At 37.6% G+C, this 144,179-nt stretch overlaps 1 protein-coding gene and 1 pseudogene across 2 annotated transcripts; both read left to right on the top strand.

Annotated features, from left to right (window-relative positions):
* The first annotated feature begins 58,678 nt into the window (after positions 1 to 58,678).
* ZPLD1 (zona pellucida like domain containing 1) lies at positions 58,679 to 137,226 on the top strand. 2 transcript variants are annotated; one of them, XM_070454951.1, is made up of 11 exons: positions 58,679 to 58,821; positions 92,206 to 92,373; positions 107,695 to 107,915; positions 112,554 to 112,735; positions 114,876 to 114,948; positions 119,429 to 119,526; positions 121,658 to 121,738; positions 125,463 to 125,634; positions 127,886 to 127,994; positions 134,156 to 134,185; positions 134,799 to 137,226. In XM_070454951.1, exons 2-11 carry the CDS (start codon positions 92,214 to 92,216, stop codon positions 134,972 to 134,974), a joined length of 1,302 nt encoding a protein of 433 aa, XP_070311052.1. In that variant the 5' UTR covers positions 58,679 to 58,821; positions 92,206 to 92,213; the 3' UTR covers positions 134,975 to 137,226. The 2 variants fall into 2 exon arrangements, with proteins under 2 accessions (XP_070311052.1, XP_020768529.2); XM_020912870.2 differs by lacking the exon at positions 58,679 to 58,821 and having other exon boundaries at positions 92,189 to 92,373.
* On the top strand, positions 80,818 to 83,722 carry LOC139031091 (endogenous retrovirus group K member 8 Env polyprotein-like; annotated as a pseudogene).
* Positions 137,227 to 144,179: the final 6,953 nt, after the last annotated feature.

The following is a 144,179-nucleotide window of genomic DNA, read 5'->3' as shown; positions in this document are numbered from 1 at the left end:
AGGAGACTTTTTCCCCCCCTCTAAACTGCTTTCATTTCTCTCCATTAACAATGTCCCACTGGACACATTCATTCAAACAACTGACTGATGGTTTTTGCTTTTAACAAAACACTATATTCTCTAATTTTGCTTTGTCTTCATAACATTCTAAGAAATTAGTTTCAACTTTTGCACTTTAAGAACTATTATTTCATGCTGTGGATATTTTTTCTTCTTTTTCAATCTTATAATCTTGGTGATCACTTAGCAGGAAGACTTGCATTGTTCCTGTTGAATATCATGGGAAAATCTACTTTGAAATGGATCTACTTAATTTTATCAATAGCTAATGTAAGCCAAGCAGATACTTTTTGTTCTTTGCATAAGCCTCTATATTCAAAAAGAACATAATTGAAAATGAATTATTCTCATTTATAATTCAGCAAGAGAATTTTCTGAGTTTTTCTTTCCTTTCCACAATGAAGAGTAATTGCCATAGCAATACTAAGATCCACCACACTGCAGTCCAGTGTTAGATTTACCTTTGAGCCATAAATGGACTTTTCTTTATTGAATAGATTACTGAAATGTAGATGCCTTCTTTCCACACACCATATGGTATCAGGACACACTGTAGAATACTGGGATTCCAAATGAAAGAGGTAACACATTGTTAAATCACATCAGATGTGGGCTGAAGAATAGAATTTGAGTTTATTCTTCCTATAGGTATAACTATATAAATTCATCCAAAGTCAACAACAATAAATATCTTATTTGTCTTCCAACAGGATATGAGCTAAAATTAGAGGAAATGTTGCTGTTCAGTCACTCAGTCATGTCCAACTCTTTGCAGCCCCATGGACTGCCACACACCAGGCTTCCCTGTCCTTCACCGTCTCCCGGAGTTTGCTCAAACCCATGTCCATTGTGTCAGTGATGCCATCCAACATCTCATCCTCTGTCGTCCCCTTCTCCTCCTGACCTCAGTCTTTCCCAACATCAGAGTCTTTTCGAATGAGTCGACTCTTTGCATCCGGTGGTCAAAGTATTGGAGCTTCAGCTTCAGCATCATTCCTTCCAATGAATATTCAGGGTTGATTTCCTTTAGGATTTACTGTTTGATCTCCTTGCAGGCCAAGGGACTGTCAAGAGTCTTCTTCAACACCACAGTTTGAAAGTATCCACTAGAATATGAGTTAAAATTAGAACAGGTTGTGATCTGCTAATTTGCAGTACTGAACACACAGTGGATATTCATTAAATATTTGCTGAGTGCTTGGTTAATTGCCCTCTGTTCTTGTGGTTGGGGAAGCAGATGAATGATACATTATCCTAATTTTGTTTTTGGCTTTGCCACATGAGTTTATGCTACTTAATTTTCTATTACCGTGTACACTCCAACCTAATGTATTCTTGTGTGTCTGGGCTTGAGACGAGAAATGAATAAAACTTCATTCTGACATGAAAATATGCATTTTCAGATTATTTTCAATTGTCTTTAACCACTAGTTCTATATTTTAATGATATTATTAAGTATTTAGATTTATACTTTTCATTGCCTCATAACTTTTACCTATTTTTTTTCCTTTTTGTAACTATCTATCTTGCATTTCTGTTGATTCTCCTATATACAAACTACCATTGATTAGAATCTTTCTAAGCATCACAATTCTACCATTACTTGCATTTTCCAGAAAAGGAAGATGGGGATCAAAGATGGAAAGTAAATGGTCTAACTTCATAAAGCTATTGTTTTTGCATATACTCTTTACATCAGAAGATTTGACCCTAGTTGACACTGCTGGTATAATTGTCCTTGTTCACATGCTAACCAACCATATGGCCTCCAAGCTTCTCAGATCAATGGTGTTTCACCAGAATTGGGACTTATTATATAATCAGTGGATCACTATTTACTTTACTCTTCTTTGGTGTCCTAAATTAATTTCTCCTTTCCAATCAAGAGGTGTATCTTACATTAAAGAAACAGAAGTGATAAGCTTGAGTAACAAGAGTCTCCTAATGTTCTCAGGATTTACAGAACTCACAGATAGCAGAGAACTCAGAGTCCTTAGCATCTCCTAAGTGGTTGGCTGTTGGAACTGAGTCTTTACACAGCTAGGCTAGATTGCTTTGCATTTAGCCAGAAGTCATAATGATCTGAATCTCACACATGCTTGTCATGGTGTAACCTATCAACGGCTTTCTCTAAAGGTTACAGGAATCTAGGCATCAGCCCAGTCAATACCCATTGATAAAATGATTGAGTGGAACCTGTGACTCACTGCTAACTATTTCTGTCCAAGCCTTCTGCAGCAAAGAGGCTTGAGTGAAAGAATTCCTCAGGGTAATCTAAAGAAATAAAGGCCCTTATTGATTTTGTTGCTTGTGTATGCCAACAAAAAGGAAACTATTATAAAATTTCATATAGCTCTAACCACTTGTTGACTTAAAATAGAATCTATAATCCTGAGATTCCTTGGCCAATTATTCCAACAAGTACAGAAGTTGCCAGGCATCTTGGGAAAAAAAGATTAATACTTTTACAAGTCATATTTTCCATATTTACTTACATTCTATTTTTTCACTGGTTTTTAAATTTAATCTAATTTACCCTTGTGCCCATGAGGCAATTTTAATGTACATTGCTTTGAAAAGCCATACATTTCTCTTGACATTAAAATTGCTTATCAAATTGTGATTGCTGCACATTCAAGCACTGTATGGCTACAAGTTCTAGCTCAGTAATTGCTCAAGTTAGACTTCCTATTAGGATCTTTACAGTGAGCGGTATTGACTAAAAAGTGAACAAAATACATGTTCATATCAGAAATGAATTTTATCCTTGTTCATGATTAACTGACAATGAATAATAAATATATGAGCAGAAATAGCATTACTTACTTGCATTTAAGAATTCCAAGTATTGCCAAAGGTGTCCACCTTTATTAAGACTCTTGAGTTCCAGGTCATCTGGGCCAGCCCAGGACAAGATGATAAAGTATTATAGGTGAGATGTACCTTGATGTAGGAATCCTCTTTCTCTTAGTCTTCAAAGAGCTTCTGCTCTCATTATTCCTTTAATCTCTGTTTTTTCATTTCTTGTCTTTACACATTACTGTGAATTAAGTTCTTATGTGACTTTTCTGGGATATTTTCACTTTGATTTTTCTCTCTGAAGTTGCTATTGAAGACTTTGCCTCCAGCTCCAGGAAATATAGAGGTCCTGATCTGGTGTCTGCTCTGTAGTATCTATTATGTAGACAGGGTACAGTCTAGTAGTCATTTCAAAATTTTCCAATTTTTTAAAAAGGAGTATGTAGTATTAGCTTCAGTTTTCTCATATCCTCTTCTCATTCCATATTACACTATGACTAAATGAATGTTTGTTTAAAGGGATGGGCTTCCCAGATGGCTCAGTGGTAAAGAATCCACCTGCAATGCAGGAGATACAGATTGGATCCCTGAGTCAGGAAGATCCCCTGGAGAAGGAAATGGCCACCCACTCCAGTACTTTTGCCTGGGAAATCCCATGGAGAGAGGGACCTGGCTGGCTACAATCCATGGGATCACAAAAGGATCAGACACAACTTCGCAACTAAACAAGAACAATTAAAGAAATAGAGCACCTTCTGGTATATCATTACTTTACTCATTATTTTTCTCATTTCCTTTAAGGGCCTTAAAATAAATGTCCTTTCTTTTCTAAACTTTGCTTGCTCACTCTTTTGTAATATTTGTCCAAATCTGTTTTTTTTTTTTTTTCTTTTAACACTTTGGTAGTAGACTGCATATTCTAAAGAAAGAATAGCCTCTATTCTGATGAAATAATGATGATGAAATAATCTCTTGGTGGTCAATCATTGTTCAGTCACTCTGACTCTTTGCGACTCCATGGACTGCATCACGCCAGGCTTCTCTGTCCCTTACCATCTCCCAGAGCTTGCTCAAACTCATGTCCACTGAGTTGGTGATGTCATCCAACCATTTCATGCCCTGTCATCCCTTTCTCCTCCTGCCTTTGATCTTTCCCAGCATCAGGGTCTTTTCCAGTGAGTTGGCTCTGCATCAAGTAGCCCAAGTATTGGAGCTTCAGCTTCAGCATCAGTCCTCGCAATGAATATTCAGGGCTGATTTCCTTTAGGATTGACTGGTTTGATCTCCTTGGTGTCCAAGGGACTCTCAAGAGTCCTCTTCAACAGCACAGTTCAAAAGCATCAATTCTTCAGTGCTCAGACTCCTTTATTGTCCAATTCTCACATCTATACATGACTACTGGAAAAACCATAGTTTTTACTATACAAACCTTTTTTGGCAAAGGAACGTCTCTGCTTTTGAATATGCTATCTAGGTTTGTCATGGCGTTTCTTCCAAGGAGCAAGCATCTTTTAACTTCATGGCTGCAGTCACCATATGCAGTGATTTTGGAGTCCAAGAATATAAAGTCTGTCACTGTTTCCATTGCTTCCCCATCTATTTGCCATGAAATGATGCGACCAGATGCCATGGTCTTGGTTTTTTTGAATGTTGAATTTTAAGCTGGCTTTTCCACTCTCGTCTTTCACTTTCATTGAGAGGCTCTTTAGTTCCCTTTGTTTTCTGCTATAAGGGGGGCATTGTCTGCATATCTGAGGTTATGGATATTTCTCCCAACAATCTTTATCCCAGCTTGTGCTCATCCAGTCCAGCATTTTGAATGATGTACTCTGCATAGAAGTTAAATAAGCAGGGTGATAATATACAGCCTTGACATACTCCTTTACCTGTTTGGAACCAGTCCGTTGCTTCACGTCCATTCTAACTGTTGCAGGAAAGAGGACCCCTTCCAGGGCCTGAAACTGGGCTCTTGTCTAACACTCGGAAATGAATTGTCGGAGGAGACACATGTGCTGACAAAGCAAGACATTTTATCGGGAAAGGGCGCCCGGGTGGAGAGCAGGAGGGTAAGGGGACCCAGGAGAACTGCTCTGCTGTGTGGCTTACAGTCTTGGGTTTTATGGTGATGGGATTAGTTTCCAGGTGGTCCCTGGCCAGTCATTCTAATTCAGAGTCTTTCCTGGTGGCACACGCATCGCTCAGCCAAGATGGATGCTAGCGAGAAGGATTCTGGGAAGTGGATGGACACGAGGTGTCTCCTTTCGACCTTTCCTAAACTCTTCCGGCTGGTGGTAGCTTAGTCCCGTATTCCTTACCAGGACCTCCTGTCATCAAACCACTCATGGGAATGGTTACGATGGTGCCTGGCCGGGGTGGGCAGTTTCAGTGTGTGCTTCCCCTAACATAACTGTTGCTTCTTGAACTGCATACAGGTTTCAGAGGAGGCAGGTAAGGTGGTCTGGGATTCCCATCTCTTTAAGGATTTTCTAGTTTGTTTTGATCCATACAGTCAAAGGCTTTAGTGTAGTCAATGAAGCAGATGTAGATATTTTTCTGGAATTCTCTTGCTAGTTATGGTCAGTAACCGAATGATAGTGTAAAGGTCATAACATTTGTATTTTAAGGGAGAACATACTATATCAAAGATAAATATCAGTGTATATTAAAGTAAGATGCCATTGGACAAAAAGACACATTTAAGTTAGGAAAAAAAGCATTGAATTTTGAGTGCTTTTCCATATTCTCCAGTGGTTATTAACATGGCCTTGTTAGTTATAAGGGCTCAATGATTTGGAAGGAAATTGCTTCTCTTTCTCAGTGCTTTAATTAGATGTGGCAATAAGATAAGTATTCCATTGAAATACAATTAAGTTCTCTTCCTTCCGTTTCTCTGGTGGTATACACTGTGATTTTATTGCTGTCATTCTCCACCCCCAGGCATGGTTTTGTTGCTCTGATTGTCAATATTGACAAAAAAACCATCAATACACAAGCTTGGTTCTATAAATAGGATTAATGAATTGTCAAAATTATAGAAGATAAAATGCTACATACAGTGGCAGTCTTCAGCTCACCCAGACTTTTCCTTTCTCCTCTTTCCAGCTTTTCATGCACACACATTATATGAAGGAGATACAGAGAACATGGTAACACTCCGAGTTCACTGTGAGATGGGGAGGCAATAGGCTGAGTGTGCCAAAAATCAGGATTTGGAGGGTTAGCTAAATGCTCCTAGAAGAGAAGGGACAATATCTGCATGTCATAGCTCTTTTTCAGAAGGATACAGGAGTTTGTATCTTCCTGCTCAGGAACCCTAAGCCCTGAATATATGCTGGCAGAGGAAATTAAAATGTCAACATACTGACTGCTTATTTATTTGTACAAGGATTATTATTTTTCATAATTTTGAAAAATGCATTCATAAAAATTTCCCACAATGCATTTATTAGATTGACAAAATCTTTAATAAGTTCTGATTAGTCAAATGATTATATTACATATACATAATTATAATATAATATAATTTTATATTTAAATTAAATATTATACATGTATATTTAATATAAATATTTATAATATTATATAAAAATCTCAGTAACAGAGAAAGATTAAAAATAAAAAAAAATCATTGAAAGCAGGTACCTGAAAATGTAAAAGTATGTCTCAAGATGATAGAGAAGCAAAATCATATTCTGGAATTAGAAGTTTTATCTCCTGTTTACAATGATTATGTTTGTAGTGCAAACATAATGAGTTCTAAGTGATGATTGGCTTTTATAAAACTGAGCAGCTGTGGGATTCATGTGTTGATAACACCTAGACGTATCTCTGGGTTACTCTCTATTCTTAACTATTTCTATTCTGCTACATTATGCCTATTACCAGAAATCTTCTAAAAGCATGTTTTAAGAAACGCGTTTTAATTATTTTTTGTCTGAGTTAGGTGACTGTTGAGTAAGAATATAGCGAATTCACATATCATTTATAATAGAACGAGTTAAAGTTACAGAGCTTATAATTTATAGTTTTGTTGTTCTCAGTCACTCAGTCGTGTCCGACTCTTTGTGACCCCATGGACTGCAGCACGCCCGGCTTTCCTGTTGTTCGCCATCTCCCGGAGTTGCTCAAACTCAGGTCCATTGAGTCTGCGATGCCATCCAACCATCTCGTCCTCTGTTGTCCCCTTTTCCTCCTGCCTTCAAGCTTTCCCAGCATCATGGTCTTTACCAACGAGCCAGCTCTTTGCATCAGGTGGCCTAAGTATTGGAGCTTCAGCTTCAGCATCAATCCTTCCAGTGAATATTTAGGGTTGATTTCCTTTAAGATTGATTGGTTTGATCTCCTTGCTGTCCAAGGGACTGTCAAGAGTCTTTTCCAGCACCACAGTTATATATATTTATTAATAAATTATAAGATTAGTTGTATAGAATTTTTCAGTTTATTGATAATCAGTAGTGAAATTAAAAATATTTAATGATGGCTATCATTTTTTAAGTGTTTATTATGTGTTAGGTGTTTTGACTCTATGAACTTGATTCATCCCCACAACCACACTATGAGGCAGATAATTAAATTACAGATAAGGAAACTGAGATTTAGAGAGATTGTGGATCTTCACCAGATCACTCAAATACTAAAAAGGGGAACTGGGACCTTGCCTGACCCTCATGGCTTTGTTTTCTTTTTAAACATCATTTACATCTGTATCCCAAACACTCAAAACAGCAGAGCCAAGGAATAAGGCCAGGTGATTATTTGTTAACATTGAGGATATCTACACATTACCACTTTATGTTAGATAAATGTAATAGGATCCAAACCGAAAGTGATTATGATTCAATACCAATGTCAAGTAGGTGAAATGACAGTGTATAAAGCTACGTAAAGATATGAGGCAGAATAACCAACAACAATCTACACCTGATCTCATAAGTTTCACTGCAGATCAGCATGTCAGCTCACATACAGCACACTTCACATGGGGCTGCTCTGTGAGAAGCTGTAGGGACTATACCCCTGCTAGCCATTGGAAGGGAAAGAGTGGGGAGCGCAGGGATGGATCTGTTTGTCAGATCGCTGCCCCCCTCCATTTCAGGGACATCTAAGATAAATAAAGCCCACTAAATGGAGAAAGCACAATAACATCTAATGTATTCACCATTATCAAGGCCATTAAAGAGATGTAAAAAGCACAGCAGCTAACCGCATTCATAAATAGTAAACTAGCCTTTGAGAAGGTAGTAAGAACTCAGTCTCATAAGTAACTAAATGTATGTTAATTTAATTCTATTGGAAAGAGAAGTAGAAAAATATAAAACATTAATCACCATCTCAGGAGTGATTTGTTTTGCATCCATGCCTGCAGAGAGAAAGAGAGCTGTTTCCTTTTGGTAGTCTTCCAGCTCCTGCTTTCTTCTTGATCATCAGGAGGCTGCATTCATACATCTTCCATATGTCAATAGTAGATTGCCCATCCTCTGCTTTCGTGTGTTCAGCCAAATCCACCGACTTTCTGGGGCAAACAATGGTGAGTTTGCTATTTGTAATAAAGCTATTGTGTATCAGGCAGTCTATCCTAAACACCGTGGCAGAAGTCCAAGTTATTCTTTCTCCCTTATTGTCTATGAATGAGCCCCTTTCTTTTGTTGTTTTCTTCAGATTTATTGTGATATAATTGACATATTACACTGTGTAAGTTTAAAGTGTACAATCTGATGATTTGATATATAATACATATATTTTGTGAGTTGCTTATTACAACAAGGTTAGTTAACACACCCAATCTCTCATAGTTACCTTGTTTTGTGGTGAGAACCTTTAAGATCTACTCTTAGCAACTTTCAATTATGCAGTACAATATCTTCAGCAATAGTCACCATGCTGTACATTACATCCCCAGAACTTATTCATCTTATAACTGGAACTTTATACCCCTTGAACACTTTCTTCCACTTCCCCTGTTCTCCTGACCTTGGCAAACACCAATACACTCTCTTGTTTCTGTGAGTTTGATTTTTTTATATTCCATGTGTAAGTGAAATCATTTAGTACTTATCTTTATTGGTCTGAATTACTTTATTGAGTTGGCCAAAATGTTCAGGTTTTTCACAAGATATTATGGAATAACCCAAACAAACATTTTGGCCAGCCTACAGCATGCTCATCATCCATGGATAGCTCAGCCATGCTGTCTCAAACGGCAAGATTTCCTTCTTTTTTGTGGCTGGATAGTATTCCAGTGTGTGTATGTGACATGTCTCTATATCACAATTCCTTTTCTTTATCCATTCATCCACTGGAGGACATCTAGGTCACTTCCATGCCTTGGCTTTCATAAATATTGCTATGAACATTGGGGTACAAATATATATTGAAGTTACTGTTTTCATTTTCTTGGGGTAAACACCCAGAAGTGAAATTGCTGAATCATATGACAGTTCTATTTCTAATTTTTTGAGGAAACTCCACACTGTTTTCCATAGTGGCTGCACCAATTTCCACTCCCTCAAATAGTGCGCAAGTGTTCCCTTTTCTCCATATCTTTATCTCGTTTGTTTATAATGGTCATCCTAACAGATGTGAGATGATAGCTTGTGGTTTTGATTTCCACTTCCCTGATGATTAGTGATGTTGAGCATTTTTTTATGTACCTGTTGGCCTTGTAAATGGACCCTTCTCTAAGTAAACCCTCCTTTCATTAGAAATATGGCTTTCTCAAATTCCTGACTGACAAAGTTTAGTACATATGTTGTATCCCAGTTGAAGATATCACTTTCTCTTTAAGAATGATTGAAAAATTCATCTAATATATTGATAAACTATAACTTCCATAGTCAGTTTGATTTTTAGTCTATTCAGATTTACCTATATCAGGAATTTTAGAAGTAAAAGAAAATGTTTAAACTTAAAACCTAATTCAAGCTACCCAAGAAATAACAATTCTATCTGTACTGTTGCTCCTTGGTAACCACAGGAGATTGGTTCCCGGGGCTCCCTCCATCACCAAATTCTGTAGATGCTCAAGTTCCTTCTGTGAAATGGTGCAGTATTTACATATAATTGATACACACCTTCCATATATTTAAAATCATCTCTAGATTACTTACAATACCTAAATCAATGTAAAGGCTGTGTAACTAGCCTGGCATGCAGCAAATTCAAGTTTTGCTTTTCTGAAAATTTTCTGAATTTTTCCCAAATATTTTAAATTCAGAATTGGTTGAATCCACAGATCCATGGATATAAAGAGCTGACTACACAGATCACCATGCATAGACAACCCACCAGCAAGATCCAATATACCAAATCTTTAGTCAAGAAGGGCTGTGAATAGGTCTATCAGTACCATCTTTCTGGATTTCATATATATGCATTACTATATGATATTTGTTTTTCTGACTTACTTCACTCTGTATAATAGGCTCTAGGTTCATCCACCTCATTAGAACTGAGTCAAATGCATTCCTTTTTATGGCTGAGTAATATGCCACTGTGTATAGGTACCACATGTGAGATGTGAGAGTTGAACCGTAAAGAAAGCTGAGCACCAAAGAATTGATGCTTTTGAACTGTGGTGTTGTAGAAGACTCTTCAGAGTCCCTTGGGCTGCAAGGAGATCAAACCAGTCAATCCTAAAGGGAATCAGTCCTGAATATTCATTGGAAGGATTGATGCTGAAGCTGAAGCTCCAATACTTGGGCCACCTGATGCGAAGAACTGACTCATTGGAAAAGACCCTGATGATGGGAAAGATTGAATGTAGGAGAAGGGGATGACAGAGGATGAGATGGTTGGATGGCATTACTGACTCAATGGTCATGAGTTTGAGCAAACTCCAGGAGTTGTGATGGACAGGGAAGCCCAGTGTGCTGCAATCCACAGGGTAATAAAAAGTTGGACATAACTGAGCTACTGAACTGAATTGATAGGTACCACAACTTCTTTATCCATTCATCTGTTGATGGACATCTAGGTTGCTTCCATGTCCTAGCTATTGTAAATGTGCTGAAATGAACATTGGGGTACACGTGTTTTCTTCAATTATGATTTTCTCAGGGCATATGCCCAGTAGTGGGATTGCTGGGTCATATTGTAATTTTATTCCTAGTTTTTTAAGGAATCTCCAGACTGTTCTGTACAGTGGCTGTATCAACTTGCATTTCCACCAACAGTACAAGAAGGTTCCTTTTGATGAACCTATTTGCAGGGCAGCAATGGAGACACAGACATAGAGAAAAGACTTGTGCAGACAGTGGGGTAAGAAGAGGGTGGGATGAATTGAGAGAATACCACTGAAACATATACATTACCATATGTAATAAAATAGATAGCCAGTGGGAATTTGTTGTATTTTGCAGCAAGCTGAAATCAGTTGCTCTTTGACAACTTAGAGAGGTAGGATGGGGTAGGAGGTGGGAGGGAGATTCAAGAGGGAGGGGACATATGTACACATGTGGCTGATTCATGTTGTTGTATGGTAGGAACCACACCACAACACTGTAAAGCAATTATCTGCCAATTAAAAATAAATGAAAAAAAAGGGGCTGTGGACAGGAGGGCAGAACTAGTGGTATGTTACTGGTGTGACTTTTTCTTGCTGCAAAATTTAATTACAGGGAAATATTTTACAGAGGGTTTGTGTAAAGTAGTTGCCTACTTTTAGACTTGTTTGGCCACAGTTTTCAAAATGATAAACTACAAAATACAAGTTTTTGTTTTGCTGAAAACTCATGTTTCTTGGTGCAACTCATGTTTTTGATAGAAATTTGTAAAAACATGCATTCTGTAATGTACATTTTAAGCTTGTACAAATGAGAATATTGCCTCTTAAAATTAGTAAGGAGATTACAAACATTTGTAACTATTTCATTATTACTCAACACATTGCTGTAAGCCTTATTAATTATGTCTTTCAGGAAATTTCCTGCTGAAAATCTTTAATGAAGGTTACTCTTACTTAGGTTAGTTCCACGCTTCTGAAGAGGTCAGAAGGGATTTAAACTAAATCTGCTAGTTAAATTGAAGATCACGATGGACCATATCATTTATATTGATGAGCCTTGTGTTTTCTATAATTTGTAAAGTTATACTAAAAAGTTACCAAATTTTTTTGTTCAAACTAAATTTGTGTTTGAATTTGAATTCAAACACAAATTTGAGTAACAACAATGCTTACTGAAATAAGTGAACTTTTCTGAAGGAGTGCACTCATTGGAAACCATGTTTTGTTGTGTTTGTTAAGTTTTCTTTACTTAAAAATAACTCAGTTTAGCAGGACATCAAAAGCTAGGTATTGAACTGAGTGTGTCTAATTTTACCTTTCAAATTTCCCGCAGCCTAGAAATAGAGATCTCTTGCTCAAGGATGGTGTCTATCTCCCGGACTAATTTATTTTACCCTGGAGACAAATATTAGAAAGCAACATCTTTTGTGCTTATAGTTACTAAGCCACAGCTCAAATTAAAAGTAATATTATTAGTGTACCAAAAATGATGCAGGATGGGGAATTGCTTCATGACAGTAAAGCTCATCTTCTGTAAAAAAAAAAAAAAAGGACACAAAGTGATTTTTACTTCTCAGGAAAGGAAGTAAGGTTTATTCTCTACTGAAAATAAACGAGAAAAATATTGCTGCTTCCGAACTCTAGGTCGGAATTGAAACCCTTTAATAATACGTATTTAAAATGTTTACCCTTTTAAAAATTCTAAAGTTTCTTCTTCTTCTTTTTTTTTTAAAGAGCAGTAGAGCTAGAATAGGACTTCCCTTGTGGCTCAGACGGTAAAGCGTCTGCCTACAATGCGGGAGACCCGGGTTTGATCCCTGGGTCGGGAAGACCCTCTGGAGAAGGAAATGGCAACCCACTCCAGTACTGTTGCCTGGAAAATCCCATGGACGGAGGAGCATGGTAGGCTACAGTCCATGGAGCTAGAATATCCTAAATCACACAAATTGAGGGACAACACTAGCATCAAAGTAACAGACACAAATTGGTATTTCTGTGGATAAACACATGCCTACTTTTTGCAGAAAGTATAGAAATGCTCAGATTCTTCACTCAGATGTGTTGGGTTTCCCAAAGAGGTTGCTTCATATGCTCTTGGTCACTCTGGGGGTACTCGCGGGGTGCCCCACTCAGCACTGGCTTGGCCTGTTGAGGAAGGGCTCCTGTGGGATCTAGAACAAAAAGCAGCATCGAGACCAGTCACGTCTGGGAAAGGCCCCTCTGCTCTCAGGAGAGCCCATGCATGTCCTGGAGGAAACCGCTGACCCTGATATTGCTCATACCGTGAACTTTCTCATGGAGATCGAGCTTGGGGAAAGAAAGTTCATGTTCTATTCCCTCTGTAGTATATCCCATTCTAAGACTGGAGCAAAAGCCCAGAGACTGGACTGATGAGGAATTGAGTGAGAAATCTGCAGTGCTCAGCATCAACTCACCAGCCTTATTCTAGTCCAGTGAAAGAAAGTGAAGTCGCTCAGTTGTGTCCAACTCTTTGCGATCCTGTGGAAGGCAAGAATACTGGAGTGGCTTGCAGTGCCCTCCTCTGGCATATCTTCTCTTATGTCTTCTGCATTGGCAGGCCAGTTCTTAACCACTAGCACCACCTGAGCTAACTCTTTACTTCAGTTTAGTTCAGTTCAGTAGCTCAGGTGTGTCTGACTCTTCACAAACCGATGGACCACAGCGCACCAGGCCTCCCTGTCCATCACCAACTCCCAGATCTACTCAAACTCATCTCCATTGAGTCAGTGATGCCATCCAACCATCTCCTCCTCTGTCACTCCCTTCTTCTCCCACCTTCAATCTTTCCCAGCATCAGGGTCATTTCAAATGAGTCAGCTCTTCGCATCAGGTGGCCAGAGTATTGGAGTTTCAGCTTCAACATCAGTCCTTCCAACAAACACCCAGGACTGATCTCCTTTAGGATGGACTGGTTGGATCTCCTTGCAGTCCAAGGGACTCTCAAGAGTCTTCTCCAACACCACAGTTCAAAAGCATCAATTCTTCGGCACTCAGCTTTCTGTATGGCCCAACTCTCACATCCATACCTGACTACTGGAAAAATAATAGCCTTGACTAGACAGACCTTTGTTGGCAAAGTAATGTCTCTGCTTTTTAATATGCTGTCTAGGTTGGTCATAACTTTTCTTCCAAGGAGCAAGCATCTTTTAATTTCATGGCTGCAGTCACCATCTGCAGTGATTTTGGAGCCCCTCAAAATAAAGTCTGTCACTGTTTCCATTGTTTCCCCATCTATTTGCCATGAAGCGATGGGACCAGTTGCCGTGATCTTAGTTTTCTGAATGTTGAGGTTTAAGCCAACTTTTTTTCACTCTCCTCTTTCATTTTCATCAAGAGGCTCTTTAGTTCTTCTTCACTTTCTGCCATAAGGGTGGTGTCATCTGCATGTCTGAGTCTCATGATGCACTCTGCATATAAGTCAAATAAGCAGGGTGACAATATACAGCCTTGACGTACTCCTTTCATGATTTAGAACCAATCTGTTGTTCCATGTCCAGTTCTAACTGTTCCTTCCTAACCTGCATACATATTTCCCAAGAGGCAGGCACTTAAGAATATGTCAGAGCAAATTTAAATCATAGTAACTATTATAGTAACAAATTGCTAACGTTTACTAAAGTCTTGTTATATGTCACACATTGTTCTACATTTGGTTTTATATTGATTAATTCTTTTAATCTTCCAAATACCCCTTTAAGATAGATACAATTATTTCTCCCATTTTATTGTGAGAACACGGACACAGGGAAGTTAAGTAACACCCTGAGGTCACTCCCATGGAATTTAGATGACAAGAGGAAAGAAAGTGGAGTTTTGCGTTCATTATATTTTTTTTCTGTATTCCGCATTTAACAATTGATTAAATAGAATTAAAGAATATTTCTCTGGAATTCAATAGTAAGTCCCACCGTAGCAAGGGCCATGCCTCTTTTCTCGCTATGTAGAATCTCTGGTGACTGGTACACGAAAGGCAGTCAATAAATATTCAGTGAATGAATGAATGATCTAAAAAAACCTTTCTGTTTCTTTTTCTTATGTGTCTCTCATCCTTTTTCTTGCCTTTCCAATTTCTTTGTTTATTTTAATTTACACTAAACGTGAACATGAAGTTGCTCAGTTGTGTCCGACTCTTCGGACCATCAGGCTCCTCTGTCCATGGGGATCCTGCAGGCAAGAATCCTGGAGTGGGTTGCCATTTCCTTCTCCAGGAGATCTTCCTGACCCAGGGATCAAACTTGGGTCTCCCGCATTGCAGGCAGACTCTTTATCCTCTACACCACCAGGGAAGATACACTAAAGAATTACTAAATAGTGTCTAGATTAGTGGATTGATGACACTCCTTGTCAATAACTTAATAGCTTTTGTTGGCTGTAATTGCTAACAGAAGAATTGGGGCTGGTTTGGAAGATGAATGAATTAAGAGGCTGTTTTCCTTATAGGATATCGTCAACAAGACTTCTCTGAGATGTGTGATGTGAAGCAGACTGAAATGCAGAGTCCATACCTGAATGGATGAGCACAGCTTTTCGTTGCTTCCATAACATCTTCACTACTGTATACTATTTTATTAATTATTTCTAGCAATAAGAATAATTTTGAAAAATGATCTCTGGTTTTATGTGTAAGCTGACAACACTGATAAAGCTATTTAAATTACGGGTAATGTGTTTTATAAATTGACTTAAAAAATGACTGAGTAACACATATGTAATTCCTCATATTTTCATACCTTTTGGCTATCTTCACCTTCTTGGTTGTAAGGCATCATGCTAACCATCTTCATTAGAGGAATAATGAAATAGCTTCATTTTATGCAATGCTTTCTTTTAAGCTCTTTGATAGCATCCTGAAATTTAAAAACATCCATTCATAAATTGTTCTAATGATAGGACCTTGATCAATTCACTTGAACTTAATATACCTTTTTCTCCATTTGCAAATGAAAGGCTAGTCTTGACCTAGTTTTCAGAGGAGCCATTAAAAATGATTAATTGAGCCTTCCTTATAGAGTACTTTAAAAATATATAATTTTCTGCATATAGGAAAAACCTATCACAATTTTTGAAAAGATGTTTAATAATAGGTGGGAAATCCAAGATTCAAATAGGGACTTGCTAATGCTGAATAAGACAGAAGAACATATTTTTGTCAGTCAGTTTTACTAGATTTTAAGTAAAGCTTATTTAATTATGAAAATCTATTTAATCAGTGATGGAAACATTTCATTTTAGTGAGTGTCTAATTTTAGGGAAGCTTCGCAGCACAATCGTGACCTCTTTCTGCTGTGCTCAGCTCGAGACTACCTTTAATGAAATGTGACAATGGAGCAGTTCCCTTGATTAAAGCACTTTGATAAATAAATAAGTAGCTAGACAAATTTGCCAGCTAGGGGGGAAAAGGAGCAAATGGGGCTGTAAATCCTGAAAGAATAGTTTTATCCTTTCAAAAAACTTTTTATGGTTTATTTAAATTGTGCTTCTCTAGTTACAATAGTTTGTAACATTCCATTGTGTTTAATAGCATTTGCTTTGATTGTATCATTATCATAGTTAACAAGTTGCTCTAATACCTACTTTACAGTATCTTTTCAATAATGTGAAAGATAATTGAAGCTGTTTCCTTTTCTATCCCTATTAAGAGGCCATAGCAGTCAGAATCTGGAGAAGATTCATTTCTAGTAAATTTATTATTTATAGCCCCTGATCTATTTATAACATTTCAGATTTATGTATGTACAATTAAATTTTGCACAGTCACCCATTCTGATTGCCCTCTCACAAATTTTAATATTCTCATTCAGTGTGGGCATCAGAGAGAAATTTTTCCACTTTTGTTATTGGTTAGATCCACAGCATTGAAGAGAAAATTTTTGAAAGATTTCAGTCTTCTTATATACCAGAATTTGGGGGAAACCTCTGATCTTACGCTGCTCTCTACTTCACCAGCTCTGATTTCAGATAGTATAGATGGGGAGGATTCTTACCTTCTCTCTGCTTTGCATGGGCCCCTGGATCTTATGTAGCTTTCCTAGTTTGATATGAGAGTGAATGAAACTGTCATTATAGCAGGAGTCAAGCAGTCACACCAATTGTGAGAATGTTTTGCTTCTGCTGAACTTTGTCTTTGCTCTTGCATCTTTTAGAGTCTAGGAGTGTGTGTGTGTGTGTGTGTGTGTGTGTGAGTGAGTGAACAAGTAAGAGATATAGCTGTCTAATCTAATAATACAATAATTACAACCAGATGCAACATCCTTTATCAATTCTCTGGCAGTAACTGCAGTTCCTGTGGAAAGAAAAAGTGTTGTGGTACAGTAGGAAAAATATAGGCTTTGTAGTGAGAAATATCTAGGTTTAAATACCAGCTCTGGATTCACAGATAGTTAGCTCTACTTTGCCTTACAAATTCTTTAAAATTATCTGAATCTGTTTTCTCCTCTGTAAAATGAGAACAATAATATGAACCATATAGAGTTATTATTAGTATTTACTAAGTAAAGTATAATATGAAAATTGTATTGGATCTTATATGTTTTTAATAAATGTGAATTTTTTTCTGTTCCTAAGCACTTTAGTGAAGTGGCTTACCACAAAACACAGAAATGTAATAAACATTTGAATCATAGCTATCAAAATACAAATAATAAAAGTAAATCAATTAGTATAGCCAATGCCTAATGTTGTTTACTGTGATTAATTATAATACTTAATTCTCAGATTCTTGATGGATGAGGTAGCAAGATAAGCATAGTAGGTTATACTATTGCCAATATTTGAGAAAAGAAAATAGAACTCACCTAGTTTTTCTGTAGTTGTGTTTTTAATACTAAATACCAAGTACCTTTATCTGTATCTCTGATTTCATTAAAATTTTAATTAAAAGTTAATTGCATATTCAATAGAGAAGAGGGAGCATCATCAAGTAATGGAGGGATATTTCTCTGCTATAGGTGTGGTCATCTTTCCATTAACAAATGAAAGGAATCTTGCTAGAACACTCTTGCAAGATTTCAAATGGAGATTATTCTATTGTAGAAATGCTGGAAAATGAAAAGCTGACTAAATGGAGGACTAAGAAGATAATGGGGTTCTCTAGTGGCTCAGTGGTAAAGAATCTGCCTGCTAATGCAGGAGATGTGGATTTGATCCCTGGGCTGGGAAGATTCCCAAGGAGATAGTAAAGTCTACTCATTTAATTATTTTTGTCTGGGAAATTCCATGGACAATGGAGCCTTGCGGGCTATCGTTCAAGGGGTCACAAAAAAGTTGGACACAAGTTAGTGACTAAATAACTACAGTGAGATAATGGCTGCTACATTTTTTTTTTCCAGATCTGCAAATTCAGGAGCATGAATTGGTGTTTTCTTCCGTTTCTTCATTAGTCACTGCATCCATGTAGACATTTTCCAACAGTTCCCGAAATTGCCCAGTTGCCTCCTCATTGATCCAGTGATAATTCTCTGTCAATACTACCTCTCTTCTAACCAACACAAACGTATTTCTCTCCCCAAAGTGAATTGTTCTCATTGGTTAAGAAGTCCTCCTCCCTTGAAAAGTGTGAGGACTTGATGTTTTAAAGCTTTCATAACTTTATAATTTTAATAGAAAGGAAAGGTGTAATGTTTCCAAATTCCTGACAGATGTTAATCTTTGGGATTTGCCAATGAGAAACTGAAAATCTTTGAAATTCTACAAATAGTAAATGATTCTTCAAATATATTTACGGATTTCTAAGAAAATTACTACAAACAGAAAAAAAATATTAAATTTAGTACCATTTATAATATGCAATAGTGCATATTGAAACACTGGTAAATGCCAGTGAAGAATACTAGGTTATCTTGAAATAGTGTAATATTCTTAATCCTAGCAAAGCTAATGTCACTCACTATATAGGATCGTGTACCAAATTTGCTAATGTAAGGACCTGTTTTGCTTCCAAAACTTATTATTTCCTAGAACATTATTCATAGGATTTGTTTAAATTATACTATGCATGTAAATTGATTAATATTTATTTTATTTGCAAGCATGATTCACTGTTAGTAGCAAGCAGGGCTATGAACACACACTTAGAACATGGTCATAGGAACAAGCAATATTATCTATTAGACCAGAAAATCTCTTTCCTCCTGCTCCTGTTCCCAGAAATGTCAACCTCAACTTCCAAGTTCCCTATTATTGTTTTCTGCTACCACTGTTAGGATTAGTTTTCTTTGAATCAATGTTGTCTCTATGTTGATTACTATGTTTTGTTTCTTATAACAGAATTGTAATAACTTTTTCCATTTTCTCCATTTCTCAACTGAGCTTTCTTCTAATCCCAGAGAAACAAATAAATTACTTCAGAAAATCTGGGAAAGGATTCCTTATGGAAACAATAAGAGATAGCCCCTTTTTAGCATAGTTGTTTTCAACCTTGGTGGCACTTTAAATTCACTTGGATGCTATTTTAGAAATACACATGACTGAGTAGTGGATTCCAGAGAGTTGGTTTAATAAAGTATATTTTTAAAATACTGTTGATTCTGTTGTGTAGCCAAAGTTGAGAACTTTCCCCAAGGAACTGCCCAATGAGTTACTACTCATTCTATATTCTATGGATACATCTGTAAGTATTTTTCATTCCTTCATTGTAGGTAAATTTATTTTTATAATCTCTGAAATAGTTTGTAAAACTCTTGAAGAAAAATATATTTACTGCTGGAAACTTATTTTTGATCATCAATTTCAAAACCTAAGAGGTCGCCTGTGTCATGCTAGGTACTTTAGAAATAAATTGGATAAAATGATATCTAAAAATACTGTGTAGGTCTCACAACTTCAAAACTAGCCTTCAGAAGTAAAAGGGTATGTGGGAGAAAAGTTGAAACCATAATACTTAAAAAGTTAATGTATTAAATGTTTATATTTTCTTATTACATTTTGGTGGTTATAAGTATTTAACTGATCTCATATTTTTAGTTGTTAAGAAAGACATAAGTTCAGTTCAGCTGCTACGTTGTGTCTGACTGCAACCCCATGGACTGCGGTAAGCCAGGCTTCCCTGTCCATCACCAACTCCCAGAGCTTACTCAAACTCATGTCCGTCGAGTTGGTGATGCCAGCCAACCATCTCACCCTCTGTTGTTCCCTTCTCCCCCTGCCTTCAATCTTTCCCAGCATCAGGGTCTGTTCCAATGAGTCAGTTCTTCGCATCAGGTGGCCAGAGTATTGGAGTTTCAGCTTCAGCATCAGTCCTTCCAATGAATATTCAGGACTGATTTCCTTTAGGATGGACTGGTTTGATCTCCTTGCAGAAATACCCATGTCTATTTAAAAATGAAGTTATGCAGAACTACTTATAATGAAAACAATACTTATTCTAATCTCCCTTTCCAGAAAGATCTATGTTTGATTCTTTCAGCTTTTTTCCCAGTTGTCATCTTAGCATTTTGAAACAGTATGATGATTCTGTCATTTCTTGATAAATTATTTTTTGATGTCTTCTGTTTATTTTCTGCTATGATAGCAAGGATATGGCCATTTAGTCTCCCCCAATATTTTCTCCATCTATCTGTTAAATTACATTATTATTTTTCAATCTTCTACTGGCTACTTTTCTAATTTTAATTTACATCACTTTTTCTCCCACATTACCTGTGAACTGTATCTCTTGACTCCTGACTTTATAAAAGGAGGATATTAACACTCATGCCATTCTCTGCAGCTCTCCCATATCTTACAATTTCTGTCATTTTAACTTCTGCATCATCAGAGTTGATGTAAGCGTATTCCATTTTATAACATATATATTTTCTGTTTGACTATAGATTACAAAATTTGATAGCTAATATATATTTTCACATTATTCTATCAGTTCAGTTCAGTCGCTCTGTCGTGTCTGACTCTTTGCGACCCCATGAATCGCAGCACACCAGGCCTCCTTGTCCAACACCAACTCCCAGAGTTTACTCAAACTCATGCCCATCGAGTCAGTGATGCCATCCAGCCATCTCATCCTCTGTCGCCACCTTCTCCTCCTGCCCCCAATCCCTCCCAGCATCAGGGTCTTTTCCAATGAGTCAACTCTTTGTATGAGGTGGCCAAAGTACTGGAGTTTCAGCTTCAGCATCAGTCCTTCCAATGAACACCCAGGACTGGTTGGATCTGGTAGGATGTACTGGTTGGATCTCCTTGCAGTCCAAGGGACACTCAAGAGTCTTCTCCAACACCACAGTTCAAAAGCATCAATTTTTCGGCGCTCAGTTTTCTTCACAGTCCAACTCTCACATCCATACATGACCACTGGAAAAACCATAGCCTTGACCAGACAGACCTTTGTTGGCAAAGTAATGTCTCTGCTTTTTAATATGCTATCTAGGTTGGTCATCACTTTCCTTCCAAGGAGTAAGCGTCTTTTAATTTCATGGCTGCAGTCACCATCCGCAGTGATTTTGGAGCCCCCAAAAATGAAGTCTGACACTGTTTCCACTGTCTCCCCATCTATTTTCCATGAGGTGATGGGACTGGATGCCATGATCTTAGTTTTCTGAATGTTAAGCTTTAAGCCAACTTTTTCACTCTCCTCTTTCAGTTTTATCAAGAGGCTTTTTAGTTCCTCCTCACTCTCTGCCATGAGGGTGGTGTAATCTGCGAATCTGAGATTATTGATATATCTCCCGGCAATCTTGATTCTAGCTTGTGCTTCTTCCAGCCTAGCATTTCTCGTGATGTACTCTATAAGAATAGTAAATGGAAGAGCCTATTAGGCTTTTGTATGTCAAAATGTTCTGCTTCCATATCTTTACTGTTCCCTTTTGTATCTTATTATTATTTTTTTAAAAAACTAAGTCCCTGAATCTTGTTCTTGTCTTACCATTTGGAATTCCCATTTGAAAATTGTTTATATTTGATCCCTTCTTTATCCCCTTTCTCAGACACCACTACCTTCAGTCACTAGCTGCTCTAACAATCTTACCTAAATATTGACTCAAAGCTGTAATTTTGAGATTTCCAACTAGGTTAAGAATTGCTTTCTTTCATATTTTGAAGGTGTTAGTATATCAGTTTATAGCATGTAGTATTGATAATAAGTCTTCTGCTGGTAATTTTCTTTTATCTGTAGGTAAATTTTAATCCTCCCCTGAAACTTTTTAAATTTTTCTCTTTATCCAAGGAGAACTCCACAATTTAACAGTGAAGTGTCTAGATGTATTTTTCCATTTATTATGTCAAGCACTTAGGTACTGTTTCAATCCTGAGATCATGTCCTTTATTTCTGAGACATTCTCATTCATTTTTCCTTTGATGATTTTCTTATCTCTGTCCACTATGGTCTAAGCATGTGAATTCCAGTTGATTAGCTGTTGGACTTTCTAGATGATACATTGATATACTCTTCATATTGTTTATATTTTCTCATTTTTCTATTTTTTTTTTTACTAGTTTTTTGGTAATATTTAAATTTTTATCTTTTGATGATTTTTATTAAATTTTTAAGCTATTATTTTTTTTTTTAATTTCAAGAGACATAAATTTCCACCCCCAACATCAGTACATCCTACCTACCTACCTACCTACCTATTATTTTTATTTCTATATGTACTAATTTATTTTTGAAGATTTTATTTCCATTATTTTAATGTTCTCAATGGCAACCCACTCCAGTACTCTTGCCTGGAAAATTTCATGGACAGGGGAGCCTGGTGGGCTGCAATCCATGGGGTCGTAAAGAGTCGGACACGACTGCGTTACTTCACTTCACTTGCCTCATATTTTATCACTGGAGAAGGAAATGGCAACCTACTCCAGTATTCTTGCCTGGAGAATCCCACGGACAGAGGAGCCTGGCGGGTCATGGTCCATGGGGACGCGATTGAAGTGACTGAGCACGCATGCACGCACTCCCTGAATTAAGTCCATCTCCTCTAGGGTAACGTTTTTCTTTTTAATATGAATTTCCCTGTTTCATGTTGCAGATTTCTCAGAGATCTTATCATGCTTTACTGCCTAAGTATACCCGAAAATAAACCATGTAAAGCACATCATAGTTCAGTGCAGAGTTGGGTGTTTTGATAGGTTCACTTTGGAGCAATTGGACAGTCATGTGACTGTTTGAAAATGTCAGAAATTAGGAGATTTTTTTTTTTCTGGGGCTCAGGAAATCCTTTAGAGAAGAGACCTATTATTATTATTATTTTTTATCATCCAAGCAATAGACATCTGGGGGCCAGATGATGAAAGAAAGATGGGTGCTATGACTTTTGATTAATGTTCCTATTTTTACCCCCAAGGCTTACCTTTGTCTTAGGGTTTGAAGATACCAGTGTTTGAAGATACCCTTAACTGTCTATCCTTTCAAGCCTGCTTCCCTGGGCAGTGGTTTCTTTTCCCCATACTATCATTTTTGTTGCACTTCTTTTTTGTGTGTGTGATTCTTTCCTGTGGGCACAGGCTGCACCTAACTGCCTATGTGGCCCAGGCAAGTAACTAAATAAATGAAGAAGACTGGTCCTCAGAAATGAACTTGATGTGCCCTGAAATGGAGATACTGTCACTACACCGTTTCACTCATTGTCTTTTATTTCTTAATTAATTTAGTAAATTTTCCAGAGGCAGAATTGTATAACCATTTGGTTGGCCTGTCATCTTGACTCAAGGGTCTACCTAGGTACTAAATTCTAAAATAAATGTATTATTTCTTGTTGAGAGGGCTTTAGCATCTATTACTTTCCATCACAGTTCTCCAAACTACCTTAAATGAATATAAGTTCTAGGATAAACCATGTCCTTGCCATATACAACTAACCTCAAACCACTTCGAAAAGCAAACATCATATTTCCTGTTAAAAAATTTCAATGTAGGAGGCTCTGAATAATCTAAAAAGCAGTAATTTTTACGTTGATTTTATAGTTCCATGACAGCGTGCTTCATGTTTCTTTCTCATTTGGTCCCTAGGTATAAATTTAGGGTTGAATATTGAGACATAACTCAGGAAAAGTGATTCCGCATGGGTCTAGGTTAATGTGGTACATCTACATAGCTTTCTGGTTTCAAAGATAGGACTGAGTTTAATATATAACCTGAGAGCCAGATTGATGATATGTCCTTCGGTGGTGGTCACTGTTAGTATCATTTTTCTTGCCAGGCCTTTAGATAATACAATGGAAAGTTAATGATTGTAATCTTAGATGAGATCTTCAATGTCATGGTTTTCTAATGTTGATTGAAGAAAGAATTATTGAGAATTATTTGCATTATGTGATGATGATAGGGTTGATAGCATATTGGATATTGAAAAAATGTAAATGAATCTGAACTTGAGAAGGACCTATGAAGGAATGCTTATAAACCAGGCCAAAATGGATATATAATTTGTCACACCCTCCTCCTTATATTGGAAAGTTTATCAGTTTTCAGATTTAATGCTTGAAGGGTCACAGAATATGCCAGCCTAAAATATTCCTGTAGGAATTCAAGGCATTTCCACCCTCGAGTATTCCATTTTGCTTTATTGATTATTTTTAGTTGTAGGTACCTGGAAAATAGCAAATTCAGGGAAAGGTTTTCTCTGAATTCCCCTTATTTGCTTAAAGACAAATGCTCTAAAAGGAACTCAGTGGTCATCAATCCCACCCAGAGGTAGGGAGTGTTTATCATTTAAGGAGGATTAATTTATCACAAAATAGGACACTAGAGGTTGACACCACACCCAGATAAGCTTTGTCACAAACCATCATACCTCTAATCTGTTTTTCTAAGGGCCCATTCATCTTTTCTAAAAATCACTGACTGTCCCATCAGAGTCCTGCATCTCCTTCCCCTTCCTGTATAAGATGGTATTTAAACCCGAATTCTAAGCCATCTCTGAAAGTTATTTATTTTTGCCCCTGCAGATCTTCTATGTATTCATGAGCTACATGTGTCAATAAACCACTTTTTCTCTTGTTAATCTGTATTTTGTTAGAGGGGCCCCAGTGAGAACTTAGAAGGGTAGTAAAATTAGGTAGAAAAATTATTCTTCCTTCCTTGCAATGCAAATGCATGACCTGATGGAAATGAATTAGGTCCCAAAAGTCTCCATGAGAGTTTCCCAAGCTACTGCAAATAAATGTACAATCTACTGTGAAATACTATGCTTTTCCCACAAAGATAATTTTAAGCCCTAGCTATAAACATACAAATAAACATAACATACATATAGCCCTAGCTATAAACATACAAATAAATATAAACATACATATAAAAACAGTGTGCTTGCTATTCTAAATAGCTTCAAAGCAGATTCCTAACTTCTACCACAACCTGATTTCTACCTGTAAGTCCCTCCTATTTAGAAAATTTGTTAGCACTATCATATTATCAATGGAAAAATCGTAATAGCATACAACCACAATTTATATGCATATCTGTACACAAATCTTCTGAGAATAGGGAATCTGTGTTTTAAAATTCATAAAAACATGTTTTGAAAGTTTTAATTCAGTTTTAAGTCTAGCTTACTCAGATATTTAGAGCAAACAACAGGTTTTTAAGGTGTTTGGATTAGCCTAAGAATTCACCATGATGTTAATATCTTCATTAAGCCTGTCAGTTCCCTGCCTTGAGCTAGGGAAAGTAAAATCCAAGCTCAGCAGACATGAAGAGCATGGTTGACTGCTAAGGTTCTTCATGATAGATAGAGATTTCTAAACAACTGATGAAGTTGTGGTGCTATAAATTGATTGCTGGAATGGGCAGTGGTGCACCCCGGAGCTGTTTTTCCCTTTTCACACTCTGCTTAACTAGTCAGTCATAGCCTTGTGTTTAACTCAGTATTCCAACTTCTAAAAGATTATTGAACTGTTGCAAAGTGAAACAATATACAGGTTCATTTAAGCTGCTAAAATTGAAAAGTATCTCAAATAATAAACATGTAAGCCCAGTGCTGTCTAACCAACACAGACAGCATATTAAAAAGCAGAGACATTACTTTGCCTACAACAGTCCACCTAGTCAAAGCTATGGTTTTTACAGTAGTCACATATGAATGTGAGAATTGGACCATAAAGAAAACTGAGCAATGAGGAATTGATGTTTTTGCACTATGGTGTTGGAGAAGACTCTTGAGTCCCTTGGATTGCAAGGAGATCAAATCAGTCAATCCTAAAAGAAATGAGTCCTGATGCTGAAGTTGAAATTCCAATGCTTTGGCCACCTGATGTGAAGAACTGACTCATTTGAAAAGACCCTGATGCTGCGAAAGATTGAAGGCGGGAAGAGAAGAGGACAACAGAGGCTGAGATGGTTGGTTGGCATCAACTTGACGGATGTGAATTTGGGCAAGCTCTGGGAGTTGGTGATGGACAGCAAGCTGGCATGCTGCAGTCCATGGGCTGCAAAGAGTCGGACATGATTGAGCGACTGACCTGAACTGAAAGCACAGTGATATCCTAGACTCCCAACTAAAAATGTCAAAAATGCACCTCCTATTCTTTTTAAGTTGCAGATTAAGTAAATTTTTAGTTTCTTTGGAAAATTATCCAGAAGGGGAAAGGATCCACTTAACATGTGCTTCTCTTTTGGTGTGCTGATTTCTCTTGATTTCCTTAAGTCATTTCACATAAGCTAGAAAGCTGATCTTCTTCCATTTGGTGTCTACTTTCCAAACATAAATCTTGCAACTAAATACATTAGACTTGCAGAAAGTTTTATGAAATACTTCAAAGACCTCACTAATTTTGACTATAAAGATATATTTAGTTTACTTCAATGGACATGAGTTTGCACAAACTCTGGGAGATAGTGAAGGACAGGGAAGCCTGGAGTGTTGCAGTCCAGTTCAGTACAGTTCAGTTGCTCAGTCGTGTCTGACTCTTTGCAACCCCATGGACTGCAGCACTCCAGGCCTCCCTGTCCATCACCAACTCCCGGAGTTTACTCAAATTCACGTCCATAGAGTCGGTAATGCCATCCAACCATCTCATCCTCTGTCGCTCCCTTCTCCTCCCACCTTCAATCTTTCCCAGTGTTAGGGTCTTTTCAAATGAGTCAGTTCTTCACATCAGGTGGCCAAAGTATCGGAGTTTCAGCTTCAGCATCAGTCCTTCCAATGAACACCCAGGACTGATCTCCTTTGGGATGGACTGGTTGGATCTCCTTACAGTCCAAGGGACTCTCAAGAGTCTTCTCCAACACCACAGTTCAAAAGCATCAATTCTTCTGTGCTCAGCTTTCTTTAGAGTCCAACTCTTATATCCATACATGACTACTGGAGAAACCAAAGCTTTGACTAGATATGGACCTTTGTTGGCAAAGTAATATCTCTGCTTTTTAATAATCTATCTAGGTTGGTCATAACTCTTCTTCCAAGGAGCAAGCATCTTTTAATTTCATGGCTGTAGTCACCATCTGCAGTGATTTTGGAGCCCCCCAAAATAAAATCTGTCACTATTTCCATTGTTTCGCCATCTATTTTCCATGAAGTGATGGGACCAGATGCCATGATATTCATTTTCTGAATGTTAAGCTTGAAGGCAACTTTTTCACTCTCTTTCACTTTCATCAAGAGGCTCTTTGGTTCTTCTTCACTTTCTGCCATTACTGCAATGTCATCTGCGTATCTGAGGTTATTGATATTTCTCCCAGTAATCTTGATTCCAGCTTGTGCTTCATCCAGCCCGGCATTTCTCATGATGTACTCTGCATATAAGTTAAATAAGCAGGGTGACAATATACAGCTTTCCCATGCTCCTTTCCCGATTTGGAACCAGTCTGTTGTTTCATGTGCAGTTCTAACTAGTTCTAACTGTTGCTTCCTGACCTGCATATAGATTTCTCATGCGACAGGTCAGGTGGTCTGGTATTCACATCTCTTTCAGAATTTTCCAGTTTGTGGTGATCCATACAGCCAGTGGATGTTGGAAATTTGGTCTCTGGTTCCAAACTGCAGATGTGTGAACAAAATAAATGATCAGCTTTGTATTTTTTTACTTATGCATGTTGTTAAGCAGTAAAGGATCACTGTCTCAGGGAACTATACTTAAGCTTGTGGGGACCTAATTTTATCAGTGTTCCTTTCCTCTGTGAAAGGAGTTGGCAGACTTCGGTTTGCACACTAAATCATAGCCCATAGCTAAAAGTGGTTTCTACAATTTTAAAGTGTCATTAAAAGGAAAAACCCAAAACAAGCAAACAAAGGCACCAAGAATATAGAACAGAGACTATACGTGTCCTGCAAAGAATCAAACATTTAGTATCTGACACTTGACAGAAAAACTGCTCACCTCTCTTTATAATAATCCACCTTCTCTCAGGTACTTGGCATGAATTGTGCTATTAGTTTTGTGCTGGAAGGAAAGCTTGGCAACAATAAAAATCATCAGAAATCTTTCTCTAAGGAGCTTGTCACAGACTTCTTTCCACAACTAACTTAAACCTCAAAAACAGTTGCACATTTTTTCTGAGTGTCTTCATGCAAATATGTTGATTTTTCCCATTAAGATACAATAGACCATAGTTCAGGAAAATATATTTGGGGTGTTTTATACCTCAGAATCGTAAATCATTGAACAATTTTTGGAAAAAAAAATTGCTGGAAATCTGGAAATACATCTGGTACATTTGTAACATCTTATCTCAGGTTGAAATAATATGAATTGGAGGGGAAAGTTATTTGTATAAATTTGTATTTTATATTATGGTTGTATATTGGAACTAAAGATTTCTAAGACCAAAATTGAACTAGAAAATTTGAATGCATAACAGCAAAAATTTTAGCATTTCTACTTAGGTGACTGAATTGATAAATTCAGACACCATGTCAAAGACAGCTGCTGGCCCAGGCTTGTACTCAGCATTGGTGCTGTTCCATGAGCTCAATGTGCCTGTAAAATCATAGAATCTGGCCAAAACGTCATTTGCTCAGAGTTGCTTTTACATTAGATATTTCCAGTATATCTCTAAATTTATATTCAGTGACTGCTCATATCCAAACTTTTATCAATGTACTCTGAAGAATAAGAGTATTTTAGACAGGAAAAACAATGTAATTTTGAGATTTTTGAATTCTGCTTACCGTTGACAGTAGTGGGTGGGGAGCTGTCTGGGAAAAAGTAGACATAGCAGGAATCTTCCTTACTTGACACATAAGGAGATAGATTCATATCCACTCATTGTTCTGTGGATTTTTTTGGGGGGGAGGGGGTTAAATTATTTACTGAGTTTGAAAGCTAGAGCTTTGAATTGGTAAAAATTTTAATTAGAAATGATGGCATTTAATCTGCCATCATTTTGCCATTTACTAATGAAATGTGTCTATAGAAAATCACAAATGTCAAAGAAATGATTTTACAATTAGCATACTTTTAAGTACTGGCTCACTCTGTCCTTTACCAGGGGCTTCAGTGATTTTTAGAGAGAACATAATGCAGATCTTACAAGGCTGCATTTAAGCCCTTGATAAGTTGGAAATTGCTGTGGAATTTAAATTTTTGAAATATGTTTTTAGTGAAAGATAAAATAGATGTGATGACATAAAGAAGCAAAACAAGTAACAACCTTTCAAAGAGATTCAACATAATTGTTACAAAGTGAAAAACCTTTTAGAACCTCCCATACATTTCAGCAAAAATTGCGTTGTTTTCCATTACAGTTTTTATAGAGCTTCTGTAATATTGGTTCATAAAATGTCTGCAGAAATTATCTACGGATGTTGGAGGAAGAAAAGACCTGCTAAGGCATCTATTTCATTTACAAGCCATCAATAACTAATGTAAGACATAACAATAATGCAACATTAAGGTTATACATTTAAACACAGAAGTCAGGAAATGCAAAAATCAAGGATCTCGTAATAACATCAAACACCCACAGTGCACAGATAAAATATTTTTGATTGCTAATTATACTGTTAAGTGTTATACCTTGAAATGAAGCACATGAAATATGAACAGACTAATGTTCCCTTGAGATACTTAAGTTGCATTTCCTGGCTTTTACATTTAAACTGGAAACTTTAAAAGTTTCATTGACATAGATTTTTGTTTTTCATTTCCTTCCTTTAGTTTTGAATAAAATTTAAAAAAAATCCATTGATCACTGATGTCCTTAACAGTGCTAAGAGTTACTCTCAGCCTCTATTGAGCTTTCAGAAGTGATTTTAAAATTAGACTGGTAAAATTAACCAGAATCTTGGTTACAGTCCTCAGGATGTGGTCTTCCCTGTTTCTGAGCATGAGTCTGATGTTGTGGTTTGACCCTTTTGTTTAAACATGGAGCTCCTTCCCTAAATAGATCAACTCTGTCCCATGTTTGTAGATTTCTAAATTTTACAAAGTAGAATTTGAAAAGAAATATGGGTTATTTATCTGGAGGAGGGCATGGCAACCCACTCCAGTATTATTGCTTGGAGAATCTCCATGAACAGAGGAGTCTGGTGAGCTACAGTCCATGGGGTCGCAAAGAGTTGGACACGACTGAGTGACTAAGCTCATGGGTTATTTATATGTCAACATCTGATAAATTTTGATCTGAGGAATGCTTTTTAAGAGGGCAGAGTCTCCCTTTCAAAACACTGCTCTTTTTATTTTTCATTTATTTGTATTAGTTGGAGGCTAATTACTTTACAACATTGTAGTGGTTTTTGTCATACATTGACATGAATTAGCCATGGATTTACATGTATTCCCCATCCTGATCCCCCCTCCCACCTCCCTCTCCACCCGCTCCCTCTGGGACTTCCCAGTGCACCAGGCCCGAGTACTTGTCTCATGCATCCAAACTGGGCTGATGATCTAAAACGCTGCTCTTAATAAGGGTAATTAAAAGGGAGAAGACAGGAAAAGACCTATCCATGCAGAGTGCAGCAGTTAAAAAAAAAAATACAAAACTTGGAATGTGAGATTAGAAATGGAATATAAACTTAAATTGGAGAATTAACATCAATGAGGCAAAAACATCAATGACGTAAAGGAAAAAAGGACTTAGGAAACAGATGACAACTTTCATCAATACTCTACTGCTTACGGTGTAAAGTCCAGATGCCTAACATCATAAACAAAGTCCTCTCCAATTTACCTCCAACGTTACCTCTTGTGTTAGGCAGAGTTGCAGACCCCCAGAGATGTCCTATGTCCTAATCCCCGGAACTCATGGCTGTGTTACTGTACATAGCATAACCAGGTGTGGTTAAAGATATTGAGATGGGGTGATTATTTCCGGAATATCTGAGTGGGTCCAAAGTAATCATGTGGGTCCTTAAAAGGAACCGAGAGAGGCAGGAAACTCACAGGAGACACACAATAGAAGCAGAGATTGGAGTTTTGCAATTGCTGGCTTTGAAGATGGAAAGTGGTCACAGGCCTAGGAATGCAGGTGTCCTTTAGAGTCTGAAAAATCAAGGAATGGATTCTGAACCTCCAGAAGGAAGATGGCCCTGCTGATACCTTGATTGTAGTCCCATAAGAACCATTTGGTCTTCTGACCTCCAAAATTGTCAGACAGTGAATTTGTGTTATTTTAAAGCACCCAACTCTGTGGTAATTTGTTGCAGTGGCAATAAGGAAACTAAAACAACTTTATATACTCACAATGATAATATCATATTACTTTATCTCAATGATGCCATCTATCATAAGACATAAAACTAATTAGATAAGAGACTTGGAGGTGGGTACAAAACACATTTGTTTTATGAGTAAATTGCTTATCTTAATCAATGCAATACAATTATCTTTTTAACAACAATCAAATTTGAACCACATTTTCTGTACAGTCAGAATCTAAAGATTCTTTTGATTTTCTTTAGGCTATCAGAAATCATGTAGTTTTACCTTGACATACTACTTTTCATAACCCACGTCCACAAATTCTTTAGAGATAGACATTGTCATTTTGAGGTGTTCTGTTTGCATTTGCTTCTTGTTCATTCATAGATCCTTTTTTTCTTTAATTGAATTACATGTTGTTGGAAGTTTAATAGCTTCTTTTGAAAACCTAGTAGAAGCATTTGTCAGGCAGATGTTGGTGCCCCAGAGATAGTCCTCATGACACATGAATCAGCCATGCTGTGCTTCACTGCCTTTAAAAGTCTTATGATTTATTCTCAAACACTGGCAATGCATTACCTGTCTCTAATTGCATTACCTGGATGTGACAGACAATCTTCTGCACACTCAAGCTACTTTACAGTGTAATCTTTTTTGAAGATGTTTCAGTGACAATTAGAGATCCATATTTCAGTGAAAATTCAACTGCATGTAACACTATCAGTGCAAGAACTCAAATGAGGTAATGAGCAAACGCCTTTCAAGCAGACTGGTTTCCTCTCCTCAGGAAAAAACAGTTGAGTTGCATATTACTCCTCTGCTTTTCAGCTGAAAGTATTATTTTATATTGACTATTTGGTACATCTTGAGTTTTAGAGACATTAAACAAAAAACTTGTCCTTTTGGGGTCCAGAAAATACGGTAGTGATATGAATAGCTAACACAGCATAATCCAGATGAGGAAACTGAGGTGGGGAGGAGATAAATAACTTCCTGAAGACCACAGGGTTAACAGATAGTAGAGTTAGCACTCACATAGAGTGTGCTATCTCTCTCTAAAGCCTAGGTTTTTAACCACTGCACCCCTCACCCCATCTCCTGTTCTTACAACTTATACTAAATTTCTTGATGATTCATCAACACGCGGTCTTCTTCTTAGCCTCTGTGTGGTTAGGTGCATGGTATCCACTTCTACACCTGGCAACGTATCTCAGCAGAGTGGCTAAAGAAATGTGTCCTAAGCTTAAATGCCTAGCGTTCTGCCTCTACTACTTACTAACTAGGCCTTAGTGACCTCATTTCCAGATTATTTACTTTATATCTTAATTTATATCTCATAGATTTGCAGCAAGGGCTAAGGGAGGTAATACAGATCAAATATTTAACAACAATGCCAGGGGAATGAGACATTATACTTAATGAGAAGGATAAGAGGAAGAAAATAAGAATGACGTGTATTTTGTCCCTAACAATTTCTACCATTTTTCATGGCATAAAATTTTTATCCCCTTCAGTTCAGTGACAGTCAGCAAATGCATTTTGACCTTTGGCTATGTGCTAGTTTTACTCTCACCAAAGGAATTAATAGTGCTACAGTAAGTATAAAGATGCTTTGTAATGGGCAGAGACCCTACATGTTGTCAAAGAAAAACAGCCAGCCAGCCACTAGTTAAAGGTGGTAGAGACAGTTTATTCTGTAATTTTGCAATAAGGGAAAAGAGACTTCGGTGTGGCCCTGAGTTCAGTTCCTCATAATATAAGTACAAGTGAGGATTTATAGCCAGAGATCAGAGTGAGCAGGGTCAATGGTGAAAGATTACTAAGAGCAGACATCAAGGGTTGGGGGATTCTTGTTAAACCAACTTAATAAGATTCTTGCTGAAGGCAAGATGACCAGATATCAAAGGGAAGGAAAAGGACTTGATCAGAGCTGAAGAGTGATCACATATGAATGATGTAGGAATGACAGCAGATTTCTCGCTAAAATTCAATTTGGCAGGGATGGACATGAAAAGCCAAGGTCAACACTATCTCAAGAGAAAGGTTAAGAGAAGTCTAACTAAATTTTAGTCAAAGAGAGACTCTGTCATGGGAAAATTTGGAAAAGAGTAGGAGAGCTCTGATGAGGTATTTTAAGCATTAAAATCTTGAAATTTGAAGAGCAGGGATATATGGTCTTTGTTATGTAGGTTCCTCTATTCTGTCCCAAAGGTATGTTTCTAGGTCTCGGGTAACACAACTGCATGGAGTAGCTCAGTTGGTAAAGAATCCACCTGCAATGCAGGAAACCCGGTTCGATTCCTGGGTCGGGAAGATCCACTGGAGAAGGGCTAGGCTCCCCACTCCAGTGTTCTTCGGCTTCCCTTGTGGCTCAGCTGGTAAAGAATCCACCTGCAATGAGGGCGGCCTGGGTTCAATCCCTGGGTTGGGAAGATCCCCTGGAGAAGGGAAAGGCTACCCACTCCAGTATCCTGGCCTGGAGAATTCATGGACTATACAGTCCATGGGGTCGCAAAGAGTCGGACACGACTGAGCGACTTTCATCATCATCATCATGTGAGTTACTACTCCTTATTGCTGAGTGAATCTAAAAGGTGACATTATCTACTACTTATTCTGGATACTACCTCACTCACATTTCCCTGATCGTGAATAGGCACTGTATTTCAGTGAGATTATAGCAATTTTTTACTGAAAAATTTTAAACGAGTTTGTATTTTGTTTTTTGTAGGTTAGGCTGTCCCCTTTACTAAGCAGCAAGGCTTTTAAATTCTCACATTTACTGATTACACTTCCTCTAAAGTGAAAGTGTTAGTGTTAGAAAGTGAGAGTGTTAGTCTCTTAGTCATGTCTGACTCTTTGTGACCCTGTGTGTGGACTGTAGCCTCCTAGGTCCTCTGTCCATGGAATTTTCCAGGCAAGAATAATGGAGTGGATGCCATTCCCTTCTCTAGGGGATCTTCCTGAGCCAGGGATTGAACCCAAGTCTCCTGCATTGTAGGCAGATTCTTTGCCATCTGAGCCACCAGGGAAGCCCCGTTAAAACCTTCACTTGTTCCAAAGGTATGGCAAACCAAATGATAGTGTCTCTTTAGCAGTTTTTGCACAGTTGAGTTAATGATGATGGATCACTTTCACCTTAGAAATAAATGCATGTTTGAATGCGCTTGCACATGCTTTATAGACACATACACGTGTACGTCCAGAAAGAGCAAAGAGGAATAGTTCGGAGCCATTTAAATAGTTGCTTTGACTTTAGAAAAAAATTGGAAATTAGAGACAAATATCAAAGAAGGGAAAAAATTTAGGAACTTGAGAGAAACCACTATTTTCACTATTCTTTGACCTTTGGTACATTATTTATCTAGTAGGTTGCAATGAGCTTTAATATTTGAAAAAGGTCAGATTCATGTACCACATTTGAATAATGTAGGCAGCAGTGGTCTAGAGAATTATCATACTTAGATGCGGAAGTGTGATTTTCCAATCTGGTTTCACTTCTGCCCCGATTTGTTGTTTGACCTGAGGTGAGTCATTCTCTTCTTTGTCTGTTCATGGTGATAATGAGATCTCTTTTTTCCCTTTCTAATATAGATGTTGTGAAGAATGCAATAATATTCTAACTGACCTTTCTCCTTTTACACTGTCTTCTGAAACTACCTATATATGAACTTCTGAAAACACTGCTTTACACCAGTCTTCCTATTCAAAAATCCCCATGTCTTCCCATGGTATGGTATCCAAAGTCCTCCCATTTTTAATACCAAGCAATTGCTGACCATCTTCAACATGCTAGACATTGTGCTGTGCACTATTAATAACTTTTATTCTTCGGACTACTGTGAGCATAGCTAAATGCTCACACCCTTTTAAATATAACGAGACTCTTCAATAGCCCAAGTCTGAAGACAAGCCCATTGGATTCTTGGCTTTTGCTTCTTCTACATGCTTATTCATGCTGCTGCTGCCTAGTGCTTACCTTTACAACCACACACACACACACACACACACACACACACACACGATCTTTTCTTTAGAACTTTATATTCCCAAACTGCTTTCAAAAAGGATGCAAGATGGGACAATAAAATTCAGTTATACAACACCATTACATTATAAACAAACAAGAACTAAGTAAAAGAAGAGAAAACAGGCATTTTATCTCCAGAATGTTTCCCCAAACCGTTTACTTACCTGTGTTTGCTCTGGCTCCACTCCAAGCCTCTTGCATGGCCTGTAGCAATGGCCCCCTACATTTGCAGTCCCCCTCCACTGTTAGCCTATACTAGTCAAGTGCCGCACATAGGGTAGACTGACTCTTTTAAGACATAAACCGTGGTATCTGGTTAAAATATTCTACTGGTTCCCGTTATATTCAGGGTATGATGTCATGACTTCTCTCACATGTCACACTCAGATCTCAATCTTCATCTCTTTCCTTTCCTCATCCACTTCACTTCAGTCATTAATGACCTTCTTAATAGCATATCCAGGGTGTTTTGCTTTTGCTGTTGACCAGCCCTGGCATGTTCTAAACCTAGACTTTCATGTGAATAGTCCCTTCTCATTGTTCAGATTTTAGCTCCTAGTTTTCTAGTTCTAGCTCAGTATGTGTAGACATACATCATCCTTTTTTTAATGACTGCATGGTATTTATCTTACGAATGCAACTTAATTCAGTTAACCTGTCTTCTACCACTAGGCATTCAGATTCTGCCCAGTGTCTTCTAATTACAAAAATGAAAAATACATCTGCAATATGAATGACTACTCATACATATCAACATAGTTAAAGGAGATTATTTATAAAAATAATTTCATGGGTTAGAATTACAAGATCAAAGGGTATGGCATGATTACTTTTTATAAATTTTGCAAAGCCAGAAAGTTTAGTTTTATTTTTTACAGCTTTATTTAGGTAAAATTGACAAATAACCACTATATATTTAAGGAGTACTACATTGATGGTTTGATATATGAATACCATATATCATAATATATGGTGTGAAATAATTATCTCAATCAAGTTAATGAACACATCCATCACCTCACATATTGATTTTTTTTTGTTTGAAGGTGGAAGACCTATTCTTTCAGAAAATTTCAAGCATATAATATAGAATTATTAACCATAGTTATCACGCTGTATATTGTTGTTGTTCAGTCGTATCTGACTCTTTGTGACCTCCATGGATGGTAGCATGCTGTATATTAGATCCCAGAACTTATTCATCTTATAAGTGAAAGCTTCTACACTTGACTAACATCACCCCATTTTTGTCATCAGCCCTTGGTGATTACTGTTCTACTCAGAGAGTTTTAATTTTAAAGCATAATTCAGTGAAGGACATGTTTAAAGGCAGCATATTAAAAAGCAGAGATATTACTTTGCCAACAAAGCTCCATCTAGTCAAAGGTTTGGTTTTCCCAGTAGTCATGTATGGATGTGAGAGTTGGACTATAAAGAAAGCTGAGCACTGAAGAATTGATACTTCTGAACTGTGGTGTTGGAGAAGACTCTTGAGAGTCCCTTGGACTGCAAGGAGATCCAACCAGTCCATCCTGAATCAGTCCTGACTATTCATTGGAAGGACTGATGCTGAAGCTGAAACTCAAATACTTTGACCACCTGATGTGAAGAACTGACTCGTTTGAAAAGACCCTGATGCTGGGAAATATTGAGGGCAGGCAGAGAAGGGGACGACAGAGGATGAGATCATTGGATGTCATCACCGACTCAATGGACATGAGTTTGAATAAGCTCCGGGAGTTGGTAATGGACAGGGAAGCCTGGCGTGCTGCAGTCCTTGGGGTTACAAAGAGTCATTGACTGAACTGAACTGATGCTAAGGTACTGATAATATGTAGCTTTATGAAGCTCTAACTTGATCCAAGGATAGAGCTTCGAAAGCCTTCAGGATTGGTTGTCTTAAATGATTTTCCTTGATGTGTACTTTTCTCAGCAGGTCTTTAGATAGGAATTATTTTCTGAACACAACCTTGTACGTTGCTTGTAACTAACTAAAAAATGAGCCAGAGACCTACGGGTATGGAATAAAAAGAAGAGCTGATCCCCTGCTATGCACTGAAAAGCTTGAGCTATATTTTTGGATGAATGGAGCATCCCAAGCTTCTCTATGGGAATAAGCCAGACTATTTTATTGACTGAATACTCACTCTCTGCTTCTCCATGGTCAGAAGGGCAAGAACCAAGGTTGCCTCCTTATGTTTCTTCTGACTACACCAAAAAAAAGACCAGCTTTCCCTTTTCTTCACTCCTTCCACACATACTGGCTGCACAATTGACCCCAAAATATTCTCTGTGTGTGTGTGTGTGTGTGTGTGTGTAGACTGCCAGGCTCTCTGTCCATGGAGTTTTCCAGGAATGTGTTGCTATTTTCTCTCTCGGGGATCTTCCCAACCCAGGGATTGAATTTGTCTCTCTTGTGTCTCCTGCAGTGGTAGGCAGATTCTTAACCACTGCACCACCTAAGAATACACTGCACCTTATAATTTACTATTTGTCTCTTATATGTCTTCCTTCTCTCACTTGGATTGTATGCTGCTCAAGCACAGAAATGTTGTCATACCCCTCTTCTCATTTCCAAATCTCATTCAGCAACTCACTCATTCTAATAAAAAAAGCAGAATGATTATGTTACTGACTATCCACAACAGCTAATAGGACCCGTTCCTCTCTCCATTCTTTGAACCAGTATCCCTTTAGCCTATGATATTCCAACAGGAGGCTACTGACCCTTAGCAGGAGCTGATCTCCAGTGTGGAATATTTTACTTCCATATGAATCTTGTATCAGGATGAACCTGTGACCTTGGCTTAGTTAGCTGTTTTCTAACCAACTGAACCCATGACCAGACAACTTTAACGTATTATTTCCATTACAATTCATTGTTAAGCTGACTCTAAGAAGAAAACAAACTATAGCCTTGGAGGAAAAAAGCATCAAAAAGTTGCCAGTAAGAGAAAATTGGGGTTATGTGGTCAGTCTATCTGCCATGTCAGCCTCAGTACACTTTCTCTGTAATGAGCAATGCAGTGATCCATTTATATATGATCCATATATATATATATCACAAAAGACGACTGAAATTAAATTTCTAGATGCAGTCATTATTGATGTTTTCATATCCTGGCACAGTAGCGTTTGAAAAGCCTTCACAATTATTTGCTTTTGTTGCTGCAGAGCTGAGTGTTTCAACAGTGCACATGGTGCTAGGAAGATTTTGTTCTGATCTTCTTTGGAAGCTTTGCATCTTATGGACACTCAGTCCATTTAATTGACTGGGTGTTTATGTGAGATACCTTAAAAGATTGCAGGTACTTCTTTTGGTCTGGTTCCTAGGGAGAGGGCCTTGGCTGTATATAGTGCTCTTTGAAATGAGGGATTAAGCATTAGGTACCACGAACTACAACTTTCCCAAAATTAGTTGACTTTGTATCAATTTTAACTTATTAAGTTGGGTCTTTAACATTGGTAGTTATTGTCTTGTTACTCTTTGTTGTAAAAAGATAGTCATTGTGTAGAGGCTTAGCAGAGATTTGATGCAGCCCTTTGTTTACGAGTGGTTGGAATTATTTGAATTCTCATGCTGTTGCTGATCAATATTTGACACTCAAGCTAAAGGAAAGCGACAATATAAAGTAATTATTCAGGTGATTTAGACTCCACGGACCTTTTTGTCTCATTTTAGGTGTTGAGGTTTAGATCTTTTGAAACCAATTTTATCCAAACTTAAGAACTTAAGGTTATCCATGTAATAAAGGTATTGTTAGCAAAGATAATTTTTTCCCTAGACATTTGACTGCTACCTGTAGTAGCTCTTAAACCAATCATCTTTTTTAGAAGTAAAAAATATGTAATGTTTAAAAGCCTTAGTATATTGTGGCATTTCTTGCCCAAAATAACTCCATAAATGCTTTCAATTGAACGTAATTTTTAAAAGTCTTTACAAATGCTTTTGCTTAAGTATTTTACTACTTTCCTTTATTCCCATCTTTGAAATCCATTAAACAGTTCTTTTAATCATTTAAATATCTCTCTTCCATTTATTCATTCAATTTGCTTATTGAGCATGAACCCTTTTTCATGTAATATGAAAACACGTCTGTAGATAAAGCAGTTTCATCTTTTGTTGGGATGGTACCAACAGTTGAAGATAGAATAAACATTTTTAGAAAGATATCAGTATATTCATATTGGTACATCAAATAGGATGTTGTATAATGGTACAGGAACTGAGTGTTCCTAATCAGGGAATGTTGGCGATAGTAGAATACACAAAAAGCTACTTAAGTAGTTGAAGGGACTTTGCTAAATCCGGACATGATGTAAAGAAATACATACAACACCACAGGCTGAAAAAACTCTGACCATGTACAGTTGTTCATTTGGTGTTCCTCCTTTCCAGAGGCGGTAGACTGATGATTATGAGCAAGCTTCTTTAATGTCCCATCTTATTCAAGCAAAGACTCAGAATTGAAAAAAAGAAAAACATATCCAGCTGTTTCCTTCAGGTTGGATTGTGTGAATGTGTTGTCTTCATCCTGCATTGATAAATGTCAAATACATGAGTACCTTTTAATCACAATCCTCATATTGATAAAAGTTGGGCTGTGAGTTGGGGATAAAACTGAAGCAACATTGTTAACTTTTTATTATGAGAAATTTCAAGCACATACATAATAAATAAAATAGTATAATGAACTCCTGTGTATCCATCACCCAGCTTAAAATATTATCAATATTCAGCTATTCATCTTTTATTTTTGCTTCCACCCACTCCCCACTCCTGCTCCATTATTACTAGTAGTATTTGCAGTTCTTTCTGACTTATAATAAAAGACATTGGAACATACAAATTTTAGATGTACAGTTTTCACAGATAAATACACCTTTGTATCTCCACCTATACTATGATCAGCAATGGGATCTGTATTTATTATTGTGGCTACTGTGATTCTGTAGGTATTCACATGCAGGAGAGGGGAAATTCTCCTTCCACCTTTTCCCTGTTGCTCTGACCTTGCAATAGGATCTTATACATGGGCTTAAAGAACATTAGATTAATGGACTTTTGCTTCCAAGCTAAAAGCTTTTAAATATTCTTCTTCATAATAGGTTCTGAAATATCCTCCCCTTGTGTCTCTTCAAGGTACAAAGAAGAGGAGATAGCTATCAAGAACTGGAGGAGGGAGGAGCAGAAGTAGAATCATCAAGTCCCTTGTTAATCTTCAAGATTTTCCCTTTGTTAGGAAACTGACTGAAATTAAAGTCAGGCGATGTATCTCAGGCTTTTACCTAAGTGAGAAAACACTTGCTTTTTCTTTGATCCTTTGCTTTAGAACTATAACTTGGTAGCGTCATCCTTCCCTTAGATTTCTGTAGCTTCTTAATGAATCAGGAAATTAATAAAATTCTAATTTATCCTGGTATATCTTAGCTGTGGTCACTGAAGTGACATAACTGTTGTTGAGTGGAGGTTGAGACTTGGAAGAGTATCTGTGGAAAATATTAGAATACACTAGAGACAATAAGAAGCAGTGTTGAAAAAGTTCTAATCGGTGTTTCTTCCTTGTGATTTGTTCAGCTCAGCCGGCTCAAAACACAGTCACTACTGATGATGAAGCTCTTAATTCTATACATTGAGATACAGCAGTAATTTTTTTCTTCTACTGGCACTGGAAATTACAAAGCAACACAGAAGTATTTTAGAAATGAAGTCTGAATTCTTCACTTGCTGCCAAAATATCATTACTTATTCATAGTCAGTGGCTATTTGCAAGGCTGATTATTATAAATCTACACAAAACTGTTTGTATTCTATGCCACTCTTGAAATAATCAAAATCCAGAGTTTCAATAATGGTGCTCCTCATTTACAAGGTTAATTCCTCCAATAATGATGTCTACATTCTCACACACATTTCAGAGCTGAGAATTTATTTCATAGGGCACAAAGTCATTGGATATGCTGTGTAAATAACTTTGTTAAGAATGCAGTGAGAGGATATACATTATATTCCTTTGGGTCAGAAGGGTAAACACAGCAAGAAAATGAGGCATTTACCACTAAGTAACCAAACTGATTTATTTTACTCTGCTTTTTTCATTTGGAACCTTTTAAAGCACAGGTTGCCTGAGTACTCTGCCCTCATGTAAGCATTCAGTTAGAAATTCTAGAGAGTGTAGAAACTCCCAGAGAACAAAGCCAGAGACTTTGTGTTAACCAAAACTAGGGTTGAGATAATGTTTTAGGTAAGGGTGAGTTGATAGTAAATTATTGTTGTTGGACAGTCGCTCAGTTGTGTCTGACTCTTTGCGACCCCATGGACTGCAGCGTGCCAGGCATCCCTGTCCTTCACCATCTCCAGGAATTTGCTCAAAGTCATGTTCATTGAGTTGGTGATGCCATCCAACCATCTTGTCCTCTGTCATCCCCTTCTCCTCCTGCCTTTAATCTTTCCCAGCATCAGGGTCTTTTCTAATGAATTGGCTCTACGCAGCAGATGCGTAGAGTCAAAATATTGGAGCCTCAGCTTCAGCATCAGTCCTTCCAATGAATATTCAGGATTGATTTCCTTTATGCTTGACTGGCTTGATCTCCTTGCAATCCAAGAGACTCTCAAGAGTCTTCTTCAGCATCACAGTTCAAAAGCACCAATTTTTTGGTGCTTAGCTTTCTTTATGGTCCAACTCTCACATCCATGCATGACTACTGGAAAAACCATAGCTTTGGCTAGACGGACATTTTTTGGCAAAGTAATGTCTCTCTTTTTTAATACACTGTCTAGATTTGTGCTTCTGCTTTTGTACTCCAGGAGTTTTTGTTAGGATTCCATATCACATGACAAAGAATTTCTCCTTGCCTCTGTCAACAAAACTCAACAAATCTAGATCTAAGTAGTGACACAGCTCTAAGGAGAGATCAGACCCAAGACAGAGCATGATATACTAACTCTTAAATATCTCTTACATGTGATCCATAGTCCATTTCAACCACAAATGCCTTGATTAAAAAAAGTTGCTCTTTACTTTTCTGCCTAGAGATAGCACTCAGTGTAGTAGTTGCCAGTATTCAGAACTCCTTCAGAAAGTGGTCTTCTGAGACATGAGGTCACATTTCATATAACGTAAGGTGCCAGATCAGAGCTGTAGTCTCAGAGCCCTTCCCTCAAGGGCCACTTAGTTTTAGTAGTATATCCTTCTCTTTGTCCTTCAATCAACAAAATATTTTTTTGGTATTTTTAGGAAGGCATCAGTGTCTTTCAAGCTTGTAACACCCTGCTATAATATTTATTTACTTGAAAATGGTAATGGCTATAGATTACTATTTTCTGTATTATGAATGTTGTAACTGGAGTAGACTCATGAGAAAAGCATTTAGTAACATGCATGCATGCTCAGTCAGTCAGTCGTGTCTGACTCTGTGACCCCATGGACTGTATAGCCTGCCAGGAGGATTTGTCCATGGGATTCTCCAGGTACGAATACTGGGGTGGGTTGCCATTCCCTTCTCCAGGGGTCTTTTTGACCCAGGGATTGAACCCAGGTCTCCTGCATTGCAGGCAGATTCTTTATCATCTGAGTCACTAGGGAATCCCATTTAGCATTATGGTGATCCCCAAATGGGTGTCATACTTATTTATCTTGTAATAAATAAAATTTATTTAGCCAAAAAAAAACACATTTGATAAATAAATAACTTGTTAAGATGTACTCATTTGTTTTACTTTCTGGTTTGCAGAGTAAGGATGGAGTACATCTCTCTTTTACCTAGCTCTTCAAGGTTTTTGGCTTACCTGATCCTATTCACGCTTGTCCAAAGATCAAGATGATTTATCAGTTTTCATTATTACAAACCTTTGCCTTGTGGAAGCAGAATGTTTACTTAAATGTTTAAGTTAAGTCAGATAGCCATGTTGACTATCAGTAGCAGTAAGCAAAGAAAAATAACTAACAGAAAATTTGGGGTTGTCTGGGTGACAGAAACTTTGGTGAAAGGAACAGGAATTTACAGTTTTAGGACTATGGACACATCTTCCAGGGATCTGTGGACTCAAAGATAAAATATGTTAAATAAAATCTAAAGCAGTTTTCATCAATGTGTCACCTCCTTATTCATTGGAAACCAAAGACAGGTGACCTTTGAACAGTGCAGGGCCTAGGGATACCAACCCTCTGCCCAGCTGAAAATCTACCCCTTCTCATACATGGTTTGTTCCCTGTATCCACATTCTGAATCCACAGATTCAACCAACTGCAGATCCATCAAGCAGTATTTACTACTAGAAAAGAATCTATGTGTAAGTGGATCTAAGAAGTTCAAACCCGTGTTGTTCAAGAGTCAGCTGTAATATGATTCACTTAATATGGATTCTGTGGTTCTGATTTCTTTTCTAAACTTTCACCAGACTGCCCCATCAGTGTGAGAGAATAGATGTTCCCAATTCTGAATATTTTTTTTGAAGACTGAAGTGTTGGTGAAATAAAGTTTCTCTCTCTTTGTGTCTTGTTCAGCTTCTTTAAAAGAGAACTGGGTTGGCAACAACCCCACTACTGGGCATATACCCTGAAAAAACCATAATTGAAAAAGACACAAGTACCCCAGTGTTCACTGCAGCACTATTTACAATAGCTAGGACATGGAAGCAACCTACATGTGCATTGACAGATGACTGGATAAAGAAGCTGTGGTACATATATACAATGGAATATTACTCAGCCATAAAAGTAGCACATTTGAGTCAGTTCTAATGAGGTGGATGAACTTAAGAGCCTATTATGCAGAATGAAGCCAGAAAAAGAATAACAAATATTATATACTAATGCATATATATGGAATCTAGAAAGATGGTACTGATGAACCTATTTTCAGGGCAGCAATGGAGATGCAGACACAGAGAACAGACTTGTGCACACAGCAGGCTGAGGTGAAGAAGAGGGTGGGATGAAGGGTAGAGTAGCTTGGAAGCACATACACTACCACATGTACAACAGAGAGTCAGTGGGCATTCGCTGTGTGACTCAGGGAGCTCAAACTGGGGCTTTGTGCCAACCTAGAGAGCTGGAAGAGAGTGGAGAGGAACTAAAGAGCCTCTGGATGAAAGTGAAAGAGGAGAGTGAAAAAGTTGGCTTAAAACTCAGCATTCAGAAAACTAAGATCATGGCATCCGGTCCCATCACCTCATGGGAAATAGATGGGGAGACAGTGGAAACAGTGTCAGACTTCATTTTTTTGGGCTCCAAAATCACTGCAGATGGTGTCTGCAGCCATGAAATTAAAAGATGCTTACTCTTTTGAAGGAAAGTGATGACCAACCTAGATAGCATATTAAAAAGCAGAGACATTTGCCAACAAAGGTCCGTCTAGTCAAGGCCACGGTTTTTCCAGTGGTCATGTATGGATGTGAGAGTTGGACTGTGAAGAAAACTGAGCGCCGAAAAATTGATGCTTTTGAACTGTGGTGTTGGAGAAGACTCTTGAGAGTCCCTAGGACTGCAAGGAGATCCAACCAGTCCATCCTGAAGGAGATCAGTCCTGGGTGGTCATTGTTAGGACTGATGCTGAAGCTGAAACTCCAATACTTTGGCCACCTCATGCAAAGAGTTGACTCATTGGAAAAGACCCTGATGCTGGGAGGGCTTGGGGGCAGGAGGAGAAGGGAACGACAGAGGATGAGATGGCTGGATGGCATCACCGACTCAATGGGTATGAGTTTGAGTAAACTCTGGGAGTTGGTGATGGACAGGGATGCCTGGCATGTTGGGATTCATGGGGTCGCAGAGTCAGACACGATTGAGCAATTGAACTGAACTGAATGAGAGAGCTGGGTTAGGGTGGGAGGAAGGAAAAACAGGGAGGGGTCATGTATATACTTACAACTGACTCATATTGATGTGTGGCAGAAACTAACACACTATAGTGAAGCAATTATCCTTCAATTAAAAATAAATAAATTGAAATGTTAAAATTAAAAAAAAAAAAAAGAGCTCTGGGTTGGCAATGAGAAGGTATGGACTCCATTTTTACTCTGGTGTAACCAGTCAAATAGTCATGTTGGGTAGTTAGTCCCTGTGGGCCTCAGTTTTCTCTTTGTCAAATTAAAGGGTTAGGCTAATAATTTTTATGATTTCTTCTAACTCTAAATTTCTCTATTCCACACAGTTTCAAAAAATATTTTAATCCTATTTAATTATAAAATGCTCATTAATGATGATGAACTGTCCCCTCACTTTAACAATACTAGAACTGAGGCCTAGAAACTGAAGTCTATAATGGGATGTGACAAAAACGCCTAGCTTTCTAACATCCGTGGGTTGCTTTTATAATCAAGGTAATCAGAGGCGGTAGTCATGGAGATTTACTCCGTGGATCTCTCCTCAAGAAAGAAGGAGTTAGTTTCAGTTAGATGAGCACCTCCAGCAGCAGGACCTCAGGAAACCTCTCGGTGTCTGATCTGAGGCACTTCTTTCCTGGCGGTCCTCTGTACCCCACCAGAGAAAGCTCTCCAAACCGCCATCTTTGCTCTGGACCGCCCCCTCAGACGCAGAGGCTTTCTTCCCGTTTCTTCTGTCTCCCTACTTCCCTCTCCTTAGCGCTGGACTTGTGCTCGAAAGCGTTTCCTGCTCTCTGCTGTTTCTTCCTCTTGTCTTTCACAGGCAATGCCCAGCCCTAACCCCCAACCTCAGCGGACCCCTTGCTCTCCTCATTTCACCTCAGCACCTCCTCCAGAGAACCTGAACGAACACATCAGGGAACCCATGCTGCCTTCGAGGTAATAACATGTATACCAAGAGGCACATTTTCAGCTTTACTTGAGAAGGGCCTTTTTGGTTTTACTTATTTTTTATTGAAGTATAGTTGGTTTAAAATATTGTATTAGTTTCCAGTGTACAGCAAAGTGACATATATATATATATATGTCATCTATATCTATATCTATCTATATATCAGATTCTTTTCCATTTTAGGTTATTGTAAGACAGTGTAGTTTCCTGTGCTATACAGTTGGTTCTTGTCATTTATATATTATATATTGGGTTGGCCAAAAAGTTTGTTTGAGCTTTTTCTGTAGTATCTTACAGAAATACCTGAAGAAACTTTTGGGCAAACCCAATGTTTAGTAGTGTGTATTTGTTAATCCCACACTCCTAATTTATCTGTCTTCCCCTCCCACCTTAACCCTTTGGTGACCAAAAGTTTATTTTCCATGTCTGTGAGTCTATTTCTTTTTTGTCAATAAATTCACTTGTATTATTTTGTAGATTCCACATATAAGGGATATAGTATAATATTTGTCTTTCTCTGTCTGATTTACTTCACTAAGTATGGTAATCTCTAGTTCCATCCATGTTGCTGCAAATGGCATTATTTCATTTTTTTAATAGCTGAACTATATTCCACTGTATATATTGTATATATTGTATCTTCATCCATCCATGATGACCATTTACCTTCTCCTCAAATTCTGGGTAATTTCAGCTGGCTTACTTTGATAAAAATTTTAAAATACTTACTACATTCAGCAGTGCTTAAAGAAGAAACAATTTTTACTCTAACCTATGGTTTAAAATATTTAAAGAGAATGCCTAATCAATTCTAGCCATACTTGAATCCACCACAGTAATTCAGAACTCATTTTTCTCTTTGAACAAAAGCTTCAAGAATTGCATTTGTCAAATATTTATGCCATCAATATCTTTGTTTTGTTTCTACAATGATATGATCAACTTGAACAAATAGTGCAAGTATTATGAGAAGTAAGGGCTCAGTATCAACTTCCCCAAAATGAAAGCAATTGTTTTCTGAAGATCTCTTTCAATATTCAAGTGTATGATGCTTACTAAGTCTACTCTGCGGATTCTCCTTAGTGTATTTTGGGAGTAACTCATCTTGCAGTGCCATTAAGGTGTAGTCTTCCTCAAATTTAAATTGCTTTCAGCACTCGTGATAGAGATTGGGAATTATTAAAGTACACTCTTTTAAAATTTTCCACTTAACTTATGATACATAACTCTGAGGAACTAATTGTGTTTTTGTTCAGAGCTCTGGAAGAACTGAAGTTGCTTTAGTTTGGTCCTTTTCATCTGAACTTCTGTGCAGTTGGGCAGGAATACAGATAAATTATTCAATATTTATATAAAATATAAATTATTCAATCTTATCTCATTAAGTACACAGCCAGTAGCTAAGTCATAAGGAAATCAGTTTGTTAAGAAAACCCCAAAAGTCTTCATTTCAGACATTTATGAAAATCTCAATTTTCAAAGATATGTTACATATATTATGCTTTAGCAGGTCATCTGTGAAAAACAATTATTTTTCAAGGTTTTTAATCTCCCCTTCACTTTAAGCCAAATCAGTTGAAAGCTACTCAATCTAGTTCTCCAAAAGTTGTTGTTTCAGTGATTGATTCATTTATTCATTCCTCTAGTACTTATCGATGTCCTATTAAGAGTTCTTTCAGGCATGAGTTCCAAACCTAGCAAAGATTCTGAACTCGTGGACCACTCTGAGTAATGTGACTACCCAATATCAGATGATGAGAACTGTAAAAGAATAAAGGCAATATCAGGGTTTTTTATACTATATTTATTAATATTACCCTGAAAGCCAGCATGAGGTTTCTGGAGCAGAGAAGATTTATCACTACTTATTTATAGCAATTAATAATGTGCTGTTTCCCTGTATTATGTGGTCCTCCCTCCAGGGCAGTGCGGTGAGAGTCAGATGCTACTCCATACACACATTGGTTCTGAATTGTAAATGAGTAAACCCTCCATTCCCCACCAAAGAAGATGAATCTGGCATTTATATAGGAGAGAGGGGCAGCTGTCTTCCTTCCTCTTTTGAGAGAATTTCCTTGGAAAAGTAATGGGGAGAATCCTAGGCCCTCACTTTTTGAAATGTCTCTATAGTCCTGAGTCTGAACTCCCCTTGAAATACATGCATGTTCCTATGGGAAGTAAATCTCTCTGGAGTTCTTATTATTTATTCAATCATAAATTACCTTCTAAGGGTTGTATTGCAGCCCAGGGCCCAAGTTTCCATAAAATTGTCTCAGGAATCCCTAGCTGTGCAGAAATAAAAATATTTTTTCAGCCACTCTACAAGAGGTTTATGGAATAGAGAGCTTGATGAGTTCCTTCAGGTAGAGTTCCTCAGCGGTGACTTCTCCGAGGAACTGATCTGAAGTGAGATCCAGAAGGCAAGAAGAAGTCAGCTGTGTGGAAATGAATAATATGGCATAAAGATCTTAAGCTGAGAATGAGCTTGGAATGTGTCAGTAACTGAAAGAAAAGCCGCATGGTGAGCCTATCAGTTCAGTCGCTCAGTCGAGTCTGACTCTTTGCGACCCCATGGGCTGCAGCACGTCAAGCCTCCCTGCCCATCACCAGCTCCCAGCTCTTGCTCAAACTCATGTCCATCGAGAGGGTGAGGCCATCCAACCATCTCGTCTTCTGTCTCCCCTTCGCTCCCTGCCTTCAATTAGCATATAGTGAAGAAAATTGAATGCGGGTATATCTAGTGTTTCCCAGGTGGCGCTAGTGGTAAAGAACCTGCCTGCCAATGCAGGAGAGGTAAGAGACATGAGTTCGATCCCTGGGTCGGGAAGATCCCCTGGAGGAGGGCATGGCAATCCACTCTAGTATTCTTGCCTGGAGAATCCCATGGACAGAGGAGCCTGGTGGTCTAACGTCCATAGGGTCGCAAAGAGTAGGACACGACTGAAGCACCATAGCATGCATATCCAGAGCTGCAGAGGGAAGCAGATCATACTAAGCTTCTAGAATGTGCAAAAGATTAGGATTTAATTATAAATGTAATGGGAAAACTCTGGGAGGATTTTTAAGCAGTGGGTTGCAGGGAGAACCATGAGGAAGGTACTGCATTAGTCTAAGTAAAATGAAGAGTTTTGGATTATTTGTTAGTAGTAGATATAGAAAAATTGGAACTGTACTTAGTCACTTCTTTATCATTTCCCCATCTATCAAATGTATTGGGTGCCTGCTATGTACTGTGAAGATACGTGCAAAGTCCAAGGGACATCACCAATTAAAAGATTAACGTGATTTCTGTCTTCTTGAAATTTATGATGCAGTGAGGGGCAGGAAGTATTGTGTTTGGGATTATAGGAGATGCTATGGAAATAAGGAGGAACACCTAAGCCAGAGGGGCGCAGAGGCACATAAAGGAAATATGAGTGTTGAGGCTGTATTCAGCTGGGTCACAGAAACTCAATTGATGTGCTCATTTTATTATTTTATTTTGCTCTATTTATCTTATTTTTCACGTAACATCGAGTCTGGAGGCAGACAGTAATCCAAGGTTATTGTTATGGTGACATGACAGCATCAGGATCTCAGCTTCCCTAAAGTGTTCAGCATTGTCAGCCTTACTGCAAGGCCTTTCTCATATTTACAGAAAAGCTATTGCTCTTCTAGATATCACTTTTAAATTCTAGGAAGGAAGAAAGAAAAGCCAAAGGGCAAAAGGTACATGGATTTGCTTGCTCTGTTAGGAAGACAGGCTCTGAAAAGCCCAGCCCTTACCTGTTTACATCTCTTCATCCAGGGGTGGTCACCTGCTCATCTTCGGATTTATGGGAGTGTGGAAAGCTAAGTGTTTTTAAACAGAAACATTGCCCATTAAATTAATGTGTATTCATTTAGAAAGGGAGTGAATAGATATTTGAGGATGATTAAAAATGTCAGGCACAGGGATGATTTCTATAGAAGGCAAGAATTGAGACTTGAAAGAAAAATTCTCGGAAGACCATTGAGATACTTTACAGAAAAGAAAAATATTCCTATCACTTAAACTTTTCAACTCTAATTTTCTTTTTTTTAAGAGCAGTGATAAGAAACAGAAAAAAGAATCTCTGTGTTCTTCATTTTTGGCGAAGTTGCTGTTGAAGACAGTGTTCCTATTGAAGACAGTGTGACTGTTCCTTTATAGACTCTTAAACGAAATCCCTCTTTCATTGTTTGACTCTTGTCCTTTATGTTTTTTAGAATACCGTGATTATAAAATGGATATCATCAATATCTGTATCTGTTTCTCTTACTTATCTCTTTTAAATCAGTTTAGAAGTAGGTAGAAACCACTTACTTCAGCCATGACTGAAAAGAAAACCAAATGTAATAATATAGTGAGCTTGAGAAATAATGCATTTGATCCTTAAGAGATTTTATTAACTGAATATCTTCAGTTAATTTTATTAACTGAATCACTTAATAATATAGTGAGCTTGGGAAATAATGCATTTGATCCTTAAGAGATTTTATTAACTGAATATCTTAATTAAAAGAATAACTTAATATCTTTTATTAACTGAATATTAGACCTTGGGATCAGTCCTCAGTGAAGAGAGTACATGGTTTTTGACAAGAACAGCCCTACATATATCACTGGTCCAAATATTACCCTTGTAATATAGAAATTATACAAAATAAAATTAATTTTAAAACATTTAAAATGATCAAAAATATTAATTTGATCCCTTTAAAATTTTTAAAATGTATTTATAATATTTTTGACTGCACTGGGTCTTCATTGCTGAGCACGAGGCTTTCTCTAGCTGCAATGCGGTGAATGGCAGCTACTCTTTGTTGCAGTGTGCGGCCTTCTCAGATTGTAATCCCTTAATTTCAGATGATACGGAGTATTTGTTTCCTGATCCTTCTCCGTCTTTGTAGCTTTCATTTCTTAAAAATGGAGGAAGGCATACCTCCTTGACAAACAGGAAAATTACTTAGAATGAATATCAGTAAATAACCCTTGCCTATGGAAGTTCCATGTGTTGCCAAAGCAGTGATTATAAAGTGACTCTAGCAGAGTTGTTTATTTTGGCAGTGCTCCTTTTTGATTTCAAGGCGAGAGCTCAACTGTGGGTCCAGATAGATAAATAAATAAAATTAATCTTCACAAATATCCTAGCATGATCTTGTGATTCAAATGTGGATATTTGGCAGTCTCATGCCTCAGAGAACACAAGAGATGTTGGATAAAAAATGGACTGGGATGAAAAAATCGCTACCAAGATGGCACTAGGCAAAGTTTATACAAGCCTAACACCATGAATTTGACACTGCACAAATTATTCTTGGGAATTCATTGCATCTGTATAAAACTCATTTTCCAGATTACTGATTAAATTCTTAAAGGCAGTGGTTTTAGTGTTAATTTCATGTTTGATAATTTGTAGAGTTCCTTATTCAGCATGCATTGTTTCCTTTTTCAATTTGATTGTACACTGACTATTGGACATTAGTAGGTGGGACCATTGATACAATCTGACTGTTGGCATCTATAGGCCAGACATTTATCACTGCATTACCACAGTGAAGATATTTTAATTTTTATATTCAGATACTGAGTAGATATTTGGTTACAGAGTTGTTGAGAATCAGTATTTAAATACATGCATTTCTTTACTGTCTTTATGTTACCATACAGGTTATTATTAAAGTTGTAATAATTTTCATCTCACATTCTTCATTTAAAGCTGAAATTCAGAACGTGATGGAACTATCTTCAAAAATTAGATACTAAAAAATGTATATGTGCCTTTAATGTAACAGATTGCTATTTACTACAGTGTTTCATCTGTACACACACAAAATATTACATCACTCACTCAGTTTCTAAAGCTTGTTAGGCTCCTGATGGTACAAATGAAGTGAACTTTCAGCAACCTAACACTGAGCTTCAGAAATGGTGAAATCAGGAAGCCACTTAGAGTGTAATCCCCTCTCTATTAAGAATTCTTTTGGAGAAACAAGAGCTGCTGTTTGGCATCTACAAGTGCATAGGAAGCCTGTTGAGTGGAAATTGGCCCAGGTGTCTAAGTCCTGAATGGATTCCTTGTTCGTGAAAGTCTTGCTGCACATGCTTGTTTCAGAAAGAGGGTGGTGGTGAGGTGGTGGGAAGAGTGGTCAGATAAGAATACCAATAGATTTCTGTGACATTTCAAAATGTAAGAACTTTCACCTTCCAAAGTATTTGTTGGGCAAAAGGGAAAGAATTATTTGACCTAATCATTTTTTAAAATAGAGGTTAACACATGTTTTAGGAAATAGTTTTTAAAAGACATCAGATCCTAAGGAAGAATTATGTTTATTTGCAAAATACTCTTTCAGTGTCCTTAATACATCCATCTGTGTTCTTTGTGGGAAAGGAATACATTGTACGTTGGGTTCAAATAACACAAGTCTAGTTTTACATAGACTAAACATTTAATGATGGGATACAAAGATGGGAGCTGGAAGCAAATTTGATTATACTTCTCCAAAGCTCAGAGAATAGAAAGAAAGTCTTTCCCCAGCAGATTTAGCAGATGATCTAAATCTCCTTTGGGTATGTGGGCTCAATTCAATACTAGTTTGAGATTATTCATTCAAAGAGTTTAGTCTCTCCTGGGAATTTAATAAGTTAGGTAAGAATAATCTGTGTCATTCAATTTGAGCATAATAATTTGTCTAGTGTGATTCAAAAGAGTTATTAAGGTAGCTTTTTATCCTTGGGAAAAACAATAGTAACATGGTGTACAACAGTCACATTAGCTATAGCTGATGTAGACCATTTCCATAGAAAGTTGAATAACTCTTACATTAATCTGACTTCAAAAACTCGCCTTGATGAAGCAAGCATGATTGTATCCTCTGTATATGAGGTAAATCTGGGCAGATAGTGCTAAGCACAGAGTTAAGCCTCCGAAAGAATCATTCAGCCAAGAATAATAAGTTGACTGTAGAAGATAAAATTTAATTATGGATAAATATAAATTGTTTTGAGTGCAGGCAAATAAAAACTTTTGAGAAAAAACATCTATAAAGTTATGAGATAAGGGAGATATAATTTAGCAGCAATATGTATAAAATTAATGACTGTATAAGTCAGGATTCTCTAAAGAAACAGAACCAAAAGTAGAGTATATTCTTTTTCCTTTCCTCAGTTCTCTCTCCCTAAATATATATTTACATGTATGTTTAATGTTGGCTGTATGGAGAGATGTTAGAGGGTAGAACATTTAAAAGCTTTTTTAAAAAATGATGAAGAAAAATTGATTATTTTTCCATTCATGAAGTTCAAGGAGTGAAGACTTTTCCATATACACTGTTTTTCACCCTTAATTGACATGTTTCTGAAGGTCACAACCATAGGTTTAAAAAAAAAAGTAGAAAATGCTAATTTTGCTCTTTCTTTCTCAGCCTCTGTTTTCAGGATAACGTTACAAAATACCTTCCTGAATGTGACAAAAAATTAAGTATGATGTTATGACCAATCTGCTTTGAAATGATTATCATATAACTAACATCAAGATAGTGCCTTGAGTGTATCATTTTTCCCCTTCACCATGTGGTATGTTTTATATGATAAAAATATGTAAGTGAAACTGTGATATTGGACTTCAAGGACATTCAGTATCATGAATGCATAAATGGGCATAGGAAATTCACTCTGTGACACAGGAAAATTCCACTACTGTTAATCGGGCACTACTGTCTAAAAAGAACAAGGTTTTAACAGGAGAGTGTCTCGTGTTTTTATAGTAAACAAGTTGACTCTTCTGACTTCTAGACAAAGTGGCAAACTAGTAGCTCAAAGATTTAAATAAGCAAATATTCAGTACACATATGTACAAATGATTCAAAAACATGAGAAAGCCCATAAAATTTGGGTATTACTCCTTTCCAGATTTGGAATAAAATTTATGGTTTTCAACAAGTAAAAATATTGATCTACTCTTTTCTTGAAAAAACTGGGATGTCGGCAAAGTTGAGTAATGTATTCCTGTATGGCAAGTTTCCTGAAAGTGTAGGCACTGATGCCTTGAGGAGAGCTTTGTGGCCTTTCATTCAACAAAGTTCCAGCTTCTCACTCAGTGTGCCCATGTGCCCATTCACCAAGCGGCTCACATCACTTATTTACATTACCTTCAGCCCCCGTAGTCTGCAGGTTGTTTCCTGTCTTAGAAAAGCAGTGATGCTCAAAGAGTTCAAAACAGACTCCCACCATCCTCGAATGCGTATTGAACTACTGCAGTATGTGCCTAGCTTAGACATGCCTTAGAATCTTTGGTTTTAAAAGTAATAGGCCCATCTTATGACAATAGTGATATGATTAGAATGATTTTTCCTACCATTATGTGGCTTTCAACATAGATTTGCTGGAAATACAAACCATAGTTTCAGTGCTTTTATTGGCAAATAGGGCAATATTGGTGAACTGATACAGTAATTGTACTTCTATAGCCATCAGCACTGCAATTTACAATTATTTTAAATTTAATGCTTTTGATTAGGCATTTCCAGACATGAGTGTGCCTAAGTAATCTAAGAATCAAGGAAATGATTTATAAATTTAAGGATAATTTAAAAGCTTTCCTAAAGTTAATCGGACACCAAGTAAAGCTAGTTTCTGGATTTGATCATTTGTAAATAAACAACCCAAGAAATTGTAGTACTATAAATATTGTAGTAATTATGAACTCTTAATTGAAAGTGTCTAGAACATATCAGTAAGTCTTGTATGTAAGGGGAATCTCTAAAAATACCTGAAAAATACAGAGGTTTAAATATCATGTGATATATGACCAAGAATGTAGCAGTATGTCTACTGATGGTCTTAAAATAACAACTTCAACATTCCTTTAATGACATTTTCCCTTTTTGTGTTACAATACAATAAAACTTTAGTGTAGCCTTGTAGCTGCTTGCTAACTTATCAACCAGAAATTTATGCTGATCAAGAAGTAAGGCTAATTTATTTGGCTTTTAGACTCTTGAGATTAGAACTATTTGGTTAAATTACTTGTTGAGTTGGGAAATCGATTTCACTTATGTGTAAAGCTTGTTTGGGTTCTCTTTCCAGTGTGGCTGAATCTTTATTTATAATTTGTCTACAATGCTGCATGGCCTGAAATCCCGTTAGGATATAGAGCTACAGCTGCTTTTGTTAGTACCTGAGAAGCCTGTTACAACTCCTCCAGTCCAGCTCTATAGTAAGAAAACTGCTAGGGTGCCTCTGTGAGATGCCTACTTGCCAACTGAACATGAATAGTAAAGGAAATTTGTGCAGGATACTCTCTGATGTCAAAAACTATTTTCTGGCTGCTGGATTAATTGGTTGTATATCAAGCAAAGTTTAAAAATTAATGTGGGGACTTTCTGGTGGTCCAGTGATTAAGACTCTGCACTTCCACTGCAGGGAGCCTAGGTTCCATAAGGGTAACTGAGATTCCGCACGCCCCGCCATGCAGCCAAAAAATAAGCAGTCAGTGTGTGTATACACATATTTTTATCAGGGTTCATTTATATGAGATCAAGTCCATCTTAAAACAAAAAATAACTCTGAAATGAGACTAAACATCAAACTTTATCAAGCACAGAGGTTATCACAACAAAATTCTTACTTTTAATATAGCGCTTTAGTGAGAAGCTAGAACTTTAATAGAAAATTATGCTAAAGCTAGTCTTAGTTACCTTTTCCTTTAACTTAGAGAAAAAAACACATTTTTCCTACTTTCAAATACATTTTCTATAATTCATCACTGTCTTTCATCATTCACTGTTTATTAAAAGTATATTACTGAGTGCCTCATATAGGCCAGGCTTTCTTCTGAGTACTGGAGAAGCATTGGGGAACAAGAAGAATCCACAGAAAGGATTGCATTCAGGGAGGGAGAAGACTTATCAATAGTTAAGTTATGAAGTTGTTTTAGAAAATAAGTGCTATAAAAGTAGATGAGATAGACCCATCCAGGAAGCAACTGTGTAATACACAGTGAAGCGCAGCGGGCACACGGTGAGCCCTGGAGGCAGTCGCATTGCTGAGATAACTTTGTGAGACTACAGCTGAAATCAACCTTTGCCCTTTCCTCAATACATAAAGTGCTGGTGAACGTCAACTTCATCATTCCAGGTTTGACTCTAGACAAACCTAAGAAGACAAAAATCTCCCCTTCATGCCGCAAATTGGAAAGATGCTTTTATTAAATAACAGGAAGACTGCAGCTTCCCTGTAAGCAAGGTCCCAGAGCATCGACTCATTAACTGGGCAGTATTCCTACTCCATGTGACAAGGGAGTCATTTTACTTTCATTTTTCAGCTGGAGGAATTCAGTCATTGAGATCTGAGTTGTATAATCTTTAAAGGAAGTTGGGAAGGAGCCATGTAGTTTGAGGAAACAGTTACGAATCAGGGTGCCTCCATAACCTACATTCAGCCTTTTTAGGAACTAAAGGGTATTGGTCACTTCCTCTGATTATGAAACATTAAGTAAGTCCTTTTCTGGACAGGATGACTGTCAGATTTCCACTTCTGGTGCTATCAGATACGGATGAATATTTTATAAGGCTTAAATTATTCTTTGATACAAGCATATACTGCATGGGCAACTAAGTATATCTTCAACCAAGTCTCACAGACTATAAGACAAGAAATCCCATTAATAAAGGGCTCACAGTTTTCAAACAACTGGTAAAATTTCCCCTTGGAAGTCTGTAGAACATACAACATTGCTGCTCACTGTGTTTTTAAAGCAAAGTAGTAACAAATAATGTCAGCCACTTCATCTTAACTATTTTATATCCTCCTTGCTGGAAGCCTCTAATGGAATTACTATCTTTTTAGCTAACCAACTAATGGTGATGGTATTCAATATTTATGAAATGCTCATTTTCAAATAGAATAGAAGCTACTGGTTTCTTTCTTTTTTTTTTTTTTTGCTATAAATGACAGAATTTATTAATTGCTACTTGAACATGTTGCATTTTTATTTAACTTTTAAAATAGTAGAAACCATGGCAGAAACCATGGCATTCAAAGTAAAACCTGAAACATTGCTTGAAAACATCTAGTTGAAAAGTTTCATTATAAAGTAAAATAGCCTCCGGAGAATAAAGCTGCAGTTCTGTCAACATAATTAGGAAGGCCTAAAAAGAGGTTTCCTAGAATCGCTTTTATGTTTTTAACCAAAAAAATACAAGGAATTTTATATTGATGGGATTCAAAAAGTTGGTAGATTCATGTACCTCATATTTGCTCATGAGTAGAATAGTATTATAACTATACTTGTTTATGGAGCTGACACCTCCCTGAAAAACATAAACCTGTATTTGTTAAGTTCTTGAAACTCTTTTTCAATACTAAATAGAAGATAGAAGGCACTGTGACAAGCCCCTGGCTATTTTTTTTTTTTTTTAGTAGTTATATTAGCTTTAAATTCACTCACCATTTAGGGAAAGAGGTTGGTTCAGGGGATTTACTAGAAATCTTAAACGGCTGAACTCTTGGATTTTAATCTCAGTTCACAGAAGCTATAGACAACTTGCCTCTATCACAGAGGCAACAGAGAATGTAAATGTTAAGGTACCCTGAGCCAATTGAATCAAGCAAAATTTTATAAAGGTAGCAGCTAGTGGTATTACTGATAAGATAATGTGATTTTTCAGGATAGCCATTATTATTTAATAGCCTATGGAATAATATAAATCTATACAATGCGCTCCAGTCTAGCCCACAGTCATTCCTAAGCACAGTACATGAAGAAAAGCTTTACTCTGATCAGAATATTTCAAAAAACTTTCCCTGTAGCACCCAAGACTCAGGTTCCCACTTTTTACTCAAGGAGAAATATAATAGCTATTGGGGTGAAATACTTAGATGAAGTCCAAACCTATCCCAAGGCTCCAAAGGCTGGTGGAGGCCTCTAATCAAAAGCAGAGAATATGAAGCAGGTTCAGTGTCTAGTTCTTTATTCATAATTGATTCCTGTTGGGTTTTTTGCATTGATGGCTTCTTAGTCATTATTATCCCAATCAAACCAGCTTTCACTATGGTATTCCATATCCCATTTTCATCGCTGCATGAAATATGGTATTGAAAGGACCAGGCATCTTTCACGAAGCACAACAGGACATTGATAACCATGCAGATTAACTCCCCATCCAGTCTCAGGTCTTGTTTCTTACTTTATGATTTTTTTTCTAGACCAGCAGACTTTCCCTCATCAGGCTGACGATGGCTCGCTTCTTGCATACCACTCGAGACTTCTCTATAGTATAAAATAGAAGATCAAAAGCAGGTAGAAAAAAAGAGGGAATGAAATGAAAATTGAAAGAGATATAGCTGGAAGGAGACAAAAGTTTATAAAAGATGAGCTCAAGTTTCATGTTGGTGATGATTAGTCTTATAAAACCTTCTGGGGCCTGTGGAAACATTTGCTTGTCTAAAATCCAGTTTTTTGTTTTTTGTTTTAGACTTCTCATAATGAGCAGCTCATCTCCCATTTGAAGGATACAGTCTTTTCTGAGTAAGTGTGGTAGGGCCAGGGATTTGAGCACTCAGCCACACGCCACGGAGCCAGGCACATGGAAAACAGCTGATTCCACAGATCCGAGGACTTGGGTAAGTGCCCAGCACTTAAGCCGCCTAATGTGACAGCAAATGTTCTTTAGTAAGCATGGAAAATTCATTTTAATTTAATAGTGTTTTATGATACAAGGAAGCCTCTAGTAAAACTCTTCTGATAGTGTGATTCCAGGGATGGGTAGAAGCTGGACTGGGAATTAAATGTACCAAAAGGAAAAACATCTTCCCATATTTGGGAGCAGAAATATAGAAACAAAACTTTATTTTGTGAACTGTAGTCCCATTCATCCGAAATATTTTGATTAAATTTGTAGAAAGAACTGACCCTTTAGGAAACTTCTTTGATTCTAACATTAGAGCTTCAGGTCAAATGTTGGACAGGTTTTGCCACACCATTGTATTCCAGGCTTGAGTCCCATCCATGGTCCACCAACAATTGGCTTCAGCCCACAGATGTTCCATTAATAGAAACAGGCAGGCAATTTATATTTGAGATTTCTTATCTGAGTTCTATCATACCATAAAATGTTGGCTGAATATGGCATCATCTCTCATTACAAAGATGATATGATAGTTTAAAATAATTATGATCTATTTTTTTTAATGAAAATTATTTTAAAGATGAACCTGGTATTGTTAGAATTGACATGGAGTCTCACATAACCTGGGAAAAGTCATCCGTGACTTAGAGGGAATGTTGTGATTTCCATTTCTTGGGTGATCTCTAAGGCTCCTCCTTTCCAAGATCGCCTTTGGTAAAACCAGTTATTTGGGGTGTTAAGAAAGAGAACTTACTTCTTAGATTCCAGTGTTGGAGATAATAACCTTTTTGGTTTTTAGGAGTGTGACATTATTTGTTTTGCTACTCTAAATTGGTTTCTCACAATTCATTTTAAGGGCCAAAGGAAAACAATTCTAAACTGTCTGTTTAAATAAACTTGGTAGCAAAACAAAGGAGTTGATTTTAGTTAAAACCTTAATATTTCTTTTAAAACACAATAAAAAATGCTTTTTTATTATGCTTTCTTATGAGGCACGTATCATAACTATTATTTGAACCATTGCTCCCAGTTATACATTTTTTAATGGCCCTAAATGAATTTTGATTTTTCTTCACTGATTGTTATAATGGTTAGAAGAATATAAAAGTCTCAAAATATGCTGTATGTCCATTTTCTTTAGAGATTTTCAGAAATGTCCTAAAAATCAAATACAGTCATCATTCAGTTCAGTTCAGTTGCTCAGTTGTTATCTGACTCTTTGTGACCCCATGGACTACAGGATACCAGGCTTCAGTTAAAAGTCATATAATGTAGTAGCGAGATCATGTAAAATATTAAAACAAATTCTACATTCCTTTTGAGACATTTAAAACTTTTGCCCCCTCTTTAAAAAAGGTCTATAATAATGTGAGAAGATAATAAAAATTGAATTTTTCTGCAAGGAAATCTTATTTTAAAGGTAACTTTTGAACTATGAGCAGATGCTTAGACTATTATCTATTTAGTTCAGGCATCAAAGAGAATTACTGACAATTTATGCTTCTATAGCTTTTTCAAGAGCTTGAATAGTGTTAATTTCATTAGGAGAGAATGATAATCTTTTGCATCATTTAATCACCTATTAGCAGTATTGCTTGCAATGAATTCAACTTTTTGGTTAATTTACCAAATTCATGTGCTTTTTCTTTTCCTGTATTTAAGCTGGAATGTAGACTGAGTCAAGACTAAAAATTAAACTTGATCTGGATTGTTATGTTTTGTCTTCATTACAAAATGGTATACCTGGAAACCAGGCGTAACAGCTTCACTAAGATATGCTAAAGTTAATATTAGCCTGAGTTTACAGGTTCAGAGTCATTGATGATTATTATTAGATATCTTGTTATTTGACTTCAAGTGGGGAAGTATAGGAATTTCAAACTCTCAAGACTTCAGTGATGAGGTTAAAAAAAAAAGGTATACCTCAAAATAGTAAATGATCAGTTCCCTAGTTCAGTAATAGTTTTACAAATATTTTAAAAGCATCGTAGTAAGTATTTGGTGGCAAAGAACCCACTTGCCAGTTCAGGGGATATAAGAGACTAGGGTTCGATTTCTGGGTCAGGAAGATCCCTTGGAGGAGGAAATGGCAACCCACTCCAGTATTTTTGCCTGGAGAATCCCATCGACAGAGTTGCCTGGTGGGCTGCAGTCCATGGGGTCACAAAGAGTCCGACATGGCTGAAGCCACTTCACACACAATGGCCTTTACCAAGGTTTACAGAGAAAAATATGTTATTGAGAAAACAGTATTGGCTGAAAGAAATCCCCTTAGAAATGTACAGTGTCCTATTTCATAGATTTACATGTTGTGTGTATGATATCCACATACTAATTGTTTAAAGCAGGATCTCTAAACTCTGTGAAGGGCAGACAGTGGCTATTTTAGTCTTTTTGTTCTCAGTCATGGCTCCTCAAATTTGATATTGTAGCCTTAGAAAAATACATACACAAGTGAGTGTAGTGATTTTTCAATAACGTTTCATTTGCAGACAATGGATTTTTTTTTTTTTTTTTTTGGCCAAATGGCACATTGGCTTGGATGTTAGTTCCTTGATCAGGGATCAAACTCTTGCCTCCTGCAGTGGAAGCACAATCTTAACTACTGGGCAACCAGGGAATTCCAGAGACTAGAATTTTTAAATTTCATATAATTTTGGCTTTTCGTGAAATGAAAGAAATGAAGGATTTTTTCAATTATTTAAAAATATGAAAACTGCTTTTGTTCACGACACATAGGAAAATAGAGGATGGGTAGAATTCAGCCTACTGTTTACTGAGTTTACTGAGCCCTGGTTTAAAGTATTAATTTTCTAGAATTCACAGTAGGCTATATGTACTAGTACTTCAAGAAATATGAAAACCAAAATTAGATACATGTATATTTATGGGCTTTTTTAAAGTGACAAAGTCATATAGAGAACCAACTCAGCAAAGTTAAATTTAGATTAATATGACATTTTGTTATTTCTATTGCTGTGTATGTGAAAAATTCAGATATTGAATACGTAAGATATTTTTACTTGGTTAAAAGGAAACTGAGACCAAATGAAAATGTCAGTGGCTTCCCCCCCCCCCCCCCCCCCCCCCCGCCCAGTGGCTTTATTTGTTATGTTAAGATTTTCTTTAAAATGAGGTTAACTTTAAACTTTCAATAATATTATAGTCATTTAATATGAAATCACATCATTAGATAGAATAAGAAGGAAGACCATTTATTGTCAAAATGTAAAATTTAAAATATGATATTTGCTCAAATATGCTTATCTAATAAATAGCCAGTGTTCATGTAACTGCACTGTCTCTTAGTGAAACATACCATCATTAAACCACTGAATGAAAATCTTTTGTACATTACATGAATTGTACTTTCAAATTAAGCTATTTTTCTCTAGGTAAGATATACTATGGAATTGGAAAGAAAAAACTCATGGCTAACTTTTCTTTCTGTTTCAAATGTAATTAATAATACTTTGGATATAAGAAATTAAAATATTTGATAGTTTTTAAAATACTAATCTCCTAGAAATTTTAGATCATTATCACAGAATACATTTTTAAAACTTACCTTTATTTGTGTACCATGTATATTTGTGCTCATATGGTTGAATTCTGGCACAGCAACTCTATTTAAGAACTTATTTTGAATAAGTATTTAAAATTAAAGTATGTATATCTGCATTTTAAAATTCCTTACTTTATCAATTCTATCATAGAAATGTGTTCCGTCAATGATAGTGGAGTGAAAGGAGACTTAGGAAGGGACTATAATTAACTTTGGTGGGTTTTAGTTTGTAATAATTTAAAAGCTTGGAAATATTATATACAAGACATAAGGTATTAGATGAACATTTTTTTTAAAGTGAAGTAATTAACTAAAGCTATTTAGAGAACATAAAAATACTAGCTGAGTGTTAAAAAAAAAAACAAAACCTGGAATCAGGTAACTAGATTCAATCAATTTTTACTCTGAGTTTTATATACCTAGGTGTAATTTCAAATCAGAGTTCTAGACCTAAAATCTCATTTTTTAAAAATTCAGTTCAGTTGCTGAGTCGTGTCCAACTGTTTGAGACCACATGGGCTTAAGCAGTCCAGGCTTCCCTGTCCATCACCAACTCCCGGAGCTTACTCAAACTCATGTCCATTGAGTCGATGGTGCCATCCAGCCATCTCATCCTCTGTTGTCCCCTTCTCCTCTCACCTTCAATCTTTCCCAGCATCAGGATCTTATCTAAAGAGTCAGTTCTTCACATCAGGTGGCCAAAGTATTGGAGTTTCAGCTTCAGCATCAGTCCTTCCAATGAATATTTAGGACTGATTTCCTTTAGGATGGACTGATTGGATCTCCTTGCTGTCCAAGGGACTCTCAAGAGTCTTCACCAACACCACAGTTCAAAAGCATCAATTCTTCACTGCTTAGCTTTCTTTGAGTCCAACTCTCACATCCATACACGACTACTGGAAAAACCATAGCTTTGACTAGATGGACCTTTGTTGGCTAAGTAATGTCTCTGCTTTTTAATATGTTGTCTAGGTTGGTCATAACTTTCCTTCCAAGGAGCCAGCATCTTTTAATTTCATGGCTTCAGTCACCATCTGCAGTGATTTTGGAGCCCCCTAAAATAAAATCTGTCACTGTTTCCATTGCTTCCCCATCTATTTTCCATGAGGTGATGGGACCAGATGCCACGATCTTAGTTTTCTGAATGTTGAATTTTAAGCCAACTTTTTCACTCTCTTCTTTCACTTTCATCAAGAGACTCTGTAGTTCTTCTTCACTTTTTGCCATAAAGGTGGTGTGATCTGCATATCTGAGATTATTGATATTTCTCCCAGCAATCTTGATTCCAGCTTGTGCTTCATCCAGCCCAGCACTTCTCGTGGTGTACTCTGCATATAAGTTAAATAAGCAGGGTGACAATATACAGCCTTGATGTACTCCTTTCCCGATTTGGAACCAGTCTGTTGTTCCATGTCCGGTTCTAACTGTTGCTTCCTGACCTGCATACAAATTTCTCAGGAGGCAGGTCAGGTGGTCTGGTATTCCCATCTCTTTCAGAATTTTCCACAGTTTGCTTTTATCCACACTGTCAAAGGCTTTAGTATAGTCAATAAAGCAGAAATAGATGTTTTTCTGGAACTCTTTGGCTTTTTCTATGATCCAACGCATGTTGGCTATTTGATCTCTGGTTCCCCTGCCTTTTCTAAATGCAGCTTGAACATCTGGAAGTTCACAGTTCACGTACTGTTGAAGCCTGGCTTGGAGAATTTTGAGAATTACTTTGCTAGCGTGTGAGATGAGTGCAATTGTGTGGTAGTTTGAACATTCTTTGCAGTGCCTTTCTTTGATATTTGAATGAAAACTGACCTTTTCCAGTCCTGTGGCCACTGCTGAGTTTTCCAATTTTGCTGGCATATTGAGTGCAGCACTTTCACAGCATCATCTTTTAGGGTTTGAAATACCTCAGCTGGAATTTCATAACCTCCATGAGTTTAATTTAAAAATTAATACCACATCAAAATCAATACAAATAATTTCTAGTGGTGGGTATGTGAATTTGAGGATTTTAATTTAAGTGAAGTTTTGATGAAATTGAAAATTTTAACTTCATTAGTGATGTAATTCTTAAAAATTAAGTATTATCATGGTCAGGATAGATGTTGATATACTTGATTTTCTATATTTTCACAGTGTGTTACTATCAATATCACTTTTGTAACAAGATAATCATTCTTTTAACAAACATATCTTGAGAATCTACAGTGGACCTGGCATTATGCTAAATACTAAATACAAAGATGAATATAGCATTCTTGCCTTTATGAAATTTACAGGTTTATTAGGAAATATCAAAGATGCACATCTGGGATGATTTTGACAGCAGGAGGCATTTGTCAGTGTCTGGGATATGAAGTGGTCATTACTTAAGGGGGAGTTCTGGCAGACAGTTGGTAGAAGCCAGGGATGCCTTTAAACATCCTACAATGCTATTAAAACACCCTGCAACAAAGAATTTATCCAGTCTAAAATGTCAATAGTGCTGGCTTTGATAAACTTTGATCTAAGTGTAACACATGTTTAAAACTATTATAGAATGATGTAAAGACTCTGATGGTCAATTTGATAACTCAACAAGCAAGAACAGTTGTCATGATAGAGGAATATTTTGAAAAAAGACCTGTGTTTGAGCTGATTCTTGAAAGGCTGAATGGAGTTGGAAAGAAGAGTTTTCCAAACAAAGTCAGCAAAGCGAGCAAAACTATAGATGTGTAAAATAACTTCTAATTTTTGGGAACTATGTAAAGTCTAGAGTGGGTTGGTTGGTTGGATGTGGGAGTTTAAAGACCTGAAGTTGGGCAGGTGAGTAGGAAAAGGTATTAGAAATGATGACGGAATTTGAGCAGGTGCATATGATCAGAGCAGTCCATTTGTAGGATTCATCAGCCTTGTGAAGTGTCATGATTATTTGAGGAAACATTAAAATCCTGCTTCACTTGACTAGAGAAGAACCACAAGAGGATAAGTCTCCTAGTGAGAAAGAAGCTTCCCTGTTTCTCTTCCTATAAATGTTTTGCTTCTGATAATATCTCTCACTTTATTTCTCAGAACTATATCAAAGCAACCATAGTTGAACCTTAACTCATTTTCTATAGTTTCATAAATATATTATGTTGCTGACTGGCTGACTCTTGTGGACAAAAGCTGCATTGGTGAAGCATCAAGTGGCACTGTCCTTCTTTGGAGGTTCTGTTTTCAGATGCCTGTTGCAGAGCCATGGTGAAGAAAAAAAATAATCTGCTTACCAATAAAAAATAGACAACTGTAAATGAAATCTCAACTGTAGCAAAACCTTGTTCTTCTGTCTCAGTGGTTCTTAATTTTGGATGCTACATGCATGCTAAGTCACTTCAGTCGTGTCTGACTCTTTGCAACCCCGTGAACTATAGCCCGCCAGGCTCCTCTGTCCATGGGGTTCTCCAGGCAAGAATACTGGAGTGGATTGCCATGCCCTCCTCCAGGGGATCTTCCCAACCCAGGTATTGAACCCGAGTCTCTTACATTTCCTGCATTGACTGGTTCTTTACCACTAGCACCACCTGGGAGGGATACATACTCATTAGAATTACTGGAGGGAGAGATCTGGGTTTCTGTATTTCTTAAAACTCCCTAGGTTAATGCAGGCAGCTCTGCTATGGATACAGAAAATTAACCTCATACTTTGGCTTTGCAATGATTTATTTTTAGATTTTTTTCATTGTAAACAAATGTTCTTTTCATTAAAAGTTAAAATGACTTTTTTTTTTTTTTAGCCTACGCCAACTTTAAAAGAGTAGCTTTCTGGTTACAAGTGTAACATAACAAGAGGGAACTAGTCTATAATTTCTTACATGATTCCCAAGTTGGATGAGGCTCATGTATGTCACAGAGAAATAACTAGAGATTTGAACATGAAACTTTGAACAATGGTACTTATATTTTCAGAAAGTCTTATTGTGTGCTGCCCATTTCTGTGGTCAAGTGGTTCATGTGGCTGGTGAGTGTGCTGCAATGAAGCAGGGCTGAGTTTAATCTTCCTATGGCTCATTCCATCTTCTTAGGCACAGATTATATTCTCTGGTCTAGACAGCACCTTTGAAATTGTGGGGTTTTCTTGCTAAAATGCTGGAGAAAATTGTACAGTGCTACTGTGGTTTTATTGACATGAATTCATTCCTATAAAGAGTCACTAAAAATACCAGCCCTAATCTTTTGTTTGGGCTTCCCAGGGGACTCAGTGGTAAAGAATCCATCTGCCAGTGCAGGAAACATAAGAGATGTGAGTTCAATTCCTGGGTCAGGAAGATCCCCTGGAGAAGGGAATTCTAGTATTCTTGCCTGGAAAATCCCATGGGCACAAGAGCTTGGTGGGCTGCAGTCCATGGGTTCGAGAAGAGTTGGATACGACTTAGCAACTAAGCAACAACAATTTTTTGTTTACTCACCAGATAGATATTAATTATCTAATTCTGTGCAAGAGGCTGCCTTTTCTCCCCACTCTATCAAGAAACAGAAAGGCAAAGAGGGTTCAGTCTTCATTCTCTATGTATTTACAACATTGTACCAATGAGCAAAAGAGGACTATCATTACACTATCATTACAAATTGTCTTCTCTCCAGCCCCTTGAATATCTTTCAATTGTTTTTCTCTTTTCTAGTATCAGTGATCCCTTTGTGAAAAATTTCCTCTAGTACTAATTGCTGTCTAGTTATCTTCCTCTCTTTCTCCTTAAATTCAGAAACTTCCTTGTATAAGTATTTATCCCCTCTACTTCCTTAATATATATTTATAACATTAATCCTCTAAGACACAAATAATGACTATAATTTAGCTTTGAGTCCTTACTCAGAACATGGACTATGTTTTCTTGTGAACAGTTGAGGCTGGGGATGCTGTTTTCGTTTTGCTTGCTTCTTTTGTTTGGCCAATTGAAACATGTTTGTGGATAGGGAACCATGGGTACCATGTTTCTACATTTAGTCTTTAGCCTCTTACGTTTCTAATTTTAGTACCTTTAGACTCATGTTTCTAAACTCCTGAGTTTCAAACCTCTTACTATAACTCATAGTCAGACATTTTGCATTGTGGTCTAGTAAACACACATCCATCCATACATGTACAGCACATATACATTTTACAAAAATAGTCTATCCACTCCATCCTATACTATCCCATATATAGTATGGGGTATACACTATGTTGTATATAGTATGGGATATATACGGCAACACTGTTGTTGTTCCTGACCCACTAATATACTACCGCAGTAATTATTTCAAACGGTTTTTCTAATCTAAACCCACAATTTTCAGCACAGCCTTTGGGTTATAGAATTCTTCTAAATGGGTCAGATAAACTCAAGGGATATTCAGATAGCTTGAAAGCAAAGCTGTTCTTTGTTCCATTGCTTTGATTTCTGTTTGTGAAGGCAGTTAATTTATTTAGATTTTCAAATACCACAAGAAGGAGAAAATGAGATCATTTTAATGTTTTTGAAAGATCTGTTTCCTACTTTTCTTTAAATCCCATTTATATTTTATGGAGTCCTTCAATGAATGGACCACAGTAAACACCCACTGAAATTCACTTAGCAATTAAGCATGTATTGCTGGATGACACTTTCTGTGTAATTCTTTGGGTCAGAGACATTTGTCATGATAAGCCTTGGTTTTCATGCTGTTAAGAGAGGTGTGGTCTCCTCACCTCCGAAGATCTATGTTTAAACTTGCCAAAGGTACTAGCTACAATGAAACACTGTCTGGAACCTCGTCCACTTAAATAATGCATCCTTTTGCTCACCTTTGACCTCTGCTCACCTCCTTCCCCTCACTCACTTTTGTTTGAGAGTGACCCTGAGGGCAGTTCACTTTGTTTCTTGTGACCCACAGCTGTCTCCAGAACTTTCCTGGTTCTTCAGATTCCAGGATCCATTTTGGTTTGTGAGAGAGAGCTGCAAAGTTGTATTTAAAATTATGTCTTCATTCCTAACCCTGGATATTGCTGGGCTATAATTTTATTGGAATTGTGTTCATCTCATCTAAAATACAAAAGCTCATAAGCTGTCTTCTTAAGAAGTGATAATTCTCCTCCCCTTCAAAACTCTCATTCTCTAATATTGTGACATCATTGACTCATCCTGTAAATGTTAGATTGACTTCTGCCTCCCCCCACCACTTCCAACTTTCCTTAATAAAAGATGAAATGTCCTTTTTCAAAGGTTCTGTAACCCAGCTTTAGGCCATCACTTAGATCATGTAGGTCATTATTTTACAGATAACAAGAAAGACCAAGAGAAGCAAAATGAGTTCCTCCTTATCACAGTTAGAGAATATGTAACCAATAGTTCCCTTAATTTGAGTTTTTATTAAGATAAATTGCAAATAAAAAGATATTGAAATAACAGGATAATCTGTAATATTTTTACTGTATTTCCTACATATACAAACTTTTTTTTAATGAGTCATTTTAAAACAAAAATACTGCCTTTCCTTGAAAGTCAAGATTAATGCTTAATATTTTCTCTTAATTATGATTTTCAGAGTAAGGATTTGATATAATAATCACTTCCAGTGATTGATGACTAACCTTTTAAATTCATAAAACAGAAACAATGTGGTGCTTATTGAAATGTTTAAATAGAAAGAGTTAAATTTTAGATTTTCCTGGCTTTAACATCAATTCTTAAGTAATGCTTTTGTGTGTATATTCTACTATAGTTACAACTAGCTAAAACTTTGCTGGATCTCATTTCATTATGTCCCAAAGTGTAGTACTTTGTGGATGCAATTTTGTTAGCAGATAACTGAGTTAGAGATATTAGAAATTATTACTATGAAAGCTGCTTTTATTTACCTCCTTTTATATTACATATTACAAGCATGCACTGCCTAGCAAAAAATTAACCACTTGGCATCAATTCCTACATCTAAAAAACAAAAGCAGCTCTGTTCTCTATGATGTATTCCTCAGAGTGATGTCATGAAGGTTAATATTACAATCCCCCCAAATAGTTCAACATGACAGAAAAATTATGAATGTTAATGAGAACAGGGTTGAAAATGTATTTGAGGCAGAATAAAGCACTGTTATAAATTACCAGCACTCTATTTTATTTTGTGATTATTGTTTCCTAAAAGCCTTTGAGACCTTTGAGAAACAAACAAAGATATAGACTCAAGGAGAAATAAATAAAAGTGTAAAACCAATAGCAGCTTATTTTCATGTAATTTTAATTTTACCACTTTTGTCTGTGGAGGTACAGTGCAATTCAAAAGGCTATTGCCTTTTTAAACATTATTGAGATTAGACTGAGAGACCTCTTATGGTTTTATTTCTTATAAAATGACAAGAGATAGATATGAGGATGTTCTAGATGAAATATTTGCCACTTCATTGATGGCCGTGGACAGAGTGAAAAGGCAGTAGAGAATCTCTAAATCCTCCTGATATGGTAAAGCCTAAATTCTGATAAGGGAAGTGATTTTAAAAAGAAGGCTCCAGGGAACTGGTCACTATATTCTCCTATAGTTGTTAAAATGTTATACATTCATTGGCTCTTTATAACTGGAAGTCATCTCACTCATTTCTACCCAAAACACTTCAGTTCACACATGAAGTAACTGAGGGTAAGGCACATTAAGTGACTTCCCCGAGACCACAATTAGTGATGAAACGGGAACTGGAGCCCAAGCCTATGGTTATATTTATTCGAAGGTATATTAGTGTAGCATAAATGTCACATTATATGAATTAATGGGTAACGTGAAAACAGAAATATCTCCATAAGCCTCTAGAAGGAAGTTGTTGGGAGGCCCAGCCTATAATTTATGATGATACAACCATGTTTTTTCCTAAAAAAGCTTTCATTGCCCCAAGATCAAAAAGATAGTCTCCCAGGTCACAAGAAATCTTTCATTATCCCAAGGTCGTAAGGATGTTCTATATAAATTAGCCTCCAGAAGTCTTAATCCTGATAATGTAATTTATGAAACTGAAATGTCTCCCTTTTTATTAAAAACTTTCAGAGGGCAGAAACACATATTTAGAATGTATATTCTGTGCATTTGGTGAAGTTGCATCAAACTGGCATTTATCATCAACAAATTCAACTATATAGTCTTGGAGAAAAAAGAAAGCAGAATTAATTTAGGAAGCATGTGCAGTCTCCCTGTTATTCCAGTCAACATATTTATTTTTTATTTTATGTAAGTGTGAGAGAAACAACATCAAACTGATTTCCCTCACTTGATCTTAGTTCCCCTGTAACTCTGAGTGTAAACATCTCAAGGTCTGGTATATGATTTTAGCATTTTAAGGATATGATTCTATTTTGATTCTTATCATGGCTTCTGAAGCAAAGCAACCATTTACTTAGTGTTTAGTGTGAGATTTTCTTGATGTCCTGTTTTAAGTAATTGAAAATTATATTCTGAAATTTTTAAGGATTAATAAGTAATTAAAACTATAAATGATCAAACTTAGCTATTCTTGAAGATTTCAAGCTCAAATTCTTACTATTTATCTGTAAGTATAAGCAGACTTTAATAGTCATTTTTAATGGGACTTTGAGTAATATTTGATTTTATATGCAAGTAGTTAATTGGTGTACAAATAGGAGGTTGAATATACTAGTTTTTTATAAAACACAAGTTAATATGTTTGAAGGAGTTTAATTATCTTCTATAATAATCCATCTATAAAGTATTTAGTGCTTATAATAGATTTTAAAACTTATTCAATCTTACATTTTCTTAAATATCTCAATAATATGGAGAAGGCAATGGCAACCCACTCCAGTGCTCTTACCTGGAAAATCCCATGGACGGAGCAGCCTGGTGGCTGCAGTCCATGGGGTCGCTCAGAGTCGGACATGACCGAGCGACTTCACTTTCCCTTTTCACTTTCATGCATTGGAGAAGGAAATGGCAACCCACTCCAGTGTTCTTGCCTGGAGAATCCCAAGGACGGGAGAGCCTGGTGGGCTGCTGTCTATGGGGTCGCACAGAGTCGGACACGACTGACGTGACTTAGCAGCAGCAGCAGCATGTCAATTTTACATTAAAAGTCTAAAATGTTTCCTCAGTTACACATCTCAAAAAAAAAAAAAAGACAACCTATTAGTTACATAGAGCAAATTCTCTAACACATTTGAATTATTAAGAATACCAACATGTATAGATTCTATAGCATGAAAAAAATGATTCTCTTTTATCATCTTTAACATTTCTATGCCTATGTAATCCTGGGGTTAATAGATGCTAACACACTTGGAAAGCAATTATCTTCTAATTGAAATTGCTTATTAGCCAGAGGCTTTGACTGAAACAATGGGTAGATTCTTAATAGTAATCACCTTACAGCATAACCTTATTTACAGTCTTTACAAGGACTTGATAAATTAGGGAGGAATTACTGTACCCCACATGACTCATCCAGCCCATATAATCCACATTTCTAATGTGCTGTAGATTCATGTTACCTATTACTCAGATTTTCTTTCTACAGTCTCAGTCATGCAGCTCTTCTTTCTTTGGCAAGGCCCTCCTGAAAATAATTTTTAAAAAATTAATTGTTATTGGAGTATTGTTTTACAGTGTTGGGTTAGTTTCTACTCTATAGCAGAATGAATCAGCCGTACGTATACATATCTCCCACTCTTTTGGGCTTCCTTCCCATTCAAGGGACGATGACCACAGTGCCTTAAGTAGAGTTCCCTGTGATACACAGTATGTTCTCACTAGCTGTATATTTTATACACAGTATCAATAGTGTATATATTTGATTAAATTTTATATTTATGGACTCGAGCTATTTGAATGAATTTCATCTATTGTATTTCTGACTTGGAGACAATCTTGCATTTTCTCACATTGTTTTGATCTGGTAGGAACATCGGATTCTTACCAATGTAAAGTGCTGCAAAACAGTCAGATTTTCTATATTACAAGAGACTAAAGGGCTATCATAATCTAAATGCAAAGCATAAACCTTTGCATTTAGTTATATTACCTCTTTCATCTCTTTTTTTGGATCTTGGACTAGGGAAATATAAAAAGTATATTTAGGACCTAAAGTCAGTTATTTAACCATCCTGTACTTCAATTTCCTCAACTTTAAAATGGGGGCAGTTATACTACTTGCTTCATAAGTTTTCAGTGGGAATTTAAATAGTATTTAGTAACTATTAAATAATGGTTATGATGAATTTGGGTAAACTCCGGAAGTTGGTGATGGACAAGGAGGCCTGGCATGCTGCGGGTCATGGGGTTGCAAAGAGTCAGACACAACTGAGCTACTGAATTGAACTGAACTGAATGGTTATCAGTAGTAATTATTAAACAAATAAATGATAAAAATTGATAAAGAACTTGATGAACAATTTCTTGTCTAAGTGGCTTCTTACACTTTTGGGAGAAAGCTTCCAGAGTGAGCTTTGTCAAAGTCAGATCAGCATTCAGTATTGCTAACTACTGGTAGGATTTTAGGCAAACTAAAATCTCCCCTCGTGGTTCAAACAGTAAAGAATCTGCCTGCGATGCAGGAAGCCCAGGTTCAATCCCTGGGTCGGGAAGATCCCCTGGAGAGGGAATGGCAACCTGCTCCAGTATTCTTGCCTGGCAAATTCCATGTACAGAGGAGCCTGGTGGGCTACAGTCCATGGGGTCACACAGAGTCAGATGAGACCGAGCATGCACTCATGTAGCAACATAGCAAGATCTCTTTGGGTTTTAGAAAATGCAGATGTCAGAAAAATGATCTCCAAGGAGTTTTCTGGGCTTCCCTGGTGGCTCAGATGGTAAAGCATCTGCCTGCAATGTGGGAGACCCAGGTTTGATCCCTGGGTCGGGAAGATCCCCTGGAAAAGGAAATGGCAACCCATTCCAGTACTCTTGCCTGGAAAATTCCACGGATGGAGGAGCCTGGTAGGCTACAGTCCATGGGATCACAAAGAGTCGGACATGACTGAGCAACTTCACTTTCACTTTTCAAGGAATTTTCCAGTTCTAAGGCTTTATGGTGTTACAGGAGAGATGTAAGTTCCCAATAAATGGATAAATATCAAAGTCAATTGAACAGCATAATATATTTGATAAATGAATGTTACAAAAATCATCCCATGACGTACACTCACAGTGTGCTGAAAGGAACAGAATCCTGGGAGGAGAATGGCCAGGAACATTGCTGCTTGCTGACATCATTTGCTACTTGGCCTCTGGCATTCAGCCTGCCCAGTCATGCACACTGCTTATCTTGCCCACTTCTGCTTTCCAAATGAGAGTTAATCTCAATGCTAAGGTCTCATGTGGCCATCAAGCTCTGTCTCCATAGAGATCGAAGAGGAGCTTTTTGACAAATCACCTGCAGCCATGGAGATTGTAGAGCTGTCCTCAGATTGATTTGTTTTCTCAAGACAGAATTGGAAACTCAAATATTACGTTACAGACACTGTGTCTCCATGCCGCTATACACCCATGTCTTTCCTCGCTATCTGTCTGTTTTGTTGGCTATTTCCGTCATAATGCAGCAAGGCTAACCATGTGGGCATGGTACCAGCTCTTATTGCTGTCTGATTCCCCATGGGTTTTGGATGGTTATGTGCATAGTGAGGGGACATTTAAATGACTTTTGTGTGTTGCACAGTCAGGAAAACAACCTTTCCACACCAGCTCTTTTGATCTCTCAAAAAAACAACCATCATAATACAAGCAGATGTTTGAATGGGCAAAAATAAACCCAGGTGGCTCCAGTCTACCCCAGGAGCTTCATACAACTCCACTGGCTCATCCAGGTTTGTCATTCTCCTGATCTTAGTGGGCACATTTATCACATTTCAAGTAGGCCTGAGTTCCAACCACAAAATTTAAACAAACAAAAAATCCCTTTCTACCAGAATGGTAAAGGGTCACTGTGAGAGTTGGAGGGAAAAGGCAAGGAAAATCAGTTTCTTCCACAGAAAAAATCAAAGAGAACGGTCTATGTCATAGAGCATTAGCAGCTCTGGAGCAAAAGATGTACTTGACTTTAGTTTGAACCTGCTCCAGTGTTAAAATACAGATAGAAACAAAATGTAAATACTTAGCAGGTTGCCAAATATATTCATAGCAAATTGGAAGAGAGAATAACTCAGGAGGGAAGCAGAATCAGAAAAGTGTCCACAAAGGAGGCATTTGACCTAGAGAAAAAGAGCATTTGAGCAGAAGGGAATGCATATGAGAAAAAGAAAGCAAACACAAGTGTTCTGGAAGTTGTGACAAGAGCAAATGCTGGACTGTGTGAAGTTGGGGTGGATAAGGAAGAGGTAAAATAAGGTAATAGGTAACATTGTAGTCTGATAGAGAAATGATGAGAAACTTAAACAAAGATGTCAGATTGCAGATGGGCTTCCCTGGTGTTCAGATGATAAAGAATCTGTCTGCAATGAAGGAGACCCAGGTTTGATCCCTGGGTTGGGAAGCTCCCCTGGAGAAGGAAATAGCAACCCCCTCCAGTATTGAGAACTGGAGAACTCTATGCTTGGAGAACTCTATGGACAGAGGAACTTGGCGGGCTACAGTTCATGGAGTCGCAGAGTCGGACACGCCATAGTGACTAACACGTTTACACTTTCAAGGGTGCAGATGACAGGAGTGAAGCCTTTGGCATCTATGTGAGGAGGAGCATCAATAAAGTTACAAATAACTGTAGTTGGAGTTACTGAGTCAAATATAGGGCTAAAAAACAGGAAAAAAATGTGATTGGGTGAAAAGTTTTGTGTGTATTGCATCAGATATACACATAGAACTTGGATACAGAATGCTTCGACTGGTAATACAGGTCTGAATGTTAGGAGAGAGAGAAGGGCTGAGAATCTGATGACAAGAGAGGTATAGGGACTGGAACTTGAAATTTCTATAAAGTTGGGAATTTCAAGCATAGACAGATTAGGAGTGTGATTAGTATGGTAGTAACTGAGCAATCATCAATGAAGGAGAAACAGGAGTATATAGGGCATGAACGCTAGGGCAGGACAGTGTTTCACAGGGTGTGTAAACAACACTGCAAATGTCACAAAGAATCACAGAGTTGTGTGAGAAAGAGCTTGGTGGATTTGGTCATTAGAGGGTTCCTAGAATAAATAGAAGAGTAATTTGAGCAGAAATAAAGGAACAAGGAAACTCCCAGGGGAGAGTGGACAAGAGTTAGTGAACTAGAGATTTAGAACGAACTAATTTTTGAAACAAGTTTCCAGGTAAGGAGACGAACAGTAGGGCAGTAGCTTTGTCATTTGAGAAGGAGGCTGTAGGGGAGCGGGAACAGCCAGATGAAAGGAGACCATGAAGTGTGCGACAGGTGTCAGTTCTAACCAACACACCTTTGATTATCTCTTTGCAGAAGTTTTGGAAGAGGAAGTGCCTCAAGTACTCTAGATTAGGGCCTTGACTTCCATTTCTCCAATTACCCCTTTTAGCTGTTATAACTGCTAGAATCCTTGAGCACTGTTCCCTGGATGTGACGTTGTATCTTCCACCCAGGCCTAAGGAAAGGGACACATTGCGGTTTTTCCACATACCCATAGGCCAGATGTGTCAACCAGTCTGTTAATATGTTGGAGTACCTAAAGAAAACTTTTAAAAAGGAAAAATTAAAATAAAAAAGTAAATAAAAAGTAGTAAATTATTTTGTACATTAGTTACTTTAAAAATATTTGTTCTGGCATTGGTAAGGGCATTTAGTCCTATGTGTCATCATGTGGTCCTATTTGCCTTAGCATGTAATGCTTGTCTGTTTGCTCCTTGGGTAGCAGCATTGCCCTTGCTATGTCCACCGTGGCTGGCATCTCTCACATCTTCTCTGTCGACTTTAACACAAACTCTAGGCTTCCAACCTCTTTAGTCTTCCAACTCTAGTTCTTAAAGCCAAGATATTGAGAACCAAAATCTTCTTTGTCTCTAGTAGTCAAAAACTATGTAGTTTTCCCTACTTTGAGTTAAAATAAGACTTTTTGTGCCAGGAGCTGGAACACGAGATCCCACCCATGACAAGGTCGTGAGGAGGAGGCCTGACAAGCAAGGCAGACCAGGACTTCAGGGATTTTGAAAAGCTGCCCCGGCGCCCACCTTAAAGATGATCTCTGTCTTTCTGATGCTTGCTATATTAGACTACTCCCTAATTTCTGTGACACAGGCAGAAGGCCTTTCCCGATCTCTCTCCAAACAGAATCAACCTAGAACTTTAATCAATATGTCCCCCAAGATGGTGGTATCCTATAAGATTATCCAGGATGAAAGGAGTGTTTCAATTTAGACCCCTTTGCTGGCATTCTAGCCTGCTTGGCAAATGCATACTAATGCACATGACTGCTCACAACACCTTAATCATACACAACATAGAGAACCTGATCACATAAAGTCCCTAATAGGCACAGAGCCCTTTAGGAGGTGAGGAAGCCTTATTAGAGAACACAAAAATATTATTTTAAAAGTGGTTATAGTTAAAGATTTAGAAAAATGAGTTCAGAATTGTTAATTTTAACCAGGAATGCTAAACAGGGGCTGCCTCACCGGAGCTGCAGAGTCTTTGTGTGGTAAACCTTTTAGATAATAATAATTCTGCCAAAGGACTGACCTTTGTGTTCATTAAAGAATAGATTAAGGAAAACAGCTTTGCATTCACCTAGGTCATAAAATGTCAATAGGACCCATGGCCAGAAGGTAACATACAAGATTCTCACAAAGAAGTATGCAGAAAACACCCTGGTTTTGTGAAGGATAAGCTGATATAATATTAAACTATCTTCCCCTTAAAAATGTACTAACTTAGAATATCAAAGCTACGGTAAAAAATAAAGATTGGCCAGACTCTGCTGCACCCCCCCCCTCTGGTCTCTCTCTCTCTCTGTCTCTCTCTCTCTGTCTCTCTCTCTGTCTCTGTCTCTGTCTCTGTCTCTCTCTCTCTCTCTCTCGCCGATGCCGTTCATCCTGAGGGTACCCCTGGATCCTGCCAAGGCTGGACCCCGGCAAGTGGCGCCATGAACAGGGAACCCGAAGGTAATCCCCCCCATAGTCTTCGGGATGGCTAGGACCCCACTGCATAAGATAGGTAGGGTGAGGGAAGTGGGTAGGCTTCGGGTTTATTCCTTAGGACCCCACTAGGGCGCTACAGGCCCCGCTGCATAAGAAAGGTAGGGTAAGGAAGGTGGGTAGGTTTAAGGTTCCTTCTTTTCTAAGATTAAGATCCTCTCCTTTTTCTTCTTCTAATTAGGAACAAAAATGGGTAACAGTGAGTTAAAGGAAAGACAGCTTTTTATTGGGATTATATTGCGACTATTAAATAAAAGAAGTACTAAAGTAAAAAGACCAGTGTCCAATCTTTTTCCACATTTGTCCAGGAGCAATGTCCTTATTTTCCAGAAGAGAGCAGTTCTCCTGAGTTCCTTTTCCCTCCTGCCCTCCACTCGGGTGCCCTTTCCAATGAGATCTCTTGCTTTGTCAGCACATGTGTCTCCTCGGACAGTTCATTTATAAGAGCTCCGTTACGGGCCCTGGAAAGGGTCCCCCTTCCTGCAACTGGTGGGGACTCTTCTTCGCTGAGACTGACATCCTGACCACTCGGGGTACTCAGAGGCCAGCTTGCCTGCCAATGGACCAGACCCAGCGGCCGCAACTGGGACCCTTTTGTCCCTGGTCTCCTCCTGACGTGGACAACTGGCCAGAGTGCCCCGACTGGTGAGGAACAAGAGACTTTATTGAACTTGCTCCCCTTCTCTCTCTCCTTCCTCTCCTTAGCCCTTCCTATCCTTCCCGTTTTTCTAGTCCCCCGGTCCTGGACGCAGGAATCTGGTCAAAGGGCCTCAGTTTGCGCTGAGGATTGGAGACTGACCACCTCCTCTTGGCAGAGAACTCGAATTCTGGTTTCTGGTAGGGCCGAGTTCCAGTCCTCCCTTCTCTGGAAGCCCAGGGAAAAGTCCCGTAACGCCTGGGTGTCTGCAGGGGGCAGGAGACGTCTGTAAGTCCTCCCCCTTTGCCCCCCTCTCCCGCCTCCTCCCCCTCCTTCTTTCAACCTGGCTTCCTTTCCTCCTTTTGAAATCTTTGAAGACATCTGAAGTTCTGTGTCTCTATAGAAGGTTTTCTGAGAGACTGCGTTCTTGTATTTAAGGGAGTGTCTGATGAGGACTGCCAGGTTTATATGTGTGTTTTTTAACTCTGTGTTCTGTGTTGTGATTTTTGATGGCCATTTTGCTTTGTCTGGCCACCGTTTGGTTTAGACCTGCCACCATTTTGTTAGAACTTGATTTTCTTTCCCTGTGCTTGAGACCAGGGCTCTCAGGAACACTTATCTAGACCGTCTCTAACTCCTGAGACTGAGAGAAAATGGAAAAAGCCTTTAAAATTTTTATTTATTTCAACTTTTTTATAAGCTAGTAAATTTTATATTGTAATATCTAATTCATGACCAAACTTTAAAAAATGAAGCTAGATCTTGCACTGTGTCTGTCTAAATATGTCTTGGTATGTCTTTGTCTCTGGGTAATATTTATTAGGTTAATTTGTAAATGAGCTCTATTTAATTGGCTTAAAGAAAGGTAAGCGCTTACAAATCAAATAATTCTAAATTAAACAATAAATTCCAGGTTCAGGTGAACTGGGAAACATTCAGTATTAAATACCTGATATTAATGTTTGTTGACCTATCTAATATAGACATGTCTTAGAGTAATTAACATCAAGTAAAATATTTTCATTATGCCTAGGTTTATTATGAGTTAAATATTGTTATATTGTAATATCTGTTACAAGTTTGTCAGCAAGGAAAGTACCTCAAGTAAAGAAACTTCAAAAAAAAAAAAAAATGTAAATGAGATAGGAGCTTTTAGATAAACTATTTAAAATCATCATACTTTAGAAATGTCTCTCTAAAACAGTCCCTTTAGATTTTGGTAACCAGAATTTCTAGGGTTGTGCTAAATTAAGTGACTGATTTGTTGAATAGCTAGATCATTAAAAAAAAAAAAAGATTCTGAAACATTCATTACTGAACACTAATTTCCTCTTACAGAGAAACTAGAGATTTTGGACTATTAATGAATAATGTTTGATGCCATCCTGAGATGTTCGCTAAAATTTTTTTAGAAATTGTCACTGGTATTTATGTTCACCAATCTGTAGAATGATAATATAAAAGTCAATTCTTGGTTGCTTAAGGAAAGTAAGATGTGTGTGTTCAGTAAAGAAGGTATGAGGAATGAAGTTACATTTTATGAAGGAAAAAGGAAGTAAGTCTGACTTATAGTTGGCTGTTCCAGGATGGGAGAACAAATGGGTACAGAAAGTGATAAAAATGTTTTATAGAAACTAGACCCCAGGGAAAGAGTTTTGTGTATAAATAAAAGTTTTCTTGAGATGTTGAACTGCCTTTGAAAATGGATTTTAAGTTTCTTTACCTCTGAAGTGATCTGTTCTATGTTTACCTTTAAAATATTCTTTTTTACTTTGGCTAAGTAAATACATTCTTTCACAGTGATCTATATGATTCTACCTTACAGAGGACTATAAACCCTTTTGATATTTATTGACAAAACTGCCTAAATAGCTTGACTTCTAGCTGACTTTGGGATGCTTCAGAGGGCCCCTGAGACATCCCAAAGAGCTATTAAACTACCTGAGTTCATTTGACATGTTAAATTGCATGGGAAATATTGTTGGAGGAGTGATAAATCTTCTCAGGTTATATTGTATGGTTGATGTTACTTATATAGATATCCTAAAAATTATGTGAAATTCATAAAAATCTGATATGTCCTGGTAAAATGTTGTCAGTTATAATTTTAGTTATCATGTTAAAGTGTTACAAGTCACAGCAATGACCAGGCTACTTTGTCAATTACAATTTAATTAGATTTTAAACATGCCTTGTATGGTTTCACTCTCATGCCTTTAAAAAAATACTGCTAGTTCTTCAAGATTTATAAAAAAGACTTTTCTAAGATTAACTGATAAATTTTGTTTGTTTGCTATCTGGTAAATTGGTAACAGACTGAAATTTAGTCTACTCTCTATGTTAAGAGAACAAAGTTTTCTTAGAATGAATCTTTCAATAACAGATTATGAATTTCTTTGCCTTTAAGTGATTTATATTTGTTTTTAAAATCTTTTGTTACTTTAGTAAAGTAAATAAGTGCTATTTAAGATTATGGTACGTGTAAAAGCTCATTTTGCTTCTCAAAAATAACCTCTCACTGTTAGACTTGTGCTATCCTAATGTCCTTAAAACATGGCAACAATCTACTCCTAAATCGAAAAATTAGAAATGGGTGAACGATAGCTGAAAATCAAAGAGTCAGGGCTATGGAAAATCCAAGACGGCCGCTTGGCTTTTCCCAGCTCCCTGACAAACCTCATTTTTATTTGATGGGTTAAAGCCTTCCCTGGCTACAGGGTTAATGTATCCATAATAAAAAAAATCACTAAATATTAAGTTTTGTAAATTGCTAAACTAAGTTTCTAGTTTTGTTATTTAAGGTTTAGTGTTTACTAAGACTCACTTCTGAGATAGTTCCTTGTTATGTTATATTGCTAACAGATTTAATTAAGTTATTAAAAAAAAACACTCTACGTTTGTTTCTAAAGCTTATCTCAGTGATCTATCTTTGGATGAAGATCAGATGTCTCATGACCTGCAACCAAGATATCCTGTGCGGGCAACTCAACAAGCCTCCATACCCACAAGGGGGCAAATTAAGTCGCTGTGCCGTCAAGCGCAGGGAATAGCTTCTCTGCAGGGATCTTCAGCCTCCCCTAAAAGGTTTTTATAGCTATGCTTGCTTCACTTTCTTGCCAGGTAAATGCTACCTCTTCTACATCAGAAAAATACTGGGCATATTTCCCTGACCCCCCCACCTTCCAAGTAGTTACTTGGAACAATGACCCTATACGGGTCAACACAAACCAGCCTCATCTCTTGGGAGGATCCTATACTTCTGATAATAAAGATCACTATCCCATTAATATTAACTGTACTTTTAGGGGATTAACAGATGATCTTCCCCTTTGCCTTAACTTCCCAAGAAATCTTATCACTCCCTCCCAGAAAGCAATTTTGACAGATTCTCCAACATCAAAATTTTCAGATAAAACAGGAGATCGGCTGGTTTGGATATTACAGGCCCCTATGCCTGGGGGTCCTTGACTCCTGTAAATCTTTATTCCTCAACGCTCCACCAAAATATCCAAATTGTATTGATGTTGCTCCTTCAGACGTCATATGGAAAACTATAGACAACCGCCTTGGATACCTGGTATGGAAATCTTGTACTTATAATTCAAAAATAGATTATAGAATACCGGGAGGCGGAAACTATTCGGTACAAGACTGGAGCAATCCAAATCCAAGTCAGGATCCAGGATCTGTTCCTGACTATGTCAATAGGTTTAGCAATTGGAAAAATGATTCCCTCCCTTGGCCATTGGTGGCCAGCAGATGGCGCTATAGTCAATTTGTTCCCCCCATGTTGTCCTATACAACTAAGGGGAAAACTTTTTGGCGACCAGAAATTCGGAGAGCCCTTGCTGCCACCTCCCTTGTTACTCTATCTCGGCCGGAGAACGATTCCACCTATTCTGTACTGGCTTCTTTACCCTCCCCTTACGTTTTTTTGTTCACTAATAACTCTAAAAAGCTTCATATACAGATGAACTATTCAGGTGGACCAAATATAGTCAGTCTACTGTGAACAGTGCATGCTCTCGTCCTGCCTAACCTCTCAGTATAATATTTGTTCCTTCGTGGTGCTGCGACGCCCACCTTACCTGATGGTGCCCGTCGCAGTGAGTACCTATTGGTATAACAATTACGGTCTAGCCGTTCTGCAACAACTGCAAGATTTAATGTGATCCCGACGGCTTGTAGGACGACTTACCTTTGGGATTTCAGCCTTAATAATCGCAATTACCTCTGTCACTGTGGCAGCGATATCATTGACTCAACAGGTACATATTGCTCAATATATCAATGATATGTCAAAATATGTTTCTTTAGCTCTAGCTACGCAAGAGATTATAGATAGGAAATTAGAATTAGAAGTAGACGCACTAGAAGTGGTCATGCATATTGGAACTGAATTACAGGCCTTAAAAGTAAAGTTAGCATTATCCTGTCACGCCGACTATCAGTGGATTGTGTAACACCCCTAAAAGTAAATGATACAGACTATAATTGGGAAAAATCGCATTTCAGGTGTATGGAATAGCTCCAGCATTAGTTTAGATCTTGGAAAGCTTCACGGTCAGATAAACACCTTAGAATATTCCCGTCTGGACTTTACTGCTGCAGGGGCTGCTAATGACTTTTTTCATACCTTTTCTAACTTTATTACTGGAAAAAATATCCTATCAACTATCCTCAGTTATGCTACTGTGGCAGCCCTAGTCCTACTTCTCATTATAATCCTTCCTTGTATTGTCAGAACTGTCCGGCAGAATACTCAGAAGCTCGAGACTGAGATCCATCTGGCTGTCTTAAAAAATAAAAAAGGGGGAGATGTCGGGAGCCGGAACACGAGATCCCACCCATGACAAGGTCGTGAGGAGACGACCTGACAAGCAAGGCAGATCGGGACCGCAGGGATTTCAAAAAGCTGCCCCGGTGCTCACCTTAAAGATGATCTCTGTCTTTCTGATGCTTGCTATGTTAGACTACTCCCTAATTTCTGTGACACAGGCAGAAGGCCTTCCCCGATCTCTCTCCAAACAGAATCAACTTAGAACTTTAATTAATATGTCTGCCAGACGGCGGCATCCTATAAGATTATTCAGGATGAAAGGAGTGTTTCAATTTAGACCCCTTTGCTGGCATTCTAGCCTGCTTGGCAAATGCGTACTAATGCACATGACTGCTCACAACACCTTAATCATAAACAGCATAAAGAACCTGATCACACAAAGGGCCCCAATAGGCACAGAGCCCTTCGGGGGTGAGGAAGCCCTACTAGGGAACAAAAAAATATGATTCTAAAAGTGGTTATAGTTAAAGATTTAGAAAAATAAGAGTTCAGAATTGTTAATTTTAACTAGGAATGCTAAACAGGGGCTGCCTCACCAGAGCTGCAGAGTTTTTGTGTGGTAAACCTTTTAGATAAATTTAACTGATAATTCTGCCGAAGGACTGACCTTTGTGTTCATTAAAGAATAGATTAAGGAAAACAGCATTGCATCACCTAGGTCATAAAATGTCAATAGGCCCCATGGCCAGAAGATAACATACAAGATTCTCACAAAGAAGTATGCAGAAAACACCTTGGTTTCGGGAAGGATATGCTGATGTAATATTAAACTATCTTCCCCTTAAAAATGTACTAACTTAGAATATCAAAGCTGCGGTAAAAAATGAAGATTGGCCAGACTCTGCTGCCCACCCCCCCCCCCCCCCCCCGGTCTCTCTCTCTCTCTCTCTCTCTCTCTCTCTCTCTCTCTCTCTCTCTCTCTCCCCGACGCCGTTCATCCTGAGGGTACCCCTGGATCCTGCCGAGGCTGGACCCCGGCATCTTTGGAAGTCAGAGTTAGCCAATATTTTTCTTGTAATATAGGTTCTATTCTCATCTTCCTAAACGGGTCGAGAACTGTGGGGCAACAGAGAGGATTGGCAGGAAACTCACTCAAAATATTGTCATATTACTCAGGAATCCTGCATGAAGACGGGGGACTTGAGGAATGTCAAGAATAATTTTGACTATATGAGGGAGGACTCATATATGACTATATGAGCTAAAGATCATAACTGATCACTAGAGTGCTATCCCTCTGAATGTGTAAGAAATAGTCTCCTGTAAATACATACTATATACTTTCTTGAGTCACTCCTTGACTTTTCTCCATAGCACTTACCAAATATATTTTAATGTATGCCATTATTGACTTTCCCCTCTGTAGTTTTTAAACTCTATGAGGGTAAAGACCATGTTTGTTTTGTTCAACGCTGGATTAATTCCCAGTACCTCGAGTCTAACATAGAAACTGCTTATAAAAATTTTTGTAATGAATAAATAAATGAAAGAATTAACCAAGGAATACCAAATAGTGGAGTACAGATAGAAAGGGGCTCTTCATTCTTATGCAAAAGTGCACCAAAGTATTAAGTAATCTTTATTGCTATTGGTACCCATATAAACACTGTTGATTTTTTGGAGGTAGGTTGATGTTCAGCCAGAATATATTAGCATGGTGTCCCTTCTCTTTGGCTGATTCCTGTGCTCTGCCTGCTCATATGTATTTTGTATGTCACCTCTATTGATAAATATTGTCATTCTGAAACGATCACACTAATAGTCAATTGTTTAGTTAATTGAGGGAAATGAGCATTTAAGATAAATAGCTAAATTATCACTTTATTATTGATTTGTTATTATATTTCATGAAAGGATAAAGAAAATCAATATACTAATATATATCTTCAAAGCTGCTTCAGAATAATAAAATATATGCATATCTTAAAAATTAACATAAAATTATTTAAAAAAGAGTTTTTAGAGTGACTTAGTTCAATCTGTCAATACCCCCAGAACTAAGGTACAGAATAAATGTTCTAAACTAAACACTGTAGATCATTTAAATGCTACAGACTTCTTGAGAAAACCCTCAACAAAAAGACAAATGAGAAATGCGAGCAAAGGGAAATAAATGAACACTCACTTTGTGTCAGAGAAAATTGGAGTAGGTTTTACTCTAAGGAGCAGCTTTCAGCATTCATATTTCCTCATGGTATACATTAAGATCTCTAGTCATAAAGTTTCTGAATGTCTTCTTGATGACTAAACCTGTTTCGTTTTTTGTTTGAGGCGTTATTCAGGAAGCACACAGTGGATTTTATTTTTTGCTTAGCAAGACAAGAATGTTCTATGTTAAGGAATGTATATACAAAATTATATACTTGTAGAAATACATTTCTGATGAAAGTTTTATATTTTCATTTCCCTTTTATTATATATGTTGTCTCTAACGTCTCAGTGCAACACAGAAATAAAGAACATAGAGCTTCAGTCTAGACAGCTGATCAGAAAACAGATTACTGCTTTATAGTATTCTTCAAACAGTATTGTCTCCAGCGTGGTAAAACTGGTGATTTTGGAGGGTGAGCTAATATGTCTTTCTTCTAGAGGCAAGACCATGTAACACTGTAAAGCCTGACTGAGAAGGACAGCTGCCTACCTGTACAAGTACAGTGCCTCTTTGCCTCGGGTCTTACCTGGGTCCCATTGACTCCTTTGAAGGCTGACATAGGACTCTACTCTTTTGATTTTAACTTTTTGATCTCTATTTAAATCAAAAGAATAGAGTCCTATGTTAGCTTTCAAAGGAGCCAGTGGGACCCAGGTCTCTATAAAATAACACATTTCTTCTCCCTTTCTCTGCAAACTCTTCCATCTATTTGTAGTCAATTAAAGCTTAATCAACTTTTTCTGATCTTTTCTGAGGAACAGGCGTGGATATGTACCGTAGAAGCACCAGAAAAGAGGTGAAGCCCCCTGTAGGGAACAGCGAATCTGTGCAGGTCAGTAAGTGCAGAGGAAGGCTGAGTGGATTAGGGTGATCACCAATGTCTAAGAGCCAATTTCATATTTTTGTGAATCTGTATGATTAAACAATTTGCTGTGGTTTGCTAAAAAAAATTCATATCTTAGATTGATGATTAAATATTTGAAGAAATGATTTTTGGTTTAAATTTTCTATTTTTTCCTAACTAGAAATATACTATATTTCTAGTATAAAGGCAATAAAATTAAAGAAGTATGAAACTTTGATGAATTGTTTCTGCAAAAGTTATTTCTCAAGAGTCAATAAAGTGCTTTTGAACAGATTCACTTTTTCTCAGGTCACAGGAGTGCTATTTAATAAATTACTTTTCTTGGGTGCCAAGAGCCACCTTTATTCATCTGAAAAGGTTAATGCAGCTGTTCAAAGTGTCCAAGTTGTTCTCAGAGAATAATTTATGCACTGAAACTGTTTTGTTTAGGAAATTCCTAAAGAGAAAAAAAAAAGTTCAATACCAATTAAACAAGTAGTTATAGTAGTTCATAGCTGAAGTTGTTTTTTCCTCCTGAGCTCCATTTATGTGGATTGATTTATATCCCTGACCACGTAAAATTTTAGAATTCCCTCTCTTTCACCCCAGGATTTCCTATCTTTCCTTTTATTTAATTTTTTCCCATAGTACTTATTATAAATATACTGTGTTTCACATACAGATTTTGTTTTCTTCTGGCTTCCTTCACTAGAATGTAAGTTCTTTGCAAATAACTTTTTTTCTGATTGCATTACCTCAGTTTCCTTGGACAGTACTATGAACATGTAAACATTCAATAAATGAATGTAGGAATAAATCAGTATTGATCAAATTTACCAAGTAATTGCCAGATTTCCATTTGATGTACCATTGAAAGCATAATTTACCTGTCTCATGATTAGAAAATATAGTAAGAAAACATGGTTAGAAAAGTGCTTTAAAAAACATTCTGATACATAGTCAGCCCTTAACACTCACTGGTACTATCATTAAATCAATTCTTGAAAAGAATACTATTTTTTAATGTACTCATTGCCTAGATGAAATAGAGTCATGAAAATTAAGTAGATATTAAACATATTTGCCTCAATCATCTGAATCCTTTAGTTCAAAGCATATTTTAAGAATACATTATTAATATAATTTACTTTCTGAAAAGTAACAAGACTTAATTAAATTTATTTAACAAACTCCAATTAAATCAAACAGAGTATTATAATAATTCCAAAGATTAAGCTTGGTTTTGAATTGTGCCCTGCCATTTACTAGGTCTGTGACCCTGGGCAAGTCAATTAAAAACCTTAGGCTTCAGTTTCCACATGTGTAACATGGGTGAAAATTAAATCTATGTCAGTAGTTTAATATTAAACATAGCACAGTACCTGACACAACAATTCTTGATAAAAGGAAGATCAAAAAAATATATTAAATGTATAAAATCTAATGAAAAATGTGACAAATCTGTCTCAATTTACATAAAATTAAGTGAGAATTAAAAGTGAAATTATATTTTTCTGACCCCAAGTTTAAGCAAATAAATCAGAAATTCACATTTTGGAAGAAATGATCATTTTCAAAAGAACTTAATATAGGAAATACTAACATTTGATGCAAATCACAGCATATGACTTCCTTTGTATTGCTAAGTATAAAACACAGAACCTCTTAGTACCAGTTTAAGGATGCAGGTGTTCTTTTAAAATCAACACTTTTAAATTCCTGAAAAGCCAACATTATATATACAATCCTCTCCCTTCCCTATCTCAATCAATTTAAACTTATGGAGGTACTGAGTTAGAAAGATGTTCAAAAAGCTTGTGATACATGTCTTCAAGGTCATTGTTATCTAAGAATGTGTTACAAATATTTTGTTATATGGGCCATGTTAGGCAGTCTTGTACAACATTTTTAACGCCAAAGTAGGGGCATTGGATGCTACACTTAGTTATGGTGGAGAAGATGGGAATGGTTTCTGCTCAGGTTCTCTACAGAGATTGTTGGAGCCACAGTGGGAAAACAAGCCTTTCAGGTCATCCCACAGTAGACCACAGACCCTGGGTGCTACCTTGCGATATAAAGCTTAATGATGTTCTGTGAGCCAGATCGAGTCGAGTACATATGTCTATAATTGTCCCGGAGCTGAGGAGCCTGAGCAAATAGGACATTGTGCTCTAATGAGTGTAGAGTCTCAACATTGTCTTCAAATCCCAAGCAACCCCATTTCAGAAAAGAACTTTAGAAGCTGTGACAAGTAACATCTCCAAGCTTGCTACCATTGTGAGCTGATACTCAAGTTTCCTCTGTACAAAGGAAATGATGGTGACAAGGTTGAGGATGGGAATGTACAAGAAAATAGTTCATCTTTTTTTTTTTTAACTTGTGGATGGAATATAAAGAGCCTCTCAAAGTCTTGCAAATGCCATGAGCACTGCTAATGTTACAGGGATCAGAATGTGGATACTGCCTACATGAAAGATGTGGGTGTCCTTCAAAGTTCCCCTGCTTAATGTACCTTAATATTAAAACGCAGACCAGTACAAATAACGTTATGTATATAATAATGTGATTCAACTAATCAGGGCTGTTCCTAGGCCAGGGCCACCTGAGTGTCATGCAGTCTAGCACAGAAGAAGGAGGCTTAGCCCAAGGAACACAGGCCCTGGCACTACCCCTCTCCATTGGATTGAGAAAACCTTCCATATGTCCAGACTACGCTATTGATAGCTTATGGTGAATGATGTCAGATTCGTGATCTCCAAGGAAGATTTAGTTTTGGGACTAGGGGCCAGGCTTGAATACTCAGAGCTTTTGTGTGGCCGAAGTTTTATTACAGTGAAAAATGACAATGAAGAGCAATGAGAGTGCCCCACTTGCTAGTCTCGTCAACACCTTACATATTTTTACCAGACCCACCCTCTCAACATACATCTTAAATTAACAAGATTAGAACTAACAATGTGAATGTGAAGTCTCTCAGTCGTGTCCAACTCTTTGTGACCCCATGGACTATAGCCTACCAGGCTCCTCCATCCATGGGATTTTCCAGGCAAGAGCACTGGAGTGGCTTGCCATTTCCTTCTCCAGAACTAACAATAGAAAGGTCTTACCAGACCACCTCAGTTGAGTTCGGTTCAGTTGCTCAGTTGTGTCCAACTCTTTGTGACCCCATGAATCGCAGCACGCCAGGCCTCCCTGTCCATCACCAACTCCCGGAGTTGACTCAAACTCAAGTTCATCAAGTCGGTGATGCCATCCAGTCATCTCATCCTCTGTCGTCCCCTTCTTCTCCCACCCCCAACCCCTCCCAGCATCAGGGTCTTTTCCAATGAGTCAACTGTTCGCATCAGGTGGCCAAAGTACTGGAGTTTCAGCTTCAGCATCAGTCCTTCCAATGAACACCCAGGACTGATCTCCTTCAGGATGGACTGGTTGGATCTCCTTGCAGTCCAAGGGACTCTCAAGAGTCTTCTCCAACACCAGACCACCTACTCCCACATAAAGTAACAGAATTAGTCAGAAGGTTCCTGCTAAGAAGGAGAAACATGTCCTTAAGCAAGACACACTGTTGTTATATAATTAGCACAGAGCTTAAGGGAAAACATACTCGAGCAATATGAATTGTTATGTTGTGTAATCATTATCTCTGGGCTTAAAGGAGATAAATTTATGTCTTATGTGACTAAGACAAAACAGGTAGAAAAAAAGTTTGCCCTTTTCTCCAGCTCCAGAGCCCTGGGCCCTTTCCTCCTTGGGGGCCCTTATCAACCTGCCTAAGAATTAACTCTGTCATTTGTCCCTTTTGTGTTTGAGTTTATAAAGTCTTATGATCATCATCTTGATTTTCAAATGTTAAATCTAGAGGATGCCTGAGGGGGGACTTGAATCTGCATCTGCTGAAATGAAAATCAATGGATTTTCTGTTAAAGCAAGCTGCCTTCTACCTCTACCTTCTACTTTTCAAAAAATTATTAAGTTTTAATCTCTATGACAGGCTGTAAGTCTTGTTCAAAGTATAGGGCTACATCTTTTAGACAACCTCAGATCTGATCTAAAGTTGTAAAGCAAAGACTTTACTAAACTGCTGTTAGTGGGCTGTTTCAAGTAACATGTGTTTCTTAACCATTTTCGGTAAACATAGATGTGTCCAGTAGCCTGTAATAATAATTCTCAATTCTTCCACAAAGAGAACCTCCTCTCTGATTTTAAAAAATAATTTTCTCCCTCACAACACCCATATTATAAAATACACCTATTATACAAATTGCATTCACTTCCTAAGAATTTGTTTTTATATGAAACGATCTATTAAAGGGTACACAATTTTAAAAGCTAAAAAAAAAAAGATGATAAATGGCAACCAAAATAACACTAAATGTACTTACTAACAAATGATTTACTAACAGTTTGCTTGTGCAGCAAACTCTCATCAGAAAGATCTGGAGTTGAATTCTAGTCCCTCCACTTGTTTTCCATGTTACTTTAGTATCCTGAGACTTATTTTTCTTTTTCAGTACACAGAGTAGTAAATTCAATAATATCCAGTGTTTATAAGGGTATGAATGAGGGAATATAGGAAAATTATCTGGCAACACACTGCCTTTTTTGCATACAGCATCCACTCAATAAGTATTATTTTTCTCCTGTGAGAAAATATAAAAGCTCGAAAGCATTTCTGAATAATAAAAATAACTCACCGATGAAAATTCCAGAGTCCCTCAGGCTGGGAGACCTCTCTAGATAGAGAGACACAACAGTGTGTATCTATGGTGCCTTCTTGGAATTAATGGAATTCATCATGAGCAGGAAATTGTAGAGACTAGCCTCACTATGTGTGTGGTGGGATGTACCTTTCAGACATAAGCTGCTGTCTTTCCTAACAATCTTCCATAGACTCCAAAAGAGCAAGGCTGTCGTAGTCTATCTGAAATGTCCTGAGGAGCTAGACATTGAAGGCATAGGTGTGTTCAAGAGACCCCAGGGTCTGGGTCAGCCATTTGTGTGAGCCTTTTGTTAGAGAGTGTCCTAGCAGATCAGGCATATGGTTGTTCTTCCAAAAGTTGTTAGGTTTGTGTATGAGTGGTATGTGACAGTGACAAAGAAGGAAGCTTCTGTTGAATTATTTTTTTTATTCTGTTTATTTTTGGGAAAAACTCGTGCTTTCCTTTCCCACATCCTCACCAAAGTGACTTTGTTAATATTAAACATGTTATACTAAAAACATGATTCAAAAGCAAGTTGTATTTCCTTCCTTTTGCTAAAGACTACACGTGGTCATCTAAAGGCAGATCATTAAGAAGAGCTTAGACATTATTATTCCTCAAAACCCAAAAGCTTTAAACGTGCAATAAATTATTTGAGTAAGCTATTTACAATTTTATTTTCTTTTTGTTTTTTATTCACAGACCAAAACCACCAACCCAAAAGATTTTTTTTCCCAATGCACAGACTGTGCTCTGATAACAAGCTGGGCACTTCTAGAAGATATTTTAGCTCTATAAAGTCAGTAAAAGGCAATATAGGAAAAAAACAACCTAAACATCAGGCTGACTGGTATTTAAGTATTAAGGTCAATTTGTATGTATTTGTTCAACACATATTGAGAATTTCTATTACACTCTTCTAAGAATTCAAGGTTTTCATAATTTATATCAGATAATATCCACTAGTGAGCAGTCACTGGAGGAACCATAGTATTATTCCACACATAATATTTTTCTGTTATTCCTCTGCTTTATTCCTTTGTTTCCTGAGAAAATGATATATAAACCATTGATTTTGAGAAATATCAGTATCCTGGAATTCCTTTGCTGAGAGGAAAGATTTCTTGACATTATTTGTTCATTAATAGTATTGAGGACTCTCTGAAAATCAACTCTTGGGAGTTAAATCCCTCAGACTATGGATATTCTACTTTAAAGGGTATTGTTGCCTCCACATCATCAGTCTGCTTTGCTGTGCTGTTCTAAGCTACCAAATACTTGGTTTGAGTTCTTCCTATTTATAATAAAAACCTTTTGTTTACTAATGTTTTGATTTATATCTTAGTTCTTCTACTACCGAAGTATAGCTTTGTTATACTTAACAAACTGGAGTCAAAGAATGAAAATAGTTTTGAAATGTTGTAGCCAAAATCTCTCCCTTATTGTTAATAATTATTTCTGATAGTCCTTAGGCCTCAAATGAGCTTTGCCTGCACGGATGTAGACAGCCTGCTTATCCAACAGTGAGTTGAGAGCAGCCTCAGTCTTCCCAGCAAGTAAGAGTGGAGGCTGGTGATGTCCACATGAAAAATAACTCTCTTCCAGGTTTTGCAATGGAACAGATATGGTTGCTGTTGCTGCTGACAACGAGAGTGCTTCCGGGTTCTGCTGAACAGATATGGTTGCTGTTGCTACTGACAACGAGAGTGCTTCCGGGTTCTGCTCAGTTCAATGGCTACAATTGTGATGCCAGCCTCCACAGTCGATTTCCTGGTAAGTCTGAACCCAGTCTTTTCTCTAATTGTATCTGGAGAGAGTGATTATGTTTAAATAGAAAATGATTTAAATGCATATGTAAAATGAGGGGGATATCTGTCTTTACTAAGTGGATATTAACAAACGGAAAATGACAAAAGACATTTTTCTGAAGTTGTAATTTATAACCACATTAACATATAAAGTGTTCATTGTATTAGTTTATATTATTATAATGGCTGCTCACAGATGTGAAAAATATTAGCTAATGATTCATAAAATTGGGAGAGGCTAATGTCATTCAAAATTTGTCTACTTGATGGACTTTTTCTCATAAATTAATTCAGACTTTTAAAATTTCCATTATATTCTAATAGATATATTTAGGAAGAATACTTAGAAAATGATTGTGAAATATTATACAGTACTCAAACAAAATACTATTTCAGTGAAGTGTTGGTCACCAAAAGTACACAGGCCAGCTTCAGAATGCGTTTCAGAGCAATCCATTAATATTTTGACAGACATGAGACTTTGACCATCTTGATGGATGTGTCCCACAGGTTGTTAAAATCTGCATTTTTTTTAGAGGCAATTTGAGGTTTCACTTAAGCATTCATCTTTTTATATCAGCTGAAGCTATAGAGCCATAGTTCAATATTTACAAAAGAAGGATCAGGAAATCTGAAACTCTACGTATGCATTGCAAACTGGAATACGTTCTGCCGTGTTTTACGTGCTCCTGTGTTTGGAGCAGAGCAGAGCAACAGCCCCGACAGCGCGACCAGCAGGGAGTTATTTAGTGGATGTGGCGTTTCTAATTTATTGAGCACAGGTAATCCGGCCTGCTCCAGAATAAAGAAAGAATATGTAGAAATATCTTCATGAGCCCAGATCTAGCATGAGACTCTTTGGTAGGTTAAGTAAAATAAGGAGTTCAGGATGGGGAATGTCGAAAAGCAAGTCTACAAAGGTAAGTTCAGGCAGGGCTCTTAATGATTTTTGAATACACAAATGATAGGATTTTTTTTTTTAACCTCTTTACTATGGAAAATTTAAAATATATTCAAAAGTAGAGATTAGTAAAAAAAAAAACAACAACCCATAGTAATCATCCAGCTTCATCAGTTGTTAGTATTTATGAATTTTGTTTCATATGTCTTTCCTACTACCCCCATCTTTAAAATATTTTAAAATAAATTCATTTTCATATTTCATCATATATAAGTGAAAAGAACTTTAAAAATCATTACACTTATTTGTTTAATAAAATTAATAATAATTCCTTAATACCATTCAATATTCGGCCAAGTTGCCTCTAAATCAATGTGGTACATTTGTTGATGCATTTCTTGAGTCTGTTTTAATTTATAGCATGCCTTAGCCTTTCTAAAATGCCATTTATCTCTGTAAGTAACTTGGTCATTTGTTTCTTTTAATTCCAACACTCTGGATCTGGTGTGTAATTCCTTTGTGTCATTTAACATGCTCCTCTTTTCCTATATAACCTGCTAACTGACTAGAGTTAGAGATTTGAATAAATAAATTCAGGTTCAGTTGTTTTGGCAAAAGAAATTTGTGTATTATTTGTGTAATGAAAGTGTTTCAACTTTATTTTGTAGGCCATGAAGAGCCATTGCCTCTTTTTAAACCCACCTTTTTAAGGGTTTTATGGGGTCACATCTTATTTGAGAAAGTAGACATTGGGGAAAAGTGTGAAAGACAGAATCAAGTGAAAAGAGACTAGTGGCAGAGAGAAATGTCACAAAGGCAGTGGCAACGGAAGCAGAAGGAGGCAAGTATTCAGAGATACAGGGTTTTGTGGTGGATACATCAGAACTTGAGAACTGATTTGATTTGGGAGGTGAGCCAAGGAGAAGACCAGAGGGTGTTTTGAAATTGAATAATTCAGTGTTGATACTGTTAACTGACCCTGAGAGCATAGGGCACGTGCATGTTTTAGAAAGGAAGTTTGGATTTGAGAAGAATGACTTTGAAGTACTTTTAGAATGTAGGGAGGCAGCCTCTACCCAGAAGTAGGAAATACAGACCTGGTCTGAGGAGAGAGGCTGGAGACTGAAAGAAGCGATGTGAGAGTTGGATTCCTGGGCAGCGAGTGAGCAGTGAAGGAGAGACAGGAGCAGGGAGGAGGAGAGGTGTGGAAATACACTGCGCTTTCAGTGACTTTGGGGGTGCAGGAGGAGGGGGAAGGAGCTGAGCTCATGTTCATGAGTGAAAGAAGAGGGTTTGCGGATTAGAGGGCTAGAGACACCGAATCTATTACGTAAGAATGTGAATCCGCAAAGGGGCAGGATTCAGAGCCTGGGAATCCTAAGACCAAAAACAAAAATACTGGCCAAGTATAGACACGAGCAAAGGGAAGGCATGCAGAGGCTGGAGTCTAACAAAGAAACACCTCAGGTAATGAGGACAGAAAATACGGAAGAGCTCAAAGTACAGGTGGAGGAGTTCACTTTGGAAACGTGGCAGCTATGTATTTGATTTAGGAAAGAAGAGAAATAAGAGATCCTGGCGGAGAAGTTTACAGGTTCTAGTCGTGTTCATCTCCTCAGGGAAGTGGGAGGCAGAAGCCCTCAGACAGGGAGGGGCCGTAGGCCTGGCTGAGGCCTGGCAAGGGGAGTCAAGTCTTTCTCTATTATGGATGGAAAAGAAAGCCAAAGTGTAGCAAGATTGCTCAGTAGAGAGAATATAGCTGATGTGGTAGTTATTACACTTGTAAAGATAAATTGAACATGTAAATGAGCCAAGGAGTGACTAGGACAGCCAAAGGAAGTATTTTTCATGTGGTAAATTTTTAAAATGGTGTGGAAGCTTCCATCTCCAATAGCACCTTCTGATCACCAGCATCCAAACCAGCTGAGATAGTTGTTATGTTTGGACTGCATCACTTCACCCCAGATGTGCTGTGCGGTGCTTACCTGCTCAGTCATGCCTGACTGTTTGCGACTCCACAGACTGCAGCCCACCAGGCTCCTCTGTCCATGGGGATTCTCCAAGCGAGAATGCTGGAGTGGCTTGGATGGGATCTGCCCAACCCAGGGATCGATCCCAGCTCTCCTGCACTGCAGGCAGGTTCTTTACCAATTGAGCAACCAGGGAAGCCCTTACCCTCAATATGTAGTATCAGAATCTCTGAATGTAGTACTGGGAATTTTTTTAAAAATCCTGCAGATGAGTCTCATGTGCATTATGATTGAAAACAATTGACAGTGTGTTCTATTATTGAGTCCATTATTCCAGTCAAAAGCATAATCATGTATTAAGGAAATATAACTAAAAACAAAATCTCCTCCCAACCCAGAAATCCTTTCCACTAACATAGCAGACATGAAAACACTCATTGAATTAGCATTAAACCAGAATATGATGTTCGATACAGGCAATTCACTGAAAGTGAATTGCAGAAGGAATCTCACTCTTTTACATAGTCAAGCAGAGACAGCAAATTATATGCATATTTTCAAAATAAGTAATAACTGCCCTTAAGTAAAAGGGCTTGGCAGCACCTTTTGTCATATATAGTTCATCCTGAATTTACCTGGTTATTGGGGTGACCATTCATGCTAGTGTATTAGCTTTACCCAGAGCAAAAATAAAATTCTCACATCTTTATGAAAAGAGGTACTTTTGCAATTTGAAGTGAGGTTCCAACTGAAGTTAGGCTCCCAGCCTTCCCAGACTGTGATATAGGGGTAGTACTTTCCTTGATGTTTATATTTCTAAGAGATAGTTCCCAAGTCCTTGAAAAACATGTCCCTCAGTAGTAAAGCTAATTTTCAAAAGAATTTATATACATTTCATGAACATGAGAAAGTACTTATGTGTTTTCTGATATAAATGATCTCTTTATTTTCAACAGGGAAAATTAAAATTTGTATTTGTACTTACACTTTTTAGTACTTTTATTTCTGTTGAGCTTAGACAACAAGTATCTACACCACCCAAACCTATGCATACACACACACATATTGTTGCAATTTATTATTATTATTATTTTTCATTTATTTTTATTAGTTGGAGGCTAATTACTTTACAATATTGTAGTGGTTTTTGCCATACATTGACATGAATCAGCCATATTGTTGCAATTTAAAATTTATATTAAAAAATATCTAAAATTTGATAAATTAGAAAGCACAGGAGAGGCTTTAGTTATATGGATATTCTTTTCAAGAATTTTTGCAGCCCAGTTTTTAAGCCCATTTTTGCAGATTGCTTGCAAAAGAAGATCAGAGTGAATAAATAAAGCCTGAAGGTTAATTGCTCACTTCCCTCTTGACTTGTGGCTTCTCTTCCACATCAAGATCACCCTTGATGTCATCAAGAGCTCCACAAGCTGCTCAGATGCTAAGCAAAGGCCTAGAATGAGAATGAGTCTGGCAAAGGAAGGAGCTATCTAAATGCAAAGTAATGTTAATAATGATGAGAGTAATCATCTCACCCTATCTGACCTTTGCTGTTTCATGACATTAGAACTATTTTCTTTAATTTCCATGGCATTTATCCTTGAGTCAAGGGAACTATCATGGTTTAATATATTTTAAATTTAAAGGGACACCATTTAATTTTAAAGGTAGTTAACTCTTGGCTATCCAAACTAGTACCAGGGAATAGACTCTTGCCCCACTGACATTATAATGATGCTCTTCCAAGAATAAAATTCAAACTATAGTTGACTTTTCGAGTACCAAGGAATTATTTGGCTGCCAAAGTGAAATATACAGGTAAGTCTTTTGGCCTCTGCAACTAATGTACACTAGTCTCTTTTAGAAGATGCTATACATAAGAGTCTGCTTGAGCTTCCAAGTCCCTAAAGAAGTCTTTAATGATAAAGGCACAATCAAGGAAAAGATTAGGACACCAGAAACTTTGTGACCTGACATTGTTTTATGATGAACTAATGAGTCACACTGAATGTTAGTGTTATATAGCTTGTCATTTTGTATTCTATTTGAAATAGCACTCCGTTCAGTTCCATTCAGTCGCTCAGTCATGTCCGACTCTTTGCGACCCCATGAATCACAGCACACCAGGCCTCCCTGTCCATCACCAACTCCCGGAGTTTACCCAAACTCATGTCCATTGAGTTGGTGATGCCATCCAGCCATCTCATCCTCTGTCATCCCCTTCTCCTCCTGCTCCCAACCCCTCCCAGCATCAGGGTATTTTCCAATAAGTCAGTTCTTTGTATCAGGTGGCCAAAGTATTGGAGTTTCAGCTTCAGCATCAGTCCTTCCAATGAACACCCAGGATGGATCTCCTTTAGGATGGACTGGTTGGATCTCCTTGCAGTCCAAGGGACTCTCAAGAGTCTTCTCCAAATCCACAGTTCAAAAGCATCAATTCTTCACTGCTCAGCTTTCTTCACAGTCCAACTCTCACATCCTTACATGACACTGGAAAAACCATAGCCTTGACTAGAAGGACATGAGTTTGAGTGAACTCTGGGAGTTGGTGATGGACAGGGAGCCCTGTGTGCTGTAGTCCATGGGGTCACAAAGAGTCAGACATGACTGAGTGAACTGAACTGAACTGAACTGAAATGTTAAAACGGCATGTAAATGGAGAATCCCAATAGAAATTGCCACATTAAAGAATTTGAAAAATCCTATGGTACAAAAATTTATTTAGCTTTTTTCAGGAGCATCTTTACTAAGGAAATCTTTTTTTTTCCTTAGTAATATTGATTAATATTTCAATGAGTGCCAGTATTTCATAGGAAATACAATAGATAATCACCTTATTTCATTGATAGACTTCTTGGGTGAGTCAATCGAAATGAGCTGTCTGATTTTGTGTTAGACTTTGCTTGACCATTGCACTGTTCTGTGCCCAAAGCCAGGGTGGAAAATGGGGTAATCATTCCAGGGAATATGGTCTGGCCCTCTGTGTGGATAAGAAAGGCCACTGCTCCTTCTTTCCTACACAGTAGTAGTGTTTTGGCCTCCACGCTGTGAAGAGGATGCCTGCTTTTACTTTGCATCTGTGACTGCAATTACTGCACCAGATGAGGCAGAACTGATCCAGCCAGCGATTGCTGATCACATCCTGATTAATCTTCATTGAAAAAGTTCAATGGAGAGAAGAGGAATTCGTCAGCAAGTGTAATGACTGAATGATTCAGAGTCCCTCCCTTTATTTTAATAATGAAGTTCTTTACTGCATGGATTTTTTTTTTATTTCTTCTACTTGTATAAGTAAAACCTATATTCCTTCTTCTGCTTGAAAAAGACTGAACTCTTCTAATTCCAAAGAATGTGAAGCAGCAAGTGCAAATAGAAGTCTGCAGTTTGTCTGAGACTGTATATTCATTTCTTACAACCCTGCAAACCACAGCTTTCATTGACTAATGAAAAACAGATGTGGAAAACTGAGGTGGCCGGGTACCTGTTCAATACAGAGAGGAAACCTGAATTCCTAATCCACTTTAAATTCTTCATCAACTGCTGATATTTAGGGTAGATAAAATATCAGTACCCTTTTAAACTTCTTGCTTTTTTAGCACCAAAACCTCAATATTGTATAAAAACTCAGGAGGAGAGTAGTTTTCAAAAATGAGTTAAAACAGCACAATACCATCTGTTTCCTAAGCAATTTTTTTAAAGTTTATGTAGTGTCAAATATCACTACTCTCATTTTATAGAGATAGAAGTGGAAATAATATATAAATTACTTTTATAATCTGCTAAGATTATATCACTTTGGAATATCTATTGGAGTACAAGAAATAAATAGAGTTGACCTTCTGTTTCCACAGGTCCACATTTGTGGATTCAACCAAACTTGGGTTGAAAATATTGAGGGGAAAAAAAAAAAATTCCAGGAAGTTCCAAAAGTAAAACTTGAATTTGCTGCATGCCAATAAATATTTACAAAGAATTTACATAGCATTTACATAAAATTTACATTGTATTATAAGTAATCTAAAAATGATTTAAAGTATACAGGAGGGTGTGCATGTAGGCTATATGCAAATACTATGCATGCCATTTTAATTAAGGGATTTGAGCATCTGTGGATTTTTTTTTTTAATTTTGGTATCCAAGGATGGTTCTAGAGTCAACCCCACATGGGTATTGAGGGATGACTGTCCTGTATTTCCAGGTGAGATTTCTATGGCACTACAAGTAGCACAGGGCTTCCAGGTGGTAACGGACGGTAATGCATCTGCCTGCCAGAGCAGGAGACCTGAATTCCATCCCTGGGTTGGGAAGATTGCCTGGAGGAGGAAATAGCAACCCACTCTGGTCTTCTTGCCTGGGAAATTCCATGAACTGAGGAGCCTGGTAGGGTATAGTCCATGGGATTGCAAAGAGTCAGACAGGACTTAGTCACTGAGCACAAACTCAGAAAGCTCACTCTTCAGCATACAGAAAAGGCTCTTCCTATTGTATTGAATGGTTTTGGTTCATAGGATCAGTTTTAAACCAATGCTACCTTAAAACCCATTGATGCAAGGATAGTCATATTCATAGGAATACCTGCATCAGAACTGCACAGAGCCCTTGTCTGCTCACAGTAGATTCACCCAGCCTCACCCATGTCTCCTTTAATTGTTTCAAGCAGTGTTCAGGCCATAGTTGCCATTTGAAGTGAATGTCCTGCTCTTCTGGTTATTAAACTGCTATGGATTGTGGAATGGGGTAGAGTAATGTAGGATAAAAAGGTTCTACTTCTAATTTTATTTCACACATGGCCACCTGAGCACTAAAGTAGACCTATTTGGGCTCAATCTCACAAAGCCTTTCACAAGTGCTCTTTCATTGCAATTCAAACCAGTTAGTTCCTCAGAAAGAAAGTGGATGAGACACACACCTATCCCCTTCATTGTTCATGTCTCTCTCTTTCCTGTTGCTTTTTCCACTTATAAACATATAAATCTTACAATTTGGTGGGAGTGCTTAATCCCACCAGATGGAACCCATCTAAGGATTTGCTTCTGCCTAATCAAAATGTATTATGTAGGGGAGAAAAAAATAATTTTCCCTTTTCCCTTCTAGGTCCATAGTTGAATGCCCCTATAATAAAAGAGAGATTAACAGAAGAGAAACAAACAAAAGTTTCATAATATGTTAATCTTCTTGGGCCCCAAAATCACTGTGGATGGTGACTGCATCCATGAAATCAGATGATTGCTTCTTATCAAAAAAGGGATGACAAACCTAGATACTGTATTGAAAAGCAGAGATATTACTCTGCTGACAAAGATCTGTATAGACAAGGCTATGGTCTTCTCAGTGGTCACGTATGGTTGGGAGAGTTGGACCATAAAGAAGGCAGAACTCCAAAGAAATGATGCCTCTGAACTGTGGTGTTGGAGAAGACTCCTGAAAGTCCCCTGGACAACAAGGAGATCAAACCAGTCAATCTTAAGAGAGATCAACCCTGAATATTACCTGGAAGGACTGATACTGAAGCTCCAGTATTTTGGTCATCTGATGCAAACAGCCAACTCATTGGAAAAGTCCCTGATGCTGGGAAAGATTGAGGGCAGGAGAAGAGGGCATCAGAGAACAAGATGGCTGGATGGCATCACCAATGCAATGGACATGAACTTGGGCAAACTCCAGGAGATGGTGAGGGTCAGGGAGGCCTGGTGTGCTGCAGTCCATGGGGTCTCAAAGAGTTGGATACGACTGGGCAACTGAACAACAAAACCTCCTGTACTCATGGGTGATATTTAGAAAAACTGAGTAAATGGCCCAGGTTAGCACTTTAAATTCTATCTCCAGTTAAAGATAAAAGAGATGTTGGGGAAGCTGGCTATGGGAGGTTATTGAGCAAAGCGTAGCAAACAAGAGTATTGTTGTTATGCAGATTTAGATCAGTAGCTTCCATTTTTAAGAGTTTCTGAAGATCTAGTTGTTCTACTCTTCCTTCCTGGTAGGGAGAGGGAGACACACAAATGGAGAGTTCCCTTATAAATATGTGTCTCTTTGAGAAGGGTAACTTCCTCTTGTTTTCAGGGATTCTTTTATGTATGCTGTTTCTTAAAACTAATCAACTTAAAATAGTCCTTCTGCCCAGGAGGCATATTTTGAGGTGGCAAATTCTTCTCCCTTTCACTTACAACTCTGGTATCACATGGTAACTTGTGAGAAATGCAAAAATCAGGCCTCATCCCAGATCTACTGAATCAAAATCTGCGTTTTAATAAGATTCTCTGTAATGCATATTCATAAGAAGTGCTGATTGGAGCATGGTACTTATGATGTCTTGCCAGAGTGTGTTGTTTCATAACCACAGTATTTATGCTAACCCCAACTGCGTGCCACATACTTGCTCACTGTTAATGACAAGAGGGATTAGCAAATCTATTGCTATTAAGGGGAAGTGATTTTTAAGATGTATTATTAATAATAAAGCAAGATAATTAACTGCTAGACTAATACACTTCGAAAGGCTAAATAACTAAACAAATAGCAAAAACTCATTAATTTCATATTATTTACCATATTGAATTAGAAAATATCTGATGTAGAGAATTTTGATGTTCATTTAAAACTGAATCTCAGGCAATTGGCAGAGAAAGGATAGGATATATGAGTTCTGGATGAACAGTCAAGATGAGCCCATATCATTGTGTACATATTTTCTCTGTGAATCTTGAAAGTTGATATTAAAAAGTTAGACACTGTGAATGCAGTTTGTCAAAGAGTTTGATTAAACATATTTTAATAGACACTTCCTAAGTATTTGTTGGGCACTCTGACAAAACCCACAGCATTTAATGATTTCATAATTTAGTGGAGAAGCAAATATCCACTCTTAGGAATAATGTATGTAACCTTGTAGACCCACAGGGTAATGTGGAATAGGGTAGAAGAGAATGATTACATATCACTGGAAAGATGAAGTCTTATAAAAGGACACCTTAGAAATTACTTTTTGTTCTCAGCCCACTTCTCTTACCTGAGTGCTATCAATGAATATTTCATCTATTATTAATTGATATACTGAATATTGATGATTATCAAATCTATAAGTCTTACTCTTTACTATCCTCTAAATATTAAAGGGAGGCCTTGTGTGCTGCAGTCCATGGGGTTGCAAAGACCCGGACACAACTGAGCAATTGAGATGAACTGAACTGAACTCATATAAATTACAAAGCAATAGACTAAGGATTACAAAGTAGTGGTCCTTTTTCTCAAAGAGATCACAGTCCATAATGGGAGATTTACACAACGATTGGACAGATAGTGGAGTGGGATAGAAAGAGACCCTCACCCATACCAGCTGATAAGGAACAGTTTCCTGGGGAAGATGGCGCTGAGCTGAATTTTAAAGTATCTGTAGGAGTTAACAACATAAAGGAGTGTAAAACGTGGCACAAAGGGGACAGCATGAATCAGAACGCAAATGTGAAGTAAACATGCTCAGGCCGGTTAGCATCTGGATGATTCCAATTTCCTTTGACTTTAAAAAGCTAAGAAGTAAATGGTGGGGAATGAGATCAAGCAGCAAACACACAGGCAAAATCACAGGAAACCTTCCCATACAAAATAATCTCTGTAAGGTAGCAAAATAACTACTTAAAGATGAAATCAAATTGTCAACTACTAGAGCATGCACTCTATCTATGCCTAGGGAAATAGAGTGAGTATCACTGCCTTACTTGGCATCCCATAGTTGTATGGAAGTGAATAGATATCATTAAATACGTTACAAGAGAGATATCATTCCCTTAACTGAAACCAATTGAAGATTTTATCGTCTTCACCTTTATTCGAGAGGAGTTCATCAATGCCTATGCTAGCTTAACAATGGCAATGATTGCTGTGTCCAGACTTTGTGCTCTGTTTTCTTTGTTTTATAATCAGAGACTAACCCATGCAATGGAACTGAATTTGCTACAAGCTGATCCCACTTGGAGAAATGATAACAAACTAAAGACTTTACATTTTAAGAAAGGGATCTGTTCAAATCCATCCTAATCTAGCTTTCTAAAGACTTGTCACTCTCCAGAGAAACACGATCTTCCCTGGTTGTATATAGTAAAGACATCTATTCAGTACACCTTTTCCATTTTTCAGGCTTTGAGGGAAGAAAAAAAATGCTACTTCATGTTGCCAAAGGGCACTTCTGCCAAAAGTAGAGACATTTTTTTCAGTTGTTAACAGTTGCTCTCAACAACAAATTTTTTTACCCTTTTTATTGTCCAATCCCTGGCCAGAATTGCAACAATCCTTTGAACAATCAGTTCATTTCAGTTCAGTTCAGTCACTCAGTTGTGTCTGACTCTTTGCAGCCCCATGGACTGCAGCACGCCAGGCCTCCCTGTCCATCATCAACTACCAGAGTTTATTCAAACTCATGACTATTGAGTCGGTAATGCCATCCAACCATCTCATCCTCTGTCATCCTCTTCTCCTCTTGCCTTCACTCTTTCCCAGCATCAGGGTCTTTTCCAATGAGTCAGTTCTTCACATCAGGTGGCCAAAATACTGAAGTTCCAGCTTCAACATCAGTCCTTCCAATGAATATTCAGGACTGATTTCCTTTAGGATGGACTGATTGGATCTCTTTGCTGTCCAAGGGACTCTCAAGAGTCTTCTCCAACACCATAGTTCAAAAGCATCAATTTTTCAGTGCTCAGCTTTCTTTGTAGTCCAACTCTCACATCCATACATGACTACTGGAAAAACCATAACTTTGACTAGACAGACCTTTGTTGGCAAAGTAATGTCTCTGCTTTTTAATAACCTATCTAGGTTGGTCATAACTCTTCTTCCAAGGAGCCAGTGTCTTTTAATTTCATGGCTGCAGTCACCATCTGCAGTAATTTTGGAGCCCCCCAAAATAAGGTCTGTCACTGTTTCTATTGCTTCCACAACTAGTTGCAGTAAAGTGATGGGACCAAATGCCATTATCTTAGTTTTCTGAATGTTGAGTTTTAAGCCAACTTTTTCACTCTCGTCATTCACTTTCATCAAGAGACTCTTTAGTTCTTCACTTTCTGCTATAAAGGTGGTGTCATCTGCATATCTGAGTTTAATGATATTTCTCCCAGCAGTCTTGATTCCAGCTTGTGCTTCAACCAGCCCAGCATTTCTCATGATGTACTCTGCATATAAGTTAAATAAATAAGCAGGGTGACAATATAGAGCTTTGACGTTCTCCTTTCCCAATTTGGAACCAGTCTGTTGTTCCATGTCCAGTTCTAACTGTTGCTTCCTGACCTGCAGACAGATTTCTCAGGAGGCAGGTCAGGTAGTCTGGTATTCCCATCTCTTTAAGAATTTTCCACAATTTGTTGTGATCTACACAGTCAAAGACTTTGGCATAGTTAATAAAGCATAAGTAGATGTTTTTCTGGAACTCTCTGGCTTTTTTGATGATCCAATGGATATTGGCAATTTACTCACTGGAGTACATCATTGAATATCTTAGTTTCCTGCTCTCTGGGACTTTCAACTTATTGAGAAAACAATTATGCAAGTGTGTATGTAATTCAAAGTTAATATGATAGTATAGGAACAGAGTAGCATAGTTTAGATTTGGGATCATGAAAGTGTTTGGGAAAGAGACAATGAAACTGGAGACCTGAGGGGTGAGTAGGCGTTTCTCAGACAAGGACTGGGAATGAGAGAAGCATCTCTGGGGGTGAAGAAGACCATTTAAATGTCTTATGTAAGTTTTATTAGCCTTTTTAAAGTGCTCACAGTATTTTATTGAAATACTGAAATTTATTTTATTAAAATAAGATATACCAATTTTTAAGGGTGTGGCTTGAAATTTCACCATGTGTTTACACTCATTATCACCACTCAGGTTAAGATAGAGAACAATTTTATCACCCTCCGAATTTTATTTCCCCTATTCTGGACATACACCCCCCACGCCCCCCCGCCCCTCCGCAGAGGTAACCACTATTCTGGCTTCTGTCACTTAGATACATGTAAAGAACTGAAAAAAGTTCAATGAAATGGTTGTAGAGACCGAGAGGATCATAGAGAGGAGATGAGAATGCAGAGGTAGGTAGGCGGTGGGCCACAGAGAATCTTGAGGAACTGGTTCAAGATTTGAACTTTTGGCTGGAATGAAATGAATAGCTGTTGGAAACCTGCCCAGAGAAATAAAATGATTAGATTCACACTTAACAGTTATACTAATCAGAGGGCATGAAGAGCAGAAATAAAGGAACCAGTTAGGAAGTTAATGTAATATTCTAAAAGAAAAGATAATGGTTACATGTGCAAAGGAACAATATGGAGAAAAATCAACAGATTTAAGAGGTAATTTGAAGTTTAAATGTTTGAAACACTTAAACATTTGTTAAAAAGGACTCATTATTTTAATAAGAGCATCATTTAAAAATTATAGTTGCATTTGAATAGCTACTGTCTTTGAAAGCTAATAGATATATTCTCTGAATTTTAAATGGTATTTATTATATTCTATCTTGGCACAGTATAAGTTCACAATGAATTATTTTTATTTTCCACCTACAAAGGGAATATTGCTTGGAGTTTTCCGTAAGAACTAGTCTAATATTTGCCTTTGGGCCATAAAAAAGATTTTCCATCTTTCTTTCACTATGAAAAATTTAAAAATTTTGTATTGAGTTTAAAATCATAATCAAACATAGAAATTTCCATTTTAATTTATTCATGTCCTCAAAATGTGACTCACTTTACCAACAAAAACCAGTATAGAGAATAAACAATCCAAAGAAATATGCCATTGAACATTTTTACCTTGAGGCTAGAACTGATATATTTAAGAAAATTTACTTTATGCTAAAAAATCATGGGTGGGATTTACATATTACTTAGATCATTAGCCAAAAATATTTTATTTTGCTTGCTTTACCTTTTTGGAACAATTAAGGTGTTTTCTCCAAATAACCTAATCCAATTTTTTTTTTTCACATTTTGAAAACCAGTTTTATGTTTCAGATTCTTTATCCCAGTGGCAATAGCAAGAGTGGTAAAGAGTGATAAGGTCACTGTATTAATTTCCTAAGTCTGCTGTAACAAAGTGCCAGGAGAGTGACTTGAAACAACAGAAATTTATCATTTTGCAATTCCAGAGGCCAAAAGTTCAAAATCAAGGTATTAGTAGGGCTCAGCTCCCTCTGAGACTCTGAACAGAATTCTTCCTGGCCTCCTCCTGGTGGTTTGCTGGTGGCCTTTGCAGTTCCTTTGACTTTTAGGTGCATCCCTGCAATTCTTGGTCTTCACATGGCTTTCCTCCTGTACCTCTGTCTCTTCAAACGATAACACCGATCATATTGAGTTAGAAAACCACCCTATCCAGTATGAATGCATCCTAACTAATCACAACTTCAATAGCCCTGTTTCCACATAAGGTCACATTTTCAGATACTGGGGGTTAAGATTCAATGTATCTTTTTCTTTTTTTTCCTGAAGGGAGGGAAGCAATTCAACCTGTAGCTGTTACCAAAACCAGTAAAATAAGAGCTTCTGCCACTGCGAAATTACCTAGCAGCAGTTGAATTTGCAATTTTTTACATATATTTTCTTCATTACATGTAGAAAAATAACTAAATATAAAAAAATGTTGTGCATGTGTGTGTGCATATGTGTGTGTGTGTGTGTGTTTGTGTGTGTGTAGGCATGCCTGCTCACCTGTGTAGACCTGTAGTGGATCCCATCGCTGATAACTCATGGGATCAAGGAAAACTGCAAATTTGTCTTACATTTTAATGCTGAGTTCATTGCTTTAATTCAGTCATAGTCACTGGAAAATTTTTTTAGGGTTGACTATGCATTCCTGAATGAAATATCAACAGATTAGTTTTCATTTTCTTCCACTCTAGCATAGCTTAGTAAAATAAAACAATCTGGATGGATGGCTTCTGTTTCTATATCCTGGATAAGATGGGTTACAAAACACCAAGGTGCTCAACGCTTCGGCTTAGGATAGATTTCTTCCTTACACTTGGGAAGATGCATCATCTGTAGTGAGTCTCGCTACTCTAGACATGTGTTCTAAATAATTCAGTTACTTTCTTCTGAATTTCCTCAGCGACCTAATTTTTTCCACTCAATTCTCCAACAATCATTTTACACCACTCGACCGACATTTAATGCGCATCCACTGTATACCAAGCACAAGGAGACAGAGATTAAATATAAAATTGACACTCGAAGATCTCTCCGGAAATAACTAAGTCAACCACTGCTTTTCTGGGTATTTTTCTTAACACTTTCACATTGGATTATGGTGTGTTCGAGTACATGAGCCTGTTAGACAGAGGGGATGAAAATACCTCGGAGGATGTTAAAGTTATTCTTGGACCCTGTGCTTTGCTTTTGTGACTTGTTTTGTTTTTTATATTTTCTATTTCAGCTGAAAGAGACATCAATGTCTACTGTGGGGTCCAGGCCATTACAATGAAGATTAATTTTTGCACAGTTCTTTTCTCCGGGTATTCTGAAGCAGATCTGGCCCTGAACGGAAGGCATGGGGATTCTCACTGCAGGGGCTTCATCAATAACAACACCTTTCCTGCTGTGGTCATTTTCATCATCAATCTCAGCACCTTGGAGGGCTGTGGAAACAATTTAGTGGTAAGATTAGAGTGAAACCATGTGCTAGGTTTGGGGATCATAACTAAAAGAAAAACACACACACACAAAAGTCCCCATATCATGAAACAATCAGAAACCCAATCTATCTTTTAAGAACAAAACCCCAATAAAACTGAACAAACCACTTTCCTTTGCCTGTTTGAGGCTTCAGCTCCCAAACATCTGATTTCATTTTCCAATAGTGGTTCTGTTTATTGTAGCTGGTGGTTGAGGGGCCTGAGATTAACTGTGCTACTCTAACCAGCATTATTTTGTATGAGTGACATTGAGGAGTATTTCTCTACAGTTTTTCATTAGCCGTGTTCCTCCTGCTTTTTATGGAAGTATCTTTTATATTCCAGTGAGTTTGGCAATGAATCACTTGGCCTATTATTTCTTAGTGACCTCATTCAGGAAGAAAGATGGAATATTGAATGAGAAACTTAGAATCTTCTAGGTATCCTGTTTACCATTGAATGCGCCACACCACTGTTTTGTAAAAGAGGGCTGTTAGCATTTCCAGCATGAGTTTCTTCATACTGTGGATCTATCCTTTGAATTAAAAAATGTTTACATACCCAATCTTACCCATGAAATCCCTGCAACATGCTCCATCCAGTCATTGTGAAAATTAAAACACTACTTCAGATATTTCCACCTTGAGTGAGAACCACTTATCTACACTATTCATTTATTTATTCATGTATTGAATACCAAAAATAGAAGTGTAACAGGCATTCACTGTCCTGGGAATTAAAAATTAATTGAAGTAAAAGATAATTGTGATTTGGTGGGGGTGTTAGGCTAAAATTTATTTAAAACAGTTTTTCCTTTTGCTTGTTTAAATATAGTCTTATTGGTTAAGCCTAGCAAAGACAAAAAGAAGATTTATTGAACATGTCCACTTAGGCCAGTAAAGAAGGAGAGATTGGCTTTTCCTCTTGATTATTCTGAGGGCAGGGCGTTTAAGACTTGATGGGAGATAGGAGACAGGAAAAAGAGATTTCTTTGAATCTCCTTTATCTTTTCTCAGAGGGCAGTTAGAATATTGTGCCCATGACCGTTTCCAAATATACAGCTTGAGTATTGTTGACTCTTTTTATTAAAAACGTTTGTTCATCTCTCTCGGTTGTGTGCAGAGAGGTTATGAAGTGGGCCGGAGGGAGAGTGAGGGGAAGTGATGCAGGTTGATTATTACACATCCTGGCTTCCTTGTGGAGGGAGGGAGGGAGGCAGGGGGAAGGAAGGGAGAGAGGGACGCAGGGAAGAAGGGAGGGAGCCCACGTGGAGAGGAGCCGCACTGCCCCTCCCCACAAGGGCTCTGCTTCAGGGAGCTTCCTATTCTCCAGTTCAGTCTTATCCTGCTCCCTGCTGCCAAAAAAAGAGAACAGTTCCGGAGAAATGCCAGGCAAAGCACCCGTGTGTGTGTGTGTGTGTGTGTGTGTGTGTGTGTGTGTGTGTGTGTATCATTTCTTTTTTTTTTTAAACTGAATAAGTCTGGTATAAAAACTGTAATGTACATGTATGTGTATACACACATATATTTTTTTTTCACAGATAGAATTTGCATGTTTAGCTAGCCAGGCAGGCAGGCAATGTGTAGAGAGGAAGATTTACTTAGTTTATATTTTTGTCTTAGATATCACCAGCCTTGGTATCTGCTCCGACAGTTCTATACTGGAAAATTAAGTAGACTACTAAATCATATGGATTAGAATCAAAATGTTTTTTCATAAGGATTCTGGTTCTCTTCATGAATCAGCTAGATAATTGCTTCAGCTTTGCCCACGTGCTCCTAGATCCATGTATAAAGTGTATTCTCTTGTTGAGAATTAAATGTTACAGGTCTCCATAATAGCTGCTAAAATATTAATTGATCATCATATTGTATTTGACATGGGGGGAGAAGTTCAGCAGTAGTATGATGGCCAAGAACATTATTGATGTTAAAATTGTTAGTTCTCCACGAGCCCAGGGAAAGCTATCCTTCCCAGGCCCTTTGCAGCTAGCACGGGCTTTGTAACAGGTTCAGTCCTGTAGACCCTTACGGAACTTGACATGTGCACAGCCAAAAGCCTCTGCCTGACCTACTAGCTCTGGCGTTTTCTGTCTTAGCAGTACTAGAAGCCACATGCTGAGATGGAAGTGCTACAAGGAAATAGAGCCGGTCTTAGGCAAAAACACTGTGTAAACACTTGGAATGGAACCCCCTTTACCAAACTGCATTGGACATGTAGCATAAACAAAAGATGAACTTTTGTTGTGTTAATATATTGAGATATAGGGGAATTGTTATTGCAATATTACATAGCCTGTGCTGACTCAAATAGTATGTTGCCATGATTAAAAAATCCTCAGAGTTTAATGATCATAGGTCCATATAAAGTTTGTCTCACTGGAGAGCCTGAGTTTTGACAAGCCTCCTGCTAGTAATCACTGTTGATAAAAGAAGTATTCAGGTGATGACCCTCTACCTGGTAATTCACAATGAGAACAGAGAGCTTGGGCAATAATAACCTTAGTGCTGAGTCATTCAGTCATGTCCGACTCTTTGCAGCCGTTTGGACTGTAGCCTGCCAGGCTCCTGTGCCCATGGAATTGTCCAGGCGAGAATACTGGATTGAATTGTCATTTCCTTCTCCAGGGATCTGCCCAACCCAGGGATCCAACCCAGGTATCCCGCATTGCAGCTGGATTCTTTACCAGCTGAACCACCAGGGAAGCCCAAGAATACTGGAGTCGATAGCCTATCCCTTCCCCAGGGGATCTTTCTGACCCAGGAATCGAACCAGGGTCTCCTGCATTGAAGGTGGATTCTTTACCATCTGAGCTATGAGGAAGCCCAACTGTGAGCCTAGTGCTTCCCAATATCATGTATGATGTCAACTTCACCCAAACAATATTTCATCAGAAAAACCTTCATCTCGTTATAGACTTGAAAAACATCTATAACTATGGTAACATATTTTAAGGCCTCAATTTTTGAAAGCCTTCCTTCTTTGACTTATTCTAGATATTTCAGATTTGGAATTGCAATTTAAATGTTTGGATTTGATATTAACTTTTTAATTAAGATATTAACATATAATAAAATCAGTGGCAGAGGATGAGATGCTTAGATAGTATCAACAACTCAATGGACATGAATCAGCAAACTCCGGGAGACAGTGAAGGACAGGGAAACCTGGTGTGCTGCAGTCCATGGAGTAGCAAAGTGTTGGACATGACTTAGCGACTAAACAACAGCAATAAAATCATTTGTGTTAAGTGTAAAAAAAAATATTGACAATTCCTGAAATGATAGTTATTAAATTTTACTGGAATTGGAGAATCCAATGAAAACTAATCAGTCCCAAGAGAATACACACATGGACAATATTTTTATATAAATTCTAGGAGTTCATGATCCCTCTGCAACATCCCTGTGAACTATTGCCCTGAAAGGAGGTGAGAATCTCCATGTACCCTAAGGAGATTGACCATCAGAAAATTTGTGACCTTTATTCATTTGTTTAAAATTTATCTCAAGGGCCCCAGGATGCTGGTGTCACTGAGCTATGCTGAAGGGACAAAGGCAAATAAGACCTAGAGGGTCCCCTGCCTGCGAAGAGCTCTGATTATGGATGGAAGTGTGCTGAGTCAGACCACTCATGCACTGTGACTGCTTCTGTGAGACAGAAAGTATGGGGGAGTTGGGAGAAGTTCCCAAGGAAGATGAGATCCAGGGGAAAAGTAGGATACGTTGTGGTGAAGAGGGCCAGAGAGGAGGCAGGGATATGCACAAATGCCAGAGCAACAAGGGCCTTGGTGCTGGGGCATTACTAACCAAGAATGAGAGCCTGGAGATATGAAGCTAACATTGAAAACAAGATCATATTAACAGGGGGCTTTTAGTCCAGGCTATGGAATTTGGCTTTCCCCATAAGTATTTTCAAATTACTTGCTCTTGCACAACAAGTAACATATAGTTTCTCTCCTTTCTTATTTATGAAATATGAGTAAACCATCTCTGGTAATATGAAGCTTTATTTATTTAAAAGAAACATATGAGTCAGATAGAGAAAGACCAATATGATACTGCTTATATGTTGAATCTAAAAAAAATGTTACAAATGAACTTTATGTGCAAAACAGAAATAGAGTTACAGATGTAGAAAATAAACATAGCTACCAAGGGGGAAAGTGGCAAGGGAGGGAAAAATTGGGAGACTGGGATTGACATATGCCCGCTACTATATATAAGATAGATAACTAATAAGAATCTCCTGTATAGCACAGGGGACTCAACGCAATACTCTGAAATGATCTACATGGGAATAATATCTAAAAAAGAGTCAATATATGTATAATTGATTCAATTTGCTGTATCAAAGAACTAACACACTGTATACTAACATTGTAAATCAACTATACTTCAATAAAAATTCATTTAAAAAATTAAATCACCCTCTTAATAAGAGGAAAAAAGACATATGATCACTTATAACTAGAATTATGTGTGTATAATATCAAAATTATGTCATGTTATAGTTGCAACAGAACCTGGAAATGATCTGAGCTAATGTTTTATTTTGCATATGAAATGCCAGATTTATATGAAACTATTTAATCACTGAGCTTGACCTGCAATTCTAACAGGTATCCACAGTTCCTGGAGTCAGTGCTTACGGAAATGCAACTTCAGTACAAATAGGAAATATTTCAGGATATATTGATACTCCAGACCCACCAACAATCATCAGCTATCTACCTGGGCTTCTTTACAAATTTAGCTGTAGTTATCCATTGGAATACCTGGTTAATAATACCCAACTTGCTTCGTAAGTGGCATTTTATTCTTACTTTCTCATGTTGTCTTTTTATTTGGGTCATTTTTATCCTTGAGGAACTTACAGAGATATTAATAGCAGGATTTGTTGAGAAAGTTAGACTGAATCTAATGGAAACTGTATATGGTCTTATGCATCTTCTACTTATCCATCTATAACTATTATTGTTTTGAAGAACATCAGCAGTTCAGTTTTAGTCTTTTCCCTAAATTAAACCCAGCTCACGTTAGTCAAATATCTGCCTTTGGTTCTCCTGGCTCGTTTCAGAACCGCCAGGAACCCAAGAACCCTGGGGGCTCACGCAGTCCAGAGGACCTGTCCTGTTTCCAGCGCGTAGATCATTTGGTCACTATGTTGTTGGGTCCTGCTTGGGCTCAGTCTCTGCGTATGTGCTCACAGTTGGGCTGCTGCCCCAGAATCTGAGGTCTCCATGCCTCCCGCTGAGGTGTCCCCGCACAGATGCTGATGATTCCCAGCAAAGGTGGTGTCACTCGTAGCCAAAGAGCTTCAGACATGGATTCATTGCCTTTTGTTTAGGTGTGCATTCATCGAGGCTTCCAGGTGGCTCAGTGGTGAAGAATCCGCCTGCCAAGCAGGAGATGCAGGCTTAAAATCCCTGGGTCAGGGAGATCCCCTGGAGGAGGAAATGGTAATCCTCTCCTGTTGCCATGGGAAATCCCATGTTCAGAGGAACCTGGCAGACCACAGTCCATGGGATCTCAAAGAGTCGTATCAGACTTAGCGACTACACCACTACCACAGTCATTCATTACTCCCAAGGCACACACTCCAAGACGTGTTTACATCCATATTGCAATATAATCGTATGGATTTGTGAAACATTTTTGTCAAAATGGGGTGATTGAATAAAAACTTTCCCTCTTCAGTTGTAGGGTTTTCTCTCACGAAAGTAAAGTTGTTATTTAATCTCGGTCACAAGGGAACATGGAGGACACATTTTGCTTCAGTTTAAAAAATATTCGTAGATAATTTAATGGTACAGTTATGATAAACAACTTGGTCAAAAGCAAGATTTTGATGTGGAAAACAAGAAAAGAAAGGCCTTGACTCAAAAAGAAGCAGGTGCAGAGAGAAATAGGTCATAGTCTTTCACTCTGCTCCCCTCAACTTCCTCACTAAATTCATTTCTGAACTTCAGTGCACGTGGATATGCATTCATTTAAATGGGACTTCCATCTCAGTTGGTAAAGAATCTGCCTGCGATGCAGGAGACCCTTGATTCCTGGGAGGGAAGATCTGCTGGAGAAGGGAAAAAGCTACCCACTCCAGCATTCCGGCCTGGAGAACTAGTTCACGGGGTAGCAAAGAGTCGGACAGGACTGAACAACTTTCATTTTCGTTGCTGCTTCCCTGATGATTCAGTTGGCAAAGAATTCCCTCCTGCAATGCAGGAGACCCCAGGTCGATTCCTGGGTTGGGAAGATCCCCTGAAGAAGGGAAAAAGCTACCCATTCCAGTATACTGGCCTGGAGAATTAGTCCATGGGGTCACAAAGAGTCAGACAGGACTGAGCAGCTTTCACTTTTGGAGAAGGAAATGGCACCCCACTCCAGTCCTCTTGCCTGGAAAATCCCGTGGATGGAGGAGGCTGGTGGGCTACAGTCCATGGGGTCGCGAAGAGTCGGACACGACTGAGCGACTTCACTTTCATTTTTTCTTTATTCAGCAAATATTTATTATACACCTAATATGTACCATGCAAAGTTCTAACAGTGAAAAAAGTAAAAAAATTCCTGGTCTCATGAAGCTTATACAGAAATGGAATTGATGAAAATGTATTCGCATTAAATTCAGACTTTATTGGAATAAATTTTTTTTTCCCTGCAAGTCTCATATATGTAATAAAAATGTAAAAATAAGATTCCTTTATAAATGAAAAGATCAGAAAGAGGTTTGCCTTTATTTAGTCCCTCTTGCTTTTTGATTATTTATCTATTCAGTGATTTAAACAATATGCCCATTCCAGACCTAGTTATGTCAGGATTGCTCAAGATTTTGGTGCCTTGAATCTAACATTAAGGTGTGACTGAAGCTGTTACTTTATTTATTTATTTGAAGCTGTTACTTTAAACATCTCATCAGTGCCTTCCTTTTCCTCCATCTGTTTTAGGTCCTCAGCTGCCATTTCTGTGAGGGAGAACAACGGTACATTTGTCAGCACTTTGAACCTGCTCCTTTATAATGTAAGTTGATGGTCGAAGGACGTTATTTTTCTCTCTCACTGATCTAAGGAGCCATTTATGTGAATGGCTTTCCTATAAAAATCCACCAAAAGTTACATTAACACTGTTATACTTTGGTAATGTTTATTCATCTTCACCACCATTTCCAAATATCTTAGTGATAAAGGTATGCTAACAACTCCATTATTTTCCAGAAGTTGATAAATGATTTAAATTTTACTTCATACCTGTGATTCTGCGTAGTTACTCCAAATGTCTATCTACATTTATATGTATATATTTATTTATGTGTGTGTATGTGTAAACATTGTCAGGGTCAAGATTTTGGAAATAATATATTTGTGATAAAAAGATAGGAAAAGTCCAAAAGATACTTCATTTGAAGGCAAGATACTTGGTGTTCAATGTGTTAACATTTCCAGTGTGGGTTTTGACTGTTGTCAATTCTGTCATATCTGAAACAGTTTGGGTTTGACTACATAGCATTGTCTAAACTTTTGTCATATAAATATTGACAGTGGCAGCAAAATGTGAAAAATATATGAATTTCTATTTATAACTCTAACATTAATCCCCCAAATGATATTTTCATGTTGATTAAAAATTTTATTCATACATTTTAAATGCCTGATTTAAATATCAATTTTTCAATATATCAACCAACATTTTTGTAAATTATGAATCTGATTTTTACATTATTATTCATGTCATCATGGCACTGAGTTATAATTCATGCAACTGATTTAAAAGTCAGTGCTTTATACTTTGCATATAATGAGCTATAAATATTGTAGTAGAGCACTTTCAAAGGCATTTAAAAAATCATGTTTATAAGTTTGTAGTCTGACACCACAGAGCTCTAAACAACGAATTAAAATGTGTTGGAATGAAGATTGCCTTTCTGTCATTTCTAAACTTTCTTATGCAAGGAGAAGCTGCCAAGATCCTTGGTTTTACAATACTCAGCAAATATGTGCCAATATTCATTCCTAATATGACCAGATATTTATTACTGTTGTAAGCAATATTTTTAAATTGGAAAGTTTCTATCTGTTAATTTATATGTGTAATCTCCCTGAGGTAGAATTGTGATGATTGCCCTGGATTCAATATTATTTGTTACAATTGACTGAAGCAAAGATGAGAATTCCTGTTCTTAAAAGAGTGAAAAATATACTCACATGACATTTAAGGATACCACTATTTTCTGTGAAATTAAGCTATTCTTTCTGTAGAAAAGTAGAAAATAAAAATTTAGAAGTGTGGACTTGAGGAGAGCTTTGCTATTAAGCTCTTTCCTTTATCATTAGAAATAGTATAGCAGTCCGGTTGCTAAACTAGACCTAATCCTTCAAAGAGTTCCTAGAATCTTAGTGCCAAATAAAAGCCTATAATTTGATGATAACCTAAGATTTTAATTTGATAGTTAAATGGTAATTATTTGCTATGACTATAAACAAAATACATAGTATCAAAATCATTCTCATTTTTAACCAATTTGCAATGATATTACTAATGGTTGAATTAACACATTGAAATTTGAAATTTGCTTACCAAACAGTTATCTGATAAAACTCAACCACTTCCCTACAAACTTGTTGTTTTTGTTTTGTCTTTTTTTTTTTTTAATCAGCAAACTGTTTTTTTAGAGAAGTTTTAGGTTTATAGAAAAATTGATCTAAAAGTACAGAGAATTCCTATAGACCTCCAGGGCCTACATACAGTTTCCTTTATTACTTACACCTTGCATTATGGGGCATGTGGCATATTGCTTATAATTTATGAACCAATATTGATATATTAAGTAATTTTCATAGTTTACATTTAGGTTAATGCTTCATGTTATATATCCTATGGGTTTTAAAAACTGTGCATGGCATATGTCCATTATTGTTGTATCATATAGAAGAATTTCACTGCCTCAAACTAATTTTTTAACTTGGCACCATTGTAGTATTTTGCCATCTTTCAGGACATTAAAAAAACTAGCAATTTATACTGGAAAAAAATTTTTGTTATTGTTCAGTCACTAAGTCATGTCTGACTCTTTGTGACCCCATGGACGGCAGCATGTCAGGGTTCCCTCTCCTTCACTATCTCCCGGAGTTTGCTCAAATTCATGTCCATTGAGTTAGTGATGCCATCCAATCATCATCCTCTGTCGCCCCCTTCTCTTCCTGCCCTCAATCTTTCCCAGCATCAGGGTCTTTTTCAATGACTTGGCTTTTCAAATCAGGTGGCCAAGTATTGGAGCTTCAACTTCAGCAGCAGTCCTTCCAATGAATATTTTGACTTGATTTCCTTTAGGATTGACTGGTTTGATCTTCTTGCTTTCCGAGGGACTCTCAAGAATCTTCTCCAGCATCACCATTTGAAAGCATCAATTCTTTGGTGTTCAGCCTTCTTTCTGGTCCAACTTTCACATCTGTACATGACTTCTGAAAAAACTATAGTTTTAACTAAACAGACCTTTGGTATATTTTAATGAATTTATCCAAAACCATATTTATTATTTGTTTGAAACTCTAACACTTAGGTACCCAAATGTGATTTTATTGTAGCATTTCAAACTAAGTATTATGTTACAACCATTCGGGGCCATATTTTCCTATTTTATATGCAAAGGTTTTGATTTCTAACCCTTGCGAATTATGAAAAGTTATATTACATACCTATTACTCTTATTCTGTGGTTAGCTATTTGAAAAGGAAAATTTGTACTGAATGTGGATTCAGTACAATTATTTCTGTGTGTTATGGGATTCACTGAATGTACTTAGGAAAATTTTGCTTGTAAAAAATAATGACATTTATTGATTTTGTGATTTCAATATGTGCAGTTTACCTCGAGTTGACCTTGGCCCTTATTCTTGCATAATATAAATAGATTAGTTTTCTTCTCTGTGGCAATTAAGTGAGGATGATTTTGAATTTGAATTGCACCTAGGTAATAGTGTCTTCTGAGCAGATACACAGAGTAAATCTAAAACTGGGATATGGTAATGATGAATTATTTTTAAAGTTGAAGAAGAAATCTAAAATGAATATAATTGATTTTAGGGATAATATTTACTAACAGGAGTAAGGCAACTATAGAAAATAAAATCTAAACATTACTGTTTAAAAGAGTTTTAGGAGAAAAAGGTGATAATTAAGATTAAGCCATAGCTGAGTCATATCATTTGCAAATGACTTTGTAATATAATATTTGTAAAAAAATGAAGTAAGATCCTTTGGGACAATACCGATGCAAGTACAAGATGAATGAGCCATAATAGTCGATGAAGTGTGTATAACTTGAAGACGTTGAAAAAGGGAGCCAGGAAGAGAACTAATTAAAAATACTACCTATGAGAAATGGTAGAGGAGCTGTTATCATTTATCACAGAAATACAGAAAATAAGTACAGCATATAATCCCTCACTTATCAGGCTTTATTTGGGAATGAAATGTTCCACATGAATGCAACTCTTTCAAAAGTGAAGCATCCAAGTTATTATTGTTTTAAGTTTCAAAATTCAGTATCTGTTGTTTCTTCCCAGCCTTCTGAAACAGAGGGAGCTGTGTATTCTGCCTTTGCTTGATGATGTTGAGATTTCATTAAATATTTCCCTTTGCTGCAAAATAGCTTTATCTTCAGAGTTACTAAATTTGGGGGAAACAGTTTGTCTCCATGCTAAATGATTTGACAACTTAGATTTTGAGAAGTTTTTTCTTTATTCTTCATTTTTTTTTTCTGCTTTTCTGTACTACCAATTTCTAACTTGCTTCCATAATCTACTGTAGATTGGGGAATTATATAAATTAGCTCTGCAGAATTGGTCTAAACTAAGGATAAAAGGTAGAAATGAAGTCCTAAGACATCCTTCTATAAGTCCTCACCATGTTATCTAGTACAGGAATTCCATAGCATGCATTTTTGACAACTTGGAGAACATACTGGTCCCTTGTTTGTTTTTGTTTTCAATTAAATTCTGGTAATTTTAAATTGTGAGATAAGGGACTTTGGGTTAATAAGAGATTATTAAAAGTATAAAGATTTACAGCTCCAGTAGCAAAGGGCTTAAACTGAAGCAGATATAATTTAAATAAACTGAATATTAGCTACTAATATAATTTAAATAAATGAAATATGAATTTAAATAAACTGAATATTAATAGTTGAATATTAGCCAAACTAAATACTAACCTCTTACTAGTAACCATTGCATATAATTTAAATACACTGAACATTCATCATCATAACTGATAAACTATGGACATGAAAAGATTTATGCATGGAAGTGAGTTTGTTACTTGGATATGCTTTAAGAACAGTTCGGCCAAAAACTAGAGGATTAACTAGGTCCTTTTCAGAGTTGGTTCAGTAAATTTATGTTGATTTGCTCTCTCTTTTTTTAATAGGACATTATTGTCTTAAGTAAACGTGCTGTTGTTGGGAAGGCAATGATGGATTAATTGCTTATTTTTTTTATTATTAGGATTCGACCTACAATCAGCAGTTAATTATCCCGAGTATAGGACTACCTTTGAAAACCAAAGTATTTGCAGCTGTGCAAGCCACTAATCTGGATGGCAGGTATTTTCAAGCTCCTGTCTTTTTGTTGGTTAAAACATTTTGGCCGCCTAAAGCCTGATGAATCTTAGTAGCTCATTCACTTAAAAAAAATATTGTCATTGCCACACCATTTAGGAATGCCTAATTAATAGGCCTGCCTCTTGAGAAACCTGTAGGCAGGTCAGGAAGCAACAGTTAGAACTGGACATGGCACAACAGACTGGTTCCAAATAGGAAAAGGAGTACGTCAAGGCTGTATATTGTCACCCTGCTTATTTAACTTATATGCAGAGTACATCATGAGAAACGCTGGGCTGGTGGAAGCACAAGCTGGAATCAAGATTGCCAGGAGAAATATCAATAACCTCAGATATGCAGATGACACCACCTTTATGGCAGAAAGTGAAGAGGAACTAAAAAGCCTCTTGATGAAAGTGAAAGAGGAGAGTGAAAAAGTTGGTTTAAAGCTCAACATTCAGAAAACTAACATCATGGCATCCGGTCCCATCACTTCATGGCAAATAGAAGGGGAAACAGTGGAAACAGTGACTGACTTTATTTTTCTGGTCTCCAAAATCACTGAAGATGGTGATTGCAGCCATGAAATTAAAAGACGCTTACTCCTTGGAAGTAAAGTTATGACCAACCTAGACAGCATATTAAAAAGCAGAGACATCACTTTGTCAACAAAGGTCTGTCTGGTCAAGGCTATGGTTTTTCCAGTGGTCATGTGTGGATGTGAGAGTTGGACTATAAAGAAAGCTGAGCACAGAAGAATTGATGCTCTTGAACTGTGGTGTTGGAGAAGACTCTTGAGAGTTCCTTGGACTGCAAGGAAATCCAACCAGTCCTTCCTAAAGGAGATCAGTCCTGGGTGTTCATTGGAAGGACTGATGTTGAAGTTGAAACTCCAATACTGTGGCCACCTGATGCGAAGAGCTGACTCATTTGAAAAGACCCTGATGCTGGAAAAGATTGAGGGCAGGCGGAGAAGGGGACGACAGAGGATGAGATGGTTGGATGGCATCATCGACTCAATCGACATGGGTTTGGGTGGACTCCGGGAGTTGGTGATGGACTGGGAGGCCTGGGGTGCTGCGATTCATGGGGTCGCAAAGAGTCGGACACGACTGAGCGACTGAACTGAACTCAATAAATAGAAATAAACTGCAAGGATGAAAAGGTGATACTTTCAGTCATTAACTGGAAAATAACATTTCTTCCCTTAAAGAAGGAGAGGTAGTGACTGGAAGAGGGCATGGGGAGAGCTCTGCGGCTACCAGAATATTCTGCTTTTTCATCTGAAAGATGCTTAGTCAGCTGCAGTAATTTTGTGACCACGTGGCCTGTATATTTTCTATGTGCGTGTTTCCCTGCATGCTCAATTGCTCTTGTCATGTCTGACTCTTTGTGACCCCATGGACTATAGCCTACCAGGCTCCTCTGTTCATGGGATTCTCCAGGAAAGAGTACTGGAATGGATTGCCATGCCCTCCTCCAGGGGATCTTCCTGACCCAGGAATCACACCTGTGTCTCCTGCATTTTCTGCTTTACAGGTGGATTCTTTATTGCTGAGCCACAGGGGAAGTCCTCCTATGTGTGTGTTAATATTCAATAAATGTTTATTTAAAAAAAACAAAAGAACTCTGGCCCACAACTATATATAACAATCCCCAGAAACATCTCTGCAAAATAACCAAATTAGTCATTTTTTCTGATTCTTAGAAAATCCAGAATGATCAAAATTGAAAGGAAATTCAAAAGTGAAGATACATTTCTACCTTAATAAAAAATTATAACATGTATATGATTTATTTTGGGTTTCTCATATATTATTATTTAAACTTTGCATCCTGAAGAGATTGGTGCTCTTGAGAAATTTGATTCTACTTTGCTTTCTCACTTTTTGTCTTCTTGGCATTTCTGTTCTTGGTTTTATGTGATACTTGATGTGCGATGGTAATTTGTTGCAGACTTTTAAACACTCTGAGTTTAGGAGAACATTTTATTAAAGAAGAAGTCTCAGGAAATAACTAGTTAAAAAACTATATTCCCTGGAGTAAGATGTTTGTGAATATCTACTTCCTTTGGGTTAATAACTAATATCCAAAGGAGACTCTGACTCTCGATTGTTCTTCCTTTTCCTTGCAGATGGAATGTCTTAATGGATTATTGCTACACGACCCCATCAGGGAACCCAAATGATGATACTCGATATGATCTCTTCCTTAGGTTAGTGTCTAAGCCTTGTATTGATAGCAATAATTAAATTGTAGATAATTCCAATAGAAAACTGAAGACAGATGAATTATAAGGTACTTTTATAGCTTATAAATTTAAAGTTTTACATTCTGAACAAAAATTAAAATATAGTTGGAAGTGTAAAAGTGGAGAACAGTTTTCAACATGAAATGCTGAAAAGGCTATTGTTGGATGAAAGTTACAAGTAAGTTTGGCACATCAAAGATGTTTTATTCATGTTTAGGTCATATGGGAATATTTCATTGTCTTAGGAAAAGCATGGTTAGGAGATTATTGGCAATAAGAGAAAGGCAGTGACTATTTTTATGAAACTAGACTGTCTCTTGGTATGTCAAAAGGAGAGTAAAATTAAAGTAATGGTGTGGATAATTTAGACCCAATAATGCTTTTCTTCATTTATCAGCATTTAAAATGAAAACCTACCACCCCCCCTTTTTTTTTAATCAGATCCAATAACTTTGACTTCATTCCCCAATAGACAGTGATAGAGTGAATGTAATCTACATTTGGCAAAAAGGGACATTGATCATAAAAACATTCAGTCATCCTAGCTCCTTTTCAGCGTTTTTATCTGACAGGAGAACAGACTTGAGAGTCAAGCAACGGCTTCTCATCATGCTTATAAAATGCAGTCGGCTCTGATCACTGCACATTGACACATGATGGGAATAGTATGATGGGAAATCAAAAGAATAAATTTTATTGGTTAATCAAGGTTAAGGTGCTACTCAAGAGGGTATGATCAAACTGACACTCATCCTATTGCAGGAAGTGTTCATTTGGTTAACATTTTTGGGAAACAATATCCTTAAAAAAAATCCTTAAAAGCTTTCATATCTTTTGATTCTACATTTGTGAATTAGGAAGCATATTCTAGAAGTATTTATCATCTTATCTATCAGTGCTATTTAGAATAGTAAAAATAGGAACCAACTGCATGTTCAGCAGCCAGGAAATGGGTAGGTGAATTATGGAGAACCAGCAAGTTGAGAGCTCACATAGGCATTATAATCATACAAAGATATTTATAAAATAGAAAAAAAGATTGGTTCTATTTTATCTCTTCCTCTTCTGTCTTCTTGATAGTCCTGTCTTTATAAATATGTGGTTCTTTACCATTTAAATGTATTAAAATATGAAATGAAAGAATCAGCATACACAATTGTACAATTGACCTTATTTATGGGACTGCAAGGAGATCCAACGAGTCCATCGTAAAGGAGATCAGTCCTGGGTATTCATTGGAAGGACTGATGCTGAAGCTGAAACTCCAGTACTTTGGCCACCTCATGCGAAGAGTTGATTCATTGGAAAAGACCCTGATGCTGGGAGGGACTGGGGGCAGGAGGAGGAGGGGACGACAGAGGATGAGATGGCGGGATGGCATCACCGACTCGATGGGCATGAGTTTGAGTCAACTCCGGGAGTTGGTGATGGACAGGGAGGCCTGGCATGCTGCAATTCATGGGGTTGCAAAGAGTCAGACACAACTGAGTGACTGAACTGACTGACTGATATATTATAGAAAAGAATGTAAGGAAATATTTATACATCAAAAGATTCACCATGGTTATGGATGCACGGTAAGATGGTGGATCATTTTGCTTTGACATTTTTGTTTATCTATAATATATAGAAATTTCACAATTTCTATAATCATTGCATATTATAATTGGAATATGATCGTTAGACTTCTAGTATGACTATGGTTTCAGCTTAGTTCTTCTTTCAGTTTTCTTTTTGGAAACTATAGAGTCTGAAATGGGTCCCCAAATGACATTTTCAGTGAGATTAGGAGGAAAAGAAAACCTAGAAATTACAAAATATTTGTTAGTGTTGATAAAATTAGTTAATAAGATCAAGACATACAGTATAGGAAGAGGCTGGGAGGAAGTGGTGTGGGACGAGGTGGCCGGAGAAGTGGGGAAGAAAAGTGAATGCTGAGGGTGCCAGTGCCACAGAACCTAGAAACAGCCTGGAGAAATGCACGCCTACAAGAACAGAGAATCATAAGCTAACTGAAGCGAGAAAAAAGAGGTGAACACAAAATTCATAAAATACAAGAGAAAGGAGGAAATCTACAGGAAATGAGAAGGTTATGATACTACCAGATGTTGCAGTTAATAGACACTCTAGAGTTATTAAGAAGTATGATATTATGTGAGGCTAGACACGTAGATAAAAATTTACAATATTCAGTTGAAAATAGATCCAAAGCATGGTAATTTATTAGGTGATAGAGTGTGATGATATGCAAATCAGTGGGATTGACAGAGATTTTTAAAAACAGTGCAGAACAGTAGGTAATCATAAGAAAAATAAAATATGAGATCTGTACTTTGCTTATTATACTGTGATAAACTTTAAATGGATTATTAATTTAAATGTAAAAACTACAGCTTTAAAAATGGTGGGAGAGAAGATGCAAAATATCATTAGAACTTTGGAGTATGGAAAATCATCTTTAGCACACATACAAGAAGCCATAAAATAAAATATTTAAAATTAAATTATATATACAAACATATACATGCATATACACACAGGCACACACACAGTGAGGACTGTCCAAAGCCAAACAACAAAGTAAAACAATTTGCAATTTATGTAACAAACAAGGAACCACATTTCTTAAAAACCAAGGATTTAAAGGAAACAGAAAGGAAAGGCCAATAATACAATTAAAATTTGGGCAAAGAACATAAATTTCAGATAAAGAAATACAAATGGCTCTCATATATATGAAAAATGCAGATATTCATTCACACTAACAAAAAGGTGAAATAATATTACATGATGATGGTTTACTGTCCCTGTCAAATAGGGAATAATCCAGAATTCTATGCATATACTTTGTTGATGTAGCTCTGAGGGAAATTAAGTATTTTTATACATTACTGGGGCAGTACAAAATGTGGCAATACTTACATAGAGGGCAATATGGCAAAGTCTGTAGAATGATCCTTACAGACATATTGTGTAGACAACCCAGCACATTTTCCAAATGATGTATTGTGAGGCTGTTCATTACTGCTTTGTAAAATTCAAAAGATTCAAAACAAGCAAGGGTATATACATGGGACACAGGTTGAGTCAACTCTGGCACATGTGCATGATGAAATAGTATACAACTGTGAGAAAAGATGAAGGAGACTCTATTGATACAGAGAGATCTCTAAGTTACATTGTTAAACTTTGAAAAGGCAAGATAGAAAACAGTATAGAGAGTTTGCTGTGATTCGTTTAAGAAGAGGGGAACATGAGAATATGTGCTCCTGTTTCTGTTTGCATGTGTCCTGCGAGGCTGCTGTAACATGTGAGGTCACCTCAGGCAGGCTTGTGTGTGACCTGGAAGGGCATGTACAAGGGCAAAGATGCAGAGAGAGATGTTTTATTTTGCATATTTTATGCTGTTTGGATTTTTCAACCTCTAAGAGTATGATTCCTCTAAAATTTGGCAGAAATATTGTAATCATAAACTGATTTGTTTAAATTTTATGATCTATGGTCACTCCTACATATATGTTGGATTAGCTTATTTTCTTATTACAAATCTGTAACACGGCACAATTTTGTTAGCGCTTAATGTAATGGATGCTGGGGAAACCCTCTTAATATTGCAGAAATTAATGTACAAGTCATGGTGGGTTGGTACTTTCCAGTATTAATTGTTTTCACTTTCTCTACCACGCAGCTGTGACAAAGATCCTCAAACTACCATCATTGAAAATGGTAGAAGCCAGCGGGGCCGCTTTTCTTTTGAAGTGTTCCGATTTGTGAAACACAAGAATCAGAAAATGTCTACTGTCTTCCTGCACTGTGTTACCAAGCTCTGCAGAGCTGATGACTGTCCCTTCCTCATGCCAGTAGGTTTTTGATAACTTTTTTCTGAACTGTTGTATTAATCTAAGCTGAAGGATATCAAGTGTTAGGAACTTATTTCTACATAGAAAGTGAATATGCATCAGGTCAGATAGTTTGAAGTACAATTTTTTTCATTCATCGAGTAAAGATGTATTGAATACCTACTTTGTGCCAAGCATTATACTGGGAATACAGAGATGTGTGCCTGAATTCTGAATTTAATTAGCTTATCTGTTAGGAGCATGAGATAGTCAAGGAATAAAATATGACAAAATGTTATGATGCAAAGGCAGACATATATATGTGCTGTAGCAAAAGGCACTATTCATCATTGTGAGAGAGATGAAACAGAAGATGAGAGACTTGATGGAAGAGATGTGATTTTGGAGACAGAAACAGTCTACACCAAAGGATGGTCAAAGCAGCGACCCAAGAAACAGTAATCTGCGAACTTCCAGCCTCAGTCGGGCTATGGAGCGGATCAGAGGATGATGGGAAAACCTGTGGTGGGGGCAGGACTGGTGCTAGAAAGCTTCCCAGGGCCAGGGAATCCCTGGTATTAAAAGTTAAAAACTCTAAAAGCTGTGGATCTGTATTACATATGTGTTAATCACTCAGTCATGTTACCGCTGCAATCCCATGGGCTGTAGCCCACTAGGCTCCTCTGTCCATAGAGTGCTCCAGGCAAAAATACTGGAGTGAGTAGCCATTTCCCTTTTCAGGGGATCTTCCCGATCCAGGGATTGAAACCTGGGTCTCCAGCACTGCAGGCAGATTCTTTACTGCCTGAGCCACCGGGGAAGCCCAGATAGCTGCCACTGACATATACACCCATTTACTAGTGAAGAAATAAAATTCTATTTCTGACAGGCCCCCTAGGGTCATACCAATATTAACATGGATTAAGTAATGGCAATCCACTCCGCTGTTCTTGCCTGGAAGATTCCCTGGGCAGAGGAGCCTGGTGGGCTACAGTCCATGGGGTTGCAGAGTTGGACATGACTGAGTGACTGAGAATACACACACAAATGCAATATTAACCTGAGAAAAATGCAGTCATGTTTTTTGATTTAAAATAGCTTTAATGTCTGTACAGTCAAAGCTATGGTTTTTTCAGTAGTCATGTATGAATGTGAGAGCTGAGCGCTGAAGAGTTATGCTTTTGAACTGTGGTGCTGGAGAAGACTCTTGCGAGTCCCTTGGACAGCAAGGAGATCAAACCAGTCAATCCTAAAGGAAATCAGTCCTGGCTATTCATTGGAGGGACTGATGCTGAGGCTGAAGCTCCAATACTTTGGCCACCTGATCCAAAGAGCTGACTCATTAGAAAAGACTGATGCTGGAAAAGGTTGAAGGCAGGAGAAGAGGATGACAGAGGACAAGATGGTTGGATGGCATCACTAACTTAATGGGCATGAGTTTGAGCAAGCCCTGGGAGATGGTGAGAGACAAGGGAAGCCTTGTGTGCTGCAGTCCATGGGGTCACAAAGAGACATGACTGAGCAACTGAGCAACAAAAAGCTTTAGTGTGTTTATACGTGTGCTCTCCTGCTGCTGCTGCTAAGTCACTGCAGTCGTGTCTGACTCTGTGCGACCCCAGAGACGGCAGCCCACCAGGCCCCCCGTCCCTGGGATTCTCCAGGCAAGAACACTGGAGTGGGTTGCCGTTTCCTTCTCCAGTGCATGAAGGCGAAAAGTGAAAGTGAAGTCGCTCAGTTGTGTCCGACTCTTAGCAACCCCATGGACGGCAGCCTACCAGGCTCCTCCATCCATGGGATTTTCCAGGCAAGAGGACTGCAGAGGGTTGCCGTTTCCTTCTCTGATATGTGCGCTCAAATCCATGTATTTCTTTACAATCACTGATTATATTCATTCTGTATCAGGTGGGGTTAAATGAAGAGTCTGCATTTCCTTGGCTCTGTGCTGACCAATTTTTCAGGGAAAAGTTTATTAAAGGCTTGAGAGAAATAAAAGTAGAAAAGTTTGATAAACACATCTCTTTTTCAGGAGAGCTGTTGAGCTATGTAAATTAATGAGGTGATGCACAATTACATCAGAAGGAAATAAGAAATGTGGCCCAAGTCAGGATGAGAAACACTGTAGCGGTTATATGCAAAGTAATTAAACGCACAGAAGTAAATGAATAAAATTAAACATGTGGTATCTCTTCTAAAAGGATCTGCTTTCCAAATGGCCATAAAGAAACACTTCTGTGCCAGTGTGGAATTTCACTTATTTTCATTAACTCCTTAGGCTTGTGGCCACAGAGAAAGGCGAGATGTGGGGAGGAGGACCACTCTGAGTCCCCGGAGTACTTCTGGAAATGCCGTTCTCTCTGCGGGTCCCATCATTACTCGGAGTGGTAAGAGTGCGCCTCCTTTTGTGTGTAGTAATAGATGGTTCCAAAATGGCTTGTTCTTTAGCTTATAACCATGACTCAGAATAGTTCCTAAACAGCATTAATTAACTGTGAGACAAGATATATTTCTAGACAACTTTAATTTCATGGTAGTTTCCTCTTTATTCAACTTACAAAGGACAGTATTGCTTTTTTTTTTTTTATCACATTTCCCTTCACACAGACACACACAGACACACACACAGACACACACACACACACACACACACACACACACATAGGCTGCTGGACATGTTTCATTTGCCCATCCGGATCTACTCTGCGCCTCTCTGACCTAAAACACTTACCTCTGTGAGCTGCAGCCACTGGATGGATGCCTTGCCAAGTATAGTTTCTGGTTGGGCTAGACCAATAGGTGGCGCTGTCAGAGGATGGGTGTCAGGTTCACATGGCTCCCATCGGAAACAGTCTCCACTCAACCACTCTCTCAGAGTCCTGGAATCCCTCCCTTTAACCCACAGTCCTGGTAACTTGACTTTCTCTTGTGAATTCCCTCCATCTTTATAAAGTGAGTGAAGTGAAAATCGCTCAGTCGTGTCCTACTCTTTGCGACCCCATGGACTGTCCATGGAATTTTCTGGGTCAGAAGACGAGTGGGTAGCCTTTCCCTTCTCCAGGGGATCTTCCCAGCCCAGGAATCAAACCAGGGTCTCCGCATTGCGGGCGGATTCTTTACCAACTGAGCTATCAGCGAAGCCCCCATCTTTATAAACCGTCCTATTAAATCTCCTTAAATTATCAGTTTGAATACCAGTTGCTTCCTTCCAGGATCCTGAATAGTAATAGTTTGTAAATATCGGTACCAGTACACACATTTGTGCTCTTTTCTCTAATGGCCACAGTTGTTTATGCAATATATTCTCATATACACAAATATCTGTGCATGCGTGTCCATACACATACACATCCACTTACACACACTCTCCAAAGGGATACTGCTTTTATCAGTGTGAACCCAGAGACATCCAGAATTAGTTGGATCAGGAGTCCCCAACCTCTGGGATCTAATGCCTGATGTAGATCTGAGGTAAATCTGATAGAATAATAATAAAAATAAAGTACACAATAAATGTATTTCTCCTGACTCATGCAGAAACCATGCTCTTACCCCAACCATGGTCCATGGAAAAATTGTCTTCAACAAAACTGGTCCTTGGTGCCAAAAGTCTGGAGACTGCTAAGTTGGCTAAAATAGACATGCATTATAAACAAAACACACTGAAGTCTGAACAACTGGTTCTAGTTCAGCTTATGTCCTAGTAAGATGTAGGACTTGGCATTTTACTTCACTTCTCTGGGCAAATGTTTCTGTATTTTTTTCTTTTTCTTTTTTTTTCTCTTTATTTCTTTATTTTTAAAGTAAAAGATTTGAAAAAGTAGACTTTCAGGTTCTGTCTAACGCTATTGTTCTAAATTTGTCTAAAAACAAAAATAGAGTTTTGATTTGGATTATATGGTAATCATTTTTCCCTATTTTACATTAGGCATAGGCTATTATTATGTTTCAATTAGATTATTTTTACCTTTTCTCCCATACCTCCTATCCCACAGTGAAAAGAAAGTTTCATCTGAAAGAGATAATTAGGCAAAAAGTCATTTGGTTCTGAAAAATCCAGATAATTGCTTTCATTATTTACTTCTTTGTGTTTGTGTAGACATATTAGTAATAAAAAAAACTAATAGGCCATTTTAAATGCATAAATTTATTAGATATAAAATTTCAAACTTAGTTCATCCTCCTTGATAATTTGGAATATTTTGAATGGTTTGAAAATGACTGGTTTGTGGTTTGTCAGAGGCCCAATTCTTATCTCTAGCTGTCAGAAATAGCTCATAGAATTATACTGCATGGAAACTCAGTTCTTATTGCCAATAATTATGAATGAGTAGGCACAATGAAAAATATTCTTACTTCCATAGAGCATTTCAGTTTGTTGTAAGAAAAGAACCTTGAAAGTCACATCTCTCTGTGCATGTTGAGATGTAGGATAGTGGATGACTTTCCTCCTTATTAACCTCCTTGCTTCTTTCTTACATGGATCAAATCAAACTACCTATAACAAATTTTAAATAATTTGCAATTATAACATAGGGCTTCTCTGGTGGCTCAGTGGTAAAAAATCCTCCTGCAATGCAGGAGACCCAGTTTCAGTCCCTGTCAACCCATTTCAGTATTCTTGACTGGAGAATCTCATGGACAGAGAAGCCTGGCAGACTATAGTCCATAGGGTCTCAAAGAGTTGGACATGACTAAGTGACTAACACATTCACTTTCAGTATAATATGATTTCAAAAACAGAACAAAATTATTTAGATATCCAAATCCCAGTAGCAGTTTCTATTCCTGCTGTAGCTGACCAGCTATCCAGGCTTATAAGTTTCATCCATATCACGTCTAGTCATCCAAAATATCTATGGTAAAACCTCAAAGAACTAATGCTTTTGATAACAGTACCTCTGATGTCATGCCTGAATTTCTTCCTTTCCAACTGAGACTTGTTTCCACCTCAAAGATGACATTTATTCCCCAAAGCACTAAGGTTGTCTCTTAGTCACCTGGTCTCTCCACTGGTACAGCCCCACGGATCATGTTTAAACTTCATCTCTCTCTCACTCTCTGTGGATTTATTTCTCATGATTTTGATAAATAACCGTAGGATGGTCTTTATTTGGATATCACGGTGGCCTCACTACCTAGAGGACCATGTGTAATAATGTTTTCGCTGTAATACTATAATATCCTTACAATTAAAAAAAGTTAATTCCATGTAAACACAACTCTGGAGAAGGAAATGGCAACCTACTCTAGTATTCTTGCCTGAAAAATCCTATGGACAGAGGAGCCTGGTGGGCTACGGCACACGAGGTTGCAAAAGAGTCAGACATGACTTAGCAACTAAACAACAAACAGGACTCAGAAATCAAGCCATATCCATTCGCAGGCAAATTCTATATAAATTAAATGTCCAGTTTAATGACCAGGGCTACCTTATTCCCTTAGTTTCACTTTATTTTTACCTTAGTTCAGCTAGAATTTCTCTCTGTAGATCCTGTGGCTGATTTTCAAAAACAAGTCTAATTTCAGGCATGATTTCCTCACTTCAGAGTTCTCTGATACTTGGAATTTTTGCTCTGTTTACTCACTGAACCACTCCTTCCCGAAGACGTCTGGCTTGGGTCAAGTTTAAAGAGTTGTTAAACCTCAGTACTTCCATCTTGTTTTTATTTTAATGAAATCAAGTTCATTCTGTTTTTTTTTTACCCCATATTGTTTATCTTTTGTTAGCTGATTTAGAAAAATATATACATCCTCAGAATTCAAAATCCTCAAAGTTCATGAAATGTTCTTATTTTAGGCTCTGAAAGGCTATAATTATTTGGTAGGGAAACGCTTATCATGGGGCACAGTTCTGGAAATTTAAAGGTACAATTACTGAAAAACAATAGTGCCTATTTTTTTTTTTTAATATAGATTCCTGTGGAGAAGTCCAAGCCAAACTCTTGTTAAACTAGTGTCATTGAGTTTCATGGATAGGGAATAATTCACTCTGGCCTATTTATTTAGTCCCTGCATGGACAGCAACTCTTCTAGGAACTGGAAATAAAGCAGAGAAGAGGTCACAGTTTTTGCCCTCGGGAATCTTAGAATTCAAAGGTAGAGATGAAATGGCTACTCCATGACAGTGGAGAGTAAAAACTTCCAAGGTTCTCAACTTGAAATATGTGGTTCATTTTACCACATAGGTAATCGAAGACTTTAAAAAAAAAATAGTTTGCTTGTGCTCAGAAAGGAGAATATTCATTCTGTTATATCTTTGTGCGGATGTTCATGTTTTCCATTTATTTCAGCTACTTATCTGAGAGAGAAGCAGAGAATGACAGTCTATCTGCCACATCTGGCTTTTAAGCAGCTGTGGTATTGCTGCTATACTTTCCTACTATGAGTCCTCAGCTAGCTATATACTTTTTGAAGATCTCACCAGGTTTAGACTTCCAATCTGGTCAAATTTCATAAGATGACTTTTAGTGTAGATGTGTGCAAGACCAAGTTGGTGTGAGAAAAAAAACTGGTGTGTGGTGATAGAAAGTTCCTGGAAAATCACTACCACCTCTTTCTAGACAGAGCTTTGATTTTTCTTTTAATTGCAATGATCCTAACATTGCAGGACATCAGGAAACAGCAGATAACAGATAACCTTATTCTCTCTAACCTTATTTAGTTATCAAGTACAATTGCAAACAATATCCAAGTATTACACATTCTGATTGTAGCCATCTGCCAAAGGTAGGATGCTTTCAGATTTTCAGAGTCCTGGAACCTGCAGCTGATGTAGTTCATTTGGCACTTTTGTCCCCACATGGAGATTTTGTCCACACCCAAGTCCTTGTGGGTTACAGCTGGAATGTTGTTCTTACAAAAGTGCTGGTAGTAACATAAAAGAGGAGGGGATATTCTGATTTCTTCTGTTAATCTGAAAGTGCAGAAAATAGGTCATTACATTCATGGAACTTTTGCTTAATTTGAGATATATAGGAGGAAGCTTTTTACTCTTTAATAGAAACCTTTTTTTAAAGAGTAAATAAATGCAATTCCTAAACAAAGAATAACTTTTAGAAAGGAATTTTAGAGCATGAGATATTCTCTTCCCTATCCTCGTGAGGCATCTTGTTTTGGGAAAGGGGCACACAGATCTTTTGGATCAATGAATCACAGTGTGCACATTCTATCTGTTTCCATGAGAAGCAGCTGTCCTCGTAGGACAGTGTTAGTTGGAGGTTAGCATTTTGCTAAACATGTCTTATAATGAAAACTGGTAATTTTTTTCTTTTTGTCCCAGCAATGCATTACACCATTCTAAAGAATAGTATGAATGAATGCTCTATTTATTTTGGACATTGTACTTCAGGATCAAACAGCAGAACCATCATTTCTGCCAACACTCATATGTTTGAAAAGAAATGCCATCAGCTGTTCTATAAACATCTCACAAGCTTCTCCCATCAGTTGTTTCAAATATTAATCCCGGAGTTTTGTCGCTTGAGATATTTATCTTTTTTTACTAAAAACATTTTTCACACTTGCTAGTTTATATTATTTTAGGAAAAGGACTCTGAAACTGAGCTTTTATTTAAGCATATGTTTACTTTATTATAAAGGCTGTGACAGATGGAAGTTTCTTCATCTGTAAAATGGGAGTAGCAATAATATCTAAACCATATGGCAATTATGAAAATTAAATGTGATAACATATGAGATGGCATTTTGTATACTGTGTGGCATTACACACATATTAATTGTAATAATATTTATATTCCAGAAGCACTAGCCAACTGCACACATTTTGTGATTCAAATAGTATAGACACACATATACACCCACGTGTTTAAACACAAATATAAAATCCACTTGCTGTATAAGTTCAAGGGTTAATTGCTATATGATTAAAAAGTGGGTAACAAAAACTGGGAAACCAAATGAATGTGTTCACTGCATCTGTTATATTTGTCAGGGAAAAGTGAAGAACCAACAGCTTCAGTCTCTTACTTAACAAATGCAAATAATTACAACTCAAGCTCAAGAGTCATGTTTTCCCTCCATTTAGTTATTAAGTACGAATTTATCTATTTGGAACTTGATGCTTTTTGCAGAATATGATGGAAAAATTGGCATCACTTAAAATAGAGTGGCACTAAATAATGAATATTTCTCTATAAAAGAATAATAAATAGCAGGTTATACAGCTCTAAAAAATGTATTAATAGTAGCTGTTAACAATTACTGCCCCCACTAACCTGACTGGAGATATAATGATAAAGTGAAGTCAGCAGGAAAGAATTTAGTGTAGTATGTTTTACGATTTTATTTGTACACCCAGAGCAGTGTCAGAGTGTAGATATGGAGGAATGGATAGATGAAGAAATCTTGGACATGTGGAACAGGAAATGAGAAAGCAGACAGTCTAGGAGACTTTCATTATTGCCTTTCCCAAAGAGCTTGTGGATGAAGGTGAGGGGACATATAGGTAAAAAGCAATTACAGAATTAGACATTGGCAAATATTTGGAGACACAATATTACTTTTGTTTCTCTTTTCTTCCCCTCAGATGAGACGCCAACCAACAATTCACAGCTTGGTAAGATAATTAACATATGTTGAAAGTGAAAGTATAATTTTTAAAAAATGTTAAGTATTTTTTGGTAATTAGTTGCAAAGCTGTCATCAACTAAATATAATGAGCTCTAGTTTTACAAGTTTATTGCATTTTAAATAAGTTCACTGAGAATTTCTGAACTCATATGCAATCTGTTGGTCAATTTTTATAGCATATTATAAATGAAATTTTTGGCTACTCAGGGGATACCAGGCCTCTAAATTGTACAATGCTTTGGGCTAGCTGGTAGCTCAGATCATAAAGAATCTGCCTGCAGTGCAGGAGACCAGGTTCAATCCCTAGGTCAGGAAGATCCCCTGGAGAAGGGAATGGCTACCCAATCCATTATGCTTACCTGGAGAATTCCACGGACAGAGAAGCCTGGCCAGCCTACAGGCCATGGAGTCGCAAAGAGTTGGACATGACTGAATGACTGACAGTTTTGGGTAATGAATTGAAGTCAAATAAATTGTAGCATAATCTGATACTATTATTCTACAAGATACTGCTGACAGATGCTTTGCAGGCATAAATTGGATAAGTTAAGATAAATCTGATGTTGGATCTTCTCACTGAGTGTGTTTATTACTTGCAGGTTCTGCGAATGAACCTCATTTTCAGCTGAACGCTGTCACCAGTGCCCTGATATCAGGAGTGGTCATTCTGGGAGTCATGAGCTTTTCCCTGCTTCTGTGCTCACTGGCCCTGTTACACAGGAGGGCGCCCGCCAGCTTGGTGTTGAATGGCATACGAAACCCAGTCTTTGACTGACTGTCACAGGCCCCTGCTCTCCAGAGAGGGTTTCACTGACGCTACAGTGTGTGACTGCAGTTGAATGCCAGCCAGCATTTGGTATTTGCAGGCTGGATAGGTTTCAGTGTAGCTTGTTAGCATTAACAATAGTGAGAGAATTTTGATAATGTTGTATGGCAATATTTGTATGGCACCTCTGGGTATACTGACAATAAGAATCAACATTCAGGATTTAGATCTTACAAGATCTGCCATTATTTCAGTTCATTTCAATTTTCTTTCACTATCGGTTTTGGAGGGAAAAGGTGGCCATAGAAAAAAATATTTGTTGCATTTTACCCCCTAAGTATTAAAAACCATTGTGATGGCACTTAGATTTGCATATATAGTCCTGAAATGAAAGTTGTTTTTTGTTTATTCAGATAACTGCAGCTTGGGGATAGGTTTTAATTGGATTAGCCAATTTGGACACCTGAGATGTAATTTCTCATTCTATGACCTCCTACGTTTTTGGGTGATTTCCATGTCTGAAAACTACATGAAGAAACCAAAAAATAAAAACTTGGGTAATATATCCTAACCTGGAGGGAGCATCCATTTGTGCAACAAACAGTGAAAGTAGTTGTTAGCCTCTACAGGATGCTAAGTGGCACTTGATCATCATTCATCTGGCGGAAGAAGCTGCGATCAGTTTTCTCCTGGTTCAAGCGAGCACATCAGCACGTGTTCACTCTGCTTCCAGGTAAACCCCCAGCTGCTGCCACAGTTCTGCAACAACTGAAGGCTGTTCTGAATTCAGGAACCATCATGTGGGAAGACAAGCAGTGATTGTGGGAGAGGACACTGTCCCCACACACAGCATAGTGTTCCTGGGCAGGCTTTTAACCACCTAGGTTCCTTTCTTTCCCTAGAACAAAGAGGAAACAGGTTACATGTGTTTTGCAGAACTTTGTTGGGATCTCCATGGGGGGAAAAATGTTTCTTTTCTAGTTGGAGGAGGCCTACTTTTTCAGAAATAGTGTTTTCCTCTAATAGTAAACTACAAGAAGCAGTTTACTTTTTATCAGTTTTGGAAACGTTTTAAAAAGCCAAATTTTAAACCTATATTCTTACAGAAAAAAAATCAACCTTTCCTTTGTCTAATTTATTCATGCAGCGGAGCAAATAAAACAACTCAATGATAAACAGCAAAACCTAGCATGTGCAGCTACTAAAAGTGCTGTTTATAATGGTAAAAACTGCTGTAGAGACTAGTTGCTATTTAACATTCGTGACCCATTATTCAGGACTCAATTTTACCAAACAAGTTTGTGATGCAAAGCACTATGCATCTGTTTCAAATGCATCTGTTTCAAACTAGATCTGTTTCAAATGAAGTGCCTGTGCACTGAAGTTAATAGTTAAATCAGTTATCAAATTAAAAAAAAAAACACTTTTTCTCCAATTTTCCTGAACTGTTCAGAAAAAAGTATTTGTATTACCCTAATTAGATGTAGAGTAATAACCGCTTCAACTTTCTCTTTCAAGGAATAGACACAATCAGAGGGAAGTGGGATCTATAAAGTCTCTGGGCAATTTCTTCAGTATAACAAAGTCTAAGACTTAAAAAGCCAATCTCCTCTTCCTCATGTTACTTCAAAATAACTTCAAAATGCTTGAAGTAACCAGTCTGAACTTTGTCTGTATTAGCAGTTTATTTACTAACATAAAGGGAAAAATCTTACAAAAAAGCATGAGCCGTGCTATTTATATGACCCTCCATGTACATGGATAGCATTGGAATATTCTGGTAAATCTGTTTCAGATACTGTAAGTGACTTGCCATTGATCTAAGTATTAAATCCCGTGAATAGGGCATTATGTCATTGAAACTGGTTTGTCAGTTTGGTTTTTGTGCTTTGGGGATCACTACCATTTCAGTGGTTAACCTTTTGAATTCTAGACTGTTCTCTAAAACAGAATAATGGGCATATCACTTTGCAAGCAACTTAAATTACATATTATTTTTTCCACCTTTAATGTTATGAATGTGTGGTCCAGAGCTATAATGAGACAAACCAGTTTGCTTTAAATAGCTTTATTCTTATAAACCTGCAGTTATATGTATCATTTAGTTATACTGAATATTCCAGTTATTATAGTGTGAAAACCTTACAAAATATGTGCAAATATTCCTTCAGTTTTAATACCTCAAACTGTTTTTTGCACTTCAGGGGTAAGGTGTGATGACATGTAAAAGATGATTGTTTAATAAAATAATTGTAAATGGAGATCTTTTATAAAGTGACTCTTTTTGTTGTTTTTTTTTTTTTTAAGATATACTTCTTATGTTGTTTTTAAGCTATAATGGAAATACATTGTGTCTACTCTCAATATTCTATTCCTACTGTTACAAACTTTCAGAAAGATGGAACTTGAAATAAGCTGCCTAATGCACCTGGGAAGGGCAGTAGCTGTAGGCGAGATGAAGCCTGCCTCTCCACCCTGTTTCAGCAGTCCTGTGCTGGGAGCATATTCATGAGCTCAGCCGAGGGTAAAGAAGTACTTTACCTTGAGTTTGAGCTCTGATTAAAACTGAGCCTATGATTTTTTTTTTTTTTTTTAAATTCTGAGGGGAAAGTAAAAACTGGAAAGACAGGAACTCAGCTTCAGTCCAGAGTTGCATAGTCTCTCATGACAGTTCTGTCAGGGTCTGGCTGTCATTCCTTGTTTTGGAATATGACATAGCACTGAGGAGAAATCCTTTTCCTCACTTAGGGAGAATCCAGTCTTACAGAAGTGAGTTTCTCTGGGTCCTCAGGTATTGGCAGTTAGCTTTGGGAGCAGCACAGACATCATGGTCCATGAAGCAGCATTATTCCCTCTGGAGAATGTGAGGCAGGGAATTTCTAGAAGCTGGAAAAGAGCAGGAGAGAAGTATATGGGAGACACTTGTTTGCAGGCACAGGAGGCCTAATCTGAAGGATCTTCTGAGCACTTGGTAGGAGAGGGCTGTAACAGGGTGGAGAGCCTTCTGCAGGGCAGTGGGGGCTGTTAGGCTGGCACGCATTTGCTTTCATTTTATATTTATAAGGGAAACAGCAAGCTGACCATAGATCAATTGCTTTCGAAAATGAAGTTCCTCAATTATTTATGAGTGGGGAGGCATTTAGTACAAAGCAATCCAAATCTGTAATTTAAAAAAATATATACTTGGGTAGTAAACAAAACAAATACCAGGGTTAGTGGGTGTTTTAGGGTTCTCTAGAGGAAAAGAACTAATAGGATGTATGTATATAGAGAGATTTCTTTTAAGGAATTGGCTTTCATTATTATGGAGGCTGACAAGTCCCAAGATTACCAAGGGCAAGATGGGACCCAGGCAAGCTGATGAGGTGTTTCCAGTCTGAAAGGCAACAGGCTTAAGCCCCCAGAAGAGCTCTTGTTTCAGTTCTAAAGGAAAGACTAAACCAGTGTCCCAGTGAGAAAGGCCGTCAGGCCTTCCTGGGCCTTTCAGGGAGGAATTTCTCCTAGTCATGGGAGAGATAGACTTTTTGTTCTATACTGATTTTCAACTGAATAGGAAATCACTGTAGTGATTTTCAACAGAATAGATGGGGTCCAACTCACATTAGGGAGGGCAGTCTGCTTTACTTGTGTATTCAAATATTAGGTCTCATCCAGAAACATCCTACAGACACACCCAGAGTAATGTTTGACCAAATGTCTGGGCAAGCTGTAGCCTAGTCAAATTGATACAAAATGAACCATCACAGCTGGTAAGGTTGCAAACACAACATCAATATGTGTCACACCACTAAAAGAGAGCAGGTCCTAATGTTCTCTTTTTAGGCAGAACTAAGGAAATGAATAAATACAAATATCACACAATTTGATAATCTCCACAATTATTTTGAAATATTTAATGTCTTGAGGTAGGGGCTTGTGAGCAGGGGGTCCTCTTTCACCTTAGCTAAAAATACAGATCAAATAGAGAAAAAACAGGGCCATGAGTTGGTGGGCAGTAATGTGCTTGAAAATTATGGTGAATTATCTCCCCCGCCCCTTATCAGGTGAAACAGCAGAAGCCTTGGCATCAAAGTACTGATTGGATCTACATCCTGCAGGCTTGGTATTGAGGGTGCTGGTGGCCAAGGAGGTGACTGAGTGAAGTCATCAGCAGTGACAGCAGGCCAGAAGCACTACACAATATAAAACAGCAAAGCAGAAATAAGAGCAAATGCAGCAAGGAAATTGCTGAAACCTGGGAAGAGAGGCAGCTTCTCAGAGGGTATGAGTCACTAAAAGTGAAAATGCTAGTTGCTCAGTCGTGTCTCACTTTTTGGGACCCATAAACTGTAGCCCACCAAGCTCCTCTGTCCATGGAATTCTCCAGGCAAGAATACTGGAGTGGGTAGCCATTCCTTTCTCCAGGGGATCTTCCTGACCCAGGGATTGAACCTGGATCTCCTGCATTGCAGGCAAACTCTTTACCATCTGAACCACTAGGGAAGCCCATGAGTTTGCTGGTAGAAGACAAAAACCAAATCTCCGGGAATTGTTATCTATGTTCCTCACGATAGTGACTTGTCTCCTCCAGAGGCTCAAAGGAAGTAGAAACCTGTAGAAATTATACTTTCATGTTTCTGAGAATACCTTGCCTGACAGCTTATAAAAAGCACTAGTCTCCACAAATTTGAATAACACAGGAGAACTAACATAGCCTTGATTAATACCACTTTTTGCTTAGATAGAAAAGAGAGAATTAATTTTGGGTTCTAGACATAATATTTGGAAATCTCTGTTCAATAAACTTCACTTAAAAAGTGCTTTGTATTCTTGGAGAAGTGAAATTGAGAACTCAGATTGCTTTCTGCACAGTTCAAACCTCCAGTTCCCTTTTGACCTGAGTATCTGGCTATTTTTTGTTTTACTTAAATTGCCAACATAATTACATCTATTTTCTCTTCCATTTTCCATGTTGAAAAGAGAAGTGACATCATTATATGGAAGTTTAGTCAAAGGCAACTGGGCCCACATGTTGAGGTTAGTTTCATCAGGAGCTCAGCTGTTTTGGGCTTTCCTGGTGGCTCAGATAGTAAAGAATCCACCTGCAATGCAAAAGACCCAGGTTTGATCCCTGGGTTGGGAAGATCCCCTGGAGAAAAGAACGGCTACCCACTCCAGTATTCTTGTCTGGAGAATTCCATGGACAGAGGAGCTTTCGGCTACAGTCCATGGGGTCACAAAGAGTCAGACAGGACTGAGTGACTGAACTGATAACTTATTTAGCAATGCCCAAAGTGGAATCCATTACTAAATAATCCTGCTGGTTTGGCTAATCAATTAACACTGGACGATGCTGGGAGAGTTTGGGTTTGACAGTTTTATGCAACTCTTATAAAGCTATCTTATGAAGCTATTTTCCCCTTAGTACTTAGTTTTCTAACTTTAGAAATTATTTACCACTTGGGGATTAGAACTGATTTTATTTTAAAAGCTATTGATTTGCTAATATATATTTTGTTGTTCATAAACTGAGATGGCAGAGAATAAGGCAGAGTGCCTGCTGAGAAAGAACTGAACAAGTTTTATCTCTTAAATTCTCTAAAGTTAAGTCACAGTTTGTTTTTACGTCACTCACTCTCAAAATGCAATATGGAACAAAGGTTATTCGTTATCTCTCATTAAAAGATTTTTCAATATTTTAGTTTCGATACTGCCTTTTTTCCAGTTTGTCAACAGATCCATAATGAGAATTCCTCTTATTTCACACTCCATAATCCCTGGTCGGTAGGGATTTGGACCTGTGCTATGGTCCAAAATGGAAAAAGGATCCAAAAAATAGAGATAAAAGGCATACACACATCATAAATACTTTACAGAAATTTCATGAAAGCTATCACAGGACAATTTCATTGCTTCACTGGTTGGAACTCAGTCACATGGTCACACTACCAACACGGGTGTCCCGGAAATGTACTGCGGGTGTTCATGTTCCCAGCTGTCAACAGAGGATCCGACTTAAACCTACGTTCTAAAATAGTGTCGTTATTTACTCACAGCTTTAAAACATGAAATATATTGATGTAGGTACAAGACTTTTCTCACCATCATTTTTAATAAAAATATTAGATGCCACAGACATTTCTAAATACAGAATTCTTAGATGTGTTATGGTACTTTGCTGTGATTTAATGATATGTAAGCACTAAAGTCAGTTATAAAAATCCTTTCTGTGTTCAGTCACCCAGTTGTGTCTGACTTTTTGTGACACCATGGACTGTGCAGCCCACTAGGCTCCTCTGTCCATGGGATTTCCAGGGAGAAATCCTGGAGGGGGTTGCCATTTCCTTTTCCAGGAAAAAATCTTTACCCGAATAGAAAATGCATATATGATATAACATGAAAAGTAGGAGAATCGAGTAGAAGGGGAAGAAGTGGAAGAAGTAACAGACTTTATTTTCTTGGACTCCAAAATCACTGCTGATGGTGACTGCAGCCATGAAATTAAAAGACGCTTGATCCTTGGAAGGAAAGCTATGACAAACCTAGACAGTGTATTAAAAAGCAGGGACATTACTTTGCCAACAAAGGCCTGTATAGTCAAAGTTCTAGATTTTATAGTGGTCATGTGTGGATGTGAGAGTTGGACCATAAAGAAGGCTGAGCACCAAAGAAATAATGCTTTCAAATTGTGGTGTTGGAGAAGACTCTTGAGAGTCCCTTGGACTGCAAGGAGATCAAACCAGTCAACCTTAAAGGAAATCAGTCCTGAATATTCACTGGAAGGACTGATGCTGAAGCTGGAGCTCCAATACTTCGTCCACCTGATGCAAAGACCCGACTCATTGGAAAAGACTCTGATGCTGGGAAAGGTGGAAGGCAAAAGGAGAAGAGGGCAGCAGACAATGAGATGGTAAGAAAACATTTCCAACTCAGTGGACATGAATCTGAGCAAACTCTGGGAGATAGTGAAGGACGGGGAAGCCTTATGTGCTGTAGTCGTGGGGACACAACTTAGTGACTGAACCACAGCAACATGTATAATATGAGCTCACGCAGAAAAAAGACAGGAAGGAAACTGATAGAACAGCTAACTATGGTCAGTTCGGGAAAGCAATTGTTTTTGATATTAACCTTCCTACGCTACTACTATCTAACATGTTTTCTTTTTTTTTTTTTCAGAAAATATCCAGATAATTTAAACTACCAGAAGGTAGTTTCAGTGGTCTGGTAATTTGGAAGCTGAAGAAAATGTTTTGTCTATATTATCGAGATAATTGACTTTATTTCATCTACTAAAAAAAAAATTCTTTGTATTTGTAATCTAATGAACATATAGGAAGAAAACAAAAATCCAAACCTTTCTGAGAGGCAATGGAAATGCAACTACTCTATTTATTCTAAGACAATTCTAACATTTTATTCAACATGCAAATGGTCTGCAAAGTACTTAAGATTATACAGTGGAAGACACTAAGGAAATTTGGGGAACTCGGGATTCCATTGATAACAATAAATGAGCTGTCTGACTTGTTTTTCATTTGTGCATTTGTTTTTCCCATATCACTAGTATTCATTATGGTCACACAGCCAGGCTCACAATGAAACTGCGTTTATGCTCTGGGAGATGCTGGAAAGCACCATCTTCATTATGTCAACAGTGAAAATTATGTTTGTCCATGTTCTCTGGAGCTGGTGGCTGAAATGTCTGAAAACAACACGCAGGCATTTTCCCTCTCACTCTGGAGGAAAAATATACCTACCGACATCATTATTATTATTATTATTTTTACTAATCTGTTTCCCCTTTGCCCTTTAGAACTGAGAAAAGCTGCATGTAATATTTGTACATAAAGGCAATTTCCAGAATAAGTATAATGCCACAGCCTGTCTATTCTTGAGAGAAACGGCTTATGAAACACTATCCCCTTTAGCTGAACACTACTCATATAGTGTAATGAACAAATAACCATTTTCTGTGCGTTTTTGCCTTAAACTGACACCTCATCAGAACCCTGACAATTGCTTTGCTGTTGTTCAGTCACTGAGCCGTGTGCCTCTCTTTGGGACCTCCTGGACCGCAGCATGCCAGGCTTCCCTGTCCTTCACTATCTCTCAGAGTTTGCTCAAATTCATGTCCATTGAGTCAGTGATGCTATCCAACCATCTCATCCTCAGTCGTCATCTTCTCCTTTTGAATTCAGTCTTTCCCAGCATCAGAGTCTTTTCCAATGAGTCAGCTCTTCCCATCAAGTGGCCAAAGCACTGGAACTTCAGCTTCAGCATCAATCCTTACAGTGAATATTCAGAGTTGATTTCCTTTAAGATTGACTGGTTTGATCTCCTTGCCATCCAAGGCACTCTCAAGAGTCTTCCCAGCACAACAGTTTGAAAGCATCAATTCCTTGGTGCTCAGCCTTCTTTATGGTCCAGCTCTCACATCCATACATGACTACTGGAAAAACCAGAACTTTGACTATACAGGCCCTTGTTGGCAAAGTAATGTCCCTGATTTTTAATACACTGTCTAGGTTTGTCATAGCTTTTCTTCCAAGGAGCAAGCATCTTTTAATTTGATGGCTGCAGTCACCATTTGCAGTGATTTTGGAGCTCAAGAAAATAAACTCTGTTACTGTTTCTACTTTTTCCCCATCTATTGACATAAAATGATGGGACTGGATGCCATGATCTTAGGTTTTTGAAAGCTTGGTTTTAAGCCAGCTTTTTCACTCTCCTCTCTCACCCTCATCAAGATGCCCTTTAGTTCCTCTTCACTTTTTGAGAGGAGAGTGGTATCATCAGCATACCTGCAGTTGTGGATGTTTCTCCTGGCAATCTTGATTCCAGCTTGAGCTTCATCTAGCCAGCATTTAACATGTTGTACTCTGCACAAATGAACAGGGTGATAATATACAGTCTTGATGTACTCCTTTCCCAATTTTGAATCAGTCTATTGTTCCATGTCCAAGTCTAACTGTTGCCTCTTGACCTGCATACAGATTTCTCAGGAGACAGGTAAGGTGATCTGGTATCCTCATCTCTTGAAGAATTTTCCAGTTTGTTTTGACCCACACAGTCAAAGGCTTTAGTGTAGTCAATTAAATAGAAGTAGTTTTTTTTTTTTTGTTTTAATTCCCTTGCCTTTTCTATGTATGATCCAAGGTCTGTTGGCAATTTGATCTCTAGTTCCTCTGCCTTTTCTATACCTAGCTTGCACACCTGGAAGTTCTTGGTTCAC

Source organism: Odocoileus virginianus, chromosome 25 (assembly GCF_023699985.2).
Source record: "Odocoileus virginianus isolate 20LAN1187 ecotype Illinois chromosome 25, Ovbor_1.2, whole genome shotgun sequence".
Classification (NCBI taxonomy): Eukaryota; Metazoa; Chordata; class Mammalia; order Artiodactyla; family Cervidae; genus Odocoileus; species Odocoileus virginianus.
The sequence above is the reverse complement of the archived record's forward strand: the minus strand, read 5'-3'. Positions and strand labels throughout refer to the sequence as shown.

Coding starts and splice junctions, on each gene's coding strand:
- ZPLD1 (XM_070454951.1), top strand. CDS start 92,214: ATGGAACAGATATGGTTGCTGTTGCTGCTGACAACGAGAGTGCTTCCG. Junction 114,949..119,428: donor TGAACCTGCTCCTTTATAAT/GTAAGTTGATGG, acceptor TTTTATTATTAG/GATTCGACCTACAATCAGCA. Junction 125,635..127,885: donor ACTGTCCCTTCCTCATGCCA/GTAGGTTTTTGA, acceptor TTAACTCCTTAG/GCTTGTGGCCACAGAGAAAG.